This window comes from Pseudorca crassidens, chromosome 6 (assembly GCF_039906515.1).
Source record: "Pseudorca crassidens isolate mPseCra1 chromosome 6, mPseCra1.hap1, whole genome shotgun sequence".
Taxonomy (NCBI): domain Eukaryota; kingdom Metazoa; phylum Chordata; class Mammalia; order Artiodactyla; family Delphinidae; genus Pseudorca; species Pseudorca crassidens.
In genome coordinates this window covers 117,060,409-117,204,124 of record NC_090301.1, presented here as the reverse complement: position 1 = coordinate 117,204,124, position 143,716 = coordinate 117,060,409, and the positions used below count along the sequence as shown (strand labels likewise).

Sequence of the window (143,716 nt, the reverse complement as noted above, 5' to 3'; positions counted from 1 at the left end):
TTACCATCTCTGCACTGTGCAACCCCTCCCGGCAGGAGCAAAGAGAAACGAGAAACAGTACAGCATAGAGACGTTCTGTAGTCCCCATCTTCGAATCAGGTCCTGCTAATGTGTAAATAACCCGATTTCTCTAACCATGTCTTTAGCAGACTAAGTGGTTAATTGTTATTGATCAGCTCTACCCATTGTTCCAATATCAGTCATTATTGAAAATAATCTCAGTATCCTTCATTAAGCATGCATCTGTTTCCATGGGAATGCATTTTTAACACAGAGAGCTACTTGACCGTTATTAGTTTCACTGGTCGTACGGCACTGAGGGCTGTGGTCGCCCAATCTGTCATAGTTAATCAACTCTCATCTCTTAACACTGGCTGCAGTTATCAATGAGCTAAGGATTAATATTCTGGGCGAAGCAGATGATAAATCATTTGTATATAATTAGTGTACAGCAAGGTTACAGCTGACATGAATTTTTATCTTAATTATGAGAGAAATTTGTTCCATTAATTTAATTTAGTTTGCATGAGTGGCTAGACACCTAACAAAGTTAATCTTACACCTGTCATTACAACATTAAGGAGAGAGCCGAGTGTGTTGAGGCTCCCGTCTCGGGTTCTTCCGCGATGAGGATAATGTTGTTCATCCTGATGTGAAAATAGATGATCGTAGACAGAAGATATAAAGTCGACTCTTTTTAAAGTTGTCCCGGGGGATTTATGGGAGCATATCGAAGTGACTCAACAGCCATTGCTGCACTTTGGATACCACTGTCCCCTTTCAAAATTACCTCTCTCCTGCCTTGTAGATCAGGTGGAAAACACCAGACACAGGAAGAGGTGTGTTATGTTTTTAATGCATATGTGTTAACTTCAAACCTTTTGACCAAAGAAAGCTTTGTCCCATGACAAGCTATTACTGCATTTGTATCAAATGCAATGAATGAAGAAGTATCTGCTGTTGAGGTTGTCTATTCTAAGTGCTTAGTGTTTATGTTATAATTGAATAGAATAATTCACATCGCTCGATCTACTGTACAAGTGGTAATTATGCAGGCATCATGAAGGCTTCAGAGTACTGAAGGAAACTTAACGCTGTACTACTTATCCAAGTTATTACGAAGTCTGATCAATCATATTTGATTGATAGATTAGGTGGGACTGTTTATGTTGCAGAATGTGATGTTCTTTATTTTCCTAATGATTAGCTACACATTTAAGGTTAAAAAAACAAAAAAAAAGACTGGCTTATTTAACCTGGCTTATTTAAAATGGTTTCCTTATAGTCTTACCTCTGTGATAAGTATTTGACCCTGATTGTCTGATCTGGTGTAGGGAAAATCTTTAAAGGGGTGGGGTGGGAGGAGTCGCAAAGTCACAATACAAAATCCTTGTACACAGTATGACCGAGGAACAATTCCAGTGACGTTGAAACAGAACTAAAAATGGGCTCGTGAGAGAGCCCATTTCTGAAACGGCGTATTTGTAATACAGGTTCTGGCATCCAGAGGAGTGGGCCTTTGTATTTAAGAACCCCCAAATCAGCCTGAAACTGAAACGCTAATTGCACAGTAACTCAGATTAATGTATTGTAATATTAGTCCACAATTATCACTTGGAGATAGGGTCAAGAAGTATATAGTTGGTTATTCACAAGAAATGACTGATTTAAAAACAAAAAGCTCTAATGGAATTCAATAGTGCTTTTCAGTCATTCTGCTTGGCATCTCTATTACCTGAGATGATTCACAGTCCATTATGGGAGCTTCCATGCTAATAGAATGTCTATCTTCTGTAATACAGACACATCAGAGCACTAACTGGGAATCTGTCACAATGAATTTCATCTAGATTTCACTTCATCTCTTCATGGACTGTAAAATTTGCTCTTGTACAATGCCTAAATTTACTGTGGGTAATTGAGAGAGATCTATAGATGCAGCAGCGCTCGGTAAAAAGCAGTTTTCCAAAGACCTATTGTAAATTGTGCAGCTTTGCCTCAGCTGGGGAAAGATTATGGTGATCTGAATCTTGCCTTTACTAATGAGATGTTTTGGTGAGTTCAAAAGAGAGGTGGGGGGCGGAGATGCTTTAGAGGATTCTGCCACATGGAAAAAGGAAAACAAGGGAGACTCCTATCTTTCATTCCCAGGAAAGCTTTGCAAATGGGACAAAAAATAAGTTTGGACACAGGCTTCACTACCTTCCATGGGAAGTATAAATCAGGGCTACAATAGACATAATATTTTCCAAATCTACCCACCTTTACTTGGCAGAAAAAGAATGTCTCATGCATGACCCAGCCTTCCAGGAGCTCACATTTGCCTCCCCTTACAGCTGCAGGTAGAACAAATTCCATCTCTCATTTGCTAAACCTTCCGTTTCACAGGTTGTTAATCCTAACTAAAATATTTGGTATTAAGCTATCTGCATGAATTGTTGATAAAGAATTAAGATAACACTTGAGCTATTAAATATAATGTGTGCTCATAGTTTTTCAATGGATACTTGGGTTACTGCTCGTAAAGTATACACGCTAACCTTTTTTTTTTTCTTCTTCAAGCCGTTTCCCTTTCTTTCTTTTACTTATCCCCATCAAAAGCTAAACAGAATCACCGGATGCCCTTAACAATCGTAGGATTTAATATTTGTTAGCCAATTAGAACTGTGATATATTCTATAGCTTTTTTCCTAAGCCAGGAACTGAATAATAGCATCATGCTTCACTGGCAGTGAAGTGAGCTGAGCCTTTACATTAGGAGAAAATCAGAATGGTATGACTGCAGTTCATTACTGAAATAGGTAACTGATGAACTGAAAAGACAAAGGGCATTGTTAAATGAAATGTCATTATTAGAAGTGCTCATGTTTAACAAATGTACTGTAAGTTAATTCAGTAGTGTTTTCTATAAAGTTCTTCCCCGAACGTTCACTGCTCATTTTTACTGTCTCTGCATACCTAACATCTCCTTATGCATGTTTTAAAGGAAACGATGTCAACTCCCCATCACAGGGAGTAATTAAACCTAGGTCACGACCATCTTCTGAGCGCAGGTGCTTGTGGCACTGTCACTGAAGACCCCGACCAGAGGCAATTGCATTTCTGTTGCTAGATTTGCATGCGATCTGCTAGGATGTAAATAATGTCAAAAAAAAAAAAAAAAAGCGCAATCATTTTGGAGAAGACGAGAGATGTTTTCAGCTTAAAGAGAAACAAAAGCAATGAAACCCCTTTGGCATCTGTGCAAAACTGTTTGCTTGGCTCTGGAGGTGATAAAAATAATTTATGAAGCTCTAGATTTTTAGCAAGAGGAAATGACCTCAGCTTTTGGCCATCTGATGCAGTTAGCGAAGCCTCTCTCTACTACTTTTATGGATTTCCTTGAGCTGCATATTCTGTGACCTGTATTTCAGATTTATTGGCAGATACATAAGCCACATTTAGTAATATAAAATGCGGTGAATGCATCAAACAACTCAGCAGGGACCGACTGACAGCCGGCGAGAGGCGGCCTCTTCGAAGAAGTCACTCCGAATCGGATACCTGTTTATGCATCTGTCCAACCAGGCTCTGAATTTTTGTTTGAAATAAAGACATTATTTCCAAACAAAAGAGTCTCCAGCCAAACACATAATATATTGGGTGACAGGAAGAGGGTGTATGGCCAACTTGAAAATCTCAGCAAACCCTCAGGATTTTGAGCGTGAACACTCTCGGCTTCCAGTTGGAGGGGCAGCATGACGTCTCAGCAGGAAGAAGGGGGCCCTTGCATATTGTGTTTGGTTCTAAGCAAGACAATGGAGTGGCATTTTGGTGAGGGAGATGCAGACTGACCAATAATGTCTTTTGGTAAATATCAGTACTTACTGCTCTGATTAAGAGAAGAAAAGGATCTGGGAGGAAATGGGTATCAAATAGGGCTGTACATCCAGCTCTTCCACAAGAGCTGGAAGAATTTTTGTAAAATCCATACTCCCATCTCTGATGCATTAAAAGGCAGGGCCCAAGGTGGCAAAGTGGAAAGAGAACCCGTGTGGCAGTCAGGAGGCCTGATTGCTGTCTGAGCTTCCTGGGTATCAACTTGGGTAACTCACACCCTCTCTCTGGAGCTCACAGTGGGACTCCTGGCATCCCTTCTGGCACAACACCCCTTAATTCTGGAAACAGTGGGGTCCAAATGATTGATGTAAGAGAAGTAAGATCACAGGATGCAGGGGACACCTCGACCAGCAGCGAATTACTTGGGAAGATTCAGGCACTGGTATAAACCCAAACAGAAAAAGGATGGACATGTGGTTTCATGGGCAACTTTTAATTCACCTTCTTGTGACTGTTACATTTTGCTATTAACTATTCCCTCGTAAAGATAGCCTTGTGGAACTCAGATAACTCTCCCCCAAAACACCTTCCAGGTGAATTCACCCTATGCTGGCCTCTCCATTCTCTGAAAATAGACCACTCTTAGTACCACTTAATACTGTCCATATGAACAAGTAAGCAGAATGATTGAAGGCTCAAGTCCTAGAGTTAGATGGCCCAAGTTTAAGATCTTGACCTCGGGCAAGTCTCCTAACCTCTCTGAGCCCCACTTTCCTCTTTTGTAAAACAGGGATGACAAATAATACTGTTTGTTTAATGAGTTATTGTGGTGATGAAATAAGATCCAATTTGTACAGCACTTAGCACAAAGCATGACAGCGTAAAATCCTCAATCAGTATTAGGTACTATTATTATTAACATTATTATTATTACTCTCTTTCATGCCTTTTCTTAACAAGCAAGCAATTCATTAAAGGCAGAATCACTGCAAACACATATTATTTGTGTTCCCTACAGTGTTGGGTTCCCATTATGTTTTCAGAAAGTAAGTATTGATGGATAAAGTCCTGTTTAAAGGTGGGGAAAGGAGATGAAGCCATACAGCAATAGAATAAAAGTACCTGGGCTCCTGTTGCTTGAACAGCAGTTCTAATGATGGCCGCCATTATTAAACACTCACCTCATGCCAGACGCTTTACATAAGTTATTTCCAATCACTACTCTGCGAGACCTGTATTATTTTCCCTGTTTCAAGTTGAAGTTCAGAGGAGGTAAGACATATTCGGAAGGGATACATCATGGAAGTGAAGGAATGGGCTTCAAGCCCAGGTCAGTCAGCTGCTGATGTCCATCTCTGTCATATAGCCCCTTCCACCACAAAATACTGTCCAATCAGACAGATACTCAACTTCCGAATGTGCCACACAGCTGCTGCATGGTGGGAAGGAATCAGAGATGAGGTCGCCATAGGAGCCCTCAATGCTGAGTCACAGAACAATACATATGGCAGGCAGTGTGAAATCAGAAAGTTGAGTCAGCCTTCAAAAGTGCACAGTATGGAAAAAAAAGTGCCGAGCATAGTCATGCGGGGCTCACACCATAACAATTATCATCACCAGGGCTCTCTTTGAACCCTAACAATGGTGACTTAAAGTCAAGGTGATAAATAATTAAAACATTGAACATGAATATTAAATAACAATAATACGATAACTCATTACTTGGAAATAACAGTCATGCCTCATACTTACAAAGCTCCTCTAAAATGTTCATTGGCGGGCTTCCCTGGTGGCGCAGTGGTTGAGAGTCCGCCTGCCGTTGCAGGGGACACGGGTTCGTGTCCCGGTCTGGGAAGATCTCACGTGCCGCGGAGCGGCTGGGCCCGTGAGCCATGGCCGCTGAGCCTGCGCGTCCAGAGCCTGTGCCCCGCAACGGGAGAAGCCACAACAGCGAGAGGCCCGCGTACCGAAAAAAAAAATGTTCATTGACATTAAGTTAAGGGTACTCAGATGAGGGAATTCACACTGGTAAAGCTGGGACATGACCTGAGGAGAAAAAGGAGATTCAGAGAGGCAGGCAAGACCATCCATAAAATCCCAACTGGAAGTGTCAGTGCAGGTTTTCGCTTGGACTGGGGCCAGTGGAGAAACATGTGGTCCATGCAGGACATGTTGAGGACCATATTTGCAGGAAGGACGTGGTATCAGGAATGTCTTTTGTCTGATTAAAAATATCTGGTCTCTCCAAGCAACCATTTCCAGATCTGAATGTTGTCTACCCTTCAGAAATGTTTCATCCTAGACCTGAGTTATCCCCATTGTTTACCCAAATGCCAGGTAGAAATGCTCAGGATGTTAAAACCGAGAGCACAGGAATCCATTTGCCTTGGGTAAACTTTCTTAAGGTGCTTCACGGCAAAGGAGTCCAGAGTTCTGCTCACAAATTTAGTAAGAGTTGAGGCAAGAACCACCTTTAATAATTCAAAGCTAAAATTAGACATTCACCTGAAAATTTCAGGTAACAGAAACAAAAATGGGGGGACTTTGTTTATTTAAGTTATGAGGATAATTGCCTCAATTCTCCAATTCCTCTCACTCGGGTAGGCTTGGCTTGACTGTACCAGTATCCATGGTGACTCATCTAATAAGTAAACTGCATTAGCTCTGCTACTAGCAGAGAGCAAAGGAAAAGGTCTTGAAATCTATCTTTTGTGGCTTCCTTCCAGAGCAAGGGATTTCATTATATCCTGAAGACATGAGGCAGTTCAAAGAGATCTGAAATATGGAATGAGAAGTGGAGAAGGAGAAGTTTGGGCTTATACACTTGCTTTTTAGTTTTGTTTTTACATATGAAGAAACAGAGACTCTAGGGGGAGGCTTTATTCTTCAGGTCCAGGATTTTATTTTTAGTTTGTTCTGTGGTTGGTATCTTTCCAAAGAGTTCACCTACACGAGGAAGCTTTCACGTTTACCCTTATGTACATAATTTCAAATAAGGATGACAGGGGATCCTGTAAAAAAATACACATGCATGATTTTATATTCCATGGCTGGAATGAACCTTGATGGAACAAACGCATAATGGTACCTGTTTATTAAACCCAGACACTGTGGAATGATAATAGAAATCATTCCAAAAGAGGCGCCGCCATGTCCTTCCAACAGCAGAACAATAACTTGCTTTGCCTCCATCTACTTCTGAAAACCATTTTGTGATTACAAGCATGTAAGCTATTCTAATTATTACTGTAAATAATTAATCATTTCCTCTACAATCACTTATTAATTAGCTGTCATAACACTGTTGTGAATTAGGAGGAAGACAAGAATTCAATATTCAGTTATTAACACCTAATTAAAATATGCATTGTTTTCCATATGTTGTTTGTAGCTGTGCTTCCTCACACTTGATCGCAGAATTTCTCTAACAAGGAACATCCTCCATTTGCTTAGCGACATCGCCACCTGTTGTTGGGAAGTGGAAAATATCCTTTTCTGTTTTTTTCACAGAAACAATAGCTTAATCCTTCCCTCAGCTTTTATTTGGAATTGAAAAAGTTTGATCCACAGTGTTCTCTTCCTGAAATATTTTTCTAGACTTTACTTGCCCCACTACTGACTAAAGTATTCTACTGACTAATTTAAATAGCATCATCTAAGTGGTAAAGTAAGTGAACCCACTAACAAATTACAGTGAAATATTCAGACTACGGCGATGCAGGTAATGGAAAAGAGCGGGAATTAGCTGGTTAACTAATTAGGTTACATAAAGTCATTACCGAGGGAAGTTTAAGTTGATCACCAAATCACCTACAGATTGACTCTATACTAACTCATCTTAATAATAAGAGCGCACATTCATTGATTGCTGAGTGCCCACCACTATTCATTCTTGCAACAATCCAATGATGGAGACACTGTTTTTGTGCCCATTTTACAAATAAGGAAACTGAGACACTGGGGAAGTAAAGCAATTTGTTGATGCAGGATGAGCTACATAACTCACAGGGTCCAGTGCAAAATGAAAATAGGGGGTTTCTGGTTTCAAAAGCAGGGAAAAAGTGCCATTCAAGGTACTAAAATATAAAGCTTTACCCATTCTTCCCCATCTCTCTCTCTCAACTTATGATTTTTGTATTTGCTATTTAATGCCATTCTAAGCAAAGAAAAATTTAATTTTAAGTTATTAGTATGAACTTTACCATTCGTTTTTATATGGTGCGATGCCGGTTTTAAATGCAAATATTTAACTCATATGAAAAAGAACCAAAATTACACAATTCGTTATTTTGCAGTTTATACCTGTAGTATGTATTTTGCTCTTACCAGAACAGTGGCAAGGTGGCACAGAACTAACTCAGCTGTTTTGATTCCACTTGATACGTGCATGTTCTGCTAGCACTCTCTACATTTGGCTTGCTGATGAGTGAGGAAGGCCTGAAGGGAAAAGGAATTATAATCCTTTTTCCTTCTATGACATTATTTGCAGTGTAAGTGTTTGGCTAATACAGAGGAATAATATAAGAAAGGATGTGGTAGGGCTCCCTGTCATTTGTGTTTCTTAGACCATCACTGCCTTCTTTCCACGTTCAAAGCAAGTTCTGGTTCAAAGGGAAAGTCAGTCATAGACCACACACTTACCTTGTCACACTGGGAGTCTCACTGAACTCCCACGTAGGTGGGTCCACCAGAGCTATGTGCTTATGAGGCACTGTGAACTCTCTAAGGGGATGAGCTGGCAGGGAACAGCGGACACCCACACGCTCTCATCTCCTCTACCCACAGGCAGGCTCCAATGTCTGGTGCAACTTCACTTACAAAACATAAGGTCAAAGATGAAACTATCAAGATTTCCAAGAGAATGACAGCAGAGTGTTAAACCAAGGCTGAGGCTCCCTGCACGTGGTGTCCTGCGAGACTGCACAGGTCACACACCCACGAAGCCGTTGCCGAGATGATGGACACATGAAGAACCCAGGCAATCCAAGTCCAGAGCTCGTGCTCTGAGCTGCCATGCTCTGCTGCCCCTCAGATGGCACTCAGAGGCATCGCCAAAAGGTTCTGCTTTATGTCAATTATTCGTAGAATAAAAATAAAGATGATGGCAACTAGAAGGCCTTAGAAGTACAACCTCCTCACTGTAAATACAAGGGACCAAAACCCTGAAGATCCAGAATGACAGCCCTGATTCCTGAAGCCAGATCTCCTCATTCAAATTGTCGAAACGAATGCAGTATCTCATTTCCCCTCTCTACTCCTTCCCCAGCCCTCCCTTTCTTCAGGGACCCACTTCTTTCCTAGGCCGCAGCCATCCCATTCAGCCCCTGCACCAGGCCCAGAGAAGGACACATAGGCAGGTCTGGCAAAGCCCCATGATTCACAAGGGCCACAGTCCAGCTGTGGGGAAAGAGACACCCTCTTTCTCTGGGATCTTGAGACAAGTAAACCATGAAATGATGGAGCATCCAGTGGCCAAACTGTCACCATGTAGAGAGGACTGTGGGAGACCGAGGTCAACACAGAGGAAAGCAGAGCTAAGAGACGCAGAGAGAGACAAGTCCCCATGTGTGTACAGCTTTGAGCTTCTTGGTTGAGTCTCCAGTTATATGAATGAGCTAATAAATTCCCCTTTTATTCTTAGGCAAGTTTGAATCAGGTTTCTGTCTCTTGCAACAAGGAGTCCTCACCTAAGACAAATGAAGATATAGATTTGAGAATCATCACATACACACGATCATTGAAACATGATGTGAGTGCAGGGAAAGAGGTCCAAAGATGAAGCTCTAAGGAAGCTCATGTAAGGAGAGAGCAAAGGAAAAGAAGCCAGCAAAGGAGACTGGGGGAGCGATAGGGGAGTTTTCAAGAGACTCATTACAGGAGAAAATGTCCACCAGGCAGGAGTAAAAAAAACAGGTATGCGCAAGGCCAAGTAAGACAATTTAATCCAGATGAAGATTGCAGAGTCTAGGGACCTAGCAATTAGGACAGTGGAGACTCCCACCAGGAGTTCCTTGGATGGTGGGAAACAAGGCCAGGGGGCTGGGGGTTAAAGAGTGAATGGAGGGCTTCCCTGGTGGCGCAGTGGTTGAGAGTCCGCCTGCAGGTGCAGGGGATGTGGGTTCGTGCCCCGGTCCAGGAAGATCCCACATGCCATGGAGCGGCTGGGCCCGTGAGCCATGGCCGCTGAGCCTGCGTGTCCGGAGCCTGTGCTCCGCAACGGGAGAGGCCACAGCAGTGAGAGGCCCGCGTAACGCAAAAAAAAAAAGAAAAGAGTAAATGGAAAAACGTTGTGTCAAAATTGGTAGGTTGGATCCACATATTGATGACCACTTACTTTCTCCTGAGACACAACTAAAATGGGAAGAAAAAAAAAACAGCTTAAACCTTAACCTGCAAAAACAATGAACGCAAGAGAGACCACAGTGGATGAAATTCGATGACTACAGATGAGAAATGTGATGACATTTCGGGAGTGGGAAAACAGACAGAGAGCTAGTATCTGGCTTCATAAAAGAGAGGAAGAGAGACCCTCTCCGAGCCCACTTGGGTTAATGGTGGGGAGTGATTTACCCCCGGGAACCCTGAAAACCACAGGGCTGAGGCACCTGGCAGCTTGGAGAGCAGGAGTTAGGCTCCAGGCTGATACAGGAAGGTTGTTTGAAGCCTCTACCAGAGGAATTGTCCCTAATTTCTTCTGTCATTTATAGCTGGGTCACTGATTCCCTGATTCCCACAAGAAACCAGAGAATTAATCTCTGGAGACAATGAAACCCTGGAACCCCTAGCAGAGAGAGGTCATGGATGAGGCTCTGTGCCCCAAACGAAGGGATTAGTGTGGCTCACAGCTCAAGCCCCCTTCTATCTCCTGTCTTTTACCGGGACGCCAGTAGTCAGGTGTGTATGCCCCAACCAAGACACTGAAAGAGCTCTCCAGGCACAACGCAGAGTACGAACAGTGGTGGTTTGTACTGGGGCACTTTAGCTAGATAGGAACTACACTTAGCAGAATCCCCTTCCCTGTGTGCTTCTGGGGTAGGGTGACAAGAGGGGTAAGTGTGAAGTCTGGAAAGAAGAAAAGGCAAGCAGCCTCCGTTATACTCTGAACGAGGCACCACTGCAGCCCCCACATGCTGTCACTGATCTGCTGGCTCACCCTGCTGCAGGGCAGCGCCTGCAACCCCACAGATCTTCAGCCCCCCCTTCGCCTCCAGCTTCTCTGAATTCTCGGTCATACACGTACACAGCTCTTTGGCGAAATGCTCCAGCTTCTTTGGTAGGTTACCTGCATCACTAAGGTTGAGGTGGCCAGAGGCCCCATCGCAGACACCCCACCCCGTTTCCCAGCTTACAGAGGAGGTTAGGGAGATGAAGGAAGAAGTCCTCGAGTCAAAGCTGCCTAGAAGAGTCCCAAGTACCCCTCCTGGGCTCAGTCCCTGGAGCAGGAAAGTGTGGCCCTGAGGTCAGCGCAATGATGGACCAGAGCCACTAGCAAACTGCACTCACTGCAGTGGGAGATCTGAGAGATGCGTTCTCAAGGGTGCCACAAAGGTGTCATCAGCCAGTAGGGTAGGGGGGAGACCTGTGGTTTTCCTTCTTCCTATGCTCTGTATTGGTTTCCTAGGGCTGCCATAACAAAGTATGAAAAGTGAGGTGGCTTAAAGTAACAGAAGTTCATTGTCTCACAGCTCTGGAGGCTAGGAGTCCAAGTCAAGGTGTCAGCAGGGCCATGCTCCCTTTGGAACCTGTAGGGGAATCTCTCCTTGCCTCTTCCTACTTCCGGTGGTTTGCTGGCCATCTGAGACATTTCCTGGTGTGCAGCTGCATAACTGTATATGGTTGGATTTGAGAATTTGTTTTAACTTTAGCTTCACTTCTTTATGTTTCAGGTTTTAAAGCTTCCATCCATAAAATGAGAGAATTGTGTTAGCTTTTTAAAAGGATTAACAAAACAGCGATAACAACAAAAACACTCCGTTTTTCGACAAAATGTCTGGGTTCCCTCTCTTCGCCAAGCACAGTCCTAAGCCTAAGGACATTCCAGTCACATCACAGGCACACACTCTGCAGCTTCATGAAGTTTACAGTAAAGAGGGGAAGAGGGTCAAAAATATTCAGAATAAATAAACGGTGGGACATACATACAGTGAAATGCTACAAAATGCTAGTAAAATAAAATACTATTACACATGCCCATCTGGGTGCCTCTTACAGCCACAATGGGGAGCATCTGTAAGAAGTTCAAGAATAGGAAAACTAGCCTACGGCGATAAAAGCTAAAAAAGAGAATCAATTATGGGAGAGGAGAGCACAGCCTTCTGGGATGTTAGAAATGTTTTGTGCTTAACCTGGGTGGTGGCTCCTTGGATTTAGACATATGTAAAAATTCTTCAAGATTGGCCGGTTCGTTGGGTGTATGTTATACCCCAATACAGTGTTAACAAATGTCCCTATATAGAGTTAATCATTTGCAATAAGTGCTACCAAGAAAAACTAGTGTCCTACAAGGGCACCTGATCTGATCTGGGGGGTGGGGTCCAGGATGGCTTTCCCAAGGAAGTCAGTAGTAGAAAAGAGGGGTTCACAGAGGTGAACCTGCGGGAGGTGCTGAGGGGAGAACAGCTTGACCTCTGGAAGATGGGAAAGGGCGCCAGGGAGGCTAGAGCCACAAGAGGGAGTGTGTGAGGCAAGCATGAGCAGCCTGGCTTGGGCCAGAGCCGGCAGCTACTTGCAGCCCGTGTTAAGGTGTTGCACTCAGCTCTGGGACCTATCGAGGGGCTTGCAAGGAGAGGCACATCATAGATTACTTAGAAAACAGTGGATGTCCAATTCAGGTACTTTTTCTACTGGCTGAGTTGACAACTGAGGATCTCTTTATAGCAATACTTTATTGTTCAGTTTGCATTTAGGGGGATCCCCCCATTTCATAGAGACCCCCCCTCATTTAATATAACTTCTCTCCCACTTTTCCTGCCCATTCTTTACAAGACAACAGTCCCGCTGTGTAAGTCTCTGACATACATACAGGATCGCGCATGCACGCCTCTCCCAGATAGAGCCTTTAGGGTGGATTCCACCTAAATGTACGGATCAAGACCCTCTTGCATCGCCAGCCGGCATGGTCCTCAGAGTGCACCATTGCCCAGGCAGGCTTCCATGGGAACACCAGTTTTCCACGAGGCATCAATTGGTATCTGTAGTCAAATACATTTGTGAAATACACAAAGCACACAGTTCTTCTATGGCAAGATTCCTCCAGGTGTGACTTTCTAAGGCGGGGTGGGGTGGGGAAAAATACACCACATTTCTAAACTTACTTGACCCATGGAGCCCTTTCGTGGGGTGAACAAGTTGAACAAGTCAAGGTATTACTCGATGAAACACACTGCGGGAAATGGTGATCTGAAGTCTGACAGCACAGTGCTTTGGCATTCCTTACTAATTAGTGATTGATTCATTACAACAAGCAAGAGCCTCCTTTATCTTAATTGATTTTTAGAATAAATATAAATAAATGACAGAAAACTGAAGTTGCTACTTTATTTTTGTCTTGCATCAAGTTCTAATTCTTTCTTCAACATTATCTGCTCATCTTCTGCATTTGTTCTTTTTTATTAGATGTTGGGGGTAGGAGTTTATTAATTAATTAATTTATTTTTGCTGTGTTGGGTCTTCGTTTCTGTGCGAGGGCTTTCTCTAGTTGCGGCAAGCGGGGGCCACTCTTCATCGCGGTGAGCGGGCCTCTCGCTATCGCGGCCTCTCTTGTTGCGGAGCACAGGCTCCAGATGCGCAGGCTCAGTAGTTGTGGCTCACGGGCCTAGTTGCTCCGTGGCATGTGGGATCCTCCCAGACCAGGGCTCGAACCCGTGTCCCCTGCATTAGCAGGCAGATTCTCAACCACTGTGCCACCGGGGAAGCCACTGCATTTGTTCTTTGGATGCTCATTCATCTGCATCGGCTGTAGACTATTCTCTTCCCTGATAATTTGAAGTACCTAAAAAACTTCCACCAACTCTTTATATCATTTGAAAGAAAGTTGATTGCTCTTTAACCCTTTTCAGAAATTACCATAAAGCTAACTGGACTCAAATTCCCATCCTATCACTGATGACACATAAGATAATGTTTTTCATATCTCAAGTCCAAAATCATGTTATCTGTTGTAGACAATTTTAGTGGAACAGATTGCAAAAGTATATATATATATATATATATATATATATATAAATGTTAATTCTGCTATAGCTGACATATTCAGAATTTTTGGTATTCAACCCAAGCTTTGCATTTTCTTTGCAATTTTCAAAATGCAGAGCCTCACATTCTCTTTCAAAGGCTCCGGTATCATCCAGAAGCAATTATGAAGAAAAACGAAATTACCTTTCGTCATTCTATCTTCTCCCGGCCTTGGAAAGGCAGACTGACAATGAGCTGACAATTATATGCAATCCACTTTCAGTTAATTTCACCATAAATTGAGGCTGAGGACTGCTGACAAATAAAATATACTATTCATCTGAAAACATTCTCTTTGGGGCTTCTGATCTCCAATCTAGTTCATTAGTGGTCACGATCAAACTAAGTTGAGAATTGATTTATGCAATAGTTATCCTTCTGCAATAATTAATTAGGAAAATAATACTTTGGTGGAGATTTGAAAAGGAGCAGTTTCTTAGGCTCTGATAAAATAGAAAACTTTTAAAATAATTATGAGGCAGTGTCCCTAAGGGAGGAGATATGCATTGCTCTTGCCCATTTCCACAAGTCACTAGACTTAAATCACAGTCAGAGATAGCTCCTTGAACCTCAATTCAGTTCATCTAACAACTTTTGGTATGTACTATGTGCTAGGCACATACAATGCATACAGCTACGTCTTGGAGTATCACAGAAATGGAGCATCCTCAATGAGTGTCCACGGGCAGGTAGCCATGTATACTATTAACTGTCCTAATAAATGTTGTAATAGACATAAGAGCAAAGTGTTTTGCAGTCATAGAGGCTTCAGGGATTAATTCTGCTTGAATCATTGGGGGATGCTTCATGGGAGACAGGGGCATTGGAACAGGTCCTAGGACAATGGGTACATTTTTAATTGGCTGAGATGAAGCACTGTGGGCTGGAGGGAATGCAAGTTCAGTTCCAGGCAGAGGGAACAGTATAAACAATTGCAAAGAACTAGGATGATTCCAGGCGGGTTCTGAGAAGAGGTGAGAAATCTAGGGTGGCTGTGGGAGGTTAGGAGAGGAGGACATGTTGGAACGAGATTGTGAAGGGAAAACAAACTCCTCAGACTATTTCTAATAAATGGGTTTTTATATCAGGGGGCTGCATTGTTCACATGATAAATCAGATGGCAGTGTCATGGGAGGAAAGAGTGCTGGAAGGTATTGTAATTGTTCTGCCGAGAGGCAATAAAAAATTTTGGGAGATGAAAATACAGATGCAAGGAACAGAATCGGGGAATAATCTAGTTCATCCCTTTAAAAGTCAAGGCACAGTGAGGTCTGAGGTTGGAAGGATATTGTGGGCATTGAAATCATGGAGGTTGTGAGCCAAAGATGGTGAGGAAAATAAACTATGAATTAAATGCTGACGTCTTAAAGGAGGGTGGGCAAATCTTGGAAGGTGATAGAGGAGGATGATATCTCTTCACTGTTTGGCTCATTTATTCATTTAAAAAACCTGTCATTGAAAACCTACTCCACTGGGCATTGGGAATACAGACACCAACAAAACACATTAAGTCACCAGCTTTGATCAAAGAGGAAACTTATTGTCTTCAGGCAGAGGAAGGTTTCAAGGTTAGTTAGAAATTTAACTGAGCATTTTTTTTTTTTTTTTTTTTATGGTACGCGGACCTCTCACTGTTGTGGCCTCTCCCGTTGCGGAGCACAGGCTCCGGATGCACAGGCTCAGCGGCCATGGCTTACGGGCACAGCCGCTCCGGCATGTGGGATCTTCCCGGACCGGGGCACGAACCCTTGTCCCCTGCATCGGCAGGCGGACTCTCAACCACTGCGCCACCAGGGAAGCCCCAACTGAGCATATTTTTACACCCAACAGGTTCTGCTACAAAGGAAGCAAGGAAGAATGGACGTCACAGGTGACTAGCAAGTACATTTTGCATGTTTATGTTTATTCTATTCCCCTGGTTGATTAAAATCTTACTGGAGTACAGAATTCTAGGTTAAAAATAATTTTTCATTAGAATTTTGAATGTGTCGCTCCATTTTGTTCTAGCTTCCAGTGCTACTGTTGCAAAATCATGCCATTCTAATTCTCATTTCTCTGTGACCTGGTCTTTTTCTCTGTAAAATCTTGGCATCTTCTCTTCATCACTCGTGTTGTGAGATGTCATTATACTGTGCTTTGGTGTGAATCACTTTTCCATTCGTTATGCATGGCATTTGGAGGGTCTTTCTAATCTGGACACTCTTTTATTATATCTTTGAAAATCGCCTCCCCTACTGTCTTCTATTATGATGTCTGACCTCCTGGACATTTCCTTTGCTCTATCTTACAACTCTTCTATTGATTTTTAATCAGCTATCTTTTTTTAATTTCCAAGGGCTCCCTTTCATATGTGAATTATTATTAATTATAATTAGTAAATATCTATAATTGTAATTGTATAAGTACAGCATACAAGGCTGTGAAGTGAGGTTTTTTTAAAAAAAATTGGGGTTTTGGCTGAGGTTTAAAACCTAGAATGTAATGTACCCCCATATTCCAAAGAAAGATGCTAGACCATTCATATAAGACTCACTATGAGATCGTGAAACAGGTCCTGTGCCCTTAGCCTACCTTCCACCTCTATGCATATATGAAGAGAAAGCAAGAAAGAGGAAAGGAGGGAGGGAGGGAGAGAGAGAGAGAGAGGAAGGAAGGAAGGAAGGAAGGAAGGAGGGAAGGAGGGAGGGAGGGAAAAAGAAAGGCTGGAGATTCTTCAAAGTGAGTCAAGATTTTTTTAAATAATTATACGTGGGAGTGGGAACATTTTAAGCTGATGCTTGTCTCTACCCCTCAGGCCCAGCAAAGGGAAGCTTCTCAACACACACTCAAGACCCTGGGATTCTCTGCCATGGGTAGAGACTAACATCTTGGGCCCCAGCCAGCTTCTGCTGAGCTGCAGACACCTGTAGGTCTGCTCTATGCTGCAACCTGGGCAGTCGGGCAAAGTGTGGGAAGAGAGTGCTTTGGGGGTGAACTAGACCCATGTTCTCTGGACTTAGGGTGTCTGATGGGTGGGGGGTGGAGAGATTAGTGCCTTCTAATCACCTGAGGCTACCTGGTATTACCTGTGTAGAACAAAGAAGAGACTAGAGTGGGAATAGTCTATAAACTTTCATAGTTGGATTGGATGGAGATCCACGAGTTCCAGGAACTAAGTGGAAAACCAGGAAGGTGAGAGTGAGCTTGAGAGGACCCCCCACCTAACAGTTATGTACTAGCAGAATGAGCTTTCTTCAGGAGCACATGGAAGGAGAATAGAGGGAACTGCATGAGATGTCAGCAGCATGGTGTTTCCCCCAGTGAAGTGTGGGGAGAACAGAGCAAGTTCACAAGTCCCACGAGACAGTTAGCAAAAAAATACTACAACAGCATGCTCACCAGAAGGGATCACCTTGGGGCACCTGTCACACAGAGGCATCAGTGACAGGCATAACAGCCCAATCAAATACAATTTTCCTCTTCTAATTCTGGTTCCCCTTGGGCATGACACTGGGAGGGGCTGAAGCATCAGTTAGTGAATGTGGGAAGAAGTGGGGTGAGAGCAATAAAAGAATAGTCCATGGGGCTCCCCTGGTGGCACAGTGGTTGAGAGTCCGCCTGCCGATGCAGGGGACATGGGTTCGTGCCCGGGTCTGGGAAGATCCCACATGCCGTGGAGCGGCTGGGCCCGTGAGCCATGGCCGCTGAGCCTGCGCGTCCGGAGCCTGTGCTCTGCAGCGGAAGAGGCCACAACAGTGAGAGGCCCGCGTACCACATAAAAAAAAAAAAAAAAAAGAATAGTCCATGAACCCCTGCTTCCATTTTGCAGAATTCCAGGTCAGATTCAAGCTAGGAAAGGGGAGAAGGTGTGAAGTGGATGAAAGACTGAAGATTAGATTAGACTGGACTTTTTAATACCTGACAAGGAGACGATTTTAGCCTCCCAAAGTGCCCATAAGAGCCTTAGAATCTGCACAAGATCTGATCCAGATGGGGGGGAAAGGAACTCTAACAGAGCAACTTTAAAGAAGATGGGTGGGAGGAAAACCAGGTTTCTTCCTGTTTGCAGCTTATCGAGTATAACCCATTTACTGAACTGGTTATAATAGCTTTTTTTGGTTTCCTCTTCCATTCTTTTTGTCCTTGTGGAATCATACTTTTACTCTCATACTATCTGGATACCAGGACAGAAAGAAGATGGACACATGTGTCTAGTCTAGTCCCTTTTTTAACCACAAATCAATGCAACTGCATTTTTTTACACCAAGAGCTCTTTTTCCAAGAATGACTAAGTTGACCTACTGATATTTGAAATGAGAAATCAATAGATGATAAGACAGTCCCAAATTCCCATATAAATATTGGGTGTATTTCACTTACATAAGCTTACTCAAGAGTACAGTTATAACTGTGGTCCATCTGAACTCTTTTCTCCGAAAGGATAATCACTGTCACATCTGCCACCTGGTGGCCATTCTGATGCACACGTTATGCTAATATTGCACACCTGGCCTACATCTTTTCATCCATCCACCCATCCATCCATCATCCATCCATCCATCCACGGTGCACTTGTTCGAGGCAGGCTCTGGGCATTAAGATAAACAGAAAACACACAGCCCTTGTCCTTCCTTGAGGAGCTGACAATCTAACGGGGAGAAAAACATGCACTTTTTAGGGAGATTTGCAAGAGCTAAGGCACTAAGGTTCAAGTCTGTATTTTCAACTTTTTTTTTTCTCATCTGGCTTCTTCCCTGCAATTTAATAAAAGATATTCCAGTCTCTGCTGTCTCTTAAAAAAGCCAAAGAAACAAAGTCTCCATCAATCACGTACCCCTAACCATCTTATTTCTTTCCTTCAATTCATAACCAAGCTTCTCCACAGAGGAGTCTACACCCTCTGTCCCCTTTCTTGCCGCTAATTCACTTTAAAGTTTTTCTTTATTTCATCTTTAATATATTTTACTACAAATAGTTAAAATATGCAGAAAATAAGAATAATAAAATTGCCCATGTATTTATTACCTACCTTTATCAAATATTGACATTATATCATATTTGCCTTAGATCTTCTTTCCCCAAGAAATAAAACATTACAGATAGAATAGATGATCTCTGACCCTCCTTCCCACTCCTTTCTCTGCTCCATCTCCCCCGACCCCGAGAGAATCACAGTCATGAGCATAATTCCCAGGCAGGCTTTCACACTTTTACTACATATTTATGTATCCAGAAGCATTGACTAATATTATTTTGAATGTGTGTAAACTTAGCAAATCCTTATGAATGTTGCTTTTCTTAAAAATTCAACTTTATATGTTTCACAATTATCCATCTTCAAACACATAACTCTAGTTCATTTTCACCCCTGGATATTAAACCAGGGAGATATCCCAAATTATATATATATATATATATATATATATATATATATATATATATATATTATATATATCCATCCTTCGTTTGATGAATATTTAGGTCATTGTATTTTTCTATCTCAAAAAATGCTTGCCATGGGCTTCCCTGGTGGCGCAGTGGTTGAGAGTATGCCTGCCAATGCAGGGGGCATGGGTTCGTGTCCCGGTCCTGGAAGATCCCACATGCCGCAGAGCAGCTGGGCCCGTGAGCCATGGCCGCTGAGCCTGCACGTCTGAAGCCTGTGCTCCGCGACGGGAGAGGCCACAACAGTGAGAGGCCCGCGTACCGCAAAAAAAAAAAAAAGCTTGCCATGAACAATCTGCTGCACACCTCCTTGTCCACATGTGTAGTTCTTGAAAAGAGGATCCTCTGTCCTGCAGCTGGAAAGTGAGGAGGAAACTCCCCAGGCGTTTTCTCTGTTGAGGGTCTTTGCCGGTCCATCACATCCTCTACTCTCAACAAGAAATGTCACTACCCGCAGCACTGGATTCAGCCCTCTATCCACACAGCCTGAGAACAGAAGTGACTTACCTTCCAAGTTGATCCCACCTTGTGATGAGTCCAATTTTGAGGATCCAGAACTGCAACAAGATGATTTTTTCTCTCTCTACTAATTTAATTCTGATTTCTTTTTCTCTTACTTTTATTGCTATTAAGTAAGGGTTTCAAAAAGAAGCCTGTTAGAATTAAAATTTTTAGGATGATGTTTTTCTAGTTTTAGATTATTTAAATGTGAATCTTATAAGCTGACGACTTCCATGTCATTGTTTGCAGGTAGAGTAAATAGAGCAGTTTTGTTGTTTTAACAAATCCAATCAAATAATCCAGAAACACTGCAGCAATCATTTGTCTTTGCCAAGAAACGGGAAGGGTCTTAGGAGAACATTTCAGAAATCTACAACATAATTGTAAATCTTACTAGTAAATTATTTCCATTTTATTTGATTTCAAGATAATGAAAGATAATGAAAGATAATGAAAGCATAATGTCTTTATTTAAGACTATTTAAGAAGTCTCTCCTACTGATCCAGGAAAACATCATTTTTTGGTCTCTCTTCTAAAGTAATTTTGCACCTTTTTCATTTAGCTTCACACAGAAACTTGATGGAACTGTGGTTCCTTGGATAACGTTACATAAACGCACTTTATTTAGAAATACATTTCCTGAGTCAATTGTTTCCTCCCCTACCGTTTCCCGACGGTGTAAGGGCTGGGTTTAGGCTGTTGCTGTTAACTGAGTCCCCATAACATGAACAGTAGTAGGAGTTTTACATGAGCAATCTTGTCACTGGGGGACATTTGAAACCCAAAGTCCATTTCTGTGAACCAAGGGCTGAACTGACTCCAGGGACAAGACAAACGTGCTTATGAAATACTTTTTCTTCAAGCTCTCTGATCGCTGTCCTTGTGCTTAGGTGAAATCCGAACACCTTGGGCGGCGGGGTGGGGCTCTCAAGGCCCTGCGTGGGCGGGGCCCCTCCCCCTCCCCCTCTCTGAAGTCCAGTCCCTCAGGCTCACCCAGGTACCCTCTGCTCTGCCCGCGCACATCCCTCAGCCCCAAACGCTTTCCCCTGCGGTGTCTCTTACTCCACCCCAGCTCTTAAATGGATATCCCTGGAGAAAAGCTCACTGACTTCCCACTCAAAGCCATTCGTCCTTCTCTGCCTTCTCATCCCACCTTTCAACCTGCCATGAATGGCACGTATTTCACCCGCAGTCACGTAGCTTTGATGTGATTACTTTTCGTCGTATTATTTTGTATTCGTCTGTATTATTTTTGTTGTATTATTTTGATGTATTATTTTTCTGTGCACGTTCATCTCACAGCTCCATTTTGTTCACTTACTGTACCCAGTGTTTTTCCGTCAGAGGTTTGGGGGTGCTTGTGGCATCTGGAGAGACAATTCTCCCTTGTGTGGTGCATTAGTCAGACTACGCTGTGATGACGATGTCAGCAAACAACCGCCAAATCTCAGTGCTCACACTGATACCCCACTCATGGGGCTGGGTCTCAGGTCTTCTCCCTTCTCTGTTTCTCATGGAGGGACCCAGGCAGAGGGAGCCGTGGCTGCCTGGGTGTGTTCTCATAACGGTTGGAATGAACAGAAGGGCTCTTAGCACCCCCACCCAGAACTGGCACAGTCTCGTATCTTCCCTCATTCCTCCAGCCAAAGCAATTCTTTTTTTTTTTTCAATTTTCAAAACATTACTTGATTTTTTCTTTTTTTTTTTACATCTTTATTGGAGTATAATTGCTTTACAACAGTGTGTTAGTTTCTGCTTTATAACAAAGTGAATCAGTTATACATATACATATGTTCCCACATCTCTTCCCTCTTGCATCTCCCTCCCTCCCACCCATCTAGGTGGTCACAAAGCACTGAGCTGATCTCCCTGTGCTATGAGGCTGCTTCCCACTAGCTATCTATTTTACGTTTGGTAGTGTATATATGTCCATGTCACTCTCTCACTTTGTCCAGCCAAAGCAATTCTTATGACTCAAATTCAATACAGGAAACTTGACATCCACAATGGCTGGGTGCTAAATTGTTGGTAATGACTCTCAGTCACTGTGAAAACTGCATATGCCCCTTGGGTGCTGAATCACAACTTCCAACCCCACTGAGAACCCTTCTCCCTGCCTGGCACACAGTAGGCACTCAATGGATATTTGGTAACAAATTAACTTTGCCAAATTGCCCTCCAAAACCCTTGCAAAACCTTAATGATGAGGGAGTGTTATGGCATTAGTTCAATGTCCTCAAAACATTAATTATGACTTCCGTGCAAAGGTTATAACTCACGTGAGGCTGAGAATATTTTTCATATATACAGTGACAATTCCTTTGAGTAATTCCCTATTCAAGTCTTTGGCTCATTTTTCTATTAAACTTTTCTTCCTCATTTGCAAGAACTCTTGCCACTGGTAATGAATAGTTTTCCAGTTTGCCTTTTAAATGTTTTAATGAGTTTTTGACAGGCAGACATTGCTAATATTTATATAGCCTCATCTCTTACCCTTTTCTTTCCTGGCCTGCTGCAGTGAACGTTTTTTACAGGCAACATGATGTTGCACCAAAAGGACATACTCTGATGTATTTACCCATTCCCTTTTCATGGGCTATTTACATAGTTTCCAGGTTTTCCTCTCGTAAATAACATCATGATGAAGATCTTTGTGCGTAAGTCCTAGGAATGGAAGTATCACGTCCAAGGATATGTTGTAAGTTCTTGATACAGTTTGCCAAATTACTATTGATACCCTACTTTCCAGGTCCCACACCCCAGAACTTGCCACCCCAGGATCGACACTCCAGATCCTCACATCCTAGGCACCCGTACTCCAAGTCCTGCTGATGGACCCTTACTGGCCAGCTTTGTATAGCGGCAAGCAAGGCGAGAGGGGTAAGAGTGGGTCTGGAGGGGCAAAGAGAGGTTGTCCAGAACACCCTAGATGCTCCTTCTGCCTGGAAGGAGATCTTCCCATGGCACCTTCTTAAGATTTGGGTCTCCCTTCAAATGGCACCTGAAAGCCCTATACTGCCCCCTTCATCTAAAAGATGTACATGATGACAGATCTAAAAGAGCCTCTGACTCCAAAGATTCCCTATCACGTTACACTGTTTCTTTTTCGTGAAGAACACTTATTTGTATCCAATACTATTTTTTTTTTACATCTTTATTGGAGTAGAATTGCTTTACAATGGTGTGTTAGTTTCTGCTTTATAACAAAGTGCATCAGTTATACATATACATATGTTCCCATATCTCTTCCCTCTTGCGTCTCCCTCCCTCCCACCCTCCCTATCCCACCCCTCTGGGTGGTCACAAAGCACCGAACTGATCTCCCTGTGCTATGCGGCTGCTTCCCACTAGCTATCTATTTTACGTTTGGTAGTGTATATATGTCCATGCCACTCTCACTTTGTCACAGCTACCCTTCCCCCTCCCCATATCCTCAAGTCCATTCTCTAGTAGGTCTGTGTCTTTATTCCTGTCTTACCCCTAGGTTCTTCATGACATTTTTTTTTCTTAAACTCCAATACTATCGTATTAATTTACATGTTTAATTTCTGTCATCATCTTGTCTGGTTTGCTAACTGCAGTATCTCCAGCACCAGGAACGAGTCTTTGGCACAGAGAGAGTGGTTGTCAAATTGGCCGCTCATCAAAATCACCTGTGAAGCTTTAAAAATCCACTTGCCTCCCCAATCATTTTACCAAGAAAATGTTAGATATCATTTTCTGCAGGAGATACAGAATGTAAGAGATGTTCTCAAGCATTTATTCATTGCTGTGTAGCTGGATCCTCGTCAAGTCCTTTGTAATGTAGTGAATAGAGTGTGGTTGTGAAAATTATGGAAATTGTTGGAATTCTTTAATAAAACTACCACGTTTGGGAAAATGCACTAGAAGAGCTCATCCAAGTGTGTGTGTTTCCGTGTGTGTGTGTGTGCTGGGTTGTGTCCAGAAGCAGAGGAGGGTTAGGTTTGCTTGTATCATCTGTGCCTCTATTTTTTACTACAGAAATGTGACATGCTAAATACAGGGTAGTGTGTTGTAAAACTTTACTGCATGAGAATAGATCAGCATACAACTAAGAATTTTCAGGAAGAACTCATTTAACTTAAAGACTCTTAGTTTGTTTAGGAATCTTAAATTTTGTATGCCACTGTAATTGATAAAGAAACAATAATAATGTAGTCACTGTAGTTACTACTGTGTTGCCCACGTACATATACCTGTATTGTTTTATATATAAACAATATATTCCAAGGGAAAAAATTCAGTATTCATGCTTCTTTCCAGATCAATTAAACCAGAATCTCTGGGGCTAGAATTCAAGGCACTGGTACCTTTTAAAACCCCCTTGGTGATTCCAAGGTGCAGCCTAGTTTGAGCCACTGACGTAAAGGAACTCAGGAGTATTTGTTGGATGGATGGATGGATGATGGAAGGATAAAAGGACACTGTGAACCAGAAATTTGGGGCTCTAGTCCAAGCACTGCCAATAACATGCTATGTGCCCTAAATTGTGTCACTCTACTTTTCTAAACACCCACAGTTGCCATCTAACTTCCTGCTTCAAGACTTCACAATTCCCCTTCTTGGTTACCGTAAGAGCCCTGGAGTGAAAGAGCTGGGAGAAACATGAGGACAGAATGACTGAGCCTTTGTAAAACTGTCACCCAGGATAAAGGTGATCCTAACAGGAAGCTCTTTACTGTAGCAACTTTTTATCTGGAAAAGGAAAGCATCTGTGGAGTTCCCGAGAATCTTGCACTTAGAAGACCATCACACATCTCCGTACTGGATGTGCAGAGGAGGGACAGACTGATCCTTAATCCCCAAATACCCCACTAGGGAGATAAAATGTGTGTATGGGTACCCTGAGCCAGAAGAAGGGGAGAGATGCATTTATCTGAGCCCTCACAAACCTCCTCTTCTGATATTATCTGTTTGAGGTCTTCTCTAAGGCAAACCTTAGAGAAGGTTTGGGCTACTCAAACTTTCTTTCTTTTTTTTTTTTTAATTGTTTTTCTTGTGATGAGATGCTCTTTCTTTTTTTCATGTTCATTTTATTTATTTATTTATTTATTTTTGGCTGTATTGGGTCTTAGTTGTGGCACGTGGGATCTTTGTTGCGATGCACGGGCTCTTTGTTGCAGTGCGCAGGGTTCTCTCTAGTTGTGGTGCATGGGCTCCAGAGCACGTGGGCTCCGTAGTGGCGTGTGGGCTCAGTAGTTTTGGCACGGGGGCTTAGTTGCCCCATGGCATATGGGATCTTAGTCCCCTGACCAGGGATCGAACCTGCGTCCCTTGCATTGGGAGGTGGATTCTTAACCACTGGACCACCAGGGAAGTCCCTACTCAAGCTTTCTTTTTCTTTTTTCTTTTTTTATTATTTTTTATTGGGGTATAGTTGCTTTACAATGTTGTGTTAGTTTCTGCTGTGCAGAAAAGTGAATCAGCCATATGTATACATATATCTGCTCTTTTTTGGATTTCCTTCCCATTTAGGTTACCACAGAGCACTGAGTAGAGTTCTGTGTGGTATACAGTAGGCTCTCATTAGTTATCTATTTTATACATAGTAGTGTATATATGTCACTTCCAATCTCCCAATTTATCCCACCTCCCCTGGTATCCATACGTCTGTTCCTTACCTCTGTGTCTCTATTTCTGCTTCACAAATAAGTTCACCTGTATCATTTTTCTAGATTCCACATATAAGTGATATTATGGTATATTTTTCTCTTTCTGACTTACTTCACTCTGTATGACAGTCTCTAGGTCCATCCACATCTCTGCAAATTGCACGATTTCATTCCTTTTTATGGCTGAGTAATATTCCATTGTATATATGTACCACATCTTCTTTATCCATTCTTCTGTTGGACATTAAGGTTGCTTCCATGTCCTGGCTATTGTAAATAGTGCTGCAATGAACACTGGGGTCCTACTCAAGCTTTCTTGATTGTTGCCATGGCTATTTTGCTGGATTGTTTTTTAATACAAATTTACTTATTTATTTTATTTTTGGCTGTGTTGGGTCTTCATTGCTGCGCACGGGATTTTTCTAGTTGTGGCGAGCAGGGGCTACTCTTCGTTGTAATGTGTAGGCTTTTCATTGCGGTGGCTTCTCTTGTTGTGGAGCACAGGCTCTAGGTGCATGGACTTCAGTAGTTGTGGTGCGCAGGCTGAGGAGTTGTGGCTTGCAGGCTCTAGAGCGTAGGCTCAGTAGTTGTGGTGCACAGGCTTAGTTGTTCTGTGGCATGTGGGATCTTCCCAGACCAGGGCTCGAACACGTGTCCCCTACATTGGCAGGAGGATTCTTAAGCACTGCGCCACCAGGGAAGACCCCCTGCTGGATCTTTAAAAAAAAAAAAAAAGGCATGCTGCCACCCTGACTCTGCTACTGTCACCCTACACAGACAGGATGGTTTCTTACTGGGAAAGATAGCTGCTCATGTTTATTTAAAACATTGCAAAGTCATTTACAACAGGGAAGTCCAGTGTGGCCTACCTGAGTCCTATTACTCTCCAGGCCCTATTCCCCAAGGTACTTTAAATACAGCTATTTAGGCTTGCTGCTATGTGAGATTATGCTACCCGTTCCCTAGGCATCAACACCTGTCTGGTCATTCAACAATGGCTACAAATTATCCACCTTTAGTTCCCCTCATCCTATACCATCTCAGGGAAGGACAATTTTAAGATTACAAAGATAACACATCTGGGAAGTTACGAGTGTGGGCACCTTAGACACTGAGTTTCACTGGCTTCACAATGGGTGAGAGCAAAATATCACACAACACAGTCAAGAGAGTTCTCATAGCACCTTAATTTGCATATTCAAATTACTGCTAAATACTGTTAGCAATATTTACCAACTACATTTTAGAAGGAAATGGTCATTCTTAGGATGCTTCCAACAATTTGTATACTCTGGTTCCAGAGTAATCTCTGTTCTGTCAGGATAAACTCGAGGAGGAGTACAAAAGGCACAAAGAATTTCTTCAAGGACAAACATTAACTGAGTACCTACTTTTTAAGATGCTGGGGATGCAGAGAGGAAAACACACACAACCTCTTTGATCTCAAGGGGCTCATAGCCTCACACTCCTCGCTCTGCCCCCTCCCCCCGCCCCACCCTACATACTCACAGAGGGAAGGATCTTCCCTACAGAAAAGTTTTCACATGTCACCTCTTTCTTCATCGCTTAAACAAAAACGGCTGGAGAAGCCCATTATGGAGCGGGTGCGAGGGGCTTGTGGCTAGGGACACCACTCCTTTACATAGTTGCCATCCTCTGGAACAGACAACGGGTGCTTCAGGTAAATGATGTAGCTAAAATGACGTCAATACCGGAGTCGCGTTCTCAGAGATGACCTTCTCCTCAGGAAGAACCCGAAACTGGGGATGGTGGGGGTGAGTTCCCGGGGAACACGCTGCACTGGCTCGGACACTGGGGAGGCAGCGACCTGAAGAATCCTTCTTTGGGTACTCGGTTCCCTGGTCCGTATATCAAGAAGTTTGCCCAAGTGCGCGTTAATCATGGGACACCCCGATTCTGAGCCACAACGAGCCGGGTCTGAATCGCCAAGCTCATCAGTGCTCAAGCCTTGACCCGGAAGCAAGCGGGCTTCCGAAGTCCAGCTCGCGGAGAGGACCGAACCCACTTGGGGCATCTGATGCCCGTGAGAAGCAGAGACGGGACCCAGGATGCAAAATTTCCCCAAGATAGAAGAATAATTCCTTTTATAAAGCACCTCGAGGAAAATGCAGAGCCCCGGCGCGAAGCTCCGCAGAACCTGGAACTCGGCAGCCGGCCTGGACTGCAGCTCACACTCCAGATCGAGTCCGGACCTCTCCCGGACCTGCCCTCGCGCAGGCGCAGTCGCGCAGCGCTCCCGCCCCAACGCGCATGCTCCGGCGGGCTAGGGAGCTCCCGGCCGGCGGCGGCGGCGGCGGCGGCGGCAGCGGCGGCGGCGGGAGGAAGTTACCGCTTTGCACTCCACCCCGGTAGCAGCTTGGGGGCTGGGGACAGCTTCCTCCGGACGCTCCGCGGGCTTTGCTGCCGCTGCACGGCAGTCCGACGAGATCATGGGGTTGCCCAAGGGGCCGGAAGGCCAGGGTCTCCCGGAGGTAAGGAACCCCCCTCCCGCCCTGACACGTCCGGGTTTCCGAAAGAGGGCCAAGCCCACGGGGCCGGCTGCGATTAGGGCGCCCCGCCCCCTCTCTCAGGTGTGTCCGCCGCCGGGAGCACCGGCCCTGTCCGCTGGGGGCCGAGCAAGTGTGGGCGGGGGCGGGGACAAACTTCAGCCGGTGCCGGGTCTCCCGGGACGGAGGGAACCTTCCCAGCCCAATACCTGCGCCGACGCAGCACCAGGCCCCGCGGGGCCTGGGGTCCCACCTCTCCGGCTTCCCCCGGCAGTGTCCCGCGATCCCCGGCGCCACTCGGCTCGCCTCGAGGACAGGGGGTGCTGCGCCCAGTAGTCACGAGACGCGCGCTGGGACGGTCCGGGCTCGGGTTGTGCAAAGGGCGGTGACCTTGTGGCGCCGGCCGCCACCTCCCCGGGCCCACGGGGTCCTGGCGGCCGGCACCCGCCGCCTTGGTATCGGGAGGGAATGCCGCCCTGCGTTTGTCCCCACGCCCCGCCGGGCCGTTGGGAGGAAGTTTGGAAGCCGTGCGGAGTGGCCGTGCGGAAACCGTCGCTGCTTCTCCAGAAGGGAGGTGTTTGTTATTAAGTACTCACTTGGTCCTGAGGGACAGGATGATCAACGGTTTCTGTATTTACATACACATTACCTGGAAGGAGAGGAAAAGTGCATTACCTTTTGGCTGCAAATATCACTTAGATAGGTGGTTTGCATAGGTGGTTTGCATCTGTCCTCTATTCCAATTGATTTGCTCAAAAGCTAGTCTAGTTTACTAGATTCCTGAAAGAAATGGAATCCACGCTGCACCTCTGTCCCCTTTCTAGGGTTCTGAAGCAGGCATTTGTCAGAGGGACTGATTCCTTGACATGGTGCGTGGTCCCTTCACACTTAGCTGCCTGTGGCCAATCTTGCTTCTTTTCCCCTCTCCCCGCATCCTTAGTTCTTAAATCCCACTAGTACCACTAATTGAGGGATCACTGTTCTGTGCATAAAAGCTGGAGGTGTACTAATGGAAGGACAGACTTAAGCTGTCAGTGTGTGCTCCCAGAATGCAAATCCATTTTGTTATCTCCAGAAAACCTAGCAAGTTTTCTGACGTTTTCATTGTCCCACTGTACTACCAGTAGAGTCTTTCTAAAATAAAAAGCAACTTGCCCCTGTTTGTCCTTTGTTTAACCCTTCACTGTCAGGAGACTGGGTCTAATTTGTCACTTTTCCAAGTTCCTGGCAATTGGGAGGAAAACAGCGTGAATATAATAATCCAATTATTATCACTTCGTTCAAAGACCAGTACATATGAATATGTCATTAAGCTGTCACTAGTCCGGTTAATTCATTAAATTCAGTTTTGTAAGCCCTTTATTGTATGTATGTGAAGGATAGAGATATAGTTAGACGTGGCCCTGCCTTCCAGCTTATGTGAACTCCAGTATCAGACAACTGATAATTTAGTGTGCCTGGTTTAAGAGCTCACAGCATTCATCTTTATCAGAATTTTAGTTTTAACAATGGGATGTATTACCCAGCCTGGTGACTTTTTATGGCTTAAAGAGAGGATATTCTTTCATTCCCTGCACGTTAGCCAGTGACTCTTTTGCATTTTGTTTTAGTGTTAATCTGTGAATTGAATTTGGAGTCCTATTAACATTCTCCATTCATTGTCTCGTGCTAAAACGTTACTTCGCAGGGTGCATTGCAAAAGTACACTTCTCCATTCGTGGGATAAGTGGATGGGAAGCATGGGCCAGGCACCTGCCATGGTGTGGGCAGTGGGTGCTCATTAGGTGCAGGCTGAGGCAGGGATGCCCTTCCCCAGATGTCTTGTCGTCTTCTTGGAAGCGTTTTCATGATAAATGATTGAACGAATGAAGGGTTCCTGTTTTACATCCCGGGAGTTTTAAGAAAATACTTATACCATCCATTTTCTTTTTCTATACTATTTTTATGAACCATAACTATTCTTTATTTTCTCTTCTCTTTGTGTCTCTTGACTTGTAGATGGTTCTCAACCATCACAGATCTTTTGCCAAGGAAGAGAATGTGTGAATAATTAATATTTACTTTTGCATGTCTCCTAGGAATTAGTGAATGCTAACCTTCAGAATCTTTGATAGGCCAGACCAGGGTCCTTTGAGAGGGAAGTAAACTGAGCAGTGTTGCAAGGCTGTCTCTTCCATCACCACACACTGCAAGAGATTAAACAGTCACGTGAATAGTTCCATGTCCAGCTGTGTGCTCCTTCTTTTTTTTTTTTTTTTTTTTGCGGTACACGGGCCTCTCACTGCTGTGGCCTCTCCCATTGCGGAGCACAGGCTCCGGACGCACAGGCTTAGTGGCCATGGCTCACGGGCCCAGCTGCTCCGCGGCATGTGGGATCTTCCCGGACCGGGGCACGAACTCGTGTCCCCTGCATCGGCAGGCGGACTCTCAACCACCGCGCCACCAGGGAAGCCCTACATGTGTGCGCCTTCTCCTGGCAGTTTGTCCTTTAAAATAAACTTGAATTTCCATTATCAGTGTCACGACTATGAAAACATTTTGTTAATACGAGACTGGCTTAGGTCCTGCACTTTATGTAATGTTTGAGCATGTCATTCCATACTTAACAAGTGTGTTCTTGGGGCCTAATGCTGTTCAGAACAGAGGAGTAAACGTAGGTGGATAATATATGGAATATATGGGTCCTCCCCTGAACCAGCTAATAGTCTATTTGGAGAGACTGGCGTGTCCATTAACACCAGACATCTCACTCAGGAGAGGTTGATAATTGTATGAATGACAGACTATAAATAAAATAGAAATGCAGAGGAGTGACCACTTTAGGCTGTAGGGTTGACACTGAATAGGAGCTAGGGGTTGAAGGTGGTGTCTGGGTGGTTAGAGAATACCAGGAGAGCCGTGAAGGAATGAGAGTGAACAGGGCTTGTTTAGCTTGGCCACAGCCATGTCTGTATTGTTTTGGCAGGAGGTAAAGGATGAAGCTGAAAAGATAGGTTGCAGCCCAAGATCTGAATGCCAAACCAAGACGTTTGGAATTTATCTGATAGACAGTGAATGATGCCTTAATGATGAGGGCTGGGGGCCGAGCTGAAGAGGGATGATGAGAAAGCTGTGATTTCGGAAGGAATGAGCAAGACAAATTAACGGGGAAGGAAGATTGAGAGGCAGTTGCCATAGTCCTGGCATAATGTGCAAAGAAAAGGGAAGGGAGGATCAATGTGAGCTGCGTAGTTAAGGAAGATTTAGCAGGCATTGTTGGGTAAGGGAGTAGTCAGAGGTGGGTATGAGGATTTAAACCAGGGTACCTTGGCATTGTTTTCTGTAGAGAGGTAGTAGTTTTTTATTTTCTGCAATAATGGAAGTCAGGAAAGGTACAGTTCAGGAAAGTAAATGGAGGCAAAAGTACTGGAATATTTAGATATATTGAACTTGTAGATAAACAACCTGAGAGCAAAGGTAGGATATTAATTAAAATCATTTAAATAAAATCCTCATTTAAATGTATTAAGTGATTTTTTTATTTTTAAGGCAATCCTGTTATGTGGTAGTAATCTGCCCGTAATATATCTGGGTTGAAAGCCTTCCTTATATTTGCTGTAGAGATCAAAGTGCAGATGGAGACACATGTTTGAATTCTTTGTTCTTGTCCCTCTTGTCAGTAACTTCTAGGACCAAGATGAGTATAAACTTAAACAAAACAAACTACCTGTTCCGTCTGAAAGGAGTTTATAATCCAGTCGAGAAGCCTGCCATACGAGTCACATGTTAGAGAACAGGGTGGTAATGTGCTGGAAGCTTCCTTTCCCTGGATTCCTTCACACCTGATGAACCGTCCATACCACCTGTGCGCGTCTTCTCGCCCCCCCCCCCCCCCCCCACCTAAGACGATTAACAGCAGGTTAGGACCAGGGACCCTGTTCTGTGCGACTCTGGCAGCACTGTGTCCCCACGCTCTGGCATGAATGCCCTGATACAGCCAATGTCACCTGCTCCTTGGCAATGAGATTGTGGCATCGGAAATATACCTGGTGTTCCTTTATCCAAGGTAGCTTTTACCAGCCTTTTGCTTTCGTTTTAGGTAGAAACAAGAGAAGATGAAGAACAAAACGTCAAGTTGACTGAGATTCTGGAGCTGTTGGTGGCAGCTGGGTATTTCAGGGCAAGAATTAAAGGCTTGTCACCTTTTGACAAGGTAAGACGAAGTCTTTCTAAGCGTTAGGCTAGTTTTTGTCAGGACGGCATGGTTTACCGTGGAAAGGAGGAAGAGGTTGTGTTTTTACTTTCTCTACGTCCTTGTTGCCATTTCTCCTGGATTCAGATTCATTATGGAAGTGTTCAAATTTCCTATTAAAAGAAAATAATCATGTATCCGTAACTACACCTTGAAGTCCTTTCTGTGCACGAAGCTTTGAGCTATACAGATAAGCAAAATAAATAGTTCCTTCTTTCAAGGAACTGAAAGCTTGGGTGGGGAGATAAAGTTTATGTAAGATAAAATAATTTGAGGTAATAGGGAGCTATCCCAAGTCGGGGCACTCACAGACCATTGCCAGGTATTCTGTGGGTGGTAAACGCGGGGTTTAGAGGAGGAAGAAATCACTATGGGATGAAGTCATTTAATTCAGCAGAACCTTGAACAGTTCTTATGCACAAGGCATAGTAGTAGGTGTTGAGGGCACAAGGATAAGAACAAAGGCCTTCTACCCAAAGAGCCTGACTTCTAAAGAGTAGAGTAGGGGAGAGAGGCCAGTAAAACATCGTGCATAGACTAAAGGGCACAATTCGGTAAATGCCACAGTGAACTATGCACAGAAATGAAGCATTCAGATCAGTTGGGGCAGGCCGGGAAAGCTTCCTGGTGGAAGAAAGCGTTGAGTCCTCCAGTGGGCCACGGCCCTGGCTGCACATCACAGATTCTTTTGTGATACAGATATCTAGGCCTCAGCCATTGAAATTCTGGTTTGTTAGGTCTGGGCTGGGCACTGGAATCTGTATTTTATTATGCATCTCACATGAGTCTACAGCATAGCCAGGGATAAGATTCACTGTTGTTCTTTTCTAACATCAGGCTGTGTCTAAAAATGTTTTGTTTCAGAATGGATTTGTAGCCTTAGTCTCATCTGCATCTCCAAGAAATCCCCTGACAAAACTAGAGCAAGGTTTCTCATCTCCTTTAGGTAGTAGAAAAAAATGAGCTGTATGGAAATTAAGTAATGAGTCACAGAATGTCACCCTTGTTACCCACATATCTGGTCCATAAAATACATCATTTCTCTGCAGTCTGGCACTCGTCTATAATTGGATTAAGACTTCACCCAGCTGAGAGTGAATGTCTGTCCCATCAGTACAAAGAGGATCTATGCATCATAGGTCCGTTTAGTAATAGAAGTCAGCTTCTCAGTCCACCGGCCATGAGTCAAGTGCTCAGTAACTGCATGTGGCTAGCAGCAGTGTACTAAACAGTGCAGATACAGACTGTTCCCGTCTTTGCAGAAAGCTTTACAGTGTTCAGCAGTGCTGTTTAGGTGAATTGTAGTGGATGGAGTCAGGACACGTATTATCTCTCTGAGGGTACCCAGTTTTGTATATAAAAACGATTTATATTTTATCTACCTTCCACTTCTTCCCCTCGTCCCAAACTAGGAAGAGAAAATAGGTATCTTTTTGTGTCTTCCAGGTGGTAGGAGGAATGACCTGGTGCATCACCACTTGCAACTTTGATGTGGATGTTGATTTGCTCTTTCAGGAGAACTCGACAATAGGTCAGAAAATGTAAGTTACCCGGCTTTCCATGGAAGAGGCTGAAGGAGGAGAAAAGAGCTAACTCTTGAGCGTGTGCTACGTGCCAGAAGTTGTGTTAGACGGTTTACCTATAGGCTGAAAGAAGCCAAGGTCACACAGCTAACATATGAGAGTCACCTAATGTTATTCTGATGTTATATAGGCTATTTCTGATGCTTTTCCTTGATCGCAGTTTCTGTCGACTGCTCACGTATCTCTTTCCAAAGGCAGTGAATGTGGATGGAAGTTGAATAGGTTGGAGAAGGGGACTCTTTCCCTCCCCGTTGCCTCTGGGTAAGGCAGAGCCCCACTTTGCCTGCCATCGAGAGAAGGCAGCCTGGGCTCCTCGCTGGAGGTGTCACGGGAGGGTGCCCTGGCTGGTCGTCCGTAGCTCAGCAGGGGCTTGGTGATTTCATGAGACCATTGGGATCCCCAGTTCTGCTCAGCCCTGCCCTGGGCAGCCGTGTGACCTTGGACAAACCTTAGTTCTCTTTTCTGTAGGAAGGAGGGTTTGTGATCTCAGATCTGTATGATTCTGTGACTGACTTCCTCATTTTTCTGAAGGCTTATCCTCCCCTAAATGGATTAAAGATAGTTTACAAACACGCATGGGGAGCAGTAATACTGGAAAAGTGAAGCAAAGCAGGGAAAAAAAAGGAAACAAAAGGCAGAGTTGAGGATAAGGGACACACCTGTGAGGGGCCGTAAAGGCCCTGTTTTTCCAAGGGTGGGACACAGATTTGACTGCGAAAAAAAGAAAAAAACATGCTAAATTACCCAATATACAGTTTCCATACAGTAGAAGAAAAATAGGTCCCTGTGAATCACCAAAATTCTTAACACTAAAACCAAAAGGCGTCTCTTGGCTCCTTGTTAAGGAGGACATGCTGTTTGACACAGAGATACTGTCATCGGTGCCCGGCCATGAGTAGTGGGCTCTGTGTCCTAACACCTGTGTGGGGCTGTGGCATCATGTCCAGCGACCCGCAGTGAAAAGTCCTCCACTGGGAGGGTACGATGGAGTCCAGGCATGTGGCTCTGCTCCCTGTCGGTCCAGCTCAATCCAGAGGTAGATGGTATTCTTGTTCTTTTGTTTGTTTTTATTTAGGTGTTACATACTTGAAGATTAAAAAAAAAAAAATTCAAATACTACCAAAGGGAGCAAAACATACAGCTGATGTCTCTCCTCCTTCCTATTTTACACCCCAGTTTTATTCCCTGGAAACAGTCATCCTTGGCTGTCCAGGTTTTAGATTCTTCAGAGTGGTCACTAATACATCTCCAACAATGTATACAGTCTGTTTCATTCAAGTCTAATGAGAGGAGGCAGTTGGCTCACCTGTACCACTCACTACATCCCCTTTGTCTTCCATCTTCCACTCTTTTAATTGTTTTCTGGTTTTTCTGTGATCCCTTGCATAATTTGAATCTACTTAAGCTTCTGTTTCTTGACCCATTAACATAAGGTGGTTTCTCCTAGGTCCTAACTGAGTAAACATTTTAGTATCTCTATCTTTCCTTCTATCCTTCAGCCTCCATGTACCCTCATGACATCACTTTTATAATGTTTAGCATATAATATTTATAGTCTCTTCCGTAGTAGCAGTTAAATTGTCCGTGCTTTATCTACAGGTAAATTCTAAAAGCAAATCTATAAACAGGATTTACAATAAGAACTGAGAATTGTGATGGGGTCAGAAAGAAGGAACTGTAATCTTTTGGACCATAATCGTGCTGTTTAAAGGAGAATATTCAATGTATCATAGTCAAAAGCGATCTGTTTTCATTTATTCATAGACTCAGTAAATATCAAACTCCTACATTTACTGAACAGTCAGGCATTGTTCTGGATACATTAATGAAAAATGTCCTGCCCTCATGGAGCTTATAGTCTATTGGGGGAGACAGACCAAAAACTAATTTAATCAATAACTAAATTATATATAGAAATAATATGTGCTATGAAAAAAATTAAAGCTGGGAAGGGGTATGAGGAGGGACGTAGGGCAGGAGGCAGCTGTTTTCAGTTAATGTAGGCCTCGTTGAGAGGGTGATATTAGAGCTAAGACTTGAGGGACGAGGGTTCCAGGCAAAGGGAACTGCCACCGTGAAGGCCCCAAGCAGAAGCTTGCCTGCAGTGGAGGGCGGAGTGGGGAGCAGAGGACGTCAGCACAGAGAGGTCATGGGGACAGATCAGGTGCGGTGCCTTGTGGGTCAGAGTAAGGACTTGGGGTTTACTCTGTGTGAGATGGCAAGTCCTTGGAGGGTTTTGAGCGGAGGAGGAACATAATCTGTTCTGTGTTTAAGAAGGAACCCTGGTCCGATTACCGAATTAAGGGGAATCAGGGAGATTCTTTAGTGTATTATAGTAATCCTCCCAGGAGATGATGGTGCCCTGAACGGTGGACTAGCAGTGGTGGCATTCTGGATCTATTCTGAAGGTAGAACCAACAGGATTTCATGACATTGGATTTGGAGCGTAAGAGAGGAGCTGAGGGTGATTCGGAAGTATTTGGCCCGAGCAGGTGGAGATAGTCTGTGCAAGTCATTGAGAATCAAGCACACTGCAACTTGCTTCATGTTTATACGGCTTTTTTCCCTTGCATTTCTGATTGCCTTTTTTTTTCCTTGATGACAGAGAAGCATGTAGTTTCACCTGTAATGAAGATCAGCCAGCTTCTTAATCAGTCTGTCGACTAACATGCATTCACTGTCTTCTTGAGTACGCTCTTGGTTGAAGCCTCTTTCTGTTCCAGTTTGAGCTGATTGCTTCTTCCACCTGTGGCACCCCTCATGTTCTGGGATATCTTTCCATTGCATTCCTTCTGGGCTACGATTCTCAATCCCTTATCTGTGTTTCTGATATCTAAAGAACACTGAAAATGGGTTTTTCTTCTTTCAAGTGCCGATACAAAACTTATTTGGAAGCAACACATGACCTGAACTGACTTAAGGTTATTTATAGTCTTTACTGATCCCATTTATATGAATATTCATATGTTTTACTGCAGAAATATTCATTTCTTTGATTATAGGATGCTGCTCTAGATTTCACTGGGTCTTACCTAATACACAGTATATGCCCCTTAGGTATACTAAGGTACAAACATCTAAAGAATTCTGACTTCTGAAACACCTCTGCTCCTAAAGGGTTTGGATAAGGGATTGAGGGCGTATTGTGTTCCCTGGTAAGTATTTGATTTGTAGCTTTTAAGTGCACAGCCATGAACTACAATTGAAGGCAAAGCTGTTGACAAGGGTTAACTTGTAAAGACCCAGCAGACTCCTAGCAGTGCATCAGACAGTTGGGTCTTTTCTTATCTGCAGGAGAAATGGCATAGCCATAGGGCCCTGAATTATCCAAAAATCTTTTCTGTTTGGTTTTGGAATATGTTCTGTGTTTGGGCCCCCCCCACAAAGCTTCTGGTTACTTGCAGATCAGACTAATACCGCCGTGTGTTTGCAGTGCCTCCGCACACCCCAGCTGCTGTGAGGGGGGGCCAGCAGCACCCCTGAGGAGCACACTTGCCTGTGTACAGGGCACAGTTTTCTTCCAGGCTCCGTTGGGACCTTGTCCTCCTTCTTGAGCCTTCTTTCTTGTGGGTTGCATGAGCTTCGACCCTCTATCCCCAGCCTGTCCTAAAACCCCATTACCACAGAGTGCTATGTTCTGAGGTCCATAAATGAGATTTTAGGCTTATAACTGGCTTCATTTCTATAGCACATATTTACTAGCCACCTGTGTGCAGAGCACTTACACATGCATTTTATTATTTTACCTTCACAGCAACCCTTGAACAGGTAGGACAGGGGGATTACCCCTTGTTTTATGATGGGATCATTGGACCAGTGGGACCTGGTGGCTTGCCAGAAGTTCCGTGGTAGGTGATGGAACTTGGAGTTTAGACCCTGGTTTAATTCACTCTCTTTCACACTGTTTGCAGTGGAGGAGGAAACAGTGCACTGAACACTCAGAAAGCTAAGGAGTCAAGCCAGTCACCTGTAATGAAACGTGGGCTTGTTAGATGAGGAATCTTAGATTAGGAAGCCCATCTGGTGACCTCTGAGACTGTCGTGTTCCCTGATTTTCAGCAAGTCAGAGGATCTCCTCTGAGCTCCAGGGAGAAGCCGAATGGGGGCTGGTAGGTTTCCGCAAGAAGCCTTCCTGACTCCTGCCCCCTCAGCCGGCCTCTTTCCCTGCGGTCCCCACCCCCACTGCAGACTTGGCAGTCGTTTTTGGGAAGCGGGTTTAAGAGGGTTGTAAACCCTGAGATGACCCTGGGCGTCCTTCCCTCAGGGCCCTTATGAACTGGGAGAGTGGGCCGTCTCTGAGGAGTGGCCAGGGAGAACCTTGTCTGAAGGTAGAGGGTTGGCTGGATGGTGATTTGGAAGCTGCTGACCGGTTGCAGGCAACCAGTAACCCTACACAGACCCACAGATCTGTAGCCACTAGAGGGCGCTCTCCTCCTGCCGAGCCAAGATGTGAATGCCTAGTGAAGACCTGCCCTGAGCAAGGACGCAAAGCCGGAACTGGGGACCATCTTCATTTGCTAAGCTTAGAGTCTGGGGAGCAGGGCCAATTAGGCATCCACCTCTTCCCCTCACAGGTTGAAAAGAAATTAAGGAACAAGGAACGGGCATCTTATGGAAATCACATTAAAAAGTAAAGCTTATCAGAGAGAGAGCCTTAGCTATGTCGCCAAATGGGTTTGCCAATCCTTCCTACTAAACTGTCCCATTTGGGCCCCAGGAAGAGTTGGACGACCAGAGGCTTCTCAACTGGGGCAGGACATGTACCTCGTGGCAGAGAAGATGCATGTGTCCTAGGAACGGGCTGCTCAGAAAGGAGGGCCTGCAGGGGCTGCTGGGAGTCAGATGACACTTTCCTTCCCCGTCTCGGACCTTTTGGATAAATTACACACACACCCCTTCTGTTTGCAGTGAAAATGTCCTCCCGTGTACTTCTCTCCTGGGAGGTGGGTAGTCCTTCCTTCCGTGAATGTGTGCAGCAGGGATCAGTGTTCCCTCTCCAAATTTTTTCTCTTAACATATTGGACTTGATATCAGTGGAGCTGGGACTGGGACTGTTTCCACTCGGCAGTTTTAACCTTGGTCCCACTTTGTAAAGCTACTGTAGACATAAACATGGTTTTGTAGCATGTTCTCCAGGGATCATGGGATCATTCTCTGGGAGCTGTTTGGCTTCTGTCCCTAGATTGCTACCTTGGTTCCTACCAAGAGTGAGGGCATGAGACATACTAAAGGGACCATAGGTAAGGTAAGTACTCATCCAGGCCTGAGTTAGATGTCGGTCTTAAGGGTGTCTGTCCCCTGAGAAGGATTATGGAACTGCAGAAAGACAAAAGTATACAAGATTTCTTTGAACAAGAAATACTTTTGATAGATAGACCCCAAACTTACTGCATTTGAAGCATCTAAGAAGAACCTGGTGACCTTGTTCAGCAGGGCCTTCATCTATTAGAGAAAAGTCTGACACTTGGAGATGAGGCCACAGTAGCTGCTGTAACTAGCTACGATTTTTTTTTTTTTTTTAGTGTCTTAGATGGGGTGTAACCTAAACTATCCATAGGCTGAGCCAGAGCTCCCATTTCTCCACATGGCCTCACAAGGCCACCGCTTGTGACTTGTTTTTCAGGCTTCCTGGGCTTTGTACCATGGCTTTGGGGGTTAGCGGACCCGTTAAATAACCTCTGTTCTCTCCTTTTGAATGTGATCTGATTAAGGTATAAGAAATAGGAACCAGACAGTTGGAGATCAAGTAGCAGCTGGTTAGAGAAGATTTAAATCTGTGGTGAAGTGAACTTGCACACAACTCCCTCTATCACTCCTGCCATTAAACTGCCCCACCCAGGCCAGGGCTGAGCTGTGCGTCCAGCGGGGCGGGTGCTCAGCTCCTGACTGAGGCAGGCGATGGTCTGGGCCTCAAGGAGCCTGACTCCTGCTCTCTTCCTCCAGCCACTTCAAGAGAAGGCTGAGCAAGGTGTAGGAGACAGATCAAGTGTCCCTCGTGAGAAGTGGAAAGCACCTTCTCTCTGGAAGGAAGAGTGAGGGCGTATGGGTCCTCCAAACCTAAGATTAATTTTAGAGTATCAAAAAAAATTAAAGGCTACTTTTTTTTTTTTTGCAGTACGCAGGTCTCACACTGCTGTGGCCTCTCCCGTCGCGGAGACAGGCTCCGGACGCGCAGGCTCAGCGGCCATGGCTCATGGGCCCAGCCGCTCCACGGCATGTGGGATCTTCCCGGACCGGGGCACGAACCCGTGTCCCCTGCATCGGCAGGCAGACTCTCCACCACTGCGCCACCAGGGAAGCCCCCAAAGGCTATTTTTTATTTCAAAAATATTTTGTATTGGAGTAGAGAACTTCATTTTTTTGTTTGTTTGTTTGAGCATGAGGCCTCATGTTTTGTCTTAATATTCTTGGCACCTGGCACAGAGTCTGGTAATTATTTGTTGCTTAAATGATATTTAGAACAATTTTTTTAATGTTTAACCTAATGGTTTCCAGACTTGGAAAAAGTAGGGCAGTTAAGTGAAATGTAAAAGAATATGCAACACTAATAACTTTTTATTTTACCATGTAAGGTTGTTAAAAACATCGCCATAACTTCAAGAAACAAAATATTTTAATATAAAAAGTAGGACGAGGTCTTCGCTGGTGGCGCAGTGGTTGAGAGTCTGCCTGCCGATGCAGGGGACACGGGTTCGTGCCCCGGTCCGGGAAGATCCCACATGCCGCGGGGCGGCTGGGCCCATGAGCCATGGCCGCTGAGCCTGCGCACCCGGAGCCTGTGCTCCGCAACGCGAGAGGCCACAACAGTGAGAGGCCCGTGTACCGCAAAAAAAAAAAAAAAAAGTAGGACGAGCACGACCTTAGAATTAAGGATGAAGGTAGTTTTGTGTCCTTACACACACACAAGCCTCAGCTGTGCTTATTTTTCTCAATTTGCCATCAGGAGAAAAATGGTCATGGTCTGGTATTGCGAAACCTCAGATCCCTCTGGGTCGCAGCCAGACTTGAGAGATGTCTTAAGAGCCACTTGGTGTGTCCTCACTCTTGGCTTGTTGTTTTTCTCTGAGCAGAGCTCTGTCAGAAAAAATTGTCTCCGTCCTGCCAAGAATGAAATGTCCACACCAGCTGGAGCCCCACCAGATCCAGGGGATGGATTTTATTCACATATTTCCTGTTGTCCAGGTAAGAGCATCTGTGGGGTTTCTTGCCCTCCAAACACTGGAATTCCTGTAACGGGTCTGGCTCTTGGGCCGTCTGGCCTAGATCCTGGATCTGATGGGTGTGGTATGGATTTGGTGGCAGCAGAACACGATGACACTCCTCAGAACGTTGCCAGTACTCAGTCTACCCTAGTTTCACACCGTCACCTGTTCTGGTCTTTGAATGTTTCCATTAGTAGCTTTTCATTGCCCTTCTGGTAAAGATGGAAGCCCATAGCCCCCCCATCGCACCCCATGTGCTGGTCCCCTTTGACCTCTCCAGCCTCAATTTATTCTTTGCTTTTCTTTATTCTTTCTATTCTAGCCCCTCTGACTTTCTTTCAAATTTCCTCATACACACTGTGCTTCCTCCTGTCACGGGGCCTTTCAGGGTGGGAAGGTCTTCCCTTCTCTCCTTACCTTTATCTTCCAGATCTCAGTTCTATCAAGCCTTCTCAAGAAAGCTTCCCCTGACTGCCAGATCTAGAGCAGGTTCCTTTGCTATATCCTCTTATACGGCATATTCCCTACCCTCACAGGAAGCTTCCTCACTGCAGTTTGTGACCGTGTCCATTCAATGTTCGGTTATTTGTACCTCTCTCCCATCAGACTGTAAGCTTCCTGAGGGCAGGTACCATGGCTGTCCTGCTTGCTCTCGTGTCTCCGGCACCTCTTGGAATGTCTGGCACGTTGTAGGCATTCAGTCCTAACAAAGGACTAAATTTCTAACTGGAGACTTATCTCCACCCCGACTTTTTCCCCAAGGCCCTGTGATTAAGTGGCCATGCTGTACAAGTCCCTGTATTCTGTGCAGTTCTTGTGTCTCAGCCCCTCCTCCAGGCACCACAGAAAGAAGAGGAGCAAAGGGACTTAACTTAGTTGCCTGCTGGGTGGACAGTACTTTGCCTCGGATCCTAATAGAGTTCTTTGAAGCATCTATTGTAATGCCTGTCTTACATCTGAGGAAAGGGAGACTCGGAAACGATAATCAGTTTGCTTAAGGGCAGAGAACTAGTGAGCGGAGAGGCAGATTCCTCTCAACTCCTTGTCTTTAAGCCTGTACTTTCCCCTCCACCACCATGCAGCCACCCCGAGGAAAGCCGCACAGCCCCTGCAGGAGGGGTTTTGTGATTCTGTTCAGATTATGTAGCGTAGCAGTGAAGAGCCTGGACTCTGGAGACTTCCCGGGTTCACATCTTGGCTCTGCCACTTTCCAGCTGTGTGATCTTGGGCAGATGACTAAACTTCTTACCTGAGAAGTAGAAATAATAATAGTACCTACCTGGTGGGATGGAAGCTGAGTAAGTTATTATGTGTAAAGCACTTGATTGAAGGGCTGGCACCTTTCAGTGAGTGCTCTGTAAGTGTTATATAGTTGTCTCTGTTGTTGTTAACTGTTATTGGGACTCTTCCCCTGCACTAGACTGCAAATCAAATACGTTGACATTTATAACTGAAATTTGTAAACTTGAGGCTAGGACTTGAACTCAGGATTTGACTTGTTTGTCTGTTAGGGGATGGATGGTACCCAATCATTTTGTGAAAGTAAGAAGTAGGGAGTCTGTGTAGATGCTTACAGAAGCCTCCAACCCCATCATACTGTGAAGTTGTCGCCCTTTCCCCTGAAGCCTGGATCTCTAGTGACTAGACCTTACTCAAAACTCTGCTAGAACTTTGAGGACCCAAACTCTAGTCCATATATGAGAAGGGGATGAAAGGGAAGTGATTGTCTACAGTTGGTTTGGGCATTTTGAGTATCTAATGTTTGTGTTGTGAGCGGAATGTCGGAGGGCTTCCTGTCTGGATGTGAGAGCCTCTCTCAATGGTTACCCCATATCTTAATTTCGTGGATCTGTAAAATTTTGAAGTGCACATAGAGGTTGACCTGCGGTTGCAACCTGTATTTTGGCAAGAAGGGACGTTTTTAAAGGCAACAATTACTTTGCTTTCTTTACCATCCTAAAAGAAAGGCCATTTAACTCTCACTCTCAGAATAAAGGACAGTCCTTCAAATGGAATACATGTAGCCTTATGAAAAACTCGCCACATGCCTGTAGTTTTCTGTTTTGCCAGACACCAGTGAAAGAGCAATCGTGGACCAGCCACTGGGAACCACTGGTTGTCTTGTGTGGGACTAGAGGCCCACCACCCTTGTTTGCGCTGTTTAGCACAGCTGTGGTGACACTCTCTGAATGCAACCAGGAGGAAAGAAGAGCTAACTTCCGGCTACTGGTAGTTCCAGGTCACGTCTTTTTCTCCCATGTGGGGCACATGAATCCTGTGAGGGTAGGTATTTTTCTCAAATGCTAGGGGCTTATGGCAGAGCTCAGCTGTCCTAGAGGTTCCCTCAGCAGCCCTTCATGCTGGGAACTCCAAAACACAGCGGTCGAGTCTCTAAGGAATCCTTTGAATCCTTTGAATCAACGGGCTTTGCCTTCCTCATCTGAGCATGTTCTCCAGGATCCAGCCAAGTTACAACTCAGTGTCGATCTAATTAACAGAGGCACATCTGAAAAGGCAACAACAATGAAAGGCCAGAAACTGGATCTCCCGATGCAAAGCAAAGCAGAGAGAAATTGAGTTGAACAGTGACTCAGCCTCCTTAGATGTCCAGGGCCGGTGCTGGGGTACAGGTGAGGGGCTGGAGTAGCCCCGAATGCCCTCCGACTTTCTGCCCCTGCCCTTCTGGATTTTAGTCAGTGCCTGAGGTCATTGTTTGGAGGTGGGGTGGAGTGGAATGATGGGAACAAATGGAAGATACTAGCAACAAAAGAATACTCCTCATAGAATTATTTGCAGCCACTGCTGTCCTGGGAAGCTGCTTCCTAAGTGTGTCCTTTACTTGAGCTGGCCGCCCTCCCTGAGCGCACGTTCCTGCCGTCCCCGCAGGAGCCCTGTGCCATGTGCATGTATCTGAACCTTGCCACGTGTGGCCCCACCCCGGGGAAGCACAGCTCCTGTCCAGAAACTGCTTCTGAGATGTAGTAGCTCTCTCTGGAGAGAGAATGGCATCCCTCCATAAAGTTCTTTAGTAATAACGGGAATGAATGAAGAGTCAGGAGGAGAAGCAAAGGCTCTTTTTGCACTTTGCATTCTCACCCGCAGAGCACCTGGGCCTCCCGCAGCCTGTGGGGCGTGGGTGTGTGCACGTGTGTGTTTCAGTTCCCTCGAGTTGTAAGTCAGCGGGCGTGAGGAGCGGCTCCTTGTGCGTATCGACCCGGTCGACCCAGGACACGTGGCGTGAAGCCCAGACGCACGGTGTCCTGATGTGGCCGGCAGCTGTGTGGCTGCTGGCTGTGGGTCGGTGGGCGGATCACGTCGTCTCTCCGAGCTTCCGATTCTGTAAAACGCGGCCAGTGCCAATTACCTTATAGCGTTGGGTGGATTCGAGAGCTCTGCTGTGGGTGCCGAGCTAACCTGAAGCCTAGGGCTTGTACTCAGTACCCCTGGTCTCAAGTCTGAATATCGGGGGGATTTTTTCCCACCTATCACACGAGGGTTACACTAGGCATTCTCACTGGTTCCCTTCCCTCCCTCTGGTCTGTGGTGCAAGCAGCACGGGAAGGAGAGAGCTCCAGTAAGATCTGCCACTAGGCGCAGGGAGGTTTGGGGGACAGCTCTGTTTGCGTCGGGCTCCAGGTGTTTACAGAGCTGTCTAGTACTTGTGTTTCATTTGCTCCCACAATTGCTCTGTGACGTGAAGGGAACTGATACTCTCACCTCCTCTTTAGCAGAGAGGGAAACTGAGGCCCGGGCACCTGAAGCGAGGCCCGAAGGCTCCTGCGCGGCTGTCAGCTCAGGTCCCCCTGGATCTCAGCATCCAGACACCCAGCGGCTGCTTTTCCTGCGGGCAGTACGTGTTGGTGGTTATTCGCCGCCTGGGCAGTTCACGTTCTGTGATTCGGGCGCAGGACCTGTGCCGTCTCTGAGCTGGCCTTTACCACAGTGTGTTTCATCCCCGTCGGCTCACAGTTCCTCACTTTCTTCCCCAGTGGCTGGTGAAGCGAGCTATAGAAACAAAAGAAGAGATGGGCGACTACATCCGTTCCTACTCCATTTCCCAGTTCCAGAAAACCTACAGTCTCCCTGAGGTCAGTGTTCTTTTCTAGCCCAGTTGTGAACCTGAGTGCACAGTGAGGGACCCCTGGGAAGGCGCAGAGTACGCTCAGGCTCCCCTGCACTCCCACCCACCTGCGTGGCCTCCCTGCCCCCACCTGATCACCCCTGAAACTGGGCCTCCTGGTTCATTAGAATTGCCTGTTTAAATGGGCATGAGTGTCAAGCCCTACAGTTTTGTCCTTGTCTCTCAATTTTCGTACTGGATCTGGACCTCTTGTTAAATTATAAGAGCATTACAAGAGTGTATTTTTGTATAGTCATATAAAGGTTTTTGAGAGCCCACCTGCTTGGGACACACCTATAGTAACAGCTGAATAGTAATCACAACAACAGTACTAGCTGGTCACTGTCAGATACTGTATTCCAGTCCCGGCACATCACATGCCTTCTATTTTTTGATCCTCATGACTGTTCCCTGAGATAGGCGGTATCATCCCCGTTTTGCAGGTGGAAAAGCTAAGGCTTAGCGGTTAGGTAACTTGCTGAGGTTTCAGAGCTCATACGGATTTGAAGTGAAAACGCTTGTCTTCACCACTACACTCTGTGGTCCCCCCTTTTTCTCACCGGCTATAGGGATCTGTTTTGCAGCCATCGGCAGAGGCCCTAGCTTTTTCCCATGCAGGATATATTCCAATTTGTTCGAAAATTGAGACTTCTTCAGGCAAAGTTGTGATGAGAAGTCAGTTTATAAGACGGACTGCTGAGCAGTCCAGTTGAGTTTCAGTCTTTACGCAGGAAGATTTGTTTCATCCCTGTGTCTTCTTGTCTGGCAGGATGATGACTTCGTCAAGAGAAAAGAAAAGGCCATCAAGACAGTTGTTGACCTCTCGGTGAGTTCCCTGCCCGAGTTCTTCTGTAAGGGAAGAACGTAGGGTCGTAGCCTCCAAGTAGCCCTTTGAGGTAAATCACAAAAGCCCCTGCCCCCCGAGGTTTCTATCTGCCGGGTTGCCCAGGAGCTGATCTCAGGTGCACATGTGAGGGAGGCCCTGCCTGCCGTGCGTGCCTGGTACCCGATGCCAGCGTTCAGGGTAGAACGTGCCACAACCACTGCCCTGTTTCCCTTACTTCCAGTTTTCCAGACCCGAAGCCCTTCCTCATTTGTGCCAGCGGCAGCTGTAAACTTCACATAGTTCCAAAGAGCAGATGACGAACTAGAGCTGATGCATTGAGGTGACCACCACCATGACGCCTTCAGAGAGGCAGAGTAGCGTCTGAGCTTTGTGTGGGAAACTCTGGGATGGCCTTTGTCCCCAAGCACAGTGTATCTTAACCACAGGGTCTGCACTCATGTGCCCACTTCCCCAGTACAAGGGCCAGAGGAGAGCTTTGGGCCTTTTCAAAACACTCTGGGCCAGAGCCCAGCAGGACCTTGTCAGCCTTCACCCCTCAGCCTTCCTACTTGAGCTGATGGGAATGGAGCCGCAATGCCTGGGTGTAAATTCACTTTCTTTAGAAAATAATGTCTAGAGTTATTCTGCTTTTTTTTTTTTTTTTTTACTTTTAAGAATAAATGTGTGGTCTCCCCAGGTGATTACTGTGAAAAGAATAACAGTAGTTTGATGATGAAAGACGTGAAATGCTCATTTAAAACAGAAAAGCCTTTGTCAGTTTATGGTTGTAATTTGTATCTTTTCCACAGTGCCATTTTGGAAATGGGAGAAATGGAAAACCTTTAACATAGTTATACTCTGAAGCCAGGTGCCGTTTTCAGATTTGGTGGCACTATTAAATAATAATACCAAGAGGACATGATAGAACAGCAAGTAATTTTTTTTCCTGGTTGTGAGGTAGATGTTCAGTTTAGAACATCTTTAAAGTTTTCTTTAAAAAGATTGATAGGTGAGAGGAAGAAAATCAACCTTAATCTAACAACACAGAAGCAGCCACTTTTGATGTTTGGACATATTTCTTCTGTGTTTTTAATGTGTATTTTTATAGTGAATTAGAATTATACTTTGAATGTAATTTTGTAGTTTTTTTTTTCCACTTACCAATATAGAGTCTTGTATGCTGTTAAAGGTTCCTCCTAATCGCATTTTCATGACAAATAATAACCAATTGGTTGGATGTGCTGTTGCTTTCCCTTGTTTTAAATGATGCTTCATTTAAAAGAAGTGAAAAGAAATGCTTTCATTTCTCCCTCTGATACAGGGAGCTGGGGAGCCAGTGGCAGGAGAGGAAGGGAAATTCTCTTTTCCCTATAAACTCTGTACTACTTGGATTTTATACTAAGTCTGTGTATTACCTATGCAAAAACAATAACGTAAAAACTATTTAATTGTTTTTAATTAAGAAGCTGTAGGAAGTTTATTTTTCCAAAATTATAACTACAGGCATATATTACTGTATCAAATCTTATAAAATCCAATTCTTTTTTTTTTTGATATTTTCAGCATGTTGTTTTATTTTATTTTATTTTATTGGAGTATAGTTGCTTTACAACATGGTGTTAGTTTCTGCTGTACAGCAGAGTGAATCAGCTATACGTATACATATATCCCCTCTTTTTTTGGATTTCTTTCCTATTTAGGTCACTGCAGAGCACTGAGTAGAGTTCCCTGTGCTATACAAAAGGTTCTCATTAGTTATCTATTTTATACATAGAATCAATAGTGTAAAAAATATTTAATGTTTAATTGAATATCTTCATGTGCAAATCTCACTTGGAGCCCTGGGTAGAGAGTGAGAAACATTGCATTTTTTGGCTGTATCACCAAGAATAAAAGGCCAGTGTAGCTGTTGATCAAACTGGGCCTGATGTCTCTTTACCTATTCAACATTTCAGGCCTCTAGAGACACATTATTTCTTCTTCTCATTTGTAATGGAGTTTTTAAAGATAATCGTCTTCTGCTTGGCAATATGACTTAAATTCTTAATGGAATTTAGGGAGATAATGACAGTGACAAATATATAGGGCCCAAACATTGTTCTAAGCATTTATATATAACTTATCTAGTGCTCACCACAACCCTATGAAGTAATAGTATTTTTTTTTTTTTGACAGGTGAGGAAACTAAGGCACAGATCGGTTATGTAGGTTGCCCTAGGTCACATTGGTGATGATGGAGCCAGGATGCAATAAAATGCTAGATAAAATGCTGTTTGCAGCTCATTAGAAAATAATAAAAAGATAAAGGAAAATGGAAAAAAAAATTGTAGGTCTCTGATAATAGTTCAAATTGCTTAGTTTATTTCCTTCTTTTATGTGCGAACTTACTTCTCCGTTGACTGTCAATACATTTGCAACAGGAATGATAAAAAAATTTTTATGGATGGCCAGAGCTGGCCTTTGGGTTTTGTTTGTTTGTTTTCTACACTCTCTGTCTACTGAGAATACTCCCCCATTTCTAGATGCTGTCTTCTTAGGTTTCTGAGCTGAGCTCTGTTGCCATTAACTTCCGTCCTTCCCACCCACCACTGCTGCACACGCTTGCTTGCGGCCTTGGAGTGAGGGTCCCAGGAGCTTGTCAGGGACTCCAGGGCTCCATGTCCCTGTCTTCTTCTTGTGAGTCAGTGTAAGACATGAAACAGCTTGCTGGGGTTTGTTTGCTGTCACTCTCTCCAAGGGGAGTCCCTCCCCTCGTAAAGGGAATAAAGTCTTTCCTGGGTGACCAGGGTGGGGCTCTTGGCAAGTCTTAGTTTCTCAAGAATGTTTTCTTCTCCTTCCAGCCTCTCTCCAGTTCTGCCCTTCAGATGTCTCATCACTGTTTCTTACCTACCCCTTACTGACAAATGTAGAATCCCAAATTTAAACTCTGAATGGTAAATTAAGGATTAAAATTCGCTCTTACATACAGTGCCGGGTTTCTAGAGCCAGCCTTTTATAAAATATGCATGTAGCTGCCGGGTACTGACTGAGTGCCTTCTATGTGCTTGACATCTAATGAGGCGTTTTACAAGCATTATCTCATGTACTCATCAACACTCAAGGACTTATGCGTTACATTTCCATTTTATAAATCAGGAAGTTGAAACTCAGAAAGGTTAATAAATTCCGTACACAGTTGCAGAGCTGAGAAGAGGCAGCCAGGTTTTCATTTGACATCTGGCTCCTCAGACACAGCAGGTGTTGGTGCGTCTCTAGTTTTCTCACTCTTCACCTGGTCTCTGATTTCCTGCACATCCCTGACACTGATTTGGCCCTAATGTTTCTGACTGATTTCAGGACCCTGGGGTGTTATTTATCAGGGTCCCAGAGACTCAAATGCATGCAGAGCGGTTGGGTGCTCTGCCCTTGTGAGGGCATCTACTCTGCCTTTGCCCGTTTGAAGACCATTTGTCCAGCTGGAGAATGGGTGCCACGTGGAGACTGTCCTGTTGTCTTTTTCTTCCATCTATTAACAAGTTATCACTGTGCCTCAACAAGCAGACTTTACTTACTCTTGCTTATGTGTCTTTTTAAAAATAAATATTAAACATTTTAATATTTTTCAAAAAGTTTTAGCTTATAAGAATATAAGCTTGTCTTGTCTTTCGCCATCTTTGTAGGACTGTTCCAGTTTTTTGCATTCATCCTTGGTTATGTAGCTCATCTATTTTTTCGATGCATGATTTTTTGTTTTACAAAAGGTTATTTTTCTTTCATACTACTACTGTGGTAATAATGAAAAATTAGGCAATGGAGAGAAAGTACAAAGACTTAATCACCCACGATACCACCAGCCAGGGATAACCACTGTTATTCCAAGTAGGAAATACATAGTTATAGATATCAATATAGAAAATTAGAGATCACAAAAAATGACGTGATACTATATATTCTGTTTTGTTGTGTGGTTATTCTGCTCAACAGTATAATCAAGGATATATTTCCATGCCAATAAATATACCTCCATAGCATTTTCAGTGGCTGTACATTACGCATTGTGTGGTACTAACTTAACTAGCTTAGTTTGTTTTTTGGGGGGTTTTTTTTGGTTTGGTTTTGTTTTGTTTTGGCTATCATGTAGGACATCCCCATAGCTAAATTTTTTCTTTTATCTTTAATTATTTACTTGGGTTACATTCCATGAAGTGGAGTTGGTTCAGAGGTTATGCCTCAACCTGTTAGTACCTCTTGCCAAGATTGCCTGGCAGAAAGGCTGTTGTGTGAACTTTTAACTTCTGAGCTCATCACCTTCCAGTGTTCTCTCTTTTTGTCTTGGCCTCATTTTTCCTCATCCTGGGGATTATTCCCAGTACTTCTGCTTCTCCTTTGAGATGTGTTCTTTCCTTGACGTCTCCATACCTCCTTTTTACGGAATAGGCGGCCGCTTTGTAGAAGGCCCGCTTGATGGGAGGTGGTATTTTCAAAGGACATAAGAAAATGAAACTATTGCCCAGGACAGGCCTCCCCTTACCCTTCCACTCTCGCATCGTAATCGTAATCGCTCATTTGTCTCACCTAATGTGCTGTGGTACAGTCTACTTCCTCCCTTTCTGAACTGTCAGCCTTCCATATTCATGAAGTATCTGACCTGTGCAGTGAGGTCTTTTACTCCCTCTCAACCTTGAGTAAAGAGTAGCCGTGAAATTTTACCCAAAGCCCCCAAAGATACATTTGCTTACTATTTGCTGAGCATTTCTTGGTAATGTTTAGAATTTTGTATGAGAACAGAGGGGACAGAGGGAAAAAAAAAAAAGACTTCTTATTGGTCCCCTAAGAGACCAGGTCATTTAAAACTACGACTCCACTGTGTTCTTCCATAGGAAACGCTGTGAGGAGGGCCTTTCTTTCCAGGACATGAAATGTAAACATGGCAACATAAGTAAAAAAAAATATATTAGTACATTTTATCAATAATAGCAAATATACGCATGTATGTATATCTTAGCCCTTAATGTGTATCAGATAACGTTAAGTAGATTGGCTAATCCTTACGACTCTCTCCATATACCTATTTTACAGATGGAAAACCTCAGAGGTTAAAGTAGTTTGCCCCAAATCAGAGAGGTAGTAATGGGGCACGGGTTAAAACCCTGTCTGTCTGACTCCATATATATTCATTCCATAATAGTAATTGAGCACTCACTGTGTGCCAGACCGCATTCTAGGGTATGAGGTGAGAGCAGGAGCATTGCAGCTGTAAGGGATTCAAGGGATTTCGGGACTCGTCAAGGGAAAAGATGTGACGGGGGGTTAGCAGTAGCACACACAGTGTCTCTGGGCGATGCTTTGACAGGTTAGCCTGAAGGGTGGGGAGGCTGTCAGTGCGCAGGCCATCCCGAGGCCTAGGCGCCGGGGCCACCATTCAGAAGGGGAGGCAAGGAAACGAGGGAGCCTCGGCCGGGGCAGGTTGGAGAAATCTGCAGGGCAGCTGCAGCCTGGGGTCTTTATAGCCATGGGGCTTGTCGTATCTGTGGTTTGCAAATGTCAGGTGTGGTTCGGCAGAGCATGCAACGTGGGCGGGCTGTAAGCCGCTCGGCTCTGCTTAGTGGGGCCCTCTTTTAAACAACTGGGGCTGTGAAAAGTTTGAGGTTGGCGCTGGAGGGTTTTGAGCTGTGGGTCTCAGCCTGCTGTGAAGAAGTAAAGCTAGGAGTCGATATACAGAAGCCGTCTTGGCTCATGTATACAAAACAGTGAGCTCATTCTTACCCACCAAGTTACACTGTTTGGTACAAACTCAAGGGGACCTGAGGTGGGACTTGTGCCGGACCTCAAACAACAGAAGACAGGGGCTTCCCTGGAGGCGCAGTGGTTGAGAGTCCGCCTGCCGATTCAGGGGACACGGGTTCGTGCCCCGGTCCGGGAGGATCCCACATGCCGCGGAGCGGCTGGGCCCGTGAGCCGTGGCCGCTGAGCCTGCGCGTCCGGAGGCTGTGCTCCGCAACGGGAGAGGCCGCAGCAGTGAGAGGCCCGCGTACCGAAAATAAAAAAGAACAGAAGACAGGCCTGCACAGCAGAGCTCACGTAAAAGAGAATAGAGGAAAACCAAAGTTTAGGGGAGTCTGGAGAAAACCCTACCTCCCCAGCTAACTTTCCTACCCATAGACATGATTGCCATCCGTCTCTCATCATTCCCTCACTCAGTTCCCAGGGCTTCATTTTTGTGGTTGTGGTTGTTGTTTTATTCATGTGAGAATGAAGAAAACAACCTGATTTGTCTCAGTTATAATGACTTTCTTCTGGGGTGTGTCAGGGCCCTGCACTTGCTGATGGGAACATCAGCGGAGCCCCTCTGGGTGGAAGGCAGCGTTTGTTCAGGGGCTGGTGGGCGGAGGTGTGTCCGTTAGAGTAGGGTTTGGGTTTGGGCTGCCGGGTGAGCCCTAGGAGACTGAGATGTGCTTCCTGCTGAGTTGGGTGTGGTCCGGTCCCCTGGAGCTCTGGAGGGCAGTGGCTGCTGTGGCTGTCTTGCTGCCCGCTGGGTATTTCCTGAAGGGGGTGCCCACCGTAACTGAGAGGCGAATTATTTAATCTCTGCTTCTTTAGTAGCAAGGGGGAGGTAATGGCATCTGCCCTGCTTCTACCTCATGGTGTAGTTATAAAATGTAAAAGGTGTGTGTATGTGGCGTGCTTTAAAGTATAAGGATAATTACACGAAGGCCAACATTTGTCATTGTTTGGCAGAATAAAAGGTCCTGTGGCTGTCGGTTTCAGTATGCTATTGTTTTGGAGTCAGTCCTTCTTTAAACTCCAGTTTCCTGTCTGGGGTCGTTGACTCTATGAATGGTAACTAAGGAAAGCAGCAGTTAAGCTCAGTCATATAGTGCTGCTGTAATGGTAGAGCTCCGTGGAAATTAAATCGTACACAGTAACTGACGTCCTATGGGTCTATTATGTTTTTCATTTCCCCGTAAATCTGTTTTGTGTTACTTAGAGCTTCCTATTCATGTAGGCACCAGCAGCAACCTAGGAATATTTGCGGCAGTGAGTTACAAGAACAACCGTCCAGGGCCATCCCAGCACCTGTTTCATTCCTTTTCCACAAAATTGTTGAGATTATATATGTTACAGAAAGGATGTTTTTCTGTATGTTTGAAACTTTCCATAACAAAAAGTGAGATAATAATAAAGTTAACAAGAATTATCAAGAGGGGAACAATTCTAATTAGCATTAAAATACCACTGTCTAGAGAAACCTGATAGTGTGCTTGTCCTGGTGATGTCCAGGTAGAGATTAGGTGTGGTGAACTACTTTAGTGGAGAAGGAAAGATTCAGGGACAAACTGGAATACCTTGCACAAACAGCTGCCTGTTTGCACCCAGAGTCCTGAGCAAATATTATTAAGGTATTGTTTGATGCCAGTTTGGCAGTCAAGAAGGACATTCATTTGGGGTAGAATGACAAACCAGGTCATCTGTGGGTGAAGACCTACATTAATTGAGCACCTACTACGTGCCGTGTACTTTGTGTTTAGGAAATTTTATATATATATATATATATATATATATATATATATATATATGCAGTTTCAGAATGTGTCCTACACAAAAGAGGTCTGTGTTTCTACATTTATAACTAAATAATACTCTAATAATTTTAAAAAGTCATTGAAAGTTTAAAGTGCATTTTGTGTTTTTATAAGTTTTTTAAGGATAAACCTCAAAACACTTTTGTAAAGAGATATATATCTGTGAAGGGTTTGTATTTACTTTCCTTTTCTGGTAATGGAGATTTCTATGCCATGAGAGAATTTTTTTTTTAAACATTCTAGGTTAACATGTATATCTATGATTGTTGCACAGTTTATGTCTCTGGGTGGTAGAAAGGTCTGGATATGTAGTGACTGGAAAATTTGTATTGTTTTCTGGAAAATTGTATTCAAGAATAAAAAGGATTTGAATAGAGAGATAAATCTTGCTTTTCAAGGCAAGATTCAGTATTATAGAGATGTCAGTTCGTCCCAAGTAATGTATAAATTTGGTGTGATTCTAGTCAAAGCTCAACAGTTTTTCATAATGAACTTGACAAGCTGATGCTAGAATTCATTTGGAAGAGAAAATGTGTAAGAATAGCCAGGAAATTTGAAAAAGAACAGTGGAGACAGGATAAAGACTCATAAAGCAAGAGGAATTGAAGAGGGTAATATTGGTACATGTTTTATATATATGTATATAGTTGTCATTTTAAATCAAGGAAAGGATAGACTATTAAACTGATGATGTTGGGATTCTTAATTTTCCATTCAGAGAAAAACATATATCTATAGATACCTACCTTTCACTATACCCCCCAAAAAAAATTCTGAATAGATTAAAAGGCTAAATATAATCTATAAAAATAACATACAAGAGTTTATTTTTTTTTACAGTCCCTGGGTTAGGAAGTAAGTTGATTGATAAGTTTGATTGCATGAAATATTAAATTGGACAAAAAAACCCAAGAAGATTAAACAAAGTTGACAAGCAATAGATTGGGTGGAAATATTTGCTCCAGTATAAAAATCAAAGGGGCAGACCCCTTGAAGGCAGTCGCCATGTGCCAGCTGTCCTCCTGAAGGGGAGCTGTACACTCACTGCCATGGGAAAGGACTCCCGCCCCTGGCAGGCTGGACCAGCCTCCTCACGCTTAGTAACTCCCGGCCTCCCCATCCACTTCTCAGGATGCTTACAAGCCCCGTCGGAAGTACAGACGCCAGCGGGGAGCAGAGGAGCTGCTGGATGAAGAATCACGGGTCCACACGACGCTTTTGGAATATGGCAGGTAACGAAGGCGGCCCAGTCTGAAGTGTCTATTTGATAAAACCATTGCAAAGAAAAGCTAATTTAAATCGCTTCACTGGGGTGAACTTGGTTGGTTTTCACCTGACTGAGTCTACGGGTTTGAGCATGTGATTGCCAGCACCGGGGACTTTTCTCCCTGGTGTGGAATTAGCTCAGTTTCTGTGGGTAGCTTCTCTGGTGGTAGTAGAGGCCTGATCTTTGAAGTTCCTCAGCAAGCCTCCATCCCCGGCTCTGCCCTCCTCGGGGAGCTGGGAAGCGTGGGGTGTTCACAGAGGCCCAGGTGGGCTGCCCTTCATGCCCCTGCCGTATGTTTACATCTTCAGGTAAACTAAGAATTGAAGGCAGTTACGGCAGTTTTACTTTGTGTCAGAGTCTAATCGTTTTGGTTCCCTGTGAAGAATTGTCCTGACCAGGAAAATGAAGAATTTAGAAGTAGTTTTGTCACTTCTTAAAAACGTCTCTAAGTTTTAAAAATACAGTTCTTACAGCCTCAGTTTTCAGTTACACACACACATACACACACACACACACACACACACACACACATACGGAAATGCTTCTCCTCGTTGAATCTTTTGCTTGGCTCTGGGTATTAACCTTCCTTTGTGTCCTGAATTTTCTATTTAGGGTCACTGATTCCTTGATGTGAGTATGTCTCCTGTGCTTCCTCCCCCTCTGCTCGGAGTGATTGCTGTGTGCTGCCCTGCTCATAACCCAGCCCGCACTGGGGGGCTGGAAGTAACAGCACTGCCACTAGCATCTCCAAGTGAGCATCTGATGGCTTCTCCCTCTAGGGTACTGGAGACAGCCAGAAGGAAATTAAGGCTTAATTGCCTTACTTATGCCACCTCTCACATGGAATTGCAGTTGCCGCTTTTTGTTTGTTTGTTCATTTGTCTGTTTTTGAGAGAGTAATGCGGGCTCAGATCCTTTCTTCCTGAGAATGAAAGCTAGTCCGTTTCATTCAAAGGAAGTTGTTAGTTCTGGCCCTGACCTGAGCGTGAGGGCTGCCCCACAGCTCACCAGCTGTTGCTGCGAATTGAGCTGCTTCTGAGTCAGGCACCTCCAGACCAGCGACATAATTTGCAGGGCCCAGTCAGTGTAAAATGAAGATGCAGGGCACGTTAGGCCCCTGAGAATCATGAATAATGATTAATCATTAAGGATTTCATGACAGCGGCAACAGCCAAATGCGGGGCCCTTCGGGCGTGAGGTCCCGTGCCACTGGACGAGTTGCACGCCTTGGACACTGTGAGGGGGGCTCTCTAGCCACCCCTCAGCTGCAGGCGGGCACACGAGACTGCGCTGGTCCGGGCGAGCCAGAGCTGGAGAGGCAGCCTCTGGGAGTGTCACGTGTTCCGGAGCCAGAGAAGACTTAGGGAAGTGTGGTTTTTGGTAGTTTGTATTGTTCATACCTCCATTTTTTCCAATATCCAGTATGTATCTCAGAACTAGCCTTAGTGCTTATTGGTGGGATCATGCTGACTCCTGATTTCTGAGCCTGGGGTGGGTGTTTGATGAAGCCTTTTTTTGTTTGCTTTTTAGGAGATGGGGTTATTTTGCCTTTTTTTTTTTTTTTTTTTTTAAGCTTTTCTGGTAAGGAGAGGGTGAGTTTGTGAAGGTGGAGAATTCTGATGGTTTATTCAGCTCATTCCCCATTTTGAGAATGATGAAGACAGCATTCAGAAAGGTTAAAAAATAACCTGCCCAAGGTCAACTGCTAACTATTAAGAACTAGTAAAAGCCTCAAAGTGGGACTTGAACTCAGGTTTGCTGGACTCCAAAAACATGTCATCATTATTATCTACAAATGTTGTTTGAGCCTCTGGTGAGAGTTTGGTTCTTGATTTTAGGAAGACAGGCCCAGCGTTGGTTGTTTGATCTGAGACTGAACAACCAGAGAGTGGTTATTACAGCTGACAGAGCAAATGGGATAAAACTTATAGCCCCAAGAAGTGTCCTTTTATTCCCCTTCCTTGGGCAGGCTGCTCACCTCCTTTCTGTCTCTCTTACTCCTCCCTTAGGGTTTTAAGTCAATACTCCCCACTGCTTGAGATCTTTCCCATTTGATGAGGATTACATAACAATGTCTTTATGAAGGACTTTGAACAGTTTGTCTCATGTAGAAAAAGGAAATGTCAACTGTTAGGTGCTGTCACCACCACCACCACCACCATCATCATCACCATAATCACAATCATCATCATCACCACCATCATCATTCTCATCACCACCACCACCAACACCATCATCACCACCAACATCATCATCACCACCAACACCATCATCATCACTACCAACACCATCATCATCACCATCACTATCATCACCATAATCATCATCACCACCAACACCATCATCATCACCACCAACACCATCATCACCATCACTATCATCACCATAATCATTATCACCACCAACACCATCATCATCACCACCAACACCATCATCATCACCACCAACACCATCATCATCACCATCACTATCATCACCATAATCATCATCACCACCAACACCATCATCACCATCACTGTCATCACCATAATCATCACCACCAACACCATCATCATCACTATCACTATCATCACCATAATCACAATCATCATCATCACCATCATCATCATTATCATCACCATCATCTTCCTCTTCATCACTATCACCATCACCACCGTCATCTTCATCACCATCATCCTGAGCAGCAGCAGTTTTCAGTTCTCAGATGCCCTTAAATGTGACCTTTAGATTCAGATGAGGAGCCTCACCTGAGCCCCTCCTTTCAGTTCTCCTCATCCCTATGTTCTCCTTACCCCCAGCTCTAGCCCTCCCTCCAGCTCCTTTATGAGAAACCTTACCCTCTTCCCTTTCCTTCCTAATCCGGCAAGGCTGGGCGCCTGCTGCCTCGGGGACTCACTCCACCCCTCCCCGCCTCCCCCTCACTGTTGTGGCACCCCTTAATTGCTCATCCCCACCTAGGAATCCTAATCCCTCATCTGTTGTCAGTGCTTCTGTTTTCCTCTTCATCTCGCCTCTTGACAAGAGGGAAAATATTTTGACTCCTACAATAAGAAGGTCGGAAAACAGTGTTTCTTCTTTGGGGTTAGAGGTCAGTCATCAGCCTAAGCCCACAGAGCATCTGGCTTTGAGGCCCGCATCCCAGTTTCTTCTCCCTTTTTTGACTTTCAGTTGCTCAAATAAGGCTAGACTTTGAGCCTGGCCAACTATGCTGAGGACCTTACGGACTGTGTGTCTTGTTAAAAACATGTTGGGTATATATGTTTAAATGTTATGTTGTTGGGAAAACAAGACTCATAGTTTCAATTTCAGACTTAAACACAATTGTATCTTTATAGTATTTCAATTATATTATGGGTCCAATCAACTTTTGAGAGCTAAACTTAAACAACTAACCACACTATGAAACTGTCACTGTGGGGAAGTGCATTTTAAGTGCACATGACACGTCTCTCCCAACCTGTGTCCCCTCTGAAGGCCCATGACATGCTCGTAGAGTATTTAGTAAATGCTCGTTGACTGAACAAAGAACAGAATCCACAGTCCTTAGTATTTAGGGCTTTTTTATGCCCCTGATTTGTTCTGGATCCCAGATGATTTGATATCTGTCTTACTTTGCCCTAGGGGAGAAAGTTAGTTTGTTTTCTAGCACTGTGCTGTGCAGTATGGTAGCCAGTAGCCACGTGTGACTGTTGAGCACTTACAATGTGACTAGTATGGCTCAGGAACAGAATTTTAACAGTTAAGTTAAATTTAAATTTTTTTTATTACACGCTTTAGTTATTGGAATATGTTTAAGTATGTCCGGAATAACTTGGGTATGTGAACACTGATTTAAAGTTCTAGAAGATGTACATCCTTGATGATAAAGACCGAGTCCTGGGTCTGGAGTGTGAGGAAGTGACTGGGTGGTGAGAGGGCTGGATCTCTGTTGGTGTTGACGGTGTAGACGTCAGCCGGGTTGGTGGGTCAGAGCTAACAACGGGAAATCCAGGAGCACACTGAAGCACGTGACACTGCATATCAGGCTGGTGCTCGAGAGGAAAGGGCCCAGCTGACAGGGCAAGAGAAAAGGTAGGTTGTAGGATACAGCATGAAAGGATGCTCTAGGAAGGATGAAAGAGAAGTAAATGTGTTTGTAGTAGAAATAAGTTGAAGCATCTCCCTGCTCTTCGTGAGGATGATAGGCAAAAGGGTATCATGTTCTCCTGGTGAAACTCAAACAGCATGGAAGAGTCTCCCAGAGATGTGGGACCAGTGAGCAAATGAGGCAGGCGTTGATAGGCAGCTGAGGACAGCTCTTTTTTGTCATGGAAGAGTTGCCACTATGTCACATGGAGAAGGAAACCTTTACAAGAGTCAGCAGGACTCTTCTTCATTCAGCAAACGTTAATCAAGTACTTACTATGTGCCAGGCACTGCACTAGACACCGGGGATACAAAAGTGAATATTCATAGCAGCACTATTCACAGTCACCAAAAAGTGGAAACGAACCAGATGTCCATCAGCTGCTGAATGGACAAAATGTGGTTTTTTCATACAATGGGATACTATTGAGTCATGAAAAGGCATTAAGTACTGATTCATGCTATAATATTGATGAACTTTGAAAGCACGCTAAGTGAAAGAATCCAGGCACAAAAGGCCACATGTTGTATGACTCCATTTATATGAAATGTTCAGAATAGGCAAATCCACAGAGACGGAAAGTAGATTAGTGGTTGCCAGGGGAAGGGGATAGGGAAAATTGGACTAACTGCTATTTATGTATATTAGGTGTGGAGCTCTTTGGGTGATGGAACTATTCTAGAATTAGACAGTAGTGGTGGTTGCACAAAATAGTGAATACACTAAAACCCACTGAAGTATACATTTTAAAATGGTGAATTTTATGTTATATGAATTACACCTCAATTTAAAAAATGTAAAGAAAAAAAAAGTGAATGGGGCTTCCCTGGTGGCGCAGTGGTTGAGAGTCCGCCTGCCGATGCAGGGGACACGGGTTCGTGCCCTGGTCCGGGAAGATCCCACATGCCGCGGAGCGGCTGGGCCCCTGAGCCAGCCATGGCCACTAAGCCTGCGCGTCCAAAGCCTGTGCTCTGCAACGGGAGAGGCCACAACAATAAGAAGGCCGTGTACTGCCAAAAAAAAAAAAAAAAAGTGAATGAAGCAAATTTCCTCCCCTCCAGGGCTCAACAGACAGATTGCACATAACACATAATTATTGGACTCCGTGGGTGTCAACACAGAAGTGCATATCTGTGTGGACCTAACCTAGTTTTGGGTGGTCAGAAAAATCTTCCCAGAGCCTCTGTCTTTAAGGAGAAGTAGCTGGGACCTGGGAATTGAAATACTCAGATTTAGCTGTTTACTGCTTTATTTGGAAAATCTGTAAAGTTCCTGGGCCTTAGATAAGGCCTGTCTGCCTGAGGGTATGTCTTCTGCCCTGAAGGTCTCCACAGACTGAAGGCCTGGGAAACAAAAGAATACCCAGGGTGCAAGGACCCTTCTAGGAGTGGGAAGCTTCAGAGAGACCCTCTGTTGGTCAGCGCTTCCCGGTTCAGGACACAAAACCTTCCCACTAGTTTCAGCAGAAAGGATTGATTGCAGGGGTGGATGGGAGGAGTTAAGAGATGTGATGTAGGCTGAGCAGGGTCACTTCCCAAGTGTCACATTAGATCTGGGCTGCCTGGGATGCAGCTTCTGCCTCCGTCATCAGGAAGCTAGTGAACAGCCTGTGGAGTTGGGAAGCTGGTACTGCAGCTACTGACAAAGAAACCACCCACTTTGCCAAAATCAGAAAACCACCGTGACAGCTTCTGGCCCCAGAACCAGGTTACTGCTACTGTGATCCGCACCAGTGCAGTGAATCCTTTGTGCTTTTGCTGTCTCCTTCTCTACCTGGTACACATTCAGAACTCCAGCAAATGCATCTCATTGATGGAACCTAAGTAGTATTCAGAGCCCCAGGTGCAAGAGAGTATGGAAAATAGAGTTGTTTGTTCTCCTGCCTCCACGGTATAGTAAGATGCTAGATGTTGACTAAGCCAGTTCACGGAATCTGCCATAAGGTCCTGTACAGGATTTGGGTGGATACCCAACACATAACTTTAGTCTGCTGCACTTTGCGCCTGTAGATCTGTGCCTAGAGGATGGGCACAGTGTAACCGGCAATGACTTTTGGTCTCTCCAGTTATAAGACAACCTGTTGCAAGGTCGGGTGATACTTTTGGCTTCTTGATTTCTCCATTTTCTTGGAGAAGGATGCAGACAGGCAAACAGGCAGTTGGGCATGATTTCTGTCCAGGAAGTAGGGGGAACACGTACAGGCAGAGGGATGGATCAGCCAGGGCAGAATGTTTGAGCAACTGAAAAGTTTCCAACCCAAACTACCCAGCCTGTAGTTTGTATCTCCTTCCGGCCCTCCCGTACCGTCAGTGGTAATTTATAGAAATCCTATGGAAGCTGTTTCAACAGGGCTTGGGATCATGTTTGCAATCCCATATCAGTGGTACAAAGCTCAGAGAAGTGAAGCAATTTCCCCCATGTTACACAGTTTGCTGGTACCAGAGTGAAGACTCTAGCTAAACCCATTGTCCTGACTTTCTACCAGACTCAACTGTAAACTAAGCCTGTGATTTGTCACAGAGTTCTAAGAAATCCTGTGCCCAAGTGAGTTCCCCTTCACACTCATCACATGGCAGGCAAAGCACTGGTCCCAGATGGAGATTTTCAGATTGAAAGTGGAACTGACTTTTGGAAATGACTAAAACCATCCAAAGCAAAGTCTGGGAACACTTCAAAGAAGAGGTGGCTTTGGAGCTGAGGTGTGAGGAGTGATTAGGAAAGTAGGAGGAGCCAGGAGAATAACACAGTGTGCAGAGCTCTGCTCAGGGGCCGATGCACAGGAGTGGGGAAGGTGACCTGCTGGCGGTGAGTGAAGCTCAGCGGTTGTTAGGCGGGGCCGTGGAAGGGAGGCCCTAGTGACAGTGCCCACAAGAGCAGGTGATCCCTGCCAGTGACAGATGTGGGCCAGGCTAGCAGGTGGTTGAATAAGGGATGGGGAAGGAAGAGGGGGCATGGAGGCCCGAGACCAGGTCAGAGGCCAGCATACGATGCAGCAAGCAGGGTGAGGGCAGAGCAGGAGCCCTTAATTTGTTTTTCTTAAATGGTTGCTTGTGATTTTATTTCTTTAAAAACTATTTAAAGGTAAGTGAGTTTGGGTGTTTTGCATTACGGTTTTTGTTCTAGGTCGAATGGTTTTTGCATTGCTTTAAAAAATAGATATTGGGCTTCCAATGGTGGCGCAGTGGTTGAGAGTCCGCCAGTCCGGGAAGATCCCACATGCCGCGGAGCGGCTGGGCCCATGAGCCATGGCCGCTGAGCCTGCGCGTCTGGAGCCTGTGCTCCGCAACGGGAGAGGCCACAACAGTGAGAGGGCCCGCGTAACGCAAAAAAATAAATAAATAAAATAAAAAATAGATATTAATTAGAATCTGAAAAGTTAATGTAAACTAAAGTGCATTTGTGCGCATCTTTGAATTTAAACTTGGCGTGAAGTGAGCACACAACATTATCGGCGTCATGCTTGGATTGTGTTTGAGAATAAAAAATGGGCTGGACATGAGGTTATGAAAGTAGTCATTTAGAGAGCATGTTTAGCTTGAGCCAACACATGCACATATCATACAGATATTTTTAAGGCTTTTAGCTTAAACCGTGGATCTGAGATACAGTTCCTGATTCAAAGAGTAATAATCGCACTTAAAGAGAACGTTGCACTCTGCAGGGAGAGTTCCCATTTATAGTATTTATATGGCAAATAGAACGGCGGGCCGTTTATTCAGAAACAGTGGGATATGTTTTTGGTTTAGGCACTTGAAACATGTTCTCCAGTCACCAAATAGCCTAAATTCTTTGTGGTGCTTTTCATATAAAAATCCAACTAAAATGCCTGTGATCAAATTTATTTTTTTAATAGTAACTGAACTCCCCTCTTTTGTGGCTTGCAGGAGGTATGGATTTAGCCGCCAGAGCAAAGCAGAGAAGGTAAGAAAAGCTTGGCTAATGGGAGAGAATGTTTGAGAGACGCAAGTGCTACTTCCCTTTGCCTCTGTCCCACGCGGACAGGCTCCCAGCAGGGGTGGGACAGCAGGGCCCTGGTCCTTGGGCAACCCCGGGCAGCGGGGATGTGCCAGCAGCCTTTGGCCCCTGAATCTCCCTCGTGGCATCCCCAGTCTGTTGCCCGTGCAGGCTGCGGAGCTGAGGCAACACCTCATCATGGGACTGGAAGTGAAGGGTGATTGGAAGTCATGACACCAGGGTCAAACAGACGGCCTGTAATAACTCTAAAACTGTAGAGATGAAGTCCACTCCCAGAGCCCTTAGCACTCCTCATCTGATGAGAGAGGCCCTACACAGGTGTCAGCAGGCTGATGGCGGTGAGAGAGAGCACGTTACAGGCTGGCCCTGTACTAAGACAACCTGGTGTGGAAAAAACGGAAAGTCAAGATGGGGTTTTATAAGTTCCTAAAAGAGTATCAAGGATTTCTCTTCATTCATGTATTTTTTTATATGTATCAGTACTCATTCATGGTTCTTAATTGTCAGCCGCAGGGCAGGCATATAAATCTTATAGTGCCAAACCTTTCCTGTGTTCAGGCCCTTTGTTCAGGGCTCTACATGTATTTTTTTCACTGATTCCTCTGAACAGCTCTGTGAGGAAGATACTTATTTCTGTTTTTCAGGGCAGAAAGCTGAGGTTCAGAGAGGCTCAGTGATTGGTCTAAGATCACACAGCTCCTAAAGTGCCCTAATAAGAATCTGAACCCACATCTGTGTGACATCAAAGCCTGTGCTCTTACCCACTGCCTTCTCAATAATAACATGCTAACTAAAGTGGCCAACGGCCTCTTAAAAACGAGAGTCCACAGCTTGAGATCTAGTAAAACCTCTTCCCTCATTCCCTTCCTGACCCCCAGATTTTCTTGAATGAGTCACCACTCTGCCTGCTGTTCTCCTGCCACCCCTCCTCTGCCCAGATCCCCCATTCCTCAGTCCTTCCAGGAAGCCTTCCCTGACCCCGGCCTCCCTCTGCTTTCTGTGGCCATTGTCTCAGTCCTTGGAGGGCACTGACAGTGACTTGGAGCATATGTTCTAAAGCCAGACTGGCTGGTTTCAAATCCTAGCTCTTCCCCTTCACTGTGTGACTTTGATCAGTATACTTTGTTTTGCCTTAGTTCACAGCATCTGTGAAATGGGGGCAGAAATTGTACTACCTCACAACGTTGTTGTGAAGATTAAAATATAAAGGATGTGGAATCATCCAACCCACAGTGCACATCTACTAAGCGTTAACGATCATCATTATTATGATTCTCATTAACAGTCATTTATGCATTCATTATGACATCTTCTTTTTTGGTTTTCTTATTATTTCTTCCACATTTGTGTTTTCACTCAACCAAACAGCCGTTTCCTCCAAAGCAAGGTTTTTTTTCTGGATTTGAGTGTCATGTGGCGTCTAGTGTATAAGAATTTGCTGTGTATGTGTAATATGTAATTTTAAGTCTGAAAAGAATGTGTATATGACTATATTCTGAAATAAGGCAGTTTGGTTATGATTGGAAAAATCGTGAGATGCCCATGAAATATTATTTGCATTGGCCTTGCCTTATCATTCTCATGTGAGATGGCACATTTGAACTGGAAGTCTTATCCCCTGTAGATATATGCAGGCGCTCAGGCCATGCCCCAGGGTCAGTCATAGGCTTGTTATAGAAATTCATCTCAGAACTGGGATGGTCTCAGAAGGGTATCTGAGAGCAGTCCTCTCATTCAACCCTAGAAGACCCCAGTATCCAGAGAAGGTAAGCCTGAGGTTGCCAGCTGGTGAATGGCAAAGATGGAGCTAAAACCAAGAACCCTAGACTTGCAGCCCAGGTTTGGGGAGCAGCCGTTACTCCAGGTGTCCTGAGTGTGGTGCGGTACGTTTAGAGCTTGAGCTGGGTCCATAGCCTGGAGCTTGATCACCAGGGCAAGCAGTTTAGAGTCTTATTCTTCAGGCCAGTGGTTTTCCAACTTTGCTGACCACTCTTGGCAGTAAGAACTCTGTTTTTCATCATGTTTCCACACACACACACACACACACACACACACACACACACACACACACACACACACACACACACACACACACACACACACACACACACCCCTGCAGATACAACCCCAAAAACAAAAGTTTCACAAAGCGGTACATAACCCTTTACTACCTGTAGTGCACTTGGATGTGTTGTGTTGTTATTTTTATTTAATTTATTTAGATGCCAATCATACCTGCTAAATTACTTTCATATCCCACTAATGGGTCTCTGTTGAACAACAGGCAGTGATCTTAAGGCAGCGATCTGCTCTTAGCAGGAACTAAAGTAGGGGAAGACCCAAGCAAAGTGTAAGGGTAAGTCTGGCAAAGGTGTATGACCTGATAGGAATTGCGTCGGCGAACAGTTCAGAAATGGAGGCGGGCGTTGGGTGAGACCCGAGGCTCCAGCTGCTTGGGCTGTGGTTGTAGTGGAAGCCCCGGTCTCTGAACCTCGCTCTCTTTCCCCGAGACTGGGTGACTTGTCCAGATCTGTGTGTTTTCTTTCACAGACTCACTGTCCTTTGCAGTGTTGTCCTTTCTCTACTGAATCTCCCACTGCAGCGCTCAGCTGTTTTCCCACCTTCCCTTCCAGGCCGAGGACAAGAAAATGGCACTTCCCACAGGGCTGTTAGCTGCAGAGAAGGCCGACGCCCGCGAGGAAGACGAGCTTCAGGCTGCTGAAGAGGTGAGTGGTCCACGTAGCCCCTGAGGTTTCCGCCTGAGTCTTTGGGGGAAATCTCGCTTTCATCCGCAGCTCTCCAGGATGGCCAGCTGCCTCTCACAGCCAGCTGCTGTTGGCTGCTGGCCTTTCGCGCCCTTTTCAGCTTCCTTTCATCACCTCTCATGAGGCTCACCGTAAAACGAGACCGGCTGAAATAGCCCTTGGATTCCACTGCGAAGACCTATTGCAACACCCTGCTTAAGTCTTGTGTGGTCAGACCTGCTCACTGCTACCTCTCCCCGTTCTTCTTTTAGCAGCGTATTCAGTCCCTGATGACCAAGATGACTGCCATGGCACGTGAGGAGGTGAGGCAGGCATGGTCATGTGGGTGGGCGTGGTGTGGAGGTGGAGGCCCGGCACCACCTGGGCTCTGCTACGAGGGGGCCTCTTCCAAGTGTCCACCTTCAGGGCCCTCTCGTTTCAGCACCCTGCTTCCCGTTTTCTTGGGATCTTTCTTTTGGAAACCTTTTATACATGCACGGTGTTGCCGTCCATGGGAACCTCTAGGAGGGAGATTTGAAGGACCCATGTGAAGACAGGATGTCCCAGCTGGGATGGCATCACAGGGCCCCCGCAGGAGAGCTGTGGTTCAGCCCTGCCTCTCCATAACTGCGTGTGGCGTCCCATGCCAAAGGAGCCCTTGTTTCCCTCCTACACCATCTAGGTAGATGATAGGGTACTAAATTTATATTCATTCTTCCCAGAGCTCATGACCTGTGTTAAAAGTTTTAACCAAGTGCTTTGAAAGGAGAATTCCTTTTTAGGGCAGGAAGGGCCTGTGGCAGTCAAGAGGTAGTTCAGGAATTCTGAGATCCCTTTTCCTCTCCCATTTGTACTTTTTTCCTCTGAGTCCTATGCCTGCCAAGTTCCCTTCAGGCTCTTTTTAGTGATCCTCAGCAGTAAAATCCCTGGAATGATTTTCCAGGATACCCAGGGTTGGAGGAGAATCTAACACAGCCTGCTGAGTGACTCAGGAGGAGGGAGGTGACTTAACCTGTGCCCTGAAGCTCGTTTTCTCCCTTCCGTGTTTCCGAACCCATGAGCAAAAGCCAAATTATTTTTTCCCCCTGGGAATATTATCTATTTTACTTTAATAGTGTTCAGGGTTTCCAGTTGTGTGAAAGACAGTGCACGGCCTTGAGAACACACCCTCCCTGTGATTGCAGAGCCGTCTGACCGCTAGCTCCGTGGGCCAGATCGTGGGCCTCTGCTCTGCCGAGATCAAGCAGATTGTGTCTGAGTATGCAGAGAAGGTATGTGGGGACCCAGCTGGAGCCTTTGCCTCAGATAATGCCCCAAGGACTTCTCCTGCTTCCCTAACCCCTCCCAGCAGTGAGGGAGGCAAGTTGTAATTCATCAGCCACGTTTGTCAAAAGCATACACCATGCAGAGTCATCCGTGTTTGCCCGTTAGCTGAATTCATTTTCTTCTGCAGTGCCTATTTTTCTATAAATATAAAGAGAAAACCTGTCTCTCCGAGCAATTATTGCATCTGATAAATGGATGGGTTAGGTGCAGCACCCGCATTTTTCCTTCTCTACCAGGCTCCTTATAACTTGGGCTCAGTTTGGTGATGGGGCTGAGGGATGAAACTTTGCCACTTAGCAGATAAACCCCATAAGTCAGCCAAGCCCAAGGCAAAATTTTGTGTTCTGCTTTATTAAAAGGGTATAGAACGAACAAAAGCCTGAAAGTCGTATTTCAGCGTTAGATTTTTTTCCATCCTAAGAATAGGCAGCAGGACCTTGAATATTTCAGGGAGACAGTGATTAATCATTTTGCACATAACTGATTCTGGTCTGGCTGAAACGTAGTATCAGTAAAATCAGATTTACAGGACATTGTTTCACGTCCTTCCTTCCCCAGCCCTACTCAGGCTGCCCCACTAAAACGCTGATGTCTGTTGAAGCATCCAGCTTTGCTTTCCCTGTCTCAAAAGGCTTGACGACAAATTAGCTCTGCCCTGACCCTCTGAGCAATATTCTTCTGAAGCAGTTGCACAGATGATGTCGTTGGGGAACAGGTGTCACCTGTAACCTGGTAGCTATAATCTGCTGTAAACACAGCGGGTGGTCACCTCCCACCAAGTGAGGGGCCTTCTGAGTAAGGCTGAGTAAAATGGTACAGAGTAGTGGTTACCAGAGGGGAGGAAGGTGGAGGGAGGGCGAAATGGGTAAAGGGAGTCAACAGTACGGTGACGGATGGAAACAACTTTTGTTGGTGAACACACTTTCAGAAGTCGAAATAAAGTGTTGTACACATAAATTCATGTAATGTTATAAACCAGCTTTTTAAAAATGGCATAGAATGTCTGGGGAATGGAGTTCTATTGTTTTCCCCGCCCTCCAAATCAATGCTTCTTAACATGGGTTTTCTAATCCAACTTTCATAGAATCCAGAGTATCCTGTATTTTAATTTACCACCTAGAAAAGGTGACAGTTGTCAAAGTGTCATCTGAGATTTGACCGGAAAAAGATTTAGGTCATCCTAAAAGTACCAGTAAAATCAAAAGACTTGAAGACATAGTTGTGGAAAGAGTGATTAATTCACTGCCCTAAGAAGAAGTTATCTTGGTTTGCAGTCAGCACACACACCTGGATGGCAAGAGGGTGAGTCTGTACCTGCCCTTAGGTCGCCACATGGCATTGCTGAATCCAGTTTTTACCAAAAGACAAATGGATGGGGCACTCACTGCTGTTCCTGCAGGGACTCTGATTTTTATCTTCATACTTGCCCACTGCAAGCAGATAGGAGCTCAGATGATAAGAGGGGAAGCAAGTAGGCAGACCCTCCTTAGTATACCTGTCCTTGCTTGCCAGTCTTGAAGCTTACCTGCCTTCCCCATCAGCTCAGCATTCCTGCTGGACCTCTATCCCCTGAGCGTTCCCTACCTCACCCTTGTACAGTGATCCGATGGCTGCATTCTGTATTCTTGCTTCTCTGCATCTGTTCTGTTCTTCCAGAAAAGAGTGAGATAGTAGTTTTGGACAGGTCTTTTTCCAAGGACGTATATAATTAAAACTTCTCATGGAGAATTGGAGTTCACCAGTTCATTGCTTGATTGTCTGTGTTATTTGCATTAAATATATAGCATTAAAGACAAGTATTTTTAAAATTAAATTGCCTTTAATCCTGTTCCCGTATCACAGTTATCTCACATTTGCATATTTAATCCAGTGTTTGTCCCCAGATATCCATGGTAACACCTAGTTGCAATCATCATGTGTGTCTAGAAGAGGTAGAACAGTGTAGTTACAAACACAGCATTGGAGTCCTATCTTGGTTCACGCCTGTCTCCTCAACTTCCTAGCTCTGTGACCTTGGGCAGTTTATTTAACTTCTTTGCTCTAGTATCTTCATCTATAAAATGGGAATCATATAACTTTCCTGGCACGGCGTTGTGAAGATTAAATGAAATGTGAACAAAATGCCTAAAACAGTTCCTGGCACGTTATAGCCATGCACCTACTGGTAGGCTTTATTTGCACTTGTACAATTTGCTTTTTTTTTTTTTTTTTTTTTTGGTCACATCAAATTCTAAACATTTTCCATGTTTCCAGTCTTCAGAATAGTTTTCACATGGATCTGATAAAGTAATCCATTACATTTCAGCTCATTTTTTATTATGTTTAATCCTTTAACCTGTGTAGAGTTCATTTTTATTTAGTCTAAGTGTACATTCATCCTAGTTTTCCTGCTCCTATCCACTTCATATCATTTATCAAATAATTTCTTTATACTCATTTGGAGATACTTTGTTATATCTTTGTATTTTAGATCTAATTTAAACTATGTATTTTCTTGCTTTATCGGTTTAAACTTCTATTTTTATTCAAGTTCCATGGTAAAATCATGTTTGCTTTTTTGTTTTTGTTATTTGCTTTATTTGTTTGCTATAGTCTTGTCAGTATCCTCCAGCCAAAGACCACTAGGAACATACCCATAGTTGAACAAGTTGGGTTTATTGCTGGTTGTAGTGAGGGAGACCACACACCAATGGGGAATGATGCAGCATCTCAGTAAGGAGGCATCAGAAAAGACTTACGGGATTCAGACTTGTTTTAGGGGATTTGGGGGAAGCTTCAAGAAAGTAGAGCTTTGCTCTGTGCTGTATGCCTTAAGGAGGGGCAATTCAGTGAATAGTATCTAAAGAAATCTATGAGACAAGGGCAGTGAATCAAGGTTGAAGCTGTATGCCCATGTTAGCTGGTATAGGGGGATGTTTGATCATTTAGGGGATTAGAACAATGTTCATGAACAAACATGATTACAGAGTGGTCGATGCTTGTGCGTGTCTGATGTTGCTGTTCTCTGGAATTATTTATATTTAACACCGAAGCCTAGTATGAGTGCAGGCCAGCTCCCAGCAACATCAAGGCCTTGCTGAGAGTACCAGATTAGCTCTCAGATGTCAGGGGCTGCTTTTCTCTTTCTCTGAATTTAGTTATGTCTTGCTACACAGGGATATTACATAAATGCGGTGGCCTAAAATAGCATAGTTTATTATTGCACTTTCTGTGGGTCGGTGGTTGGCACAGTGTAGCAGGGTCCTTTGTTTCAGACTCTTACAAGATTACAGTGAAGGTGCTGACCTGCCCTGCGGTCTCATCTGAGGCTCGACTGGAGAAGGATCCACTTCCAAGTTCACATGGTTGTTGGCAGCATTCAGTTCCTTGACACCCGTTGGCTGAGGTCAGCAGTTCTGGCAGTCAGCTGGAGGCTGCCCTCCATTCCTTGCCAGGTGGGCCTCACCAACATCACTTATTTCATCAAAGCCAGCAAAGGAAGCACCTCCCCACAAGACAGACATTACAGTTTTATGTGACATAATTATGTACATGCAGTTACATGCATCCCACCGCGTTTGCAGAGGCTGTGGGGCTCTGTTAGAGCTGCCCACCACAGCATATTTGTTTTTCTCTTTAATCTTACTGCCATACATCGGGCTGAAACAGGGCACTGGCAATCCATCTAAAAATCCATGCCCCTACCTTCCTGGCCTCAGTAATGAAACCCTTGAAAGTAGAGATGGGATTGAGGAATGCTCAGGAGGAAAGCCTTTGGTGGCACTTGAAAGAAACCCAAATTAGGCTGAGATCAGGATGGATTTTTTGCTTAGTGAAGAAAAGGGACGCAATAATTTGGAGAGGATGAAAGTGTGAAAGTGATTTTGTGACTAGGGAATGAATCAAACAGCCTGCCTGGTGCGAGTGGTTGGAAAGTCGACAGGCACTGAGAAATAAAAATGAAGTAAAAAACATGTGCAGGCTTCTCTTTCATTTGTAAAGTTCACAGGTTCTTACAACAGTGTAACATGGTACGTAATCCCTGTTTTTCAGAGCAAGTCCCTGAGATACATAACTCAGTTTAATGTGGTTCCTGTAAAGCAGGGAAGAGGAATCTGAATAAGCTTCCAGATATATAATTCATGAGTGTCAGCAAGCTCTGGCCAGGGAGCACCATCTCCCTTTGTTTCCAGAGGATGACACTCTTCCCAGAACGTACTTGGTGAGGCACCACTGTGCTTCGTGGTGTTACTGTCCAACATGCTCACTGCATCGTAGCATTCATTTTTGCAGGGAAGAAGAATCTAGTACTGTGATTTGCAGAAAACTAAAAGCTTGACTGTCCCCCAAATACTTCCACTGTACTATCGCAGAAGGAAGGAAAGGAAGCTGAGCCAGGCAAGGCTGGGCCAGGGAAGGTGCAGGGTGCCTAGAAAGGCAGGAAGGGACTCTCCTCAATGCCACATGTTAATCAACTGTACACCATTTTGACTCATCTGCGACTAAATCATTCTTGGTCAACATCTCCCTGAGACAGAATCTGAAAACATTTTGTACATCTAGAGGCACAGATCTGTCTTGGGGAATCAGAAGAATCTACCCTGAGTGCCTTCTCAGTGCCAGGTACTTTAAAAAAAGAAAATTTTATTAAAGTATAGTTGATTTACAACATTACATTACTTTTGGGTGTACAGCATAGTGATTCAGTATTTTATAGACTATACTCTGTTTAAAGTTATTACAAAATAATGGCTGTATTTCCCTGTGCTCTACAATGTATCCTTGTTGCTTATTTATCTTATACATAGTATTTTGTATCTCTTAATCCCATACCCCTATCTTGTCCCTCCCCCAACCCCTCTCCCTACTGGTAACCACCAGTTTGTTTTCTATATCTGTGCATTTGTTTTTTTATAGATTCTATATATAAGTGATAACATACAGTATTTGTCTTTCTGTCTTATTTCACTGAGCATAATACTCTCTAGGTCCATCCACGTTTTTGCAGATGGCAGAATTTTATTTTATGTGTGTGTGTGTGTGTGTGTGTGTGTGTATACACCACATCTTCATCTGTTTATGGACACTCGGGTTGCTTCCACATCTTGGCTATTGTATAAATAATGCTGCTGTGAACATTGGGGTGCATGTATCTTTTTGAATTAGCATTTTTGGGTTTTTTTGATATATACCTATGAGTGGAATTACTGGATTATATGGTAGTTCTATTTTCAGGCTTTTGAGGAACCTCCATACTGTTTTCCATAGTGGCTGTATCAATTTACATTCCCATCAGTAGTGTACAAGGGTTCCCTTTTCTCCACATCCTAATTGAAATGTGTTATTTGCAGACTTTTTGATGATAGCCATTCTGACAGATGTGTGATAGCTCATTGTGGTTTTGATTTGCATTTCTCTAATAATTAGCGATGTTGAACATCTTTTCGTTTGCCTGTTAGCCATCTGTACGTCTTCTTTGGAAAATGTCTGTTCAGATCTTCTGCCCACTTTTTAATTGGGTTGTTTGTTTTTTTGATATTGAGTTGTATGAGCTGTTTCTATATTTTGAATACTAACCCCTTATTGGTAATATCATTTGCAAATATTTTCTTCCACTCCAACAGCTGTCTTTTCATTTTGTCAGTGGTTTCCTTTGCTATGCAAATGCTTTTAAGTGTAATTAGGTCCCATTTGTTTATTTTTGCTTTTATTTATTTTTTTGCCTTAGGAGACAGATCCAAAAAATATGGCTACAATTTATGTCGAAGAGTGTCCTGCCTATTTTCTCTTCCAGGAGTTTCATGGTTTCAGGTCTTACATTTAGGTCTTTAATTCATTTCGAGTTTGTTTTTGCATATGGTGTTGGGAAATGTTCTAATCTCATTCTTTTACATGTAGCTGTCCAGTTTTCCCAGCATCACTTGTTGAAGAGACTGTCTTTTCTCCATTGTATATTCTTGCCTTCTTTGTCATAGATGAATTGATCATGGGTGTGTGGATTCATTTCTGGGCTTTCTATTCTGTTGCATTGATCTACGTGTCTGTTTTTGTGCCAGAACCATGCTGTTTTTGATTTCTGTAGCTTTGTAGCATAGTCTGAAGTTAGGGAGCATGATACCTCCAGCTTTGTTCATTTTTCTCAAGAGTGTTTTGGCAATTTGGAGTCTTTTGTGGTTCCATATAAATTTTAGGATTATTTGTTCTAGTTCTGTGGAAAGTGTCATGGGTATTTTGACAGGGATTTCATTAAATCTGTAGATTGCTTTGGGTAGTATGGCCATTTTAATAATATTAATTCTTCCAATCCAAGAGCACAGGATATCTTTCCATATCTTTGAATTATCTTCAATTTCCTTTATCAGTGTTTTATAATTTTCAGAATATAGTTCTTTCACCTCCTTGGTTAAGTTTAGTCCTAGGTATTTTTTTTTGACACAATTTTAAATGAGATTTTGTTTTTAACTTTCTCTTTCTGATAGTTCATTATAAGTATATAGAAATGCAACAGATTTCTGTGTATTAATCTTGTATCCTTCAACCTTACTGAATTCATTTATTACTTCTAATAGTTTTTTTGGTGGAGACTTTAGGATTTTCTTTATATAGTGCCATGTCATCTGCAAATAGTAACGGTTTTACATCTTCCCTTCCAATTGGATGTCTTTCTTTCTTTCTTTCTTTCTTTCTTCCTTTCTTCCTTCGTTTCTTGTCTGATTGCTGTGGTTAGGACTTCCAATACTATGTTAAATAGAAGTGGTAAGAGCGGTCATTCTTCTCTTGTTCCTGATTTTAGGGGAAAGGCTTTCAGCTTTTTCCCATTGAGTATGATGTTAGCTGTGGGTTTATCGTAAATGGCCTTTATTATGTTGAGATATATTCCCTTTATACCCACTTTGAGAGTTTTAATCATGAATGGATGTTGAATTTTGTCAAATGCTTTCTCTGCATCTATGATCATGTGATTTTTATCTTTCCTTTTGTTAATGTGGTCTATAACATTGACTGATTTGCAAATATTGGACCACCCTTGAAATCCTGGAATAAATCCCACTTGAGCATGGTGTATGATTCTTTGTATGTGTTGTTGGATTCAGTTTCCTAGTGTTTCACTGAGGATTTTTGCATCTACATTTATCAAAGACATGTAATTTTCTTCTTTTGTAGTGTCTTTGTCTGGTTTTGGTATCCAGGTAATGATGGCCTCATAGAATGAATTTGGGAGTTTTTCAGAATAGTTTGGGAAGGATAGGTATAAGTTCTTTGTATGTTTGGTAGAATTTCCCAGTGAAGCCATCTGGTCCTGGACTTTTCTTTGCAGGGAGTTTTTTTTTTTATTCTGTTTCACGTCTAGTAATCTGTCAAATTATCTGTTTATTCTTGACTCAGTTTTGGCAGGCTATATGTTTCTAGAAACTTGTCTGTTTCTTCTGAGTTTTCCAATTTGTTGGCATAGAACTGTTCATAGCATTCTCTTATGATTTTTGTATATCTGTGGCATCATTTGTTATTTCTTCTCTTTCATTTCTTGTTTTGTTTATTTGGGTCCTCTTTCTTTTTTCTTCTTGGTGAACCTGGCTAAGGCTTTATCAATTTTATTTATCTTTTCAAAAAAAAAAGACAGCCGTTAGGTTCATGAATTTTTTTCCATTGTTCTTTTGGTCTCTATTTCCTGTCTTATCTTTACTATTTCCTTCCTTCTGCTGACTTGAGACTTTGTTCTTCTTTCTCTAATTCCTTTAGATGTTAGGTTAGGTTGTTTATTTGAGGTTTTTCTGGTTTCTTCTAGAAGGCCTGTATCACTATAAACTTCCCTTTTAGAGCTGCTTTTGCTGCATCCCATAGATTTTTTAAAGTTGTGTTTCCATTTTCATTTGTCTTGAGGTATTTTCTGATTTTCTCTTTGATTTTATTATTGGTTTTTTAGTAGCATGTTGTTTAGTCTCCACGTATTTGTGCTTTTCCTATTTTTCTCACTGTAATTGATTTCTAGTTTCATACTGTTATGGTTGGGGAGAAAATGCTTGATATAATTTCTGTCCTCTTAAAGTTGTTGTACTTGAAAAGAACATGTATTCTACTGTTTTGAAATGGAGTGTCCTGTAGATATCTATTAAATCCAGCTGGTCGATTGTATCATTTAAGACCACTGTTGCCTTATGGGTGATCTGTCCACTGATGTAAGTGGGGTGCTAAAGTCCCCTACTATTATTGTATTATTGTCAGTTTCTTCATTTATGTCTGTTAATGTTTGCTTTATACTTTTAGGTGCTCCTGTATTGGGTGCATGCATATATGGTAACAAGTAAAATGTCCTCTCCTTGGATTGACCCCTTGATCATTATATAGTGCCCTTCTTTGTCTTTTGTTATAGACTTTGTTTTAAAGTCTATTTTGTCTGATACGAGTATTGTTACACCTACTTTCTTGTCATTTCCATTTGCATAAAATATCTTTCTCCATCCCGTCATTTTCAGTCTGTATGTGTCTTTAGCTCTGAAGTGAGTCTCTTGTAAACAGTGTATAAATGGGTCATTTTTTTTTTAATCCAGTCATCTACCCTATGTCTTTTGATTGGAACATTTAGTCCATGGATATTTAAATTAATTATTGATAGGTATGTACTTATTTCTGTTTTATTACTTATTTTCCTATTGTTTTTATAGTTCTTCTCTGTTCATTTCTTCTTCTTCTTGTTTCTTCCCTTGTGGTTCTTTAGTAGTATGTTTGTGTTTCCTTCTAGTTTTTGTGTATCTATTGCTGGTTTTTGATGTGTGGTTACCATGGGGTTCATGTATCTCGGCTTATAACTGTATCTGTTGATACTTGTGGTAGACTGATAGTCAGTCGTTTAAGTCCAAACACATTCTAAAAGATCTGCATTTTTTTACTCCCCTCCCCCATGATTTGTGGTTTTGATGTCACATTTTACAGCTTCAGGTCTATCCCTTCACCATTTATTGTAGTCAGAGTTGCTTTTCCAGTTTTTTGTCTTTAATCTTTGTACTAGCTTACTTAAGTGGTTGATCCTCAGCCCTCATTGAGGCCTTTCCTATTTGGATTTTTCCTTTTCTATAGATTCTTACTTCTTGTTATATAGCCTTTTCTTTTCCACTTAGAGAAGACCCTTTAACATTTCATTTAGGGTAGGTTTAGCATTGATGAACTCTCTTAGTTTTTGCTTATCTGAGAAGTTCTTTATTTCTCCTTCAATTCTAAATGATAAACTTGCTGGGTAGAGTATCCTGGGTTGCAGGTTTTTCCCTCTCAGCATTTTGAGTATATCCTGCCACTCCCTCTATCCTGCAAAGTTTCTGCAGAAAAATCAGCTGATAGCCTTGTATATGACTCTGTTTTTCTCTTGCTGCCTTTAGAATTCTCTCTTTGTTTTTACCTTTTGCCATTTTAATTATGATATGTCTTGGCATGGGTCTGATTGAGTTCATCTTGGTTGGGACCCTCTGTGCTTCCTATACCTTAATATCTGTTTCCTTCTTCAAGTTTGGGAATTTTGCAACCATAATTTCATCAAATATATTTTTGGCTCCCTTCTCCTACTGGGACCCCTACAGTGTGAATGTTGGTAATGCCTGGTGTTATCTCAGAGATCTTTTGAACTGTTCTCATTTTTTCATATTTGTTTTTTTCTTTTTGCTCTTCCAAGTGGGTGACTTCCATAATTCTATCTTCCAGATCACTTATGCATCCTTCTGTATCACTTAGTCTGCTATTAATTCCTTATAGTGTTTTTCATTTGTTACTGTATTTTTCACTTCTGACTGGTTCTTTTTTATATTTTCTATTTCCTTGTTAAAATTCTCACTGTGTTCATCTATCCTTTCCCCTAATTCAGTTAGCATTTTTATTACTAATGCTTTGAATTCTTTATCTGGTAATTTGTTTACTTCTCTTTCATTATTTATTTTTTCAGGGGTTTCTCTTGCTCTTTCAGTTGAGACCAGTTCCTCTGCCTTCTCATTTTGCTTAACTTTCTCTGCCTCTATGAACTTACGTGAAACAGTAGTTATCTGTTACAGTCCTGAAGGGTGTCCTTATGTGGGAGTGTCCCTGTACAGACTACATCTGCCTCCTGCCTTTGGTGGGAGAGCTGGATTTGACCTCAAAGCAAGTCACATCTTTCCTCAGGGTGTGCTGGCAGCTCTCACCTTGGTAGAAGGTGGGGCTGTAGATGGAGGGGCTAAAGCTGGAGCCAGCTGTGAGCTCAGGCTTCCCCTCTGCTCTGTGGCCATTACTGCCCTATCAGGGGCAGGGGCAGATCCCCAGCTGCTATAGCAGAAGCCCTGAGGTTTGGCTCCAAGCCGGCTCTGTTCCCTCTAAGTGTATGCTCTCCCCTTTCTCAGCACTGGGCCCCTTTCCCCAGACGGGGGAGCAGTGCTGGAGTGAGATGGGACCTGTGTGGGTTCTCGGTTCATGATGGGGCACGGGCTGTGGTGACCCAGCCACAGACAGAGGTCAGGGCTGCCTCCCTATGCCGCCTGTGCAAGCACCACAGTGGCTGCTGCCATCCTGCTCAGACGCAACCTCGGGGCCACGTCTTCTTTGTCCCTCACAGCCAGCCCCTGCCCCCAGCCCCTGCCTTCCCCGCCCTGTTGTGGAGCCATGCCACAGGGCAGATGGGGCCCATGTGGGCTCTCAGTCTCTCTCGGGGTGTGGACTGTGGAGTCCAGGTGCCGTCAGAGCGCAGGGCTGCTTCTGATGCCCTGGCTGAGCGAGTGCCAGCAGTGGCCGAGCTCTCTCCCCAGTCCACCGTGGAGCTGCGATGTGAAGTAAGCTGGGCTAGGGTGTTCACTTGCCTCAGGCTGGGGCACATGCCAGGGTGGGAAACGAGGCAGCCACTGGAGCAGTCCTCCGTCCGCCCTCCACCCTGCCCCGAGAGCAAGCCACCGCAGACATGCTTCTCTCGAGCGGAGTCCAGGCTTCCCACAGCCCTCCTGTTTGTCCGTCCCACTGGTGCTCCAGTCAGCTTGAGGGGCTCGTCTTCCTGGTGCTGGACCCCGGGAACGGGGAGCCCAACACGCGTCTTGAACTGCTCACTCCGCAGGGTGGATCTCCGCCCATGTGATCTCCCTTTTCCTCTGATCCCTTCCCAGGGGACCTGACCCGATTGCTTTTCTTCCCTTCCCGCCCGATTCCGTGTGGATCTTTCTTACAGCCTTGGTTGTACAGGAGCCTTTCTGCCATTTTCCGGTTAGTTTTCGGTGAGAACTGTTCCGCCTGTAGGTGTGTTTTGGATGTGTTCATGGGAGGGGTGAGTTCCACTTCTACTCCACCATTTTGATCGATCTCCTTTCCAGGTACTTTTTGTACCACTATCTCATTTAGTTTTCAAAAGAGCATGCTGCCTCCTTGCTTATAACCCTCTGCCTTCCTCCATCCGTATGTTGACACTTGCTTGTGTGCAATTGAAGCTACCTGTTTATGTGTGCGTGGACCACACTTTACTCTTCTCCTCTGTAACCTCGGAGCCTCACCAAGCGCCTGGCAGTGTTGCTGCTTAGTACGTAAGCATGTGATATTATATCTGTTTTGTAGATGGGATGGTCATCAGAGGCGTTAAGTAGCTTGTGTACTACCATGTAGCTAATAAGTTCCAGGTTTGCATACAGGACTGTCTGACTTTGAAACCTGTCTCTGTGGCAGGGTGGAGTGTCCTCAGGGGGCAGCAGGGATGGCCTCCTTGGCCATCTTTAGTGTCTGCCTCCCAGGCTTTGCAGTGGCCAAGCCTCTTTAGACTCTCCCACTGTCTGACTGCCCAGTGGGGCTGCGTGGGGTGAAGAAGCCAGGTCACGTTGGGAACTAACCACAGAAATAAGTAAAAAACTGACGCAGCCCAAGCACTCACACACAGTCACGCCTAAGCTACTAAAAACTGTGGGATTTTCTGTTTGGGGTATGTGAGTGGCTTTTCATATCACTGGAAAATGCCACATTAAAATATTCTCATCCAGATCTCCAGAGTGGAATATCCTAGCCAGAAGACTGTCAACATCTTGATCTTATTTTAAGGTGAGATGCATTTGGGGTCATCAGGGGACTTATTTGTGGAGGAAATTCTTTTTCTCAATAGGTTTTGGAAACTTTCCTGTCCAGCACAGGGACCTTGCCTGCATCAGAAGGTCATGGGGTGCTTAGGAACTAGGAGACCCTGACTTTCGTTAGAGAATCTTTCCTGAGCTGAGCTGGAACCGGTGTGATTTCTAATAAGCTCAGGTATGAATAATTCTAATCTCATCACCTGACCCCACCCGAAAAACTCTTCTTCTAGCAGCATTAGCACCTAGGGTTGGGGAAGAAGGGCAGTACAGGGGAGGAGGTGCCCTCTCGCAGATAGAAAAACCCAGGTTGGGATTCGGGGGGCGGTGGGGTGGCGAGGTCGGGGAGGATTTTTAAGCCCCTTCTTTCTAGGCTCCACTTTTTCACTTAAGGTCACAGGTGTTAGACAGGTCATATTCCAGATCTGTAAACTTCTGGAGGGCCAAGATTTCATCTTTCATCTCTGTTCCTGTTGCCTGGCACATAATAACGCTCGCCCGTAGTTGCCGGTGCCTCTCCTTCCTAAGGCTTTTCTCTGATGTGTGGATCTGCTCGTGTCGTCTCCTTCGTAGCACTGCTCACAAGGCACTATTTCATTTGTCTCTGTCTCCCAGGACTAGAATATGTGCTGTCAGCCAGGGCTGGGAGCATTGTGCATGCCCTGTGCCTAACGTAATGGGGTTTTCATAAACATTTGTTGAAGGGAGGAGAAAAGGAAGGGAGGAAGAAGGAGGAACGAGAAGAGCTTTCAGAACTCTCTCTTGCTTTGTCACGATGAAGGCTTGGGGAGAATGTGGTGGGTATAGCCCCTTTATGGATGAGTGGGTGTCACCTGACTAGACCGTGAGCTCTGTGTCTTTTTCCACGTTTCCAGTGCCTAACACTGTGCCCCAGTAAAGGTTAGCTGATGAAACAAAGGAAGGTGGGGAGAGAGATTTAAAACAATCAGAATTCGGAGATGAAGGAACCCTGTATATCTAGAGAGAATATGCTAATATGTTTGTGTCTCCAGACTGCTCCAAGATTTCCTAAATTCTGAGTTACGTAACACAGAAACTAACAGCGAAGAGAATGATACAAGCTAACGAGTTGTTGACCTGGTGGGATTGTCTCAAGTCACACAGCATAACCTATACCTTTCAGGGTCTTTATCAGTTTGGATAAAGACATAGGAATTAGCTTCGTCAAATTTAAACATCATTTAAAGCTAGAGTAGAAAAGGTGGCTAATAGATTGGAGAATAGAATCCACATTCAAAAATATCTTAGACTGAAATGTTAAGCCCAAACAAATAAATTCATTTTTTAAGGAAGGTAAGCATGAACTATTTTATTTTAGAAAAATCAGTCATACCAGTTCAGGATTTGATGAGGATGCCGTCCGACCTGACATTAGTTCTTGGGTAAAAGTGGGAGGTTTTGGATTTTGTTCACACCTCCTAAATCTTAGCTGCATTCTGGGCAGATAGACTATATTGGTCACCTTGGGACCCAGAGCTGTGCATTAGACCCAGCAAGTTTACGTGAATATGGGTCTTTGAAATTCATGGGACTTCGTTAGTGAGAGTCAAGAATACTGAAAAGCACATTTACGTATCTGGTTTCGTTAATGGGAGCAGAGTGTAGATCAGGGAAAGTGAATGATCCCATCCTGTCTGCAGTGCTCAGATTCCATTGGGAATGCTCGAAAAGGGTTATGAGCTACGGTATGTCCAGGGGATAGCCAAGATGGTGAAAGGAGCTGACATCTTATTATGAAAAGGAGAGAAGGCAGAGCTGTGGATGCTTCTTTGTTAGAAAAGTTGGACCGTTACACAAGAGTGATTGCAGTTTGTCTCTGTGGCTTCCGGGAGGAGCGGGTACGTGTGTGTGAGTTTGCAGGTCCATTTCTGCTGTTCGTTTCTGCCAGCTTTTTCTCATGATGCTTTGACTTCGTGTGTGCTTTTGATTTTTGACTGTCGGTTCATACTGCTTGGAAATTTATCTGTAGAAGTTCTTTGAGACCTAGAGTTGAAGCTCTGTTCTTCCAGAGGGGATTGTCTTTTGCTCTTACACGCGTTTGGGCACACCCCAGCTCAGGCCCATTGTACACATAGTCTTGGCTTGTAGGTTTTTTGGACCATCCAGGTAGTGTGTACATTTAGATTATAGAACTGCACAAGGGCAAATCTGTTGTCACAGAACCTCATGGCAGATTCTTTCTTTTCCTCCTACATCTGTGTCAAGGATTATGCAAAGCAGTTGTTGAATTATAAAAATCAAAGCCTGAGATCAACTGGTTTTGGCAAACACTCAAGAAAAAAGCCAGCCTCCATGGGTACACCTACCTCTTGGATTCCCACTTTTACTAACTTTTTGGCCTTTTAGGATTTCTTACATTCTTGCTAGTGCATAGATTTTTTTTTAAGATTAAAAAAATAAATATTTTATATTGTCTGTTTACTTGTTTTCAGTGGGAGGATTTGTCAAGGTCCAGAAACTGAAGTTCATCTATTCAGTCTGGAGAACTTGTGGCACCCTCATGAGATAAGGGTCTTTTATTATTGACAGCTTAGTAGCCACATTTTAGTGGGGGAATGGGAGAGGGATGACATAGGGAAGATTCCTGTATTAGGAAGGTTGATATGTAGATAACCTTTTGGGTCTATTTCATTATGAAAGTATATAGTTTTAGCTAAAATAATCATTTTTTTGTTTCTCTTAGGAATTTACTATTTTGAACTGGACTAATATTATCGAGTGACATTTATATCTGGTTCCCCTAAGAATAGAAATTGCAAACATCTGTCAATTATTAGAAAACATTGAATCTGCACTAGAAGTCATCTTAATCCACCCTGTGGTTCTGAAAGCACGTTCTTAATCTGAAATTGTTGAACAAAATTAGATTGGCACTTTAGCCCCTGCTCTAATGTAAACACAATGCAATATTTATAGATGGTTGGCATTCTTTGAGAGATGTTGGGCTTTTCAAGTAAAAATCAGTTAATACACCCCAGGGACTTAATTTTTTTCTGTCGAGGATTTTCTGTAAAGCCCGTTCTCCTTTCTCCATCTGTCCAACTTTGTTTCATCCTTTAAGATCCAACTTGGTGATCTTTAGTTTTCTTCCCACTGTGACTGTCAGTGGACACAATGTCAGATGAGCCGTACTGTTTCAAAGACCTGTTTCTGCCTTCTTTGGTCTAGTTCTTTTGGCTTTGAGGAGGGTATTTGAAAGAAATGAAAAATTTCGCCGACTTAATAAAAAGTGTGTTTGAAATATAGAGCAATCAGCTTCCCGTTGACTAGGTTAAGAACTCTCTTCAGTGCAGCTCTGGAATAAATGATTTTTTTCTGTTACAAAAATAACTTCCCGTTAAATAAAGCAGTTTGCGTAGCACCATCTCTGGACTCAGGCACATGGAGGAATTCACAAATTTATATGTACTGTGGGCCTGTTCATGTGCATATTATTCATTTTAATTGCACTGGAGAAATGTCAGATGTGGAAATGGCACTTAATAACCTGACGTGTACATTAATGCTTTGCAGATGCAAGTTTAAGGGACTGCACAGAGCAGTGAGAATTGCCACCTAGCAGCAAGAGAAAGGATTTTGAAAGCCCATGTTTGCTTGGGACATACACTGTCATAACAGAGATGTAATAGTAAGTTTGTATGGAGACTTGAGCATCCTTTCGGAGCACTACAAGTATTTTCTCTCTGGTTGGTTGAAGCAGCTGTCTAGTGAGGGTGGAATCAGAAAGCGCTTCCCCTCTCAGGTTCGTGGGTGGGCCCACTGCATTGGCTGGAGTCAGGGTTAATGAGGCTGCCCCAGTCAGTGAGTAGATTCCCAAGAGAGCCAGCCCCTTAAAGTAATGGTTCTCAAAATTTTTAGTTTCAGGACCCTATAAGAACCCTTAAAAATCACTGAGGAGGTCCTAAAAACTTACATATTAATTCATTTACAAATAACAATGATAAATGCATTACATATTAACATCAGAGCAGTGATACCATCACATGTCATATAACAGGTGGAAAATTTCACTGTACAATCATGAGAGAATGAGTGAAAAAAAATCATATCCTAGTATCATTATGAAAAGGATTTTGACCTCAAAGACCCCCTGAAAGGATCTTAAGGGACCATGTGGCTAAAAATTTAAATTGAGAGAGAGGCAGGGGCAGGGGGGAGGAATAGCCAGCTAGCCTGGAAGTCCTCTTTCCAGGTTGCAAGCTAGCTACTGGTTTTCCTGCAAGAAGGGTTCTTGGAAGTGAAGTCAAAGGTCATAGTCTTAAACAAAGCTGTGCATGTTGACAGGTACACTGATAAGAGGGTGTGGAAGCTGGGTGGGAAATGCAGTTTTCATTCTTTTGGGACCTTGGCCATAAAAGCAGTTTCTCAGCAGGAAGTCATGCTAAGAGTTGGAGACATCATCCAACTCCTGCCAAAGGTGCAGGACAGCACTGAATGAGTATGTGCCCACCCCTCACCCCCACAGACCGGAGGAAGTCTCCCTGGGAGGTGACCGAGACATGAATCCCCTGGAGCCTGCTTGCCCACAGCTTGACCTGATCCAAAGCCAGAGAGACAGCCAGAGGAGGTCAGGGCACTCAAGATAATCCTGACATCAAACATAGAGACATACCACATGGGGTAGTTCCTATGATTGGGGAATTAATTCCATTTCAGACATCAATGAATCATGAGATGGAGGGTTTATGTAATTCTGCTAGTAAAGCAGAATGCTCTGAGGATATGCCAGTGACATTTTGGAAATCAGTATCAAGGAATCTAAGCTGGATGTTAAAACCCAAATCTGAAATGAACTATAAGAAGAAAGCTACTAAATATATAACAGACAAAAGTGGCCAAATTGATAACATAGTTCAGGATGATATAGTCAAAGTGGAGGAGATATAATTAGTCAATTATAATTATGTTTCTGACAAGTGATCTGAAAATCAAGAGGGAGTGCTCTTTCCTTTTCCCCCTTTTTTTATGCTCTCAAATAATCTTCGGGAACAGTTCTCCTTCCGTTGACTACAGGTTGTAAATATCTTGATGTGCCCAAAGTTAATTGCATTTTAAAAGTTAACTCCGATTTGAAGAAATTCAGATAAGCTGGAATGTGTTAGTCGACATTTTCCACAGATCCCAGGTTTCAAAGCTAGCTGTTTTGTAATGTCTAGTTCTCCTTTATGGCCTAGCAGCTCACAAGATAGAAAATGATGTTTCCTGCCATTTTATGCAGCCATATCCTGCTGGTTGACTCCCACCTCCAGAGTCATTAAGCAGCAAAAAACTTATCCTCTATTAATAGTGCCTCTGACTTATTCAGGGAAATCCTTAACCAAGATAAGTGGTGACTGTACCGTCCAGTTTCTTCTCCTTCTCGCTTTTCTGTCTCTTTCCACCAGAGGTAAATCTTCCAAAACTTTGAAACTCGTGATCACTGTTAAAACATGCAGGGAAAATCAGATATTCGTACAGTTTCGTTGTGCTTGGGCTTAAAAATCAGAGATTAGCTTGGAACTGGGGTACTTCCAGTAAAGAAGGCAATGTGGTTATAATGGGTGTTCATTGGCTGGTCAGTGAAGCTGTCTATTCTGTGATCACCCAAGAAGTGTTTTAAAGATGCCTATTGGAATAGGGTCAAACTTCTCGTTTCTTGTTCCTGGGACTTCCCTCTCTGGGGTCTTGAGGCAAGGGTTTGTTTTCAGTATCTGCACCAAGCTGCCCCCTTCTTCGCACGGTTTCTTGGTAACGTTGAGACGTTCACCTTATCACCCCAACCGGAGATCTCTCCCTTGCTCACTTACCGTCCTGACAATCTCTACGTCCTGTCCAGCCCTTCTTCTCCATGCCCTCACCATTTACACAATTTCAGGACCTTCCTCCTGGCCTCTCTCAGCAACTCTCGCCTCTCTCAAATCTATCCTCCGTGAACACCAGAGGAATAGAATTGAGAAATGGGCCCATGGATGGGGAGAAGAAGGTGAGAGAGAGACTGTTTCTTTTCGTTGTAAGTGCTTCCGAATGGTTAAACTTTTTAACCATATATTTATAATACTTTGATGAAAGTGAATCAATTCATCATTCTTAATAACTGCAGAATGGTCTTAATGAAGATACTAAGATGACCATGTTATTCCTCTATTTGAGACCCTTTGATGAGAACCTATTGCTTATGTGATATCAACCTAACCACAGTTATATATCCCTGTGCTTCTGCACATGCTGTTCACTCTGCCAGGAACGTAGACGCTCTTGATCGGGCTTTTGGTCATTGGGTCAAAATCTTCTTCTCTGAATTGGGTTTGCACTGGACCCCGGGGCCCCACTGGCTTGGTTGTGACCGGCTGCCCAGTGGTGTTCTGCCCAGACTGAGCAGGGACAGGGCTGTCTTAATGCACTGGGGCGGGCTAATTAAATCCTTTGGGTCTTCCATCTGTTTCCCACAGCAGTCTGAGCTATCAGCTGAAGAAAGTCCAGAAAAATTAGGAACCTCCCAACTACATCATCATAAAGTCATTTCCTTGAACAAGCAGATTCTGCAGAAGACCAAACAACTGGAAGAGGTTAGTGTTTTCTTTTCATAATTTTATTCAAGTAAAATAAAACCGTTCTTCAAGAAGAGAGACACTGGGGAAGGCGTTAAGATCTCCATGTCAGAATGGTCAAAGGAGATTCTAGAACAGGGGTCGACACTCGCAGGCCCTAGGGCAGTCCAGCCGCCACCTGTTTCTGTAAATAGTTTTATTGGAATACATGCACACTCATTTGTTTACATATGTTTTGTGGCTGTTTTCAAGCTCCAGTGGCAGAATTGAGACCTACAGAGCCTGAAGTATTTACTGTCTGGCACTTTATAGAGAATATTTGCCAACCTCTGTTCTAGAAGATCACAGGGCAAGAAGAGCATTTATTAATTCACAAAGGTTAGCTGAGCACCGCTGTGCTGGGCGCTGAACTAGGCCATGGTGGTGAAAGAAGAACAAGTTACGATCTCTGCTCTCAGGGGTCTGAAGGTAGTGATGAGGGGACATACTCTAGACAAATACATCATTTTTTTCTGTCTTTATAAATTTAAATGCTTCAGCTCATTAAATTTAAATTATAGGGATAATACAAGCTCACTGTAAATAAACAAAATAGTATAGAACTGTATGAAGTTAAAAATGGGAATCCCCTTGTACTCTCAACCAGTCCCATTCCCTAGAGCAACCCGCTGTTTCCTAGGCTTTGCAAGCTCTTACATATGCTCATTCACCTGGGGAGAGGGGGTTGTCTGGTTATAAAAATTGAGTTTGTTTTTCACTTATTTTATCACAGATATCTCTCTGTCAGTAATAGTAATGTCTAATAAGGACTTTCTTTTAGAGTAATTACAAAGTGCTTTTCAAAATTAACTCATTCAGGGACTTCCCTGGTGGCACAGTGGTTAAGGATCCACCTGCCAGTGCAGGGGGACACAGGTTCGAGCCCTGGTCCGGGAAGATCCCACATGCCGTGGAGCAACTAAGCCCGTGTGCCACAACTGCTGAGCCTGTGCTCTAGAGCCCTAAGGCCACAACTACTGAGCCCGCGCACCGCAACTACTGAAGGCTGCATGCCTAGAGCCTGTGCTCCGCAGCAAGAGAAACCACCGCAATGAGAAGCCCGTGCACAGCAACAAAGAGTAGCCCCTCTCACCACAACTAGAGAAAGCCCATGCACAGAAACAAAGGTCCACCGTAGCCAAAAATTAATTAATTATTTAAAAAATTAACTCATTCAGTTCACACAACATCCTTGTGAAGGAGGTACTATTATTACCCTCATTTTACAAATGAAGAACCTGAGACACAGAAGTGAAGCAGTTTTGCCTGCGGTCACACAGCTTATTAGCAGTGGAACCAAGACTGGAACCTATAGATCTACCTCATTCTTTCTGATGAAAGAACGTAGTATATATACACAGTATATATGTACTGTAGTTTATTTCACCTGTCCTCTATTTATGAGGTTTCTTCCCCAGGGATTTTTTCCCAGTTGTAAACTTATGCTACCATGCACGTCTTTGTACAGTCATCTTTGTGCAAATATGTAAATATTTCTGTAAAACGGATTTTAAGAAGTGGAATTGCTGGATCAAAAAAATATGCATTTTCAGTTTTTCTAGAAACTGTCAAATTATTCACCAATTGTTTTACTAATTGATACTTCTACCAATAGTATATGAGAAAATCCAAACTCTTTAAATCCAAGAACCTCTCCTACAAGGCCATGAGGGTAGAAAGTGACCAGGATTCTCCTGCGGCCTTGGTGTTGAGAACCACGGAGAGAGCCTTAGCCCAACAGAGAGATGGGAGGAGGAGTAAAAGAAGGAGGAGGAATAAAGAACATGGTCCAGTAGGGGAATATGCTGCCAGAGGCAGAGAGCAGGAAGGCAGCTAGTAGATAGCGGACAAGAAACCTGAGGTTGAAGAAAGAGGAATCCAGAAAGAAGTGTTAACCAGCAGCTGAAGTTTGGGGGGTAAGTCTCGGGGTTAATGATGAAGAAGAAGATGGAGATGGGAGAATCACGGAGGACTCCAGCAAGACAAAAACTTAGCTAAGCTATTGGGACAGCCCCTGTTAGAGAAAAGCTGGGCAGATCTGTGATTAGTTAAAGAGAAGAGGTGTCTTCCCTGTCAGGATCCAGCGCCCGTGTGTCTTTGTCGGTGACTCCTTCCTTCATGAGCAAGCGGACTCTTTCCTTGGCCTCCCCGGGGCCCATCTCTGGCCCAGCTCTTCTTATACTTTAATCCCCAGTTTACTGGTTCGGCTCCTTGAGGGAAAGGACTGTGCCGTGCTCTTTGCCTTCCACTGCACACCTCATCTGAGCAGAGCCTTGGGTAAATGTCAGATGGGTGGGTGGGTGCAGGGGAGAGAGGGGGGCAGGAAGGTGGGTGAAGCAGGTACGAAAATAGCAGGAACTCTTCCTGGTGCTTCAAGAGTTAAGTCATTAGAATTTCAAGAGAAAAACAAACTTTCTCCAGAAATGCCCTCATCTACTAGTGACACAGACAGGTTAATAACAGTCCTCATTGCACAGCTGGCACACTTTGAAAAGAAAGAAGCCAGAGCCCCCTGCTTCCCTCCTCTCTCTCTCCTGCCCTCTGCTTGAGGTGACTTCCTGAGAGGCCTGGCTGGAAATTCATCAGTTGTGGAGACTGGTAACTAGAAGCACAGTTTAAGAGTAATGATTTTTTTTTTTTTTTTTTTTTTTGCAGTACGCGGGCCTCTCACTGTTGTGGCCTCTCCTGTTGTGGAGCCCAGGCTCCGGACGCGCAGGCTTAGCGGCCATGGCTCACGGGCCCAGCCGCTCCGCGGCATGTGGGATCTTCCCGGACCGGGGCACGAACCCGTGTCCCCTGCATCGGCAGGCGGACTCTCAACCACCGCGCCACCAGGGAAGCCCAAGAGTAATGATTTTTGAAGGTGACATAATTCTTAATAGGTTGCTTACAGGTTCAAAGATGGACTGAGTTGGGAATTCCCTGGTGGTCCAATGGTTAGGACTCCATGCTCTCACTGCTGGGGCCCGGGTTCAATTCCTGGTTCGGGGAACTAAGATCTCCCAAGCCACACGGCACAGCCAATAAATAAATAAATAAATAATTTTTTTTAATGGGCTGAGTTATTTTGAAATAATCGTTGAGATACAAAATACAATTTCTCATTGTTAATTTGTACACCAGTAACAACCAAAGTGTCTGATGAGTCTAACTGTGGTTTTCTACCACATCCCCTTTTCAAAAGTAGAAATGTACAAACGCTTTGAGCTTTGAATGGAATGTTTTCAGATATCTAAGTTCATAGACAGCACAAGATATACCTTTTTTGTAAGGAAAAGGGAAATGACATTTTTGAGATGTAAGTTTACGATTGTATAACTTGGAGCAGTAAAGGTAGTTCATTTTCTTTCTCCGCATGTTGAAGTCCTGAATCCTTTCTTCTATCTGGCATTGTCTGCCATCCAGTCAAATTCTATGCTAGATTCTTGAGTGCAGCAATGCAGTTTGTATCCTGTGAACGGGATACATGGACCATGTGCTTTATTCCTTCTCCTTCTTTTACTCCTCCTTCCATCTCTCTGTTTGTTAACTGAAGTGATTGTAGCCATACAAAGAAGTCAGACCTGAATTTGAACCCAGTCCTTATCAGTTATCAGCTACGAAACTTTAGTAAAGTAACTTAACCCCTCTGAGTCTTTATTTCCTCCTATGTTAAATAAGGGTAATGTCTTCGTCCATTGAATGTAGTAAGGATTCACTGTTAGAATTTACGCAGAAAACCTAGTATATCACCTGACATGTAGTTGGTGCTAATTGAGTCAAAAACGTCCATATTTGTTTAGTTTAAATCTTTCTGAGCTTCCATTTTCTCATCTGTGAAATGTGGATACCTCCCAAATCTGTGCCATTGTGAGGCTCAAATGAGAACAGATGTCTTTTATCTTTCGTTTACAGCTGCAGGCAAGTCGTACCAACCTACAAGCCAGATATGAGGAAAAAAAGAAAACACTGACAGAGGTGAGCAGGTTTCCTTCCTCCATGGGTCTTGTTGGTAATCGTTTGACCTGCAACACTGATGGGATGCCTGCATCATCAGTCTGTGTGGAGGGGTCACCATCCCCTTCTCAGGGCTCAGGTCCATCTGGGGACAAAGGACAATCACATGGTAGCGCATGACTCGAGCCATAAGTTTATCCACACTGCCGTGTTCTAAACCATCAGAGTCTGGGTGGGAGAGGTCGCCGTGGGCTGCAAGGGTCCGGGAAGCTTCCTGAGGACAGTGGGCCTGACAGACAGGCAGGGCGGCCACGTTGAAGAACACGGTGGGTCATTCACGGCAAAGGGCCTCTGCTCCAGAACACTGGATTCCGTGAGAGAGAGGAGGTTTCTTTTTGTGAGATGACACGACTACAGAGGGTATAATTCGTTGTTCACAATTGCCGGTGATCTCCTAGGCGGAATGGAAGAGGGGCTGTGGGTCTGTTTGACCCTGTGGTCCGTGTCCTGACCCAGATGGCGACCGTGCGGTCCTCCATCAGCATCACAGCATACTTACCTCCCACTGGCGACTGCCTCAGAAGCCAGGCGAGGAAAACAAACATTTGTGGTACTAGCTCTGTCATGCGAGGAATTTAGTTCTTTTTACTTCTGTCCCTCTTTCCACGGAAAGCGAATCCTCACCCAGGTCTGAAGAGCTCTCCCCATTGTGATTTTCGTGCTCGGGCTACAGCTGTACTTTACAAGGGCCTCGCTGCGAGGGCCCCACCTAGTGCTTTCTGGACCATGTGGAAGCGGGACTGGCCTTCAAAGGCATCTCTGAAGCCAAGGCAGTCCCTTTTTTTTTTTTTTAATTTCGCATGAAATTTGCCCATTTAAAATTGTCACTTATCCAGCAGTATGCAGCACTTAGTTCACTGCTTTGCTATAAACCTGACAAAGCTTTGTAATTCTGACCTGGACTGGTGGCTTCAGTTATTGTCAGAATGTTTGAAAAGGGCAGACGCAAGATGACAATTAGAGGAATTTTTTAAAAATTCTTTCTAAAGGTGCCTGTGCTGCATTTGGACACATCAGCTTTCTTTACACTGTTCTGTGACTCCATTCCTTCTGGATTAGATGGCAAACTCCTGGGGTGGAATCCCTGCAGCTGTCCTACTTTTCATGCTACACAGTCCCTGGCTTGAAGTTTGCCAAGTCATGGATCCATCTTTCTATAACAATCTGGAAGAGATTAAAGGCAAAACATCTTGATATCAATTTCCCTAAACACTTAACTGTCTTAGGATATAAATCCAGAATGGTTATCAAGTCACTTTTGGTATTAAACACTAAATCAAATATTTTTTGAACCCTGTACATGTGCTAGAAAGGTGGAAGGTATGAGTTAAGTCAATAGTAGGAGATAGTCTTCCTGTCCTCACATAATAGTAACAGCTAACATTACAGTGTGCTGGGTGTGCTCTGGGCACATCATTTGTATTAGTCATTGAATCTTCATAACAACCCTGGCAACACACTGTTGATATCCCTGTTCTGCAGCTGGAGAAACTAAAGCAGAGGGGCCGTTCAGATTCCACTGCTAACAGTCCGGCACCACTGACCTCTTAGCGAGCTTGCTGTCCAGGAGGGCAGTCAAACTAATTCCCATCTAGAAAAACGGGAGGCTCTCCAAAACCTAGTGCTGAACAGCTTATAGAGAAGACAGATTTGGTCAGAATCCTGAACACTGTGAACCTGAATCAGTAATGAGCTTTGCCTTTGGGCCTCAGTCTTCTCATCTGTTCAAGGCAAGGACTGGGCAGAATGAGCACTCTGAGCCCTTTCATGCCAGTGTGCCCAGGTTTTACCTTTTCAGCAAAACCTGCCTTGCAGGATAACCTAGTAGCACTGGAAAACAGGGAAGATCTGCCTTCCCAGTAAACTTAGGCAAAGTGAAGCAGAGCACGGAAGGCAGAGGACAGACGGGAGCCCTGACGTGTGGCCGGGGGTTGGGGGCTGCCGCAGGCCCCTGCGTTAGCAGAGGCCCCCAGGTTCTAGCCTGTGCGCTTGCAATTTCAGCAATCACAGCTTTGATTTTGTACGTGAGAGGTTAATTCTGTTTTTAATATGCAGTATCCTCTCCTGCCTCTCTGAGGGCATTAACTGTGTCTGAAGTTTTTCTTGATCTATAAATTATTCCTTCAGATCAGAATTCATTTGTTGAATTGAAACATTTTTTATGGTTATATCTGAATATATAATTGATATATTATTATATATATATAATTTTTTTTATTATATATATTACATATAATTGATATATATAAAAGAATTGATAATTCTTCATGGTGTGCTTACTGTTGATTCTGAAATTTTCTGTGACCAACTGTATGGGTTCTGTGTCCATTTGGTGCAGTGACTATTCTGGAAGGTTGGGTCCCACTATTTGGTGGGATCAGCCAGTGGTACCTGTTGTTCGGGGCTGGGGCACTGTGTCTACTGCCGAGTGTTGCCAGCTCTCTGGGGGCAGCCCTGCCTCTGGGACCCATGCGCCAGCCCTTGGGTTAAGGGAGCCAGGCTTCACTGCGTAGCCCGCTGGCTCATCCTGATACAGACCCCAGCCCTGCACCCCAGGCCTTCCTGCGTCCTCTGGGTCCACACGGCAGTCCTCCACAGGCCCTTCCTGTCTGCTGCCATCTTCCTTGTCCCCGAGGTACCCACCTCCTGTGATCCAGCAGAATCGCCTGGACTTGAGGCAAGAGGAGCTCGCTGCAGCTTGTGTTTGGTCTTCCATTTTCAGCTGGAACTCTTAGAACTTCTTTAACTTGTTTTTTTTTAATGGGTAACCCATTCACATGGTTCAAAATTCAAGAAGTATGAAGGGTGCTCCCCCTGTAACCCAAGCAAACAGCTACTCTCTCCAGAGGGTAACCAGTCTCTTGTGAATCTTTTCAGAAAATTTTCATGCATGTACAAATAACATGTAGGTTCTTTTATACCTGTGTACATCCGATGTGTACATTCCTTTACACACATTGGAAGCACATTGGAATCATGGTTTTATATGTTGTTTTCTTCAACCAACAGTAGATGTTAGAGATCATCATAAAAGAGCTGTTTATTCTTTCTTTTTTTAATAGCAGCTTAGTATTCTATTGTGGGATAGATCTGCACACCTTAAAAATTAAAATCTGAATTTCTTTAAAATTTCTTTTTTAAAATCCCCCAACTGTCTGACTCAGAAAGAGAAAGTGGAATTTTTCAAGATGGGAGATTTAACCCTGCCCCTGTCAAGCAGCCATGATAGTGGTATCCTGAAATTGAAACCCAGGTCTGTCTCTCACAGCCACTGTTGTTATTTACCTCTTCCTCCTGAAAGACACCTGCTGTCAGCATTACTTTTGGCTTTCCACCCATTTGCTGCTGTGATTTAAAGGTATTGCCTTTAAGGTCTCATTTACCAACAGAATGTGTCAAGAAGGGTCTGGTTTTGACCTTTCCATGCTGTCCCTCCACCCCCATCGTCTTCCTCTCGTCCACCTATTTTCTCAACATACAGCCAAATCCAGTGGGCTGTCAGGAAAGGGGTGCAGGTGTGAGCCGGGAAGGAGAGGACGTCTCCTGTCCCCACAACGTGCCTCCTTGTCTCCCGCAGCTCAAGAATTACGGTGAGAAACTGGACAAGGAACAGGCCGCCCTTGAGAAGGTAGAAGCCAAAGCTGACCCAAGGTAAGAGGGTTCAGCATGTGCTTATTCTCTCCGTGAAGCTCTCTGGTGGTTTGAGCACCGGGTTGAGGAGCTGGGGGTCATTGCTGCTGGCCCCGTGCCGCTCAGTTACTCCACCGCTGATCTGGGCCGTGACTGTTGCCCAGGGGGTTCTGAGTTAGCCTCCTCTTCCCCGCCCCCCAGTTCCCCCTGGGGTCAGGAACAGCTCGTTTTGTGTTTTGTTTTTCTGTTTTTAAAAACTAAGTAATACATTCAAGGTTCAAAAGGACGTGTGCCGAAAAGTCTCCTCCCGCCCTTGCCCCCCTCCCTTAGAGTCAACCATGGTTACCAGGTTTTAACAGCACACATTTTAGCCCTGTCCTTTGGGAGTGAAGGTACAGTCTTTTTTGACCAAGACACAGCTGCTGGGTTTTTGTGTTTTGTTTTATTTTTCAATTAATTGTATTTAGACCATTTAAATTAAATATAATCACTCACATTTGACCGTTTTAGCACCAAACTGTGTGGGTGGTGAAATCTCCCAAGTGTCACTCACTTGAGTGAAATCATGAAGTAATACATGCTTCAGGCACAGATTGAGCAGTTCTGGGTTTGGTGGACATTCTTAGCCAAGAAGTACCTACAGATTACTTGGCTTTATGATTAGAAACCCTCTTTTCATGAAGTGGAGCAAAGTACTATTAGATACTTGACATTTTAAATTTCAAATTGGTGCTTTTAATGACCTTAAAACTCGTTTCCTTTCAGAAGGGAAATGAAAAATACTAAAATTACGATACTGTCTGTGCTCTGAGTCTGTTAAGTAATCAGTATCATTAAAAATATACAGTAATCTTGAAACTCCTTGTTGTTTCTGCAGCTGACATTTTAATGCTGAATTCTGTAGTGTTTGTTTGGATGTGGCCCGATGGACTCAGCTTATAAATGAATAATAATGTCATTTAAAGGGGGGTCATAACCATTTGTGGGAAGCCCATTAGACACTCTTGGGAGAGACAAGGAAATTAAGAAAGAAATCCCTTTTTATCTGGGGTCTCGGTTTTCCCCGTGATTCATAAAATCATAATAGTTTGTTTCAAGTCAGTCATTTTTTGGTCTTTTCTTTTCAGCATCCTGCAGAACTTGAGAGCCCTTGTAGCCATGAATGAAAATCTGAAAAGTCAGGAACAGGAGTTTAAAGCACATTGTCGAGTAAGTGTGGCTTGGTGTCGGCAGATGTTAAACAAGATTCTTGTAAAACCTCCTGCTTTTCCTCTCTCGCGCTGCCGAGGGTCCTGTCCAGGTGCGGTCGGAAAAACAGGCTCACCAGGCGGGTACGTGGCAGTGTGTGAGAGGAGTAGAGGACTATGGTAGGTGCCCTCTGAGGACCCCGCAAGTGACTCAGGTGTGCCAGACCCCCAGACCGAGAGCACAGTCTAACAAACGATGTTTTCTAATTTCCAAATGTACTGAAAAGAAAAGTCTTACAAAGTGCGAAAGGCATAGCATCTTAGGAGACCAGGGCCGCCCTGAAAACCTGGCGTGTCTGTATGTTGCGTGTTCTGCCACGTGAGACCTCGTGGTCCAGTAGCGCCAGAGCCATCCGGAAGCTGGTCTGACTTGCGCAGGGCCGTGTGGCAGGGGAGGAGTGCCTTGGTGAGGCAGGGCTCCGGGCCGCAAGGTCCCAGGAAAGGTGGGGAAGGGTCGGCACCAAGAAGGAGGCTTGGACTGGGCTCTAAGCCACTCGTTCATTCCGTGTCCCAGGGGTTACTGCAAGCCTCGCCTGCCCTTTAGGAAGAAAGGCCCCTTCTGACTGAGGTACAGCTGCCTGTATCCTCCTGAGTTAACCTTCCCAGGCTGAAAATCAGGGAGGGATCTGGGGAGCTACTGCCTAATGGACTTTCTGACTCCACGTAAACTCACGAAAAGTGAAAAAAAGACTCTAGATCAAGGTAAATAATTGCCTCCGATTACTAGCCTGTCCAAATCTTACAAATGTTCATGTTACTTTTAAAGGAGGAGATGGCCCGGCTGCAGCAGGAAATTGAAAACCTGAAGGCTGAGAGGGCTCCAGGCAGAGATGAAAAGGTACGGGCTGTGGAGAACTGCTCCAGTCTGCTGGGGCTGTGTGACTTCCACCGTGAAAGGATTTCTAGAGGACTCAACAGCGAAGAGTCTGGTGCCGAAAAAGACCAGACTTCCCTCAGCCTGGTCCTCTGAACACACATTTCTCAAATAGTTTTCTTCAATATTTGTCCCTGTCCTTTGTCTTCCTTCTATGGGTTAAAGCACCCATAGGTGTGGCTAGCAGCAACTCCAGATAAGAATTAACGGGTCACAAGCCCGGCTGCCCCCTCTGTTAGGGACAGGGTGTTTGCAGGAGCCCCCTGAGCTCTGTTCCCACTCGTCCCATTTGCCTGTAAATTCTGTGCCAGTTTGCTCATTTCACCCTGCACTCCTGCCCGGGGACACAGGAAGGCAGCAGAGAGCAGCACGGGATGTGAGGTCAGAGCTCTGGCAGCCCGGGAGCATCCCGGGCTCAGGAACACGGCCCACTGGCTGTCGGAACAGACACCTTGACCTTCCAAGGAGCTAGTGTGGACAAGGACAGAAAAATAAGTCTGTTTCTCTCACCAAGTTAGATTGTAGGGATCGCTGTGGTTCGTCCCTTCTCACACTCTATTCAAGGCTTGTTTGCTGAGGCTCCCTGTGCTTAAGATGTGAGAGCTGGGTGTGGCTTTGGACACCATCGACTGCACCCTCTCTCTTGGGGAAATGGGGAACTTGGGGCTCAGAGAGGGGAGGGGACTTGTCCAAGCAGCCAGCATGAGTCCAGGTGCTTTCCACCAGGGCTGCGGGGAGATGGGCCTCAGAGGTGCCACCTCCCTGTCATGATGGGTTGTGCCACTCCAGCCACAGCCGTGAAGACTGGCACGGGGATAGCAGAGTGTGGCCGTGCAGTGGGTGGTGTCCTGGGACCACCCACCCACATCCAGCCTTTCCAGTTGTTTCTAAGACTTTGAGCTCGGAGGCTCATGTGCGCTCAGCAGCCTCTGGGTTTGCACAAATCACAGACCTTCAGGATGGCGTTTCTCTTCTTAGCAGTCACACTTTGTTAGAGGGATTGACTCACATTCAAAGACAGTTAGAGTTTAGCTTGTTAGTGTGTGGCTGACAGGTATGTAAGAACAATTTAAAATCTGGGGCTCGTGTGCAGGCTGTGCCCTGTTCAGACGTGGTCTGCCCATCCCCCCCCCCACATCTGGACCCTCAGCTTTTCTGTCCCATCCCTTTCCTCAGAAGCATTTTTTTCTTTTTTTTTTTTTTTTTTTTAACTTTTCCTTATTGCAGACCCTCTCCGGGCGAGAGCAGCACGGTGCCCTAACCCCTGCCATGACGCACAACGTAAGTACCTGTTCATTCTCAGGACCGCCGCTGTCCTCTGCTGGTGTGGCAGCTTCTCACGCGTCTTTTCGTCCTGTCTGCGGCCACCTCCTTGTCTTCGGGCTCTCAGGGCGTGGCTCCATCTCGTGCATCCGCCCCGTGGGTGGAGCAGGACCTCCCGGGGACGGCCCTGACGGCCGGCACCTGGCACAAGGCATGCCGTCCCCACCCTGGCATCTGAGCCGGGAAGGGGACAGGCCTGTGTGGTCCACACATGCCCGTCACAGCCTAGGCTCCAAGGGGCGAGCAGTACATAGGGAGAGAGCTCTCTCTGGGGGGACTGTGTTCCAGGGTCAGCAGCCTGTAAAGGGCTGGGTAGTAAATATTGTCACCTTTGTGGGCCAGCTCCACCGTGGTTGTGGTAGTCTATAGATAAGTGAAAGGACATGGCTACATTCCAGTAAAACTTTATTTACAAAACTAGGCACAGAGGCGAAATTGACCCAAGGGCTGTGGGATTTAGCTGCTGGGCTGTAGTTTGCGGACCCCTGTTCTGAGTTAAACAGGTGCTTCTAGGAGAAAGGAATAGAAAAGGAAGAAGAGAAGGAAGAGAGAAACAGGAAAGCCTCTAACATTCTCCTCCTTTAGGGTTTCTCTTCCCTTCGTGCCCTCAGAGGCTCCTAGAGAGTGAGCCTCTGGCCTCCCATGGTGAAGGCTGTTGAGGTTTGCCTGCAGCTGAGCCCCATGGAGGAGCTGGTTGTGTGTGTGTGTGTGTGTGTTTACGCACACAGTGGGGAAGGGGCACCTCTGACACTACTGTAGCTTTCCCCAGTTCAGCAACCCATCCAGCCCTGTCTTTTACCCCATTGGGTTCAGCGAGGGGCTAGTTTCTCTCTTTTAATTCAACTCTGTCCAAAGGGCCTTTCTGCAGTGGTGGAAATGTTCTCTGTCTCTGCTGTCCAGTGTGGTAGCCACTAGCTACATGTGGCTACTGAACACTTGAAACGTGGCTAGGGAAGTTGAGAAACTGAATATTTTTAAGTTTTAGTTACCGTAAATTTAAATAGCCGCTTGTGGCTGGTGGCTATCGTATTGGATAGTGCAGGTCTAAACAGAAACGCAGGAAGCAAGACACCAGCACCTCCAAACACAGAGACAGAGAACGACAGGCTCTTTAAGTCACGGTTGTCTTCTCCTCCTCATGGATCTTTTTTGGTGCGGGAGGAAAGGGCACGTGGACTTGAGGGATACTTCACTTAAGAACCCTGGATGCAGCCTGGGTCCCGGAAGAAGGAAGAGTTGTCATAAAGTGATGTGAAAGAGTGTCAAGGGTCTCCCGGGACTTAGGACCCGACCCTGAACTCGGCCATTTGAAAAAAGGAATTTGGAGCCTCAGGATGAGGGAGATATATAAAAACTGTCCAACTTCAAAAGATTTCATCAAAACATGAAAATTTCCTCTTCCCAGATAATTGTGTTTCTTTCCAATTTCAGGAAGACCTAGACAGACGGTACAATATGGAGAAAGAGAAGCTTTACAAGATCCGTTTACTACAGGTGAGTGAAAACAAGAGCCAGTAAATGCCTCTAACTAGGCTTGCGTGCCTATAGCAGAGGTAGAAAGCCTCAGCATCTAAGAGCTGGGGAGGCTCGGGAAAGCTGCTGTTCGCTCTCCTATCTGGAGTGTAACTCAGCGGATTATGTTGGTTATAACACCTCACATTGGTATGTTGTTTCACCATCGTCTCGTTTGATTTGAGGTGGGTGGAAAGTAGCTGTTAGCCTCATCTTCTATGTGAACAAATTGACTCACATCTGTGAAGTACAAGCAGCTTGTAAGTGCCGGAGCGAAGGTTAGAGGTCTAATGTTCTTGTCCAGTACTTTTTTTTTTTTTTTTTTGCGGTACGCGGGCCTCTCACTGTTGTGGCCTCTCCCGTCGTGGAGCACAAGCTCCGGACGCGCAGGCTCAGCGGCCATGACTCACGGGCCCAGCCGCTCCGCGGCATGTGGGATCTTCCCAGACCAGGGCACGAACCCGTGTCCCCTGCATCGGCAGGCGGACTCTCAACCACTGCGCCACCAGGGAAGCCCTTTTTGTTTTTTTAATTAAGAAAATTTTATTTACAGTAGAACAGAATACTTAGGAATATATTTAACAAAAGAATTGTAAAACTTGTACTCTGCAAACTACAAAAAATTGTTAAAATGTCCAGAAGAGGCAAACCTGTAGAGACAGAAAGTGCATTAATGCTGCCTAATGGTGGGGGTAAGGGGTGGGGAGACATGGGAGTGACTGCTGATTGGTACGGGTTTCTTTTGGGGTGATGAAAAAGTTCTGCAATTTTAGGTAGTGGTGATGGTCGTACAACTCTGTGAGTATGCTAAAAACCATTGAATTGTATACTTTGGGTGAAATGTATGGCCTGTGAATTATATCTCATAGCTGTTTAAAAAAATGTGGCGGGGGGAGGATAAGGTAGATTTAAAAATAATGTGTTCTTGTCTAGTACCTTTCCCCTAAATTAAGTGCCCACTTTAGCTGTCTTAGTTGATAACCTTAGGGGTTTGTGAGAAGGCCATCAAATATGGGGAGTTTTAAAGTTGGCTCTAAATTCACATAGATCAAAATTACGTTATACAATCTTTTACATTGCCGGATTCTGGCTCATGCACATTCAAAAGCCAAGCGTTAACTTGTGTTGCACTTTGGCCCTGGCCTTCTCTCTGTTCTCTGGGAAAGGAAGGCCAGGTTCTGGGGGGGAGCGGCCAAGGGGCTGCAGGGGCCAATGGGACCCTCTTTTTCCTTTCTCTGGCCCGTGCTTGTTTTGCTGAGTTGTTGGGCTAAATTCCAGGGAGTCAAATTTGTCCTGATACAAGGACACTGTACCAATATTAAAGAGACACAGAATTAAATAAAATCAGGACAGGACAGCTGCATACTTGGAAACTTTTTGACTGTGTGCTTACTGTGTATTCAGTGTTGCATTAGATCCCAGGAATAGTAAATGGGATGCTGTATCTTCTGGGAGCCGGCTGGCTGTTTGAGAACCAAGATATGTCCATATGCATCAAAGTACAAGGGGGCTTATATGCGAATTGCATACTACAGGCTGGAGACCTGGGGGTCAGTCATACATGCTGGCTAGAGGGAAGGTGCAGTAGAACCCTAAGCCTGAGCCAGGGCTGGGTCAGTGAAAATGGACAGAAATAAACTGGCAGGTGAGAGGCTGAGCAGCTTTATCCATGGAACTGGGGATGGGTTAGAGGAGAAGTGGAGTCGAGGTTGGTGGGGGAATCTCTGACTTGGGCAATAGTGTGCATCCTTGTGTTATTCATTGAGCAAAAGCCTAAAGGAGAAAGGATAGGGCTGAAGGGGATGGGAGTGTGAATAGAAGTGTTAATGAGATCTGTTTAGGGCTTTTAAAGGTTGGGGTACTCACCCCAGTAGGAATAGTCTGGGCTGGAGATCTGGGGGTCAGCGCTGTATAGGTGGTAACCTAGGATGTGAAAATACAGGCTGAGAAGAGGGAAAGAAGGATTCCACCAATGAGGGTTGAGACCAAGCAGGCAGCCGGAGGCCCAGGGAAGACAGGAGCCCAAGGTCTCGTGGCAGCTGAACAGAGAGCTCAGGGGAGAGAAGGGTCAGTGTTGGCAGAAGTCAGGAAAGCTGGAAGCTGAGAATTTCCATAGGTGCAGAGAGAAGGTCTGTGGTGACCTTGGCGAGAGCGGTGCCAGTGGGTGTTGGGAGCAGCCCGCGGCAGTGGGTTGAAGGGTGACCGAGGGGAGCGGAGGGGTCAGAGGCACTGGGGTACGTTGCTCTCGGGAAGTTGTGCTATTAAAGGGAGGAGAAAGATGGAAGCTGAAAGGTGATCAGGGTTTAAGGAAGGGCCTTTCTAAGGATGAGGGACTTGGACATATTTAAATGCCGATGAGAAGAAGCCAGTAGAAAAGGAGAGGTTAAAGATACAGTGAAAAGAGTGAATGATTTTATCTTTAGATTCCTGAGAAAGTATAGGAGCCAGAGCCAGAGCAGCAGGCACTATTTTGGTTTGATCACGACAGTTGATAGTGGGTTTTGCGCCTGGAGGGGTTTTTGCGTCCTAATGAATTAGAGGTCCCCGTCTGCCACTGTGATAAAGTGGGCCAGAGAGGGGGAGGACAGAGAGGCACAGCAGAAGGGCAGCGCTGAGACCGTGAACCTGTGGTGGGAGCTGGGTGGCCCTCTTCAGCGCTGCCCCTTGGGGAAGCCGCCCCCTCGGAGCCCGAGGTCTCCCCTGCGCCACGCACAGCCCTGCCTCCCCAGATGCACCTGGAGCAGTTCGGCTAGAAGAGCCCAGTTCGTTTCACAGGAGGGGGAAAGTGCCAGAAAGCTGCTTTAGGAGGAAACTGTAGGAGCTTTTCAAACACGCTAAGGGATTTGGGATGTGCATGGAGGCAGCAGGGCAGCATCCCTTGTCATCTGGGAAGCACTTCTGTTTCCTGGTCCCTGCCTGACGCTGGGAATCAGCTGCTCTGGAGTCCTTGGGGGCCTGGTGGGCTGGCCGGGGGCACCATCCACACATGCCCTCCTGTTCAGAATCCTCCCTCCGATCCATTATTTTGACGCCTTCGCCCTGTGTTGCCGGGGGAGTCAGGGTCTGAGACGCGCACCTCAGGCTGCAGCCACGTCGGGTGCCTGCCTTCCAGGGTGGGTGTGGGCACAGGGTGGGTGGCGGCAGTGTTTTGCCTCCCCAGAGGACACGTAAGGCCTTTCACCAAACAGTGTTGTCTCCCCCTCCCCTTTTGCATCTAGGCTCGAAGAAACCGAGAAATAGCAATTTTGCATCGCAGGATTGACGAAGTGCCCAGCAGAGCCGAGCTAATACAGTATCAGAAGAGATTTATCGAACTCTACCGCCAGAGTAGGTGCATCGACCACACACAAGCTCCTGAGGCTGACTCTGCGGCGGTGGGGGGTGGGGAGGCAGGAGGCGCGGGGTTCTGTCCCACTTCAGCGTGGTGGCACCGTCCATGAAAGCCACCCCCGGGAAGGCCCCCAGCTCATCGTCAGGCCCACTCACTTCACATAGCCCAGAAGCCCAAGAGAAACACCATGGAGCTCTGACTGCCCTCTCCCTGGACAGATAGCTTAAGTTGATTGAGCTCTTAGAGTGATGCCTCTAGCCCACCCTCATCCCTGTCAGTCATCGCGCTCCACTTTCCAGCGTCACACGGAACCTCGCGACCCCGGCATCTCTAGATCAACCTTCGCTCATTGTTCTTCTCCTCTGCAGACCTTCTTGCTCGTGTGGTCCTTGCCTTTAACAGCATCACGTTCACCCAGGGATGCAGGACTGGGTCTCCCTCAGCCTAAATCAGTGAGCACATCTCGTCAGGCTCAGAGTGACACTCAGAGCTGTCATTGCCTTTCTCTTCCCAGCGCTGCTGCCATATCTGTTCTCCCTGGCATCATAGCTCAGCCCAGTGAGCCTTAGCTGGTCTGCAGCCCCTTCTGAGTCTGTCATCCACCCATCCAGTCATATCACTTCTCTCCATTGACAAATCCTCAGGCGCTTCCTAGACCCACTGAAGAAAGCCTCTCTCCTAATTCTGCCCAGGACCCTCCCCAGTCTAGGTGGCCTGCCTGAAGGTCCCGATTCCTGCCCGCAGTCCCCACTCTGCCCTCCTCAGTGCACACGCTGCCTCTGACTACACCATGCACTTTGACATCCTAGGCCTTGACTCCTGTTAACCTGCGCCTGGGACCCCTTCTTCATTCTGTTAGACAAAATCCTTCAAGGCCCAGCTCACATCCTCTGTAAACAGATCCTGGACCATCACCCCTTCCTTAGGCTCCCACTCTTGCTTGTGTCCCGGGTACCTCAAACTCAACACATATAAGACTGAATTTGCCTCCCCCTCCGTCTTTCCCCTCGGCCACTGGGATCGCTGTCAAGCCAAGTTAGACCCCCCTGTCTTCTCTGCTGTAGCCACCTTCTCATCACTGCCCAGAGTCTAACCCCTTGTCTGCACTCCTGCCTGAGGGATCTTTCTCACACAAAATTTGATCATTTTACACTCTTGCTTTAAAAGCCTTGACATTTAATAGCTCCCCCTAACTGGATGGACAGTCTTCAGAATCCTAACTACTGCCTCGTCTGGGCCAGCTGGCCCCCCTGCAGTCCCTGTGCCCCTCACCCCTGTGAGCTGGTCCCAGGCCCAGGAGGCCAGTGCCCTACAGTTCCCACTTGGAAAACTCCAAGTCTTCTTTCAGAATATACCCCAGATTTTCCCTTGAGACGTTGGCGTCTCAACCCTCCTTCCTGGTTCAAGCCGGAGCACTGTCCCTGCTCAGAACATGCGTCCAGACGCACGCTTCCTTTCACGTCTTACCTCACCACCCTGACGTTCTATGCGGTCCTCATGTTTGACTCAGATGATCAGCGGCAGGTGTCAACGCAGTTTCTCAGCAGAAAATAGTTTCTGCCTTAAGTTAAATCTTTCTCCCTAAGCACGGGGTTTACAAAAGCGAGCCGGCTGTGGCTCCTGCCCCTGAGGAGCGTGGGAAGGGAGGGAGCCACACAGACAGGAAGAGCTGGCATGGGGCTGCTTCGTCCCTCTGCCTTCCTCCCGGGACCCCTCACCTGGAGGACTTCGGAGAAACCCGCGTCCCGCACGCCGACAGGGAGCGTCCGCTGGCTCCTCGTGTCGGCGGGCCCGTCACGGCTGCCACGCACGTGCCGTCGGCCTGCAGCAGCCCTACACCGGCCTTTGTGCCCCGTGGGGCTTCCGCACAGACGGCACTGGCAGGTCCGAGTCCTGCAGCGCCTCCGCGGGGAGAGGGTACTCAGGATTGTTTTGATACATTTTCTCACTCACCTGCTGATTTCTTTGCATTTGCAGTTTCAGCAGTGCACAAAGAAACCAAGCAGTTTTTCACTTTATATAACACCCTGGATGACAAGAAGGTTTATTTGGAAAAAGAGGTAAGAGCCTTTGTAGAAAGAAGAAACATAATCAGGTGAGCAGCTACCAGTGCTGTCCGCCCGGGAAGTTTGCGCGAACCTGCTGTCGGGATGCCTTCGGCTGAAGTGGGAAGAGCACCTGCCCTGTGCCCAGCACCGACTACAGGGTCAGAAAGTGCCCACGGTGCAGGGTGGGCAGCAGTTGTGTGGCGCCTCGTGAGCGACGACGTCATAAAAAGAAACATCCTGGAAGCTCGAGAGGTGCAAAAGGAGGAGGGCCTGTAGCTGCTGAGACTTTAGTGTGAGTTTTAGGGGAAGGAAAGAGCCAGCTAAAGGAAATGGGGAGGGGGGGCTGTCAGGGTTGACAGGGGGCAATGGCGGTTTAATCATCCGCGGCAGACAGGCGTGAACTAAAAGAACTGTGAGAACGAACGCGGGAGTGGAAGGGGTGACCGGGGCGGCCCCTCCATGTTACTCCGACTCAGGCCAGATCCCCTGGTGGTCAGGGCCCTCGATGGAAGGCAGACGATTGGGGCAGGTGTGCAGCTGTGTTCAGGAAAAAGCAGTGCTGTCTTCCCAGCGGCAGCACAGTGTGGTGGCGGCAGCAGGCACCCTGGACTCACAGGGGTTTGGGTTTTAGTGCGGTTTTGTCTTCCTCACCTGTAAAACGGAGAGAACTGCAGTGACGGAGACAGGCCGAGGCAGTGCCTGTGAAGTCCCTCGCATGTGGTGATACGTATTAGCTCCTGCCTCCCCCTCCCCTTGAGGGTGACAGAACCTATTTTTATTTTATCATCATCCTGCAACCTGCACTAATTACCAGTCTACTAGGAACAGTATTAACAGACGTGCCTTTTACCTGGACCCAAATGGAGGCATCAGTGAGTACTGTCCTTGACTGCCTATTGTCAGTCAAACCAGATAGATCTCTCTCCTCCGAGATGCACTCCTCGAGGAGGGGTTGGGTTCTGTTTTCTCGGTATCCAGGGCCGTACACAGTAATGGGCACAGAACAGGCATCTGATAAACGCGTTTGGGGGATTTACGTCAGCCCTGGGGGTAGCTCTGCTGCACACCCTGGCCTTGGGTTCTTCCTGCCTGGTGAGGGAAGACGGGCAGCCCCTCCTGAGGAAGCCTGGAAGCCCACTGACCTTCCTTCATCAGCAGTGTTTAAAGTTGTTGCATTCTTTTAAGAACGAGGAGTATGCAGCGGGGTGGGGCTATTTAAATTCCAAGCCATACTAATGCTGTTAGAAGTTTGCATTTGGATAAACTGTACGTTTTTTCTCAGGTCTATTTATACCTGTGATACTTTAGCTTTCAACATGCCTGTGGAGCCATAAGGACAAGAATATCATCTCCGTTTTACAGAGTGTGACCCTGAGTCCAAATATAGTAAATGCTCAGTCCTGAGCTCACAAGCCAAGTCAGTGACAGAGCCAGAAAGAGGACCTAGGTTTCTAGACTCCAGACTCACAGGCCTGCCCTGGATGGTCGCCAGGACAGGTAGAGAGTCCTAGGTGCGGGCTATGGCGTTTCTAGGGCACAGGGGCCTTGAAGGGCGCACCCCCGTGGAGGCTCTTAGGGCCGCCCGGCAGCTGGCCGCATTGGCAGAGACTTTGTGGGAAGGAGTAGAACGGCCACGGTGTTCTCACCCTCCACGCCCACTGACCCTCTGCTGAGCTGATGGCCCTGAAAATAAAGGGCAGTGTTTGGTGAGGTCGAAAGGGCTGTGGTACAGCCCTAAGAGCCCTGATGTTGGCTTAGGCTTCCCAGCTGGGCGTTGGGTTCCGTCATTCCTGTGGTCATGGCTGTGGGAAGGTAGACAGACGCTCTGGGGGAACTCCGGAGGTGAGAACACGTTGCTCTTTTTTTTCATGTTACTTTCATCTGTGCGAATAAGGTGTGTTCATCTCAGAAGCAGCCTCCAGAGACACGTGGCAAGCTTGCGGTGGCTGGGGTCAGCACAGGCGTCTGTCAGCCTTTGCTTTGTGTTTTTGTTCTTCTTTCCTCCCCAGATTAGCCTGCTGAACTCAGTTCATGAGAACTTCTCACAGTAAGTGCTCTCAGCCCTCCTCCCATCGGTGGCTTGTGTGCCCTGCGCTTCTGTTGGCTCGCCTCTGCCCGATCGAGCAAGGCCCAGCGCTCAGGGTGGGATTCTTACTTACGCTTTCACCCCTGCTGCTACATGCGGATGAGCCTTGGTTTACGCAGAGCTTGAGTTCTTGCGAAAACTTAACGATACAGTGAATTTTAAAAAACACCAAGGAATAGCTTAGGGAAAAGGTGAACTTTCAAATAATTTGACTATGCCTAACTACTATGATTTCTTCATAGATTACTTTTGTCCTGCTAGGATGAGATTAATAACATTTGTTTTTGAGCACATAGAGATGCTTTAAAATTTAGATAACGAGGGAATTCCCTGGCGGTCCAGTGGTTAGGACCCTGTGCTTTCACTGCCGAGGGCCCAGCTTCAGTCCCTGGTCGGGGAACTAAGATCCCACAGGCCGTGTGGCGTGGCCAAAAAATAAAATAAGATAAAATAAAATTTAAATAATGAAATAATCTATATGATTTTTTTAAATACTTTTCAAATCTGTGGTAGATTTTGGCTTTTAAGTCATGTGCATACTCTAAACTACTTTGTTCAGGTGTAAATATGTTCTCCAAAAGTTGGATGGCAAGGCCCATCTGTAGCCAAATCATACCAGCCCTCAAGCATGGCCATCGGCCTGCCCGCCATCCGGGCAGCCCCAGGCTGGCTCTCCGTCCACCAGGCTTCCTCTCCTTCCAGCACAGGTCTCTGCTGTCCCCTGGCAGGTGACCAGCAACTAAGATCTTAATGGATAACAAGTTGTAGACTTTAAGTTTCATTTCTAACTAAAAACAAACAAAAATCCTCACAGCCCCATTTAATATTCAGATTCAGTTAGTGACTTAACAACCTTGCGACATTTCTGAAAATGGTTCCTTCATCTTTATCCCCTGATCATTGAGAGAAGCTGAGGTTTGAGTGTTTTTGTGGCCAATTCTGCTTTCTCTCAGCCTGTCCTTTGGAAGAATTCTCATTCTTGTATCCGTGTGCTCTGATCCTTCTGGTGTCATTTCCTCTGCAGAACTGGAGGTGAAGGGGCAAGTTTTAGGGCATCGCTTCATTAGCTGCTATTCCTGGAAACAGGGCCAGGTTTCCCAGCCTGGTTTTAGGAAAATCTCAGAAAATGTCTCTCAGTCTCGAGCAGTGCCTCTAAACCTGCAGATTTTTAAAAACTAAGTGAAATTCATTTCTTAAGCAGAACCTGCCATCGTTCAAAATTTTAAAAATAAAATTGTTAATTTTAGTCACGTTTTATTTTATTTAAGAAAATATGTATTAGTAAGAAAACTATAGGGAGAGTGGGAAAAAAAGATTACTATTCAGTTACAAGACCAGGCTAATGTTCATGCCTTCCTCAGAGTTTAGAATCTTGGGCTGCCTGGGATCTCGGGGGCCCCACGGGTCCATCCTGCCTTGCAAATGCCTGCTTGCCTCTTGGGGCATTATCTGGGTACAGGGCTGACCCCTCGGTGCTTCCCCTTTTCTGAGAGTCCTGTTTGCTGGTCATACCTCTGTTGGTCTTTCTTTCAGAGCCATGGCCTCCCCTGCTTCCCGGGACCAGTTTTTACGTCAGATGGAACAGATCGTAGAAGGAATTAAGCAAAGTCGAATGAAGGTCAGATGGTTTCCTTTCTGTAATGCTGCCAGGGTTTCACTGGTGATGGAGAAGGCCCTGGGGAAAGCAGGCCTCTTCTGTTTGTCCTGGGAACGTGCTCTCAATTCTGAAGACACATCTTCAGTGTCTCTGCAAGGGGTCCCACCAGGCCTCTGACCCTGCAGTGGGCAGGCTAGCTCCACGGTCTGCCCGCACTGGTCGTTCAGAGGCTGCTCTTAGCAACAGCTCTGTGGACGGAACACCTACCATGTGGCAAGCACTGTGCTAATCCTCCTAAAGCCCTCTTAAGTGAGTGGGGTTCCCCCCACTTCACAGATGAGGAAACTTTCACCAGCAGGCCTTCTCTCTTGCCCAGAAACACATCCTCACTGGCTCTTTGGTTCCTGACATTCTACCATTAGGGATTCATTCCTTAGCAGCTTAAGAGCATTTTAGTTTCCAGGAACCCCCTGTAAAAAGTGCAAGTAATTGCTGAACTCTGCTAAAGTGAGAGGATATTGAGCCTCAGAAGTCAGAAGAGAAAAGAGAGGAACTGAAGAGGGGTGTGGGTGCTCCAGAGATAGCTTTGCAGAGAATCTTCCAGACGGGGCGCAGCGTGGGGATTTCCACGCTCTGTGGCTCTGCACGGGCACACTTTGTCGGTAGGAAAGAAGACTTGCTGATGGTCTGAAAGCCGGGCACGCAGCCACAGCCTCCCACTACCATAGCCAGACAAATCCTAACTAGTGCTTCCAATGTCTCTTGCTTTTGGTCGTGTTTTTAAAACGTATCACACACCTGGTCCTCGGGCACGGCGGTGAAACCTTCTGGGGACTTAGGGCATCTCCTCTCACAATCCTGGGGCAAAGTGGTCCGATGAGGGCAACCAGAGTGTAAACACATGAAAGGAAGGATTGCCTGTAGGACCTGTCCTAAAAATCCACTCATTCAAGCTGCCTGTAATCCCATCTCACCAGAGATGAACTGCGGGCAAAAGCTCACCATACCCCCTTTCCCTGTAGCAAAATATTCATCTTCCTATTAAGGACGTCAGTAAAATCATGTCAAAAGAGCAAAAAAAAGAAAAAATGTGTCACTGGTGACAAGACTATTCAACCTCAAAAATGAGGGCAAAGATGAGGCAGCACCTGTCCACGTGCGTGGATCCTTACCCAGGGCGGACAGGCTCTCTTGCAGGAGGGAGTGGAGTCCCTTCTTGATGATCTGGGGCACGAGGGAAGTGGGGGGCAGAGAGCCTGGCCAACCACAGGCCTATAACAACCCAACCTCAATGCGGGGACCTTTCCAGCTGCCATGCTTGTCCTCAGGGAGATGCTTTTGCTCATAGTAAAGAACAACAGGAAGTTACTGGGGTTTTTTCCCCTTTGGCTTCCCCTGTGTTGACTATCGGGTGCATTCTTGGGGAGAGAAATGGGCCCGACCCCTTCATTCTCTCCATCCTCCCCCAGGCTTCATGGCGAAGGCACCTCAGTGCTGGCCAGCGAAGGAGGCAGCCCTTGTGCCCGTCGCGCCCGCGAGGTGGCCGGGCACCAGAAGGATGGTCAGGTCCCAGGGCAGGGAGGGCTCTCTCCTCTCGTGTCTGTCCTGCTGGTGGCTGACAACAGCACCTGATCTGTAGCAGGCACCCAAGAACTGTTTGTTTTAAGTGAATTCATTCTGTTGACTCCAAAAGCAGTTCTCAACAAGGGTTCCAGGTAGGGTTTGAATAATGACTGGCACTTGAATGGAGTAAGTCTGCTCTGCAGAACAATGCTCATTTGGATGGATGTCTTTTATTGTGTTTATTTAAAAGAAACAAAATCACAGCCCTCCGTATCTAGGTGTCATGATGGGTCCCGCTCAGATAGAGGTGGCAGGGGAGCGTGTGTACCCCAGAGCTCAGGTTTCCCCGGAAATGGCAGGTGAAGGGTGTGCACGGAGCAGACGAGCAGTGAGTGCAAGTAATAGACTGGGTGTCCATGGAAGAGTTGCTGAATAAAGAGGGGACTGCCTACCTGTTTCTTGTGAAATCGTTTATATTCACACGCACAAAGACTCATGACAGGAAGTCCCCTACGAACGAATTCCGTTCCGAGAGCGCAATCGTAAGTCCAATTTGTTCTTAAGTCCAACAGAGTCGGCCTAGGTACCCAACTAACACAATCAGTTCTACAGTACTGTACTGTAATAGGTTTATAATACTTTTAACACAAATAATACGTAAAAAACAAACACAAAAAAATAAAGAAAACATTTTTAATCTTACAGTACAGTACCTTGAAAAGTACAGTACAGTACCAGCTACATCACCGCTGCTTTTACGCTTGCTTCCAGACATCCTGGGCTTGAAATAAAGATACTGTATTCTATACAGTCCTGTACAGTAAAGTACACAAAAGCACAACCACTTGTAGAGGATGCACACACGTGACAGTGTACGCCGGACGCGTGAACTAACTTACGTGATTGGACACGCAAACGCACGTTCTCATCTTTGAAAGTTCACAACTTGAAGGTTCGTATATAGGGGGCTTACTGTAAAGGAAACAGTTAATGCCCAGTGATAGGAGAATTGCTGAAACATTATAGTGTCTCTGTGCAATATTATGCAAATAAATAAACCAACCTCAAAAATGATGCATAGAAGGAAACTACAGGAAGGAAATCCATGAAAATGTTAGTAATAGTTGCCTTTTGGACGTTGCCAGCCGCCCTTGGTCAGAACATGCCTTTTATCACCATTTCCCAAAATGTTTCAACAGATGGAGAAGAAGAAGCAAGAGAACAAAATGAGAAGAGACCAGTTGAACGACCAGTACTTGGAGCTGTTAGAAAAACAGAGGCTGTACTTTAAGACTGTGAAAGAGTTCAAGGAGGTAAGAGGAGGGCTGGGCTGGCATGTAAGGCTGGGCGAGATTGTGTTCACCCCCAGATGAGCCTTTGCAAACCAGAGCATTGCTTTGTTTTTCCACTGGTCTGAAATGGGAGATAGCAGGTTGGCAGTGGATGTGACAGTGAAGCGTGCGTCACGATTGCGTTGTTCTGTGGCCCACCTTGAGGCTCTAACTGGACATTCTAAGAAACGTCACTTCAATTTCCTAACACTCAGTAACCACATTAAACTCACAAGTAAAATGGCCTCATCAGCCCACCTGGAAACAGTGTTTGCTGTGGGTTCAGGTCTAGCGTTTCCCCTCCTCCCAATCTTAGACTGGGGAGGGACCTTGAGAAGCCACATGGGAGGAGAGTGAATTTGAGTGTGGCAGGCTTGGATTCAAATCTTGCCACTCGCCAGCTGTGCAGGTGGGGAGGGACTTCATCCCTGTTGGGTCAGACGAGAGAGGAGAGCATCTAGTCTGTGTCTGGCACCTGTCACACCCACACACGCAGGCGAACTTTGTTTGCCCCTGTCTTTTCTCCCTGCATTTGGGCAGGATTATTCTCCATCATTCCAGAAGGAAACGTGCCCTTTTAAGAAAATTTCCAGAAAGGAGACTGTCCTTTTGCTTGCCAAGATCTGTCTCATCAGCTTTATTTTCCGGAATTTTTCCCCCTTTCTAATGTAAATCCATGTGGCTTTAGTGAATTTAGAGATTGCTGAAAATACAGGGGGCGGCTAAAGGTAGTTGTATCCTGGGGTGTGGTCAGTGGAATAAAAAATACAATCTGTCCATACCAGTAATTTGGTCCTTACCTGTTTTGAGGCTCTTCTCTCTCCCTTCCTTGTCTTTTTCTTCTCTACTTCTCCTTCCCTTTTTTGTAACTTAACTTTTGAGAACCACAACCGTAGGCATTTCAGATTCTCTCGTCCTTTCAATAAATGTTCTTTCTTCCAGCTCCTGCCACGGCCCTGGGATAGATACATCAGGTCGTAAAACAGACTGGGTCCCTGTGTCCGGGAGCTTGCATTGTGTTGGGGGAGACAGATAGCAAGCTAGGAAACAGACCCTCATAAACAAGTAGTAACAAATAAGAAGTACTTCCAGCCATTGCCTTGGTGGGGACTAATGTAGAGGGTGTGGTCGGGGAAGGCCTCTCTCCAACGAGAAGGACCTGGCCTCGGGCAGAGTGGCCAGGCGAGGTTCTCCGGGTCCGGGGGCCCCTGTGGCCGGCAGCAGTTGGAGCTGAAGGACCAGTGAGTGAGCTGACAGGGAACAAGTAAGGACCCGCTGCGCCCCATCTGAGCTCCTTGTTCGCAAATAACGCACAAGGAGAAAAGGCCCAGAGGAGAACTACATTTCACACGTTGCGTGAACGCCAGCACTGCCCTTTTGACAGCAGGAACAGAAAGCAAATGAGCTGAGGAGGATAAGTATAAGCTGTCAGAATCAAAGCAAATAAAAGTGACATAGAAAAGCTCACTGTTGCACTGCAGGCTCTCAGGCTGAAGGCTTGGGGTGATCTCTGCTCCGAAGGGAAGTTTCCCTCAGATGCGTTAAGCTGGAGGTTTCCACGTTCCCGCCTCTTCGGCACCGTTACTCTCAGTCAGAGACTGAGGGTGGGTCCCTCAGAGCCCGAGAAGACCCCAGACTGGACCAGGTGCTGGCCTCAGTTTTCTTCAGTCCAAAACAAGTTGGAAAAAAGGGGGCAGGGGGAATATGATATATGTTCCTCAGATAGCTAAGTGTATTTCACTTAAAGGACTCACCTTTTTAAAAAATTGCATGTCCCCTTGTTTTTTGATGTTAAAATTGCTCTCTCTTATAAAATGATAGTGACAGTATACATTCCTTTTTTTTTTATCATTTTACTTGGCAAAAATTTAAAATTAACAACCACAGGTTAGCATTCCCAAATCTTAATTTTTTTTTTCAAGATCCTCTGAGGTAGCTTGGGGCCATCACAGGTGTTGAGGCTTGCCTGCTGCTCCCCAGTTTCCACCCCATTCCTCCAGGTAGAGGAATTCTGTTCTTTTACGTATTGCAGTGTCAGGTAAGATCTCATCTGTGGAAGAAACACAGTTCGAAAAGTCAGACTCTCATCCCAGGATGGACTCTCCTCCCAGAACCCTCTGTCTGCCTCCTTTATTTGCCTCTCCTCGACCTGCTTGGGTTACTGCTCCCCAGGTCTGAGTTCTCACTGCATCCTGGTCCGCAGCACCGTCCTGGGCAGTAATGGCTCTTCATGCAGAGCAGGGCGTTAGCCAGAACATGGCCTTTGACCACCGCCGTCGTCCCTTTATGGTTTAGTTGACTCCATATTAACTGAGCCCCTTGACGCCTATGGGCTCCGTGCCTGATCCAGCCTCCTCTGAGACCAAGGCCTTTTTTGACTGGCAACGTCGGGTTGTCTCTAAAATCCCATTGGCTTGCTTGTTCTTGGACTTGTTATTAATAACAAGTCTGCCAGGAGAAAACACATACTCTGGAATCACCTTAATTGCATCATTACACCAACTGATTGTGTTTCCCAAAGCACAGTCTGTCACAAGGTCACCAAACCAAGATTCAGATTCTAGCCTGGCTCTGACGAATGCCAGCCATACATCTTTATGACGCTGGCTCTGGGCACGTAATCTCCGGTGACCGGAGCTCAGGGTGTCTGGCACCTAGCGAGCCCCGTACCGTCTTCAGCAGGAAAGAAACAGGAGGGAGGAGACATCTTCCCTTTTCTTATAGAAAGAAACACCTAAAGGGCCCTTTCTGTATTTGCTTTGAACAGATCGACAGTATCATTCTGTAGTCCCGAAAGGCTCCGAGGAGATTCCATGAAAGGTAGTCAGTGCTCACGTACCAGGTGACAGCCAAGGATGTTTTTACTGAGAACTTCCAGCATCATCTCAGTGTGGTGTGATGACCAAAATCACCCCGGGTGGAACTCTGCCACAGCAGTGTTTTGATGCTTACGAGTTGTTTGTTTTGGTTTTTAGGGTTTTTTTTTTTTCCTCTATTCAGAAGGTGAGGTGGGTAACAAAAGTTATTTATTCACTGTTTTATTGTTTTATCTTTTTATTATGGAAATTTTGAAAAACACACAGAAGTAGAGAAAGTAGTGTCACAATATGATAGCCTGACTCTTCCCGTCTTGGTCTGTCTTTACCCCTCCCTCTCCCCCCGCCCTTTTTTTTTTGGCTGGAGGTTTTTTCGCCCAAGCAAATCTCAGTAACTCTTTTTAAATAAGAAAACTTTCTTCTCAACTTTTCTAACACAACACATGTTACTTATTTCACCACCTTTTTTTTCCCATCCCCAGGAAAAATTAACTCTCTACCCCTCCAAAAACACGTGCTTAAAAAATGTCAGAGTATCTTGCTTCTGGTAAAACAATTCAGCTTCACCCCCACCCAGCCCAGAGCCTCCCCAGCTCTGAGTGGAAGATACGCAGAAACCCTACAGGTGAACCAGGGTCCTTGCAGCCAGAAAGACCAAAGGGCCTCCAGAGAAGCGGGAGCACCTGGCCGGGCCCAGGGAGATGGAAACATTGACTTTAGGGGGCTTGGATGCAGAGGGGCCATGGGTGACAGAAAATTCTTCTTCCACACTAAGTGGATCTCCAGCCAAGCATGGCAACTGGAGGCCTAGCCACATGCCGGGCCTGCACCCTCGAGCTCGACCCCTCCAGGCCCTTCCCCCTTCTGCATTCACCTCTCCCTCTAAACAGGGGTCCTCGTGACGTGGCCCGGGGAAGGTGTGGAGATGGTGTGCTAGCTGATGGAGGTACCCTGAGATGTCAAGGCCACTACGAACAGGGGGGAAGGAGGACACACAGTGATAAGCTTTGGAAGAAGGGGATATGAAACGATGCAGCAGTGGCCTTGCACCCTGGACGCCAGACTCCCCACGTGGGGGAGGCCCCAGTGACCCCTCAGCACACACAGTGATGGGTTTCCTTCAGCTCACTTTGAGGGGGAGGTGTCCCTTGACACGTCTCTTTCCCTCTGTCTTCTGTGAGTTTCTCTCGTAAAGCCAAGGGTGTTCTTAACCTTCACTCTTGCCGGGCTAAGAGCTTTTCTACGTGCCCTGCCTGCTGTGTGGACTGGGGCTGCCTCTTATAACTCCTTAGGCCGTGGTCTCCGAGGACTTTCCCCCTTCCTCACTGGAGGGGTCACATAAGTATCTGCTTTCTGCTTCTGTCCCTTGGGATTTTAGAGGCTTCTTGAAGTCTTTTGGAATGACAGTGCCTAATCCTCTCCTATCCTCATTCTCACAGTCCAGAAACCAGTCGTCTTTGTAGCCGTTGGGGCCTTGAAGGTCAGCGTGTGGCCAGGAAGCTCCGCCATGATGGTGGCAGCATGCAAGGAGGCTGGTCCATGGTCCACAGGGCTCCCTGCGGGATGGGAAAGGATGCAGAGGCCGTCCGAGCCTCATGCGGGTGCCGACGCGGTCCCCACCTCTCTGCTCTCTCTCTCTGCTTCCCCTCCAGGAGGGCCGCAAGAACGAGGTGCTGCTGTCCAAGGTGAAAGCCAAGGCCTCCTGAAAATTCCCAGGCGACATCGTATGTCATTGATGTCTTTTTCTAAATGCCGTGTATCAACTACAAGATGGTGAAATGGTTCTGAACGCTGCAGCAAAGATGCAGGTGTGATGATCTCGACACCCTGGCTATTCCCTTTCTCCTATCTGCTTCCACTGTTGTCGATGGAATCAGATGAGGCAACCACTGTGGCTTGGATGACACCCATCCTCCGCTGAAGAAATGTGGGCAGTATTTGTTCTCTGTGTCGATTCAGCCCTTATTTCTCCAGTGACATTGTGCATATGAAGGTACCATGTTTGTCTGGACTCTGAATAAAGTGATGTTAATTGAGCAGCTGCTGAGAAGGAGGCACTGAGGGCGAGAGCAGGGTGGCAGAGACCCAGCAGCCAGGCTCCCAGCGAGTGGCCCCAGAGCTGGACCACTGGGATTTTTTTTTTTTCTTAGCAAACAAGGCTTTTAGCTGAATGACCAGCCCAGGTGAGTGTTGCTCACTCGGGCCTTTCACTTGCCCGTGGTGCCTTTTGTTCCCGTCCCCTCGGGTGCCAGCCAGCAGGCTTGATGGTGTAGCAACTAGAAAGAAAGCTCAGCACCTGCCCTGGCTTCACCCTCACGCTCCGCTCAAGTTCATCTCACCAGAAATCGGAAGCAGGGGCCTCAGCTTGAGGATATGTAAGTAAGAATGACACCTCACCTCGCCCTGTTGTCCTGTGAGTCCCAGCCACCCTGTGGGTGGTCCGGTGCATCCCCCTCGCCAAGAGCACATCACGTGCCGTCCGCTCTGCACGGGTCAGGGCTGGGCCTGGAGATGGGCTCTCCCGCCACTGCCATCCAGGCCAACGTGTAAGTGGCAGAGGGACCGGCCGTGAGCAGGTGCCAGAGGGCGTCCCAGCAGGAAGAGCGGCGAGGTGTGCGGAGATCCAGAGGGCTTCGTGGAGCAGGCTGGGTCTGGGCTGGATCTGAAGGGGGAATAGCAATTTAATAGCAGAGATTGGTGGGAAGGCCATTTTGGATAAAGTACAAGAGGGTGTGGGGAGAGTACAAGGCATGCTCGTGGGGAGAGGAGTGAGCGGCCAGTCTCTGCAGGAGGCTTTAGAGACCAGTCTGGAAAGGTGGGCTGGGACCTGTCTTTGCAGGGGCTTGAAGGGAAGGTGGAGGGTTCAGGTTTCTCCTCTGGAAGGAGCAGTCCATCCACACAGAACTTCTCCTGCCCCAGCCCTGGGGAACCTGGCAGCTTGGGGTCAGTGAACCCAGCACGAGGCTTGCACGTCATTCCACACGAGCCTTGCACACGTACCAGTCAGCAGTTTTGGGCCATAAAACATAAAAGCTCAGACATGCAAGGAGGGCACTCAGTGCAGCCACGGGGACACCGTGCTCATTTTTAGTTCCCTAATGTATACGTTAAGCGGGGCTGATGGCGTACAGACTTTAACAGTCTCTTGCTGGACTAACAGCCCTTGGCTTCTGTGTCCTCCCAGCGAGGCCCACCCCGTGAGAAGGCTACTCCCGGTGCCCGAGTGATAAGGGCACCGTTCCTGGGCCATGCGCTTCTCCACTTGCCCTGAGCCCTGGTCCTTTGTGGGTTTTGAAAGGACTCAATGAAGTTGAAGCAAGTGACTGCCAAAGAGCAGGTGGCGCTCCGAGGGCAGGGGAAGGAGACGACAGTTTGACTGGAAACTATTTCGGGTTCAGAGAAACATCTTGGTTGTCATGCTGAGAAGCTCGTGGACCCATTCCCTAACGAACAACTTTTGAGCAATTAGATTATTCGTGTATTATCCACAGGTGGTAGGGAAGAGGAACAGGTAATATCGGAGGCTGTGGTGGTCCTTCTTCTAGATGACTGGGGAAGGAAGGGCACGACTAACCCGAAGCAGCCGATAATTCTTCTAAAAGTAGGGGCGTTTACTTTGGGCTGTTTCTAAGGAGTTTCGTTCGGTTTGGTTTTGGTGTAGGGAGGTATCAGTAGGTATCTTTTCCCATGCTTTAATCTACAAGGCCTAAGACAGGTAATAAATCAATTTCTGCTCCTTGAGCACATTTTGGATTAAACTACAGAAGTCCGTCTTGAGAATTCTGTTTGCCACAGATAAGCCACAGGGCGGATGCTGCCCTTGTGAGTAATGAGGACAGAAAATGTGCTTTACGGTTGGGCCTCAGAGGCTGAGGAGGTGCCCCGAGGCCCTTTTCATTTCAGAAGCCCCTCAGGGGGCCCTCCCAGGACAGTGTCCTTCTGTGTGCCCACAGAGTACGGCTGGCTGTTCTGCTAAGCCCACAGGCTTTTCTGGAGCTAAAAAATAAGTTACTTTTAGGAAACCTGTGCTCCGGGAGGGACAGGGTTTCCCCAGGGAGCGGTCCGTTGTCCCTGCTCAGTCAGAGCAGTGAGCTTGCTGACGGCAGGTGCCCTGGGATTCTCGGGGAGCCTGTGGGCTGGGGCTCCCCTCCATCCCACTTGCCCCTCAGGGAGTACACGGGGCTGCTTGGGTTTAAACGGAAATCAGAGCTGCTGCGAGCGGGACGTGCTAGACGATCGCGAGGCGTCTGGGGACGTATTTGTCGCTGTCCTTGGCGTGGATTCAGGCTCCTGGGTCACTGGGCTCAGCTGATCACCCCCGAGGGAGGCGCTGAGGTTACAAGCCAGGGGCCTGTCTCCCTTTTTAACAGGGAGGGCACAGCCCAAATTCGTCAGGCCTGAGCTCTCTTAGAGTCCGCATGGTGTGGTTTTAATTGGGGGTGGGTTCATTGCCTATGTTCTGTGGAGAGCCGGGTCCTACCGGTGTCCACTGGGCCGGCAGCAGGGCCAGAAGACAGGAGGCCTTTCCCAGGCTGAGGATCCCCTCGCTGACGAACCCCACAGCTCCGGGCCTCCTGAAACCGGGCGCAGGGGACGGGGAAGGCCTCAGGCTGTCAGGTTGACAGCCCCGATCGCGTCTGTAGTGACCAACGCAGCCCTGCCCGAGGGCACCGTGGGCCGTCAGCTGTGGCCTGCGCACCTGTGCCACCCTGATCTCTGTCGCCTCAGCATGGCCTTGTGTTGCCCTCTCTGCAGGTGACAGGTGATCAGTGTGAGGGGGCAGTGGGCCTTTTAGCAACGCGTGCTGACGGTTACTAGGCGGAGCCTGAGCTGCAGTTAGTGGGCGGTCCCCAGCCTTTTTGGCACCAGGGCCCGGTTTCCTGGAAGACAGTTTTTCCACAGAAGGCGGCGGGAGGGTGGTTCAGGCGGTGATGCGAGCGACAGGGGGGCAGCAGATGAAGCTCTGCCCGCCGCCGCTCGCCTCCTGTGTGCGTGCGGCCCGGTTCCTGACTGGCCTCGGACCGGTACCACCCCGGGGGTCGGGGATCCCTGGCTTAGAACACACTCTGAGGAAGGAGGTGCTTTATGAGTCGCTCGTGGCCAGTGTTGGCCTCAAGGAAAGCACGACTTGCCGCAGAGCCGGACGGTGAAGAGCCCCCGTAGGGTGAGGGCCCGCTTTCTGTCCGGGTGGCTGAGCGCTGGCCGGGAGAGGGGCCTTGTGTGATGCGTCTTCAGAGTCCCCAGGCCCTCTCTTGGTCCTTTTCCGCCAGCCCACAGCATTCCCTCTCACAGCACATGGTGATAGGCTGACAATGCTACTAAAAAATAATGTTGTGGTCTCCCCTGTTCTCACAATAAATATGTAAAAACATTAGGGGAGATTCAGTGTCTGGTCTGCCGCCTCTTTGACAGCGTGGGGACCACGACGGGTTCTCCGCGTCAGCCTTACGTCAGTTCCTCAAAAGTGCCGGGCTCACACCTGCTCTGCCTCTGCCTGGACCGCCCTCCCTCCCAGATCGTGGGCAAGGGCTTTCCCAGACCCCCCCGCTGCTCATACAGACCCCTCAGTGTCAGCCTGCAGCCCTGACCACACACTGCCCTCTCCCCTGCGCTGTCTCAATGGCACCCGTCCCTGTTGGACTCTCACGTAGTCTTTTGCGACGTGTGTTGCCTGCCCTCCCCTCTGGTGTGTAAGAGCAGCAAACGCAGGCACCTCGCCTGTATCGTTCCCCGCCGTCTCCTCAGCATCTGGCTGGAGTGGATGAGCAGGAAATTCTGGCTGGATAAAACAGCTTCTCCAAACTGCAGCTCTGCGTCCCCGCATTAGCAAAGTTTAGATTGGACCTTTCATCTATTTTATGCTTAGCTTGAGAACAAGGAGGCAATTTCATTCAGCAGCTTTGGAGGATCCCAGAGTCTTTGTTACACTCTAACCTCGATGGCTGGGATGAGAAAGGTGTGAGAGGTTTCAGGCCTTTCAAAGGAATTATGTTTTACAGAAGTATTTTCTCCCCATGTAGATGGGGGGAAGGGGGAAGAAAGGAAGCACATTACTGTCAGTGATCAGCTCATGAGTCTGTTTTGGCTCAAAGTAAACCCTGCGTAAAGGTAACTTGTCTGGTTGAAACGACTGAGCCACGTGCAACCAAGAAGTGGGAAGCAGCCCCGGGATACAGCATTCTGGATACAGAAGTATGAACAGTACAACCCCGTGGAGGGTAGTCAGACAATTTCTATCAAAAGTGCAAATGCACAGATCTTTCGGGCCAGCCACGCTACTTCTAAGGATTTTTCCTATAGACAGGGATTTTCACTGCAGCATTATTTGCAATAGTAAAAAGTTGGAAACTACACCAACACAGGGCAATGGTTAAATAAATTGTGGCAAATCCATACAATGGGATATTAAGCCACTCTGTATGTACTGCCATGGAATGTTCCCTAAGATGCATGGTTAAGTGGGGAAACAGAGGCTCTTCGCTTAGTAGTGTTTGTTTCTAAAAAAAAAAGAAAAAAAAGAAAAAAAATGGAAGGGGATGGAGAAAAATGCCTGTGGCTGTGCATGTCCGTACGCGCGTGTGTACAGACAGAGCGCCTCTGAAGGGACCCACGGGAACCCGGCCGCCTTGGGTGCCTCCGGGAAGAGGGCTGGGGGCGACTTTTCACTCTGTACCTTTTGTACCTTTTGAATTTTGTACCATCTACATGTATTATCTATTCAAAAAATAAAGTTTTTGAATTTTAACTGTGTTTACTATTCTAAAAAATAGAAACAGGACATCAGATTCTTGTTCCGTAAATCTGCTTTCTTTAGGAATTGAAAGTCCTTGAGCCCAAAGTAGTTAATCTCCTTTTCTTGGGTCTTGGGGGGAAATGGCGAAGCAAAGAGGGCGCCCTCCTCTTCTGGAGGAACAGCTCCAGGGAGACAAAGCCGTGAGAGTGGCTCTGCTCTGATTACGTGAGTGGGTTTGGGTGGCAGTGAGGGGGACGCGGTCGGGGCTCGACCTGGGGACAGACCAGGGCTGCTGTATGGCTGCCTCCGTCTCACGAGGATCACAGCACAACCCGTGTTCCTCTGGCTTTTGGGCTTTAAAAGATGGAGATGGGACTTCTGAGTCATGGTCCAAGGGGAGCTGTGCCTGTCCTATGTGGAAACCTGATGTGGGTGATCCCTTTCCTGACCAGCAGAACCACTTTTGTCCAGCTCTGCGTGGCAGTGTGTCCAGCCCCAGGAGAGGAATCGTGACAGCTGTCCTAAAACAGTCATGAGAAGTCTGTTTCTGTTTGCCAAGAATTGGTTTACAGACATGCACGTAATTGGGTGTCTAACCCAGTTATGGCCAGTACGGAGGAGACCTTCCTGCTGCTGATCGGCACGAGACGCAGAGAAGAGCTTCTGTTCCGGCAGCTGGCTGGGGAAGAGCAGGGTGTTGGAGCAGCCTTCGCCATTTCCAGACCGTCACAAAGGACATCCAGCACCCTGAGCGAAAGGCTGGGAAGAGCCTGGCTCCCCAAAGGCACGACGAGCTTCCGAACCAATGTGGGGACCACTTGCCTCCTTATTTCTTATTACATGAGAAAAATAAATCTCTGTTCACTCATTCATTCAACCAACAAATATTTGCGCTTCTGCTCTGGGTCAGGCCCTGGGAATAGACCCAAGCGGGCAAAGGAACCGGTTTTCCTAGAGGTACACTTCTGAGGGGAAAGTGTACCAACAGGTAACACGTACACTATCGCGTTTTGCCTCAGTGTGCTGACTAAGCAAAGTGTCTGGTGTTTTATAATGTGTAGGCAGGGGATACGACTTTTCATTCTTTACTGAAAACCACCTCAGTTTATATTCTGGAAATTTTACCAGACAGCCAGGTAATTTGCTGCCTGTCATAGATGCCACATTTTATCCGTCTGATCAGTGATTCTCGGCGTTCAGAGCCTCCTGGTTTCATCCAAGCTTGCAGTAGACCTCATGGGAGCATCCTGCTTTACAGAGTATCTCCTGTGCCTTATTGCCTTTCTTCCACTTTTTAGTCACCCTGATTTTCTTTGAATTCTATAAACTGCAGACTGTTTTACATGCTTTCATTTGATTACAAGCCAGGTACTGGTTTCATGGTTTAAAAGCTACGGGTACTGTCTCTTTGCACAATTTTAATCTTGCTCTCTCTTAAAGATAATATTTAGGTGTTGTCACATTAATTCCAGTAAGAGAGAAAATATGTTGTGCATTTTTCTAGATCTGTGTGCTTTTGTGTTTTAGAGGTTTGAATCACTAGTGGTTTTATTATGAAAATCCTATTTAGAAAAAAAAAAACCAGACTGTTCTTTAATTGTCGGCCCCTTCTTTAGGATATCTGTGTTCTTAGCATTAAATAAATATTAATAAACAAAACCTCACTACTAGTGGAGGAATGAATCACATAGATAGATACCGTGTGAAGAGAATTCCAGGCAGAGGGAGTAGCAACTGTCAAGCTGTAGGTACGAGCATATGCCCAGCAGGTGAGTGAGGGACAGGAAGGCGTCCTGTGTGGGAAACCACTGAAGGGTTTTGAGAAGATTTCAGCAGAGACCCCTCTGGCGGCTGTGCTGACTACAGACTGCAGGGGTGGGGGGGCAGGGCAAGGACAGAAGTGGGGAGTCCGGCTAAGCAGTGACTGATACTCCAGGTGAAACATGCCTGGAAGGGGTTTTATGAGACAGTGCTTACCCTTTCCACACTACACGCTGATGTTTTTCCTGTCTTACGTAACTTTTGAACAACGCTAAACATTGAATGATTGGATTCCATTCTTCACTCCCCAGAGCGGACGCGTTTGTCATGGCACCCTGGCAGCTGGAATGTGCTTCCCCACCCTTGACTTTGGGCTCGGTCTGGTCTGTGGGTTATTAGCCTTGAGAGGAGCAAAGGTTTGAGAATGTGCTGTGTGCTGGGCTTGTCCCCTTGCACGTCTCTCTGGAAAAGAACTTGCCCTGCTGACCCGAGAAGGTTCAGAGACACATGGAGCAGACGGAGACCAACCCACAGCTTGAAGCTGAGCCCAGAAGAGCCCAGCCTGGATCAGTGAAATCCCAGCAACTCACAGGCACCTTAGCAGGGAGTGAAGGCCTGTTGCTCTGCGCCACCCAGAGTCTGTAGTGATTGTGTACAGACACTGAGAACACAGCTGTCTGAGACGATCACCCACTGATTTCATGACAAGTTGTGACCTGGAGTTTAAAAGACACTTCTCTATATCATCCAGCTTCAGTGTGGAGGGAGAAGGTCAGGCGCCAGAAGAGAGGGCTTCTGGGGCTGGTACCCACACGTGGAAGAGATGCTCACAGAGGACAGCAGTCGTGAGCAGAATCCAGATTTCCTTCAGGCTCGCCTGAAGAAACATGGATAAAGGGGAGAAAAATGATAAAGGGGAGAAAAGTGATAAAGGGGAGAAAAGTAGCACGCTTTATGCAGGACTAAATTTACAAAATAAAACTGTCAGGTTAGCCACACCCACCCTGCAGGCCTGGAACTTTATGGAATTGGATTTGGACATGAAGACCCTTTAGTGATAACTTAATCAGCAAATAAATTCTAGCAAGGAAGAGATTAATTCCTCTTACAGCCTCCCAACCCTCTCTCCCTCATGTCCTACAGGCAGAGAGATCTGAGGCAGAACAGAGACATTAGGCTTAAGGGAGTTCCTGCAATGTTTATTGTAAATCTGTCAGTTTGTCTATAGATTTCTATTTCTGATACTCTGTATTGAAAAGAATTACAAGTCCATCCTTCCGTAAGGTTAGTCACCAACGGATGTGTCTCAGAAACTGAGCATTTTGTAATTATAGTGAGTAGTCAGGGAAGGCCTCACTAACTGAAGAAAAAGTTCAACTCTGAAAGGTCCGACAGAAATTGTCACCAAGTTAGCCGGCACACAACTTCCCTTCAAGAAGAACTCGACAGAAATGATTCCTTCCGCCTGGGACGCTTCCATGATGATCCTGCATTAACTCAAAGCCCGAGCCAAGTGAACACAGTGAGGAAGCATCCTATGCAATAGTGAGAGTAAACCAGAAACTTGCATTCCCCTTCCCACCGCCCAACCATACCTAGACCCTTCCTCTAAGACTCCTGCCTGGAATCCAACCAGAACGAGGCAAGTGGAGCCACTACACCAGGTATGGGTCCCGTGCTGCGAAATGCAAGCCAACACTGAAACGTGGAGTCCAGTCAGATTTCTGTTGTGTTCCCTTCACTTTCCCATGTTTGGATTCAGGCAGACTTGAGTCCAGGTACTGTTCTACCATGTGCTGTGTGACCACAGGCAAGCTTCTCACACTCTTGGAACATGATTAAATGAGGACAGCGCCTACCTTGTAGGAGAGATGTAGGATTCAACGAGTATTTGTATATGAAACCGAGTATAGCAGCTACACACGGTGGGTGCTCAAGAAAGAGTACTGTTAAATGTATTCCTGATTGTGTGTTTTATGAGGGGAGGGATGATGGGGGGAAGACCATTAACACCACCTAGTGTCTTTCAACCAAGAGGGGAAAATCCTCACTAGCCCCAAGCTTGAGCTATATATAGCCCTTAAAACCCACCAGTGACGATGTTTGAGGACGCCATTTGATCAGTAATGATGTGCCCACCTGTTCCACTGCATCCAGGTTGTCAGTCATCTCCTGCTTCTTTCTTCCCTGTCTCAGTTCACAGAAGATTTGAGGTAGCTTGTAGGAAATACACAGAATATGATGGTAAAGTATAAATAAGACATAAAACGCTAGAATAGGGAGAACTTAAATAAGAATTGGGATTATAGACTGGCTAGGAACGTCAAACACAATAGGTTACCCCTTCCTATATAGATTCCAAAGTTAAGCCATAAGTTTGGTTCTGCCTCCTGAACAGAATAAAAACAGAAACATGGTCAATTAAAAGTTCCCATTATCATAAGAAAACATGCCTTCACAAAGAGTGTAATCAGATGACTTCAACTACAGCTTTATGTGAAAGGCATTGATTAAGTTTCATAAGACTATTTCTTGAAGCACCTTCAATGAAAGAGAAGAACATATTTCCAAAATGCGACTCCAAGAAGGCTGTCCTAGGGGCCATGCCAAGCACCGTGTGATGTCCCGTCCTCTAGCAACAAAGGAATGGTTGGACCACGTACTCTTCCCAGACTGCCTGCAGAATCTCTCCTCTCAGCAGGGCTGAGCAAGTTTGGGACTTCAGATGGCTTGAGGTTATACGGGTCCTCAATAGCAAAGCACAGAAAGCTCAGGAAACAAAGGTTGTTTCTAACTCATGTGATGATGAAATCTGATCTGACCCAGTGTGAGGTTATTTTTAGTTCTTTTCTCACAGTGTAAATATTCATGCATTTTACTGCAGAAGTACCCATGTGTTTGATTAGAGGCTGCTGGCTCAGACCAGCTGGGGGTATTAATTAATCTGTGGATTACACACCATATTGCATTTCTAAAACTTAGAAAAAGATTCTATCTGTCCCAAAGATTTTGGAAAAGGCCCAGTGGACCTATATTCTGATAAGCTCCAAAGTACAGATAACTCTATAGTGTAAGTTGAAAGATGGTCTGCATACCTCAGACATCAAGTGAGTCAATGGTGGGGTGAACTGTTTCGTGTAAATTAAAACACCTAATCAATAGGCAGCCAGCCACCTCCAGAGTCAGGTAGACTCTGGCCAAGATGACTTATTCCAGGCACCCCCCTCATCAAGGCCCTTGGATACCTCCATATGTGGCCACATTTAATCTTTTCAGGAAGGCCAAGATTCGCTATGGCAGTTTTGGGGGGAGAGGTTGGTGGTGGTGTTTGTGTTTTAGTTTCACAACAGACATTTTCCCCATCTCAGTGACATACACGTGAGTGTATGTACATATGCACATGTATCCGTGTGTGTGACCAATCACATGTGAATGATTCTGAACCCAGAAATGAATGCTTCAAAAGTACTTTATTACGTATACAAGTCAGAATGGTGAAGTAATGGAAACATTTCTCACAGCTGCTCTCCCTTGTACAGAGCAGAGGAGAGGCCTCACCAGGGGTTCCCAATGCTGGCCGCACAGTGGAATCACCCAGGGAGCTTTAAAAAGCACTACTGCCGGGCTTCCCTGGTGGCGCAGTGGTTGGGAGTCCGCCTGCCGATGCAGGGGACACGGGTTCGTGCCCCGGTCCGGGAAGATCCCACATGCCGCGGAGCGGCTGGGCCCGTGAGCCATGGCCGCTGAGCCTGCGCGTCCGGAGCCTGTGCTCTGCAATGGGAGAGGCCACAACAGTGAGAGGCCAGCGTACCAAAAAAAAAAAAAAAAAAAAAAAAGCACTACTGCCTGGATCTTAACCCCCAGAAATGCCAATTTAATTGCTCTAAAGAGCAGCCTAAGCATCCAGCAGTGTCAGATCATCTAGAGAATTTAATAAAATATAAATTACCAGACCTCTTCTTTACAAGTCTGATTCAGTAGATATGGGTTGAACTGGACAATGTTTTTAGAAAACAAAAGTTCAGATGATTCTTATCACCCAAGCTGGGATACACTGCCTTGGAATTTGGGAAAGATAAGTTGAATTGGGTGGATAAGGGTGAGGGGAGGGCTGTTTCACAAAGAAGACAGGCTCCTGAGTGGGCCACAAAACAGGCCACTGGGGCCCTGTGCTGAGGAATATGGTAATTAGATAAAGGAAGGGCAAATCAGCTTTGACTCTTGTATGAATTCTAGGCAATTTGCAGTAACTGCCTGATGTGCTGTCTGCAAAGGATTCTGAGGCCAAGTTCCTCCTCAGTGGGGAGATGTGCCGAGATCAATTAGCAATGTCTGCCACATACACGGCAAGAGGACATTGCTGCACGCTTGCCACCCATTTGCTTTGGCACTGCTGCTCCTATAGTCCAGGCCCAAGTGGTATGGTTTCCAAACGTCATTAATACTCAGCTGTGGGGAAGGCTTCCACCCAGGTCTCCAGTGAAGGGGAGAAATCCCAGTTCCCTTCCCACAACCCTACCTGCACGTCTCTCCAAGCCCTGGGTTTATCTCTGCTTGGTGAAAAGTTTCCTGAAGGCATTGTTGTAGTTCTTGTACAATGCCGTGTAAATCAGGGGATTGAAGAAAGAGTTGGAGTAGCCAAGCCACAGGAATATGCTTTTCCAGATGGGGGGCAGGCTGCAGGCACAGAGGGGACTGATGAGCTCCGTCAGGAAGAAGGGTATCCAGCACAGCACAAACACGCTGATGAGAACGCCCACCATCACGGCCGCCCGCTTCACATTATGCTCCAGCCACGAGGCTCTGTTATTCTGAAAGGCCACCGCAGGGCAACGTGCCGTGAACACCATCTCAGCCTCGTGAGGGGCCTCCTTCACCTGGGAACAAAGGAAAAGTGGAATTCAAAAATAAAACATATCATTCGATGGTACAGCGACAAGAGGCCACTCCAACCTTGGCCGAGCCCTCCCCTCCAGCCTCATTCAAGATGCATTGATCCCATACTCCATCAGTAAATACTGGGCGAAAAAGTCCTTGAAACCATAGATTAAAATAAATTCTGAAGGCTCTTCAGAGAGTGAGAGTGGTGGTCCCTACAATGTCAAATAATATGATCTAAAAAGCGGGGGACGGGGAGACAGTGAAGAGCAGGCGCCTTGGTGTCACATCCAGGCTTGAGCCCCCGCCCCGCTGGCCGAGGCATTCCACGACCTGTTAAGCTGGGTGACCAAGTCCCCATGGTCGAGAACTGGGAGCACGTTGGGTGCACAGCACTCACCATTCAATACTCATGGAGCCTCCATACTGTTCTCCATAGTGGCTGTATCAATTTACATTCCCACCAACAGTGCAAGAGGCTTCCCTTTTCTCCACTCTCTCTCCAGCATTTACTGTTTGTAGATTTTTTGATGATGGCCATTCTGGCTGGTGTGAGATGATATCTCATTGTAGTGTTGATTTGCATTTCTCTAATGATTAATGATGTTGAGCATTCTTTCATGTGTTTGTTGGCAATCTGTATATCTTCTTTGGAGAAATGTCTATTTAGGTCTTTTACCCATTTTTAGATTGGGTTGTTTGTTTTTTTGATATTGAGCTGCATGAGCTGCTTGTAAATTTCGGAGATTAATCCTTTGTCAGTTGCTCCATTTGCAAATATTTTCTCCCATTCTGAGGGTTGTCTTTTGGTCTTGTTTATGGTTTCCTTTGCTGTGCAAAAGCTTTGAAGTTTCATTAGGTCCCATTTGTTTACGTTTGTTTTTATTTCCATTTCTCTAGGAGGTGGATCAAAAAGGATCTTGCTGTGATTTATGTCATAGAGTATTCTGCCTATGTTTTCCTCTAAGAGTTTGATAGTGTCTGGCCTTACATTTAGGTCTTTAATCCATTTTGAGTTTATTTTTGTGTATGGTGTTAGGGAGTGTTCTAATTTCATACTTTTACATGTAGCTGTCCCATTTTCCCAGCACCACTTATTGAAGAGGCTGTCTTTTCTCCACTGTATATTCTTGCCTCCTTTATCAAAGATAAGGTGACCGTAAATTGATACAGCCACTATGGAGAACACTATGGAGGTTCCTTAAAAAACTACAAATAGAACTACCATATGACCCAGCCATCCCACTACTGGGCATATACCCTGAGAAAACCATAATTCAAAAAGTGTCGGGCTTCCCTGGTGGTGCAATGGTTGAGAGTCCACCTGCCAATGCAGGGGACGCAGCTTCGTGCCCCGGTCCGGGAAGATCCCACATGCCGCGGAGTGGCTGGGCCTGTGAGCCATGGCTGCTGAGCCTGCGCGTCCGGAGCCTGTGCTCCGCAACGGGAGAGGCCACAACAGTGAGAGGCCCGCGTACCACAAATAAAAAAAAAAGGGGGGGGGGCATGTGCCAAAATATTCATTGCAGCTCTATTTACAGTAGCCAGGACATGGAAGCAACCTAAGTTTCCATCAACAGATGAATGGATAAAGAAGATGTGGCACATATATACAATGGAATATTACTCAGCCATAAAAAGAAACGAAATTGAGTTATTTGTAGTGAGGTGGATGGACCTAGAGTCTGTCATACTGAGTGAAGTAAGTCAGAAAGAGAAAAACAAATACCATATACTAACACATATATATGGAATCTAAGAAAAAAAATAAAAAAGGTCATGAAGAACCTAAGGGCAAGACAGGAATAAAGACACAGACCAACTAGAGAATAGACTTGTGGATATGGGGAGGGGGAAGGGTAAGCTGGGACAAAGTGAGAGAGAGGCATGGACATATATACACTACCAAATGTAAAATCGATAGCTAGTGGGAAGCAGCCGCATAGCACAGGGAGATCAGCTCGGTGCTTTGTGACCTCCTAGAGGGGTGGGATAGGGAGGGTGGGAGGGAGACGCAAGAGAGAAGATATATGGGAACATATGTATATGTATAGCTGATTCACTTTGTTATAAATCAGAAACTAACACACCATTGTAAAGCAGTTATATTCCAATAAAGATGTTAAAAAAAAAAATACTCATGGAGGCAGGCGGGGCTGGGACTAGGGCCCCAAAGAGAACAAACCCAGGCCTGCCCCTCACAACGTTCCCAGGAGAGGCAGCCTGTAAACATCAGTACTGCAAGAAATTATACACTCCTGTGCTAAAGGGATTCACTTTAAATTGGGAGCTGATTTTGTGCTCAATTACATGTACTCCACCTTCACCAGAATCACATATATACTGACCTTCCCCCCTGCCTCTTTGGAGCGATTTCTCAGAGCTATCTGAAATGCTGTCTCCCGGGCTATAGTCCTCATTTTGCCCCAAATAAAACTTAAGTCACAACTCCTACGTTGTGCTTTTTTTTTTCAGTCAGCACCCCTCTAAACTCAATCACGTCTCCCCGTGATTTGGTACCATGTTCCCCTCCTTTGTAGCAATGTGCGTGATCATGGATGTTATATGTGGCACCCCTCTAGTCCAAGCTGAACAACGGCAGGCCTGGGTCTTCCTTTACAGCACCTGCCTGGCAACACCACCTGGCACCTGACAGGTGCCCAGGAAACAGCTGCTAAGTTGACATTTCAACAGCATGGTCTGCACCTGCAGTTCTCTTCCTTCCCGGAATGCTGCCAGTCATGATGCTGGAGAAAACTCAGAGGCAAGGGGCTCCCAGGCAAGGATTGCATCTAGTTCCCCCCCCAGACACAACTGGAAGCAGGCATCAGGAGAGCCACCCAACCACGGGGCACTTCAGTGTCCACAGAAGGAAGAGCCCTGTCTCCTCTCGCCTGGGGCAGGACGGTGGGAGCCAAGAAGGCGACCAAGTGGTCTGACCTGGCAAACCTCACCCTCAGCTCTACCTTCAAATTCTTGGTCTCTGCTCCTTCCCCCCACTCTCATCTCTATTTATTCAGAAAACCACTAGGTCAGCCTGAAACAGATCATGGCAATATGGACAAAGTTGAGTCCTTTCTTTTGTTAGTGTAAACACAGCATCCTCCCGCTGCCACTTGGAGAGAGAGAAGGAAAAGGTCTCTCGTGGTGACCAACCAGCACTTCCCTCCTCTCCATCCCTCTGCCCCTCACAAAGGCCTGTCTTGGCAAACACACACCCTCTGGGGGCCAGCGGGCACCCCCTCTTTAATGAGCCGTCCCAAGGTTTCCAGTCCCCCCAAGATAGATGGGAGCTGCAGGTCACCTCTCCCCTTTAGAAGAGATAACACTGACCAATTCCCTCATAGTAGACCACCACCATCCACCAAAGGAAGCCTGGGGGATAAAATGTGTCACCTGAAATCACCCCGTGAATCACAGCAGTCCATTTTCCGGAGGGAAAAATAGTATCAGAGCACAAGAGGAAGTGGCAGGTGATGTTTGTCTTTCTCCCGCTCAGCTCATTAATGGGCACGTTCCCAGCCATTTCTCCGGTGACCTCAATGACCTCCCAGGCACTTGAGTTCCTCCCTGGGTTAATGCAATTCCAAATCCTTGTTATGCTACAGAAGTAAAGACATGGGGTCAGTTCAGTTCAAAGGGATCCTGGGGGAAGAGAAACAGAAAAGGCAGTAGAAAGAAAAGGCAGTCCCCCTGGTTTGCTAGGAGACTGACAAGGTTGGCTTTTTTCACTTGAAATGTAATATCCAATAGTAAACCAAAAGACACTAAGAACAACTCCAGAAAAGCTGCTGTAAAACAGAGACTAAACACTTGTAACGAATGACTTTAATTCATCCTCACACCAATCCTTCGAGGGATTATCTCCATTTCACAGTTGAGAAAACACAGAACCTATCTTAGGATCACATTTGTGCTTGGGATGCTTTCAGAATGGACATCTACGGCTTCCTAGGAAATGTCTAGGGGCTCTGGCACCCAGCTCTGGGGCCATCCCTGAGCATCTCTGTCTTTCCTCTTTGGTTGGGTGTCTCCTCAGCCTCTTGGCCCTGACTTTCCTCTGCACAGCTGTGGGAAAACTGACCATTCAGGTTTAAGAAGCCTCTGACACTGGCTTAGAATCCACTAATCTGAAGGCAAAAATACGGACTGTTGAAGGCACACAACCAGTAGCACCTGCCACTTTTTGGTCCTGCTGTAAAAGGACAGGTGCTCTGAACATACAGAAGTTTGGAGACATCAGATGTCATGGCCAAGGCCACACAAGCAGGGCAAAGCAGAACCAAGGTGCCTGCCCAATCTGTTTGGTTCCAGGCCTGTATGGTGTCTTTCTGCCAGGGAAGGGAAGGGAAGGGGAAGGGAACATGACCTAAAAGATGCATTCACCTAAACATCTCCATAGAGTCTGAGGCTTTTCCACCTAAAATGAATTAAGGACCAAATCAGCCAGACAATATATTCTCAGAGATTTATTAATCACCTACTGTGGATATAGGGACTACATACTGGAATTCCCCATCAAGTCCCAATTTCAAATATTCTGTCCCACTATTCCCATAAGCACTCTGATATCAGGGCATGGATTCTGAATCGTCATTCTGAATATTGTGTCACGATCAACACTCCAGGAGGGCAGGGACCACGTGTGTCCTGTCCACTGAAAAGTCCCCAGCACCTTGTAATATATGGCCTATATTAAAATCTCAATAAACACTTACTGAATAAATAGATATTTGGGGGAGAAAACTCTAAGTCTCTTGCATTTCTGCACATTTTGCTAGCAAAACACTGACAGCCCTTGTTTTGGACTAGCTTGTCAAGGATGTTTGAAGAGCAAACAGCCTTGGAAGATAGAGATAGTGTCTCCCAGTAGAAAAGAAGGCAGGTTTACTTGCAACCCATCATAAAAGATTCATGTTTCCTAAGAGCAAAGGGCAAGTTTACTTATTGGCCAACCCTGGCCAATACAGACTTGAGTTCCCTAATCTGGGAGTTTCTCTACTATTTGTGATGCCAATCCAGTGGGCCACTCCATGTGACTCCCATGGAACTTTGAAGGAACGGGGAACGGATGCACACATGAAGCTTGTGCTGCCTGTGTACCGTGAGTAATAAAGGCCTTTGACTCTGATCCGGGAGTCTCCTGCCTTCTGCCAGCGTCCAGTAAACTAGGGTAGGCCGACTTGTTTGCTTGCAAACAGGCTAAAATCTCAGACCTTCACAGTTCCTGAGAGTCGTTTAGTATTTGCCATGTGGTCCCACACACCAACTTACTCAGTTATAACAGCAGCCAGCAAAGAAGGAATGAGGAAACCAAGGCTCAGAGCAAGTTAGTGATTAGACAAGATTCCAATCGGAGCCCCCATTTCCACATCTCCAACCATGAAGAAACTTATCTCTATGGTGGGCTTCCTGGAGGATGACAGTGAGCCAGTAGTACATGGCAGGACCTCAGAAATGCCAGCTTCATGTCCCCTTGTCCCTTCCCCCCCCAATTAAGAAAAGAAAAATTCCAGCTGCCACAGAAAGTACCCACAAACATATGTAAACCTCTAATGTTGTCAGATGAACAACCTAATAAGAACTAGAAAAGGAAAGCAGAAAGAAGGAAGGTTACTAATCACTTCTGGGACCAGCCTGTTTGCATTGTGACGCACAGTCAGGCACCCAGTAGAGTGAGGCTCTTCACAAGGCTGGTGTGAGGAGACACACTAACCCTAGTGACTAATCAAGCCCTGCAACATCTGAGAGAGGGCAGAGGGCAGAGGGCACTGAGACGTTTCCGATTTTGGTTGAAGGCAATCTGGATTGTAACTGGAATCCCCCATTTCTAACCAGAGCTCGGAGGGTCAGGAGTTGGGATATCCAGAGCTCCATTCTCTCTGCCCAAGGTGTACTGAGATAACCAAGCTCCAAGCTGCATTTGTAAAGGCATCTTGAAGAGATAACTAACCAAAATAGCCCCTCAAAGTAAACAGGAGCTGTCTAGCTTGTCTGACAAACTAGACCAGGAAATCTTCTCAGCTGCTTCTCTTGTGCAAAAGAAGCCAGAAAATAAATTAAGGACATTTTCTTGTAAAAAAATAAAAGCAGAGCACTGCTGGGCTTGAAAAATATTAATTTTCCCTTGAGGGTAATTATATACACCATAGAGTACAGTTTTGCTAAAATTTTGGGTATGATGATAACATAAAGTACAATTACTATTATTCTTATATTTGGAAAACATGGATTTGGCAGGGCTGTTAGTCACCCTGGAATGGCTAAGGCACCACTGGAGTTAATGATGAGAAGGGGAAATTGTAATCAAGTGTGTTAATTAAAGTTACACGACATTTGTTTTTGCTCTTATATCATCTGATCTAGTGACCCCCCTTTATGGGTGGAGGCCAATGGAAGGTCATCTGTTGAGGCAAGAGCTCTTACCCTGAGGTGCCTAGACTCCCAGGCCAGAGAGTCTCTGCACAGAAGGAGTACAGTGTAATGGAGAGAGGGGAGATTTTGCCTTTTGCACACGCATTGTCCAGCCTCAGTGTTCTGACCTGCCCTCTTAGGGGGCCATGGCTCCCCTGACCACCACGGCCCTGCCTCAGAGAGTTCCAGTTCCTGCTGCACTGTGGGTTCCATCCCTTGGGAGAGCCAGTAGGAGGAAAGGCTGAGCATCACTCTCCAGAGATGGGCTTCAGGGAGTGCCCTAGACACGCTGGGCAAGCAAGTGTCTACATGCCTTTCTGGACAGCAAGTCCAAAGGTTTGTTCGGTCTTCAGCGAATTCTGTGACTTACCAAAGGGTTAATGACCAAGGAGTTTTGACGTCATTCTTCCACTGAGAAGCTCAATCTTCTCCAAGAACTACATGGATTTAAAGGTCATTGGTGAAAACACATGATCCCTGCACCATGCTCATCTACATCCCCCTTCGTTTCCCCTGCCCTTTCCACTCTTCCCCAGCAGTCCAATCAGAGAAAAGAGAAATGGAAGCAGATGTAAAGAGCCAGAATGAGCATAATGATGTAAGAGAACAAGGGAGAAGTTTATAGAGAGGGGAAAGCCAGGGATATTTCTAAAAGTATAGAGAAAATGCTCCTTCATCCACCTAAGTAGTTCTGGAAACTCTCAGTGCCAATCTTAAAAGAATCAAACCATAAGCCAGATGTATTGTTACCACTGATACAACTTGATTAATGCAATTTACTTTTCTAAAGTTAAAATAACCTTGCAGTCTGGCATGGGAATGTGTTTCAGTCCTATTTCTTTTAGTAGTTGGAATCAGAACAAGGGTGATGATTTTCCACCATCCTCTTCCCATATCTGAGCTCTGACTGAACCCAGGTCCCACACGTGGTTCTGTACACAAGCCCACCAAGCCGCTGGTCTTTGGAGAGGAACAGATGACAACTAAACATTGGAAAAGTGGCAAAAACGTCGAGGGCTCTGTACAGATTTCAGGTCACTTAGGGCTTATATACTGTATGCTTGCAACACAAATCTACTAATGTGGAGAACTGGGTTGGAGAGCCAAATATTTTGTAATATAACATTATCTAAAATTCAGATCCAAGTCATCGTAAATGCTATAGCTCAATACTACAAATTTATTTTGACCTTTACAGGTTCCAAAGTGCTTTCACGTACACTATCAGTCTTTTGGGATCACTGCCCTCTGGACAGACTTCTAGAAAAGCACCTATAAGAATTTATTATTAATTCTGTAATTGTGGCTTACTAAAATTAATCCCCTGAGATCAGAGACCACTTCTATGAAACCTCAAAGGCTACTACATTGTCTGATGCATAGGTCACTACAAGTCAGTCAAGTAACCTTGAACCATCTGCGTGTCCTTTTGAAGGGGTTTTAAAATATGTCCACGGGTTCATTGATACGTTTCCCAAAGGTGGAGCCTAATCCCCCCTCCCTTGAGTATGGACTGGGGTTAGTGACTCACTTCTAAGGAATAGAATATAAGGGAAGTGATGGAATATAACTTCTGAGACCAGATCATAAGAGGCACTGACTGCAGTTGCCTCCTTGCTTCACTGTCTCAGACTAGGGGAAGCCAGCGGCCGTGTTGTGATGACACTCAAGCAGCCTTGTAGAGACGTCCTGCTAACAGACATGCAAACAAGCCACAGTTACAACCACAAGAGACCTTGTGCCAGAACCGCCCAGCTAAGCCATTCCCAATGCCTGCCCCATGGAAACTGTGAGTTCATACGTTTTTGTTGTCTTAAGACGCTAAGCTTTGTACTAATTGTTAAGAAATAAATAACAAACCCACCTATAATGGTAAGAGGTATAAAATAATAGTTTATTACTTATAATTTATAAGAAGAATTTCAAAAATAATAATGAAGACAGTACAGCAGCTATCATTTAGGGTTTACTATTTTAGTTACTCCATATACACTATTATCTCATCTATACTTCACAAGAATTTTAAGAGGCAGATGGCAATATTTCCAGTTTACCTACAGATGGAAATGCAGATGGAGATGAACTCACCTAGCTGAAGTGCTAATAAGTGGCACAAAAAGAATTGAAATCCAGGCCTCCCTGCTTCTAAACCCCATGCTCTTAACCACTGTACACCCTGTCTCCCAACACATGTTTATTGATTGAGTGAATGAGTGAAGGGTATCAACCAGGGCCACGTTATAACCTTCACGAGCCCGAGGCATCCTTGCCTCTGTGGGTCCTTCCTCCATTAAAAAAATATTAAAAATTATATTTTATGACCATATTACTATAAAGACTAATATAATCGAGGCTGGGCTCATGATTACATATTCCTTAACAATTATATTCATTTTTTCCTCTAAAAGAAATTAAAATTAAACTATTTCCACGGGCCCCTATAAGTATGGTGGCTCTCGGTGGTGTCCTCACTGTACCTAATGAAAAAATGGCCCCAGTATCAACTTGTGCACAGATATCAGATAATTAAAAAGAACAAAATGTTTGATGTCACATTTTAAAAGCCAACCAAATCACCTCTATTGGCTTTGCTTCTTTCTTCCTCTAAGCAGTAAAAGGCACAGGGCAGAAGGAAAGTCATAACCCATGGGAGGTGCATGGTGAGGGCAGAATATACGCTATGTGTCGCGCTCAGTCTATGAGGCTGAAAAAAAGGATGCAGGTGGGAATGAATCCCGTCTCCCAAGAGAAGCTGGCAGTACCTCTGGGCTCAACTGTGTTCAGCTCTCCTGGAAAGGTGTTCACGGGCATAGTTTTGAGATCCTGCTCGCTGTGCATGAAAAATGTCGCCTGCCACATCAGTAAACAGAGGACCTTGTGGCCCTCGAGCCATCAGCCACTGAACTGTGAACCCTGAGGGGATTCAGGACAAAGAAAAGCAGGATACAGGCCCCAGATAGCTAAGGTGCAAATCAAAGGGCTGATTTCAATGAGCCCAGACTCTTGCATCTTCCCATACATAGACAAGCGCTAAATGCATTAACTTAAGATATCTGGGGCTTCCCTGGTGGCCCAGTGGTTAGGAATCGCCTGCCAAGGCAGGGGACATGGGTTCGAGCCCTGGTCTGGGAAGATCCCACATGCCGCGGAGCAGCTAGGCCCGTGCGCCACAGCTGCTGGACCTGTGCTCTAGAGCCCGCGAGCCACAACTACTGAGCCCGTGTGCCACAACTGCTGAAGCCCACACGCCTAGAGCCTGTACTCCGCAACGAGAGAAGCCACCGCGATGAGAAGCCCATGCACCGCGGCAAAGGGTGGCCCCCACTCGTCACAACTGGAGAAGGCCTGTGCGCAGCAACGAGGACCCAACATGGCCAAAGATGGATAAATAAATTTATAAAAAAACAAAAACAAACTTAAGATATCAGGTTTTCTTTAATTAACAGTAATCTTTTGAAGTTCCAACTACCTGGTTTTTCTATATATCCTGGCTGCTTCCTTACCTCTTTGGAGCCGTCCCTCAGAGTGACCTGAGAGGTTGTCTTCGGGCTTAAGTCCTCAGAAAGTCCACTGAATAAAACATAATTCTCATCTTTTAGGTTGCGCTTTTGTTTTCAGTTGACATCCCCATGACCCACCTTGACTGGGATATGACTACCTGTCTCCCATGAAGGTCTAGATGCTTGTGAGATGTTTGTGACAATGCCCAGAAGTTAAGTTCCTGGAGAGAGCATGGCATACTGGAAAAGGGGTGAAAAAGAACAGTGACTTTTAGATCTGGGACAAACTTCAGCTTTTCCACCCCATAACCGTGTGGTCGTGGATGAACTCACTTTATGGCACTTGAGTTTGACCATCTGTAAAATGAGAGCTGTGTGGCGAAGACGGTTAGTGTTCACCAAATAGCCATAGGCTCCCCAAGTTTTCACAGTGTCTGGCCAATGGACTGTGACCCGAAGGGGCACTTCAGCGCAAGGCAGGTAAAAGTTGCTGTATCTCCAGGTCTTGCTTCCCCTTCCACAGAAAGCTTGGAAGCCACGTGTTCAGGACAGCATAGCTCAAGGATGACAAGGGGCCTGGATCCATGAGTTACCAGCTGGAGGAGAGCTGAGCAGGAAGAGGGCCGCCAGACCCACACTGAACTTTGAGTGAGAGTGAGATAAACCGTTAGTCTGGGGCTTCTATGTTACGCAGCGTATCTTAGCTTATCCTGACGAACAGAGACTGTAATGCCAATTTGTCTGGACGCTGAGGATTAAATAAGAGGATGTAGGTAAAGTGGTACAGTGCCTGAAAGAGGGAACTCAGTCAGCATTTCTTTCCTTCTTTACTTTAAAAAATTGAGGCACTGCTGCAGATCCCTTTCTGATACTATTTTAGTGTTGGGACCTAGTCACAGAATCCTGAAAAAAGATGAAGGGTGTGCACAGCCTCATGACCAGAGGTCTTCTGCCTTCCTAAGTACTTCCATCACCCACAGAAAGCAGTAAAGACACTTTGCAGGACCTAAATGCAACTTGACTCATTTCCCCGGAGGTCAGACAAAAGCAGGTGGGGGAACGCATGGAGAGAGTACTCCCGGCACATTATTTTAAATTTCTGTCTGGGTGTCCTGTGGTCACCAAGCTTGCAAATGCTGACTCAGCAACATTACCCAGGAGTTTGAGTGACAGCTTGCTGGAGCCTAAAGAAGCAAGGTGTTCTCGAACCCCATCTCATCTGTAGATGTATCTCAGCATCACATGAGTCAGGACTCTTAGCCTGACTTAGACCAATGCTGTGTCCTAGAGCAGAGACTTGCAGCACAAGGTGCAGAAGTGGCTCGCCCCAGCAGGTGGCGCCAGCAGGTGGCTAAATCAGTGCACCACGCTGCCCCGCCTGCTAGAGCTCTTTCTCCCTGCCAGTGGCCTCCCCATTGGCCAGGCTCCCGACCAGGCACATCTGCTTTGTATCACCTGCCTGAATGGGTTCCGTCAAAAATGAACACTCAACTCAGGCTTGGCAAGCCTTTCTAGCATCCGTTTCACCATGATTTCTCTGGGTGCGCACTGGATTGATGTAGCCAGTAAAAGTCAGCCCTACCTCAGCCAGCAGAGAGAAAAGCGATGATCACCCCAGGATTTCCGAGGGACCTTTCAAAGGACATCATTAATTCTGAATAAAGCTCTCCCCTACCAACACTTTCCAGTTGACATTCCTATTTTATCCTACAAAACTCCTCTGCCATTTAATGAAGGGCGTGCGGGTTGGCGAGACGCCTGCTTTTAAAAGTACACACGTTTGAATAACCTAAGTATCGGAGTTAACTTTCAAAAGTAAAACAAAACTAACAACAGAAGAACTTACCCCGTCTCTTTCCTTCCCCCCTCATGCCCCCTTTCCCTGGTCCATATATTGTATTAGGAAAGGGGCAATAAGTCCTGTTACTCTCTAGGACTGAGAGCCTGAAACCCCCATTCACTCAAAAGGAGAGTTTGGGGCTTCCAGGGTGAGGCGGGAACTGTCATCTGTTAGGGTCTGGCCGAAAGGCAGAAAGCCCCGACTCTAAATACAATGGAGAGAAGTTCTGCCAAATGCAGGTTCCTCCACCTCATTCATTTCCAGGCTTATGTGCGGGCCCATTGTAGATTGCCAGGCAACGCGCTGTGGATCTCCTTGCTCCAGCCAGCTCTGCCCCCCATTCCCCGTTTGCCAGGCACTGTGCTAGGTGCTTCGCATGCTTCATCTCACGTAAACCAACAGCCCTATGCAGTAGGAATTCACTTATTTAAAGTTGAGGAAACAAAACCCACAGAGATTAAGCAACTGCCCCAACGTCCCCAGTTGGGATTTCAACACACGGTTCTACCTCGTTCCAAAGTCACTAAAAGATAGCACTGGGGTTGGGACAGTGAAAGCAAAGTGACACTTGGATTCATTTTTATCCTCACTTCCCCCTTGGCAGGGAGCTGGCCGATAGGGTTGGGGAATCGTCTCTGGACAGCAGGGTGTGGACGAGGGCGCAGTGGAGACATTAAATAAGGGGCGCATGGTCACAGGAATTCGCTCATCTGCAGGACGTATTCCCAGCCCCCTGCAGTCGCGCTTGGTCTAGCCGGGACTAGGAAGTTGGCGGCTAAAGACTCGCACGGACACAATAGCTCCTGGGGAAAAGCAACAGAGGGCGCAGCGAAATCAGACGTGCCCTCACCGCTACCGAGCAACGCTGCCCATGTCGCCCCCTTCCCCTTCTCCCGCGCGCACCAGCCACGCAGGTGGCGAACCCTTCGCCTGCGCGCCAGGCGCAGGTGATGAGCCCCTCGGTGTGCGCTGCAGGAGAGCAGATGGCAAACTCCCCGGCCGTTCGGGCTGCGCTGGTGGCCAATCTTTTCGCGCGTGCGCCAAGTGTGCAAACTTCCACCGCCAGCTCTCCCTTTCGCCACGCTTCCTCCTCCCGCAGCGACCCGCTTCCCCAAATCCCCATTGCTCAACCCGCGCCTCACCTGCACGGTGGCGGGCTACGGCAGCAAAGCCCTGCGGCGGCGACCGAAGCGAAGCTTGGCCGCCTTGTATATCTTCCAGTAGACAGACAGCACCACGCCAAGAGGCAGGTAAAAGGCGCCACAGGTGGAGAAGACGGCGTAGGAGGGTTCCTGGCTCGCTTAGCAGCGCTGGAGCCGAGCGTCGTTCGCCACGCCCCAGCCGAAGAGCAGCGGCGCGAGGGCGATGAGCGCGGAGAGGGCCCAGGTGAGCGCGATCATGAGCACCGAGGCTCGGCGGCGGGTGCGCGGCGTGTACGGCAGGTGGCGCGTGATGGTCCAGTATCGGGCCAGGGTGATGGCCGCCACGTTCCAGATGCTGGCGGTGCAGCGCAGCACGTCGAAGGAGGTCCACACGTGGCACAAGCTCCGGCCCAGCCGCCACCGTCGCCCGGTCGACAGCTCGCTCGCCAGACTCAGGGGCGTGATGCACCAGCGCTGCCACGAGCACGTCCGACACGGCCGTCGAGGCCACCAAGTTATGCGGCACACGGTGGAGGGCGCGGACGCGCAGGATGGTGACCAAGACCAGGAGGTTCCACAGGAAAGTGGCCGCGAACGGCAGCACCAGCTGCGTCACCACCAGCCCCGTGAAGACAGAGAAGGGCAGCTCTCGACCAGGCAGGGCGGTGCCGCCTGGGGTCAACTGGACGACCCCGCCGGGGCTTGGGCTGCTGCTCTAGGCTTCGGGTCCCAGGCGAAGGGCGACCCCGGTGGAGGCCACCGAGAGGTTAGCTGCTTCCATGGCGCGGGGCGTGCGGGATCCTGGCTCCTCGGCGGGGACGCACGCGCCCCTGGCGCTCAGCGTGGACAGGGAGGGTGCGAGCGTCGGAGGGGGGCCCTGTGTGCCCGGGGACGGCAGAGAGGGGTCCAGGTCGTCCTACCATGGTCCCTCATTGTGCCGCAGCCCTCCTTTGGCGCCTCTGCTTGGAGCCCTCGTGGACCTCTTTTCCAGTGTAGGAAAAAAAAAAAAAAAAAAAGAGTGGGACCCCTCAGGAGTCCAGCTCCGCCGGGCGCGCCAGTCCTTCCCGCCTCTCCTCGCCTTCCCGGGGGCAACGGGCTGTCGTAGGGCTGAGAATCTGAGAGCACGCGGTGTCCGTGCGCAGGGCGGCCTTGGAGAGTGGACCCCACCACGAGCCGGCGGCCCCTGGAGCAGAGCTGCACCCGGGGTGCGCGGGGGCGGGTGGTCCGGAGAGCCCGCCGACTGGAGCCGGGCCTTCAGACTGTCCCGCCGAGTCTCCCCGCCCCCGCCGCGCGGAGAGAACCCCAACGCGGGAGTCCGCGGAGAAGGTTCACAATCGCCTAGGAATCCCGTGGCCGCCACCTTCGCGGATCCCTGGGAACAGCCTGGGGCACAGTTTGACATCCGGAAACAGAGGCACCGGACAGAGAGATTCTGGTTTCCTGGATCCCCATCCTAGGTGAACTAGGAGACTCAGGTGTTGGGTATGTCAAACAGGGAGCTCTTCAACCCGGCACCATCCTGCCTGCCGCTTCACTCGCCACACCTCTGCCGGGCGAGGCTTCCTGCTGCCTTGAGAAGTTCCCTCTCTGGCTCTGTGCAGAAAGAACGCAGCTTCTAGGCAGTTTGGCAGAGGCTCTGACACGGGAGGGTTCGCCACCTCCTCGCCATGCCATCCCTAACCCGTCCCATCACATCCCTACCCGCATTCCCACCCCGCCCTCCCTTTGCGGCTGCGGAAGTTCCTGACCCTAGTGTATGTCTTCCAGTCTTCACATCCAGGGTGGAGATCGGGTTATATTTTGTTGACCCCTGGGCAAAGGTAGAAACCAGTGAGAAGTGAAATTCCCCTAACCTGCCGCCCAGCCCCCATTTTCAGTCTCTTACACTTTAAAAAATAGTTCAATCAAAATGAAATCAGCCTAAAGCCGCAATACTTCTGTTCCTGGGAGTAGACTAGAACCTAAAGAACACAGAGCCCAGACTGCCCCTTCTCTTGTCAGGGCAGCTCGACTGACGGTCATTCACTGGCTTCTTACCAACACCCTGGGAACAGCCTCAGGCTGAGCGGGCCGCCCAGAAGAGGCTCTTTCTGGAAAGGTTCCCTAGGCTGCAGTGGAGGGAAGTGTTTCTTCCCTGGTCCTCTGAGCATCCCACCCCTGGCATCTGGGGCAATCTTTGGGGATCTGGACCCTGCAGGAGGGACACAAAGAATGTCCTCCTTACTCTCCCTTCATCATCCACTCACAGAGCGAGGACTTTTGCCTTCTGCATCCTGTGTGGAACTGGTCTTGCTTACACACACAGACACACTCCTGGGGCATAAAGAGCAACAGGCAGAGGAGTCAAGATAAAAATACTTGGACTTGCAGGCGTAAGTGTCAAGTGGTTGACAAAAAATCTCAGAAATGATGTGCTGTTCAGGGATCACAGAGATGCGGGGAGCTGTGGTCGGAGAAGCCCTTAGGCTTACTGAACTGTCAGGAAGGCATTTAGATGTTGGATGAGATGAATGGAGGGTGGGACCTGGCCAGAGTGTGGGTAGCTGGGGCAAAGCCACCAGGAGATGAACATGCAGAGTGCAAATGCCAAGCAGCAGGGTTTGCACTTGATCGTGGAAAAAGCTGGATTTGGGATGAAAATTGACATGACAAAGACCATCCTTTAGAAGGAAATGGTGACTAGCAACTGAAATAGTTTCACAAGAATTTTCTCCCTATTTTATTGGGCAAACGAGAGCAAAGAATATCAAAAATGTAAAAGCATTCATCTTGCCCCAGTCGGATGCAGGACATGCTTTTTTTTCCCGTCTTTGCTTCTATCCACATACCCTTTTCATGCCTAAAGTCAATTTTTTGTTTTCCAGATTTCTCTTAACATTTTTCGTGTTGCTATATACTCTCTTCATAGTTACACTTTTTTATATTGTTCCATGTATTAGGTGAGAGACGTTGAGCAACTTAAGCTTTCGGAGACTCAGTTTTCTCATTTTAGAAATAAGGATAATTAACACCTGTCAGGAGATTATTGTAAAAGTATGGTTTAATAGTTGACTAAGTGTTCAATAAATGATGACAATTGCCACTATTTTTTTTTTGCTGTACGCGGGCCTCTCACTGTTGTGGCCTCTCCCGTTGCGGAGCACAGGCTCTGGACGCACAGGCTCAGCAGCCATGGCTCACGGGCCCAGCCGCTCCGCGGCATGTGGGATCCTCCCGGACCGGGGCGCGAACCCGTGTCCCCTGCATCGGCAGGCGGACTCTCAACCACTGTGCCACCAGGGAAGCCCAATTGCCACTATTTTTAACTTTTAATTCAAAGCTTAGATTCCATTCTCTTGTGACATTTGATGCAGATCGAGTTATTACAGTTTCACTCTCTCCAATATTTGTAACTGCAAAATACATTCACACATTTTATTTCACCTGATCTTACCCGCAAGCTTTTTAGGCATTTTTCCTATTTGCAGATGGAGAAACAGCGAGAGGTTTGTCGCCTGGTGACTGATGCGGGGGGCTTAGCTCTTCCAACCCCCATACCCCATTTGTCCATGACACCAAGTGGCCCTCCATTCACTGGACTGGGGCTTCGGTCTGATGGGTTTCATTGACTTCTTCTGTATAAATCGTTTCATGCAAAAAGTCTGTTTGTCATTTTAGAAAATTATATTGTCTCCATTACAAGTCATTTTGGGCTTTTCTACTCTCATCTCAGACCACTCTCCCCTGCTCACCACACCCCAGCTGCCCGGCCTTCCGTTCCTTGAAGCACATCCCATTCTCTGGGCTTTGGGGTGTGCCTGGGATGCTCTTCCCTCAGGTAGGCGTGTGGCTTATTCACTTCCTTCTGGTGTCTGGTCCAGTGTCACCATCTCAGGCCTTCCCTGACCATCGTATCTATCGTCCATCGCTCTGTCTAAAGACGGCTCTATCCCACTTCTCCGCTTTGTCTTCACAACAGTTCACAGAGTGCCATCATGTTATTGAATTCCTTTTGGATACCTGCCTCCCCGACTATATAAGCTCTTCTCAGGCAGGAAGTTTATTCACCGCTGTATCCTTAACCTCTACAGTTGACCCTCGAGCGATGCCGAGGATTAGGGGTGCCGCGCTGTGGAAAATCTACCTATAACTTTACGGTCAGCCCCTCCTATCTGTGATTCCGCATCCGCTGATTCAACCAACTGCGGATCACGCGGTACTGTAGTAGGTATTTATAGAAAAAAAGAATCCGTGTATAAGTGGACCTGCACAGTTCAAGTGTCAACAGTATTTCAGTGCAAGGCATATAGAAGGTGACAATAAATTTGAATGGATATGTTGAATGAGTGAATGAGTCACTATTGGGAGAGGTGATCCGGGAGCCCTGAGCCCCCCTGCACATTCATGTAGGGCAGGCCA

At 46.1% G+C, this 143,716-nt stretch overlaps 2 protein-coding genes across 3 annotated transcripts; one reads left to right on the top strand and one right to left on the bottom strand.

Annotated features, from left to right (window-relative positions):
* The first annotated feature begins 27,906 nt into the window (after positions 1-27,906).
* CCDC93 (coiled-coil domain containing 93) lies at positions 27,907-115,086 on the top strand. Of its 2 annotated transcripts, none has more exons than XM_067742156.1 (24): positions 27,907-28,103; positions 32,197-32,310; positions 33,796-33,890; positions 41,003-41,114; positions 45,124-45,222; positions 46,024-46,080; positions 54,774-54,874; positions 62,920-62,956; positions 65,644-65,736; positions 66,027-66,077; positions 66,939-67,025; positions 85,559-85,675; positions 89,591-89,653; positions 93,270-93,343; positions 94,450-94,531; positions 95,336-95,407; positions 96,671-96,724; positions 98,198-98,260; positions 101,497-101,605; positions 103,587-103,669; positions 105,667-105,704; positions 107,277-107,361; positions 110,103-110,216; positions 114,703-115,086. In XM_067742156.1, exons 1-24 carry the CDS (start codon positions 28,062-28,064, stop codon positions 114,754-114,756), a joined length of 1,896 nt encoding a protein of 631 aa, XP_067598257.1. In that variant the 5' UTR covers positions 27,907-28,061; the 3' UTR covers positions 114,757-115,086. The 2 variants fall into 2 exon arrangements, with proteins under 2 accessions (XP_067598257.1, XP_067598258.1); XM_067742157.1 differs by having other exon boundaries at positions 27,915-28,103; positions 32,201-32,310.
* Positions 115,087-126,088: 11,002 nt separating this feature from the next.
* On the bottom strand, positions 126,089-140,099 carry LOC137225912 (5-hydroxytryptamine receptor 5B-like). The gene is given in 3 exon segments (XM_067739904.1): positions 126,089-126,421; positions 139,319-139,783; positions 139,785-140,099. Coding segments are annotated over 3 exon segments (1,113 nt in total).
* Positions 140,100-143,716: the final 3,617 nt, after the last annotated feature.

Coding starts and splice junctions, on each gene's coding strand:
- CCDC93 (XM_067742156.1), top strand. CDS start 28,062: ATGGGGTTGCCCAAGGGGCCGGAAGGCCAGGGTCTCCCGGAG. Junction 41,115..45,123: donor ACATATTTCCTGTTGTCCAG/GTAAGAGCATCT, acceptor TTTCTTCCCCAG/TGGCTGGTGAAGCGAGCTAT. Junction 85,676..89,590: donor AGACCAAACAACTGGAAGAG/GTTAGTGTTTTC, acceptor TTTCGTTTACAG/CTGCAGGCAAGTCGTACCAA.